This window comes from Echiichthys vipera (assembly GCF_963691815.1).
Source record: "Echiichthys vipera genome assembly, chromosome: 2".
Classification (NCBI taxonomy): Eukaryota; Metazoa; Chordata; class Actinopteri; order Perciformes; family Trachinidae; genus Echiichthys; species Echiichthys vipera.
In genome coordinates, this window is record NC_139827.1 from 6,362,758 (window position 1) to 6,501,058 (window position 138,301).

General features: G+C 41.7%; 7 protein-coding genes across 7 annotated transcripts; 2 read left to right on the forward strand and 5 right to left on the reverse strand.

Annotated features, from left to right (window-relative positions):
* Positions 1-11,425: 11,425 nt before the first annotated feature.
* ears2 (glutamyl-tRNA synthetase 2, mitochondrial) lies at positions 11,426-18,163 on the forward strand (the record flags this gene model as incomplete). Its single annotated transcript, XM_083930110.1, has 10 exons — positions 11,426-11,703; positions 13,569-13,724; positions 13,809-13,998; positions 14,112-14,262; positions 14,477-14,798; positions 14,956-15,064; positions 16,079-16,229; positions 16,970-17,100; positions 17,181-17,316; positions 18,068-18,163. The coding sequence occupies exons 1-10, from the start codon at positions 11,577-11,579 to the stop codon at positions 18,161-18,163; spliced, it is 1,569 nt and encodes a 522-aa protein (XP_083786236.1). The 5' UTR covers positions 11,426-11,576.
* Positions 18,164-20,318: 2,155 nt separating this feature from the next.
* Positions 20,319-33,378, forward strand: LOC310958925 (ADP-ribosylation factor-binding protein GGA1-like). Its single transcript, XM_083930089.1, has 16 exons — positions 20,319-20,452; positions 21,619-21,703; positions 22,158-22,233; positions 22,896-22,994; positions 23,361-23,484; positions 23,609-23,709; positions 25,186-25,266; positions 25,355-25,492; positions 25,618-25,819; positions 25,936-26,115; positions 26,906-26,973; positions 27,065-27,156; positions 29,012-29,172; positions 29,293-29,462; positions 30,283-30,393; positions 32,453-33,378. Exons 1-16 carry the CDS (start codon positions 20,410-20,412, stop codon positions 32,561-32,563), a joined length of 1,842 nt encoding a protein of 613 aa, XP_083786215.1. The 5' UTR covers positions 20,319-20,409; the 3' UTR covers positions 32,564-33,378.
* Positions 33,379-38,105: 4,727 nt separating this feature from the next.
* On the reverse strand, positions 38,106-49,303 carry LOC310963681 (3',5'-cyclic-AMP phosphodiesterase 4C-like; the record flags this gene model as incomplete). Its single annotated transcript, XM_083936576.1, has 16 exons — positions 49,210-49,303; positions 48,173-48,307; positions 47,289-47,416; positions 46,995-47,174; positions 46,816-46,855; positions 46,500-46,570; positions 45,327-45,489; positions 44,075-44,168; positions 43,813-43,970; positions 42,655-42,753; positions 42,368-42,532; positions 41,915-42,014; positions 41,645-41,799; positions 40,731-40,853; positions 40,437-40,619; positions 38,106-38,999 (listed from the first exon to the last, which is right to left on the reverse strand). Exons 1-16 carry the CDS (start codon positions 49,249-49,251, stop codon positions 38,106-38,108), a joined length of 2,730 nt encoding a protein of 909 aa, XP_083792702.1. The 5' UTR covers positions 49,252-49,303.
* Positions 49,304-54,387: 5,084 nt separating this feature from the next.
* On the reverse strand, positions 54,388-60,333 carry LOC310963689 (hsp90 co-chaperone Cdc37-like; the record flags this gene model as incomplete). Its single annotated transcript, XM_083936587.1, has 8 exons — positions 54,388-54,498; positions 54,654-54,725; positions 56,557-56,739; positions 56,829-56,951; positions 57,045-57,160; positions 58,345-58,450; positions 58,525-58,821; positions 60,214-60,333. The coding sequence occupies 8 exons, from the start codon at positions 60,331-60,333 to the stop codon at positions 54,388-54,390; spliced, it is 1,128 nt and encodes a 375-aa protein (XP_083792713.1).
* Positions 60,334-63,193: 2,860 nt separating this feature from the next.
* LOC310957242 (vascular cell adhesion protein 1-like) lies at positions 63,194-81,599 on the reverse strand. The gene is made up of 5 exons (XM_083927730.1): positions 81,528-81,599; positions 65,665-65,934; positions 65,215-65,547; positions 64,233-64,490; positions 63,194-64,065 (listed from the first exon to the last, which is right to left on the reverse strand). Exons 1-5 carry the CDS (start codon positions 81,562-81,564, stop codon positions 63,893-63,895), a joined length of 1,071 nt encoding a protein of 356 aa, XP_083783856.1. The 5' UTR covers positions 81,565-81,599; the 3' UTR covers positions 63,194-63,892.
* Positions 81,600-84,823: 3,224 nt separating this feature from the next.
* Positions 84,824-106,398, reverse strand: gtf3c1 (general transcription factor IIIC subunit 1). Its single transcript, XM_083922084.1, has 40 exons — positions 106,016-106,398; positions 104,311-104,520; positions 103,936-104,112; positions 103,684-103,833; positions 102,431-102,527; positions 102,232-102,355; positions 101,892-102,071; positions 101,493-101,608; positions 100,072-100,124; positions 99,626-99,978; positions 99,418-99,486; positions 98,409-98,524; positions 98,180-98,304; positions 97,939-98,092; positions 97,167-97,270; positions 96,764-96,849; positions 96,142-96,450; positions 95,602-95,747; positions 95,001-95,098; positions 94,817-94,913; positions 94,190-94,373; positions 93,990-94,086; positions 93,675-93,807; positions 93,502-93,589; positions 93,131-93,207; positions 92,843-92,951; positions 92,623-92,765; positions 91,856-91,998; positions 91,689-91,773; positions 91,473-91,588; positions 91,322-91,381; positions 91,139-91,232; positions 90,463-90,635; positions 89,594-90,226; positions 88,262-88,401; positions 87,835-87,939; positions 87,455-87,747; positions 85,795-86,342; positions 85,502-85,688; positions 84,824-85,229 (listed from the first exon to the last, which is right to left on the reverse strand). Exons 1-40 carry the CDS (start codon positions 106,234-106,236, stop codon positions 85,014-85,016), a joined length of 6,609 nt encoding a protein of 2,202 aa, XP_083778210.1. The 5' UTR covers positions 106,237-106,398; the 3' UTR covers positions 84,824-85,013.
* A 2,289-nt stretch (positions 106,399-108,687) lies between these two features.
* Positions 108,688-121,803, reverse strand: LOC310957633 (axin-1-like). Its single transcript, XM_083928285.1, is given in 14 exon segments — positions 108,688-111,796; positions 111,905-112,054; positions 112,186-112,485; positions 112,578-112,754; positions 112,850-113,027; positions 113,601-113,994; positions 115,085-115,222; positions 115,616-115,712; positions 115,833-115,967; positions 117,027-117,191; positions 117,316-117,509; positions 119,820-120,395; positions 120,397-120,522; positions 121,651-121,803. Coding segments are annotated over 14 exon segments (2,793 nt in total). The 5' UTR covers positions 121,687-121,803; the 3' UTR covers positions 108,688-111,669.
* Positions 121,804-138,301: the final 16,498 nt, after the last annotated feature.

Below are 138,301 nucleotides of genomic sequence, written 5' to 3' on the forward strand. Positions count from 1 at the left end.
CCGTATCATCAAAACTGATGTTTGTTGCACCTCAAATTGTTCCAGTTTAAATGTCATGCATCAATATACTTTGTCAGGTGATATATAGTATAGATACAGAAGGAGATACAGGAGGAGAGGCTGGAGGAGGTAGAGGAGATGAACCTGTTATGTTTAGGTAGCCTGCGCGCTCATGAAGAGAAGAAGAAGAAGAAGACATTTTGTTGGGTTATGGTTATAAGTAAAGCAAAGTGAGGTTTTGTAGAGGAAAGGGGGTGCTCAGAGAAGGCTATATAACGGCGAGGTAAAGCACTGAGTGAGTGACATTTGTTGCAATGCTGTATATAAACATTATAGTGCTTTTTCTTCAGAGAGACGCCAGCTCCTCTACTTTTTCCTCCCTTACTGGTATGTGTTTACAGGGTCTGAGCAGGACCTAAGCCGGGAGGCAGGAGGACAAGAGGCTGGAGGAAATGGAGGACAAGAGGCTGGAGGGCGTGGAGGAAAAGAGGCTGATGGAGCTGACTTCTTAATACCTGAACCATCACCTTCTCTCTGTTAAACAGTGTAACACTGTGGGACCTGAGCAGGACCAAAACCGGGCTACATACATTCCCAGGTAATTACCTACCTACCTATTACATGTTATGATCCAGCTAATATCACAGTAGTATATATGTAGTAAACTTTTTAGCTATCTTCTGAATCAACAACATTTTAAAATATGAGGTAATAATAATGTAAGTAAGTAATGTAATTAATTAATTTGTACTTCTGACATCTGGTAATGTCTGTGGTTGCAGGAGCAAGTACAAAATGAACTATGCAACGGGTGGATGGAGCTGAAGTTTCGGCCAGGATGATACAGGTTGGATTTGTCACTGGTAGAACCTACTGTGTTCCTGCACCACTGTCTTTGGTTCATATAGACACTAACCATAAATTAAATTGGTTAATCAATGAAAGATTTAGGGGAAACTACAATAACACCTCAGATTACAAATTAGATTTTATGCATCCAAACTCATGATAATTGTGAAACTAAGTTTTTTCTCTATAACCGTATCATCAAAATTGATGTTTGTTGCACCCCAAATTGTTCCAGTGTTCATGTCATGCATCAATATACTTCAGCAGGTGACGGATAGTAGCGATGCAGGGGGAGAGACTGGAGGAGGGAGAGTAGGGAAGGCAGGAGGAGAAGAGGCTGGAGGAGGGAGAGTAGGTGAAGCTGGAGGAGAAGAGGCTAGAGGAGGGAGAGTAGGTGAGGCTGGAGGAGATGGAGGACAAGAGGCAGGAGGAGGGAAAATAGGAGAGGCAGGTTGGGAAGAGGCTAGAGGAGGGGGAGTAGGAGAGGCTGGAGGAGGAGGGAGGAGAAGAAGAGGCTGGAGGAGGGAGAGTAGGAGAGGCAGGAAGAGTAGAGGCTAAAGGAGGGAGAGTAGGTGAGGGAGGAGGAGGGATGGTAGGAGAGGCTGGATGAGGGAGAGTAGGAGAGACAGGAGGAGTAGAGGCTGAAGGAGCTGCTTTGTTAATACCTAAACTGTCACCTTCTCTCTGTTGAATAGTGTAACATTGTGGGACCTAAACGGGGCTATATACATTCCGAGGTAATTACCTACCTACCTATTACATGTTATGATCCAGCCAGCAGGAGGAGATGGAGGAGTAGAGGCAGGTTGAGAAGAGGCTAGAGGAGGGAGAGTAGGAGAGGCAGGAGCAGAAGAGGCTGGAGGAGAGAGAGTAGGAGAGGCAGGAGGAGAAGAAGCTGGAGGAGGGAGAGGAGTAGAGGCTAGAGGAGGGAGAGTAGGAGAGGCTAGAGGAGAGAGAGTAGGAGAGGCAGGAGCAGAAGAGGCTGGAGGAGGGAGAGGAGTAGAGGCTAGTGGAGTGAGAGTAGGAGAGGCTGGAGGAGGGTGAGTAGAAGAGGCAGGAGGAGTAGAGGCTGGAGGAGGGAGAGTAGGAGAGACAGGAGGAGGGAGAGGAGGAGAAGCTGAAGGAGCTGCCTTGTTAATACCTGAACTGTCAACTTCTCTCTGTTGAATAGTGTAACATTGTGGAACCTGAGCAGGACATAAACCGAGCTACATACATTCCGAGGTTATTACCTACCTACCTATTACATGTTATGATCCAGCTAGCAGGAGAAGTAGAGGCAGCAGGAGAAGAGGCTTGAGGAGGGAGAGTAGGAGAGGCAGGTTGAGAAGAGGCTGGAGGAGGGAGAGTAAGAAGAGGCTTGAGGAGGGAGAGGAATAGAGGCTGGAGGAGTGAGAGTAGGAGAGACAGGAAGAGTAGAGGCTGGAGGAGGGAGAGGAGGAGAAGCGGAAGGAGCTGCCTTGTCAATACCTGAATTGTCACCTTCTCTCTATTAAATAGTGGGACCTGGGCAGGACCTAAACCAGGGCTACATACATTCTGAGGTAATTACCTACCGACTTATTACATGTTAAGATCCAGCGAGCAGAACAAGATGGAGTAGAGGCAGGAGGAGAAGAGGCTGGAGGAGGTAGAGTAGGTGAAGCTGGCTGAGGATAGAGTAGGAGAGACTAGAGGAGGGAGAGTAGGTGAGACAGGAGGAGAAGAGGCTGGAGGAAGGTGAGTAGGAGAGGAGGGAGAGTAGGAGACGCCGGAGGAGGGAGAGTAGGAGACGCCGGAGGAGTAGAGGCTGGAGAAGGGGAGAGTAGTAGAGGCTGGAGGAGGGAGAGTAGGACAGACAGGAGGAGAAGGGGCTGGAAGAGGGAGAGGAGGAGAAGCTGAAGGAGCTGCCTCGTTAATACCTGAACTGTCACCTTCTCTCTGTTAAACAGTGTAACACTGTGGGACCTGAGCAGGACCTAAACCGGGCTACATACATTCCCAGGTAATTACCTACCCCATCTATTGCATGTTATGATCCAGCTAGCAGGAGGAGATGGAGGACTAGAGGCAGAAGGAGAAGAGGCTGGAGGAGGGAGAGTAGGGGAGGCAGGAGGAGAAGAGGCTGGAGGAGGGAGAGTAGGAGAGGCAGGAGGAGATGGAGGAGTAGAGGCAGGAGGACAAGAGGCTGAAAGAGCTGCCCTGGTAATACCTGAACGGTCACCTTCTTTCTGTTAAACAGTGGAATACTGTGGGACCTGAGCAGGACCTAAACCGGGCTACATACATCCCGAGGTATTTACCTACCTACCTATTACATGTAATGATCAAGCTAGCAGGAGGAGATGAAGGAGTAGAGGCAGGAGGAGATGGAGGACTAGAGGCGGGAGGAGATGGGGGAGTAGAGGCAGGAGGAGAAGAGGCTAGAGGAAGGAGAGTAGGTGAGGCAGGAGAAGAGGATGGAGGAGGGAGAGTAGGAGAGGCAGGAGGAGTAGAGGATGAACTGTCACCTTCTCTCTGTTAAACAGTGTAACATTGTGGGACCTGAGCAGGACCTAAACCGGGCAACATGCATTCCCAGGTAATTACCTACCCCATCTATTGCATGTTATGATCCAGGTAATATCACAGTATTCTGTGTGTATTATAATTTTCAACGTTTTTGGTTCATATGGACATTAACCATATATTAAATTGGTTAATCAATGAAAGATCTGGGGGAAAATGCAATAAAACCTCAGATTACAAATTTGCTTTAATACATCCCAACTCATGATAATTGTGAAACTAAGTTTTGTCCTCTGTAACCGCATAATCAAAATTGATGTTTTTTGCACCCCAAAGTGTTCCAGTGTTCATGTCATGCATCAATATACTTCGTCAGGTGACAGATAGTAGAGATGCAGGAGAAGAGGCTAGAGGAGTAGAGGCTGGAGGAGTGAGAGTGGGAGAGGCAGGAGGAGATGGAGGAGTAGAGGCAGGAGGAGAAGAGGTTGGAAGAGGGAGAGTAGGAGAGGCTGGAGGAGGGAGAGTAGGAGAGGCAGAAGGAGAAGAGGCTAGAGGAGGTAGAGGAGGTGAAGCTGGAGGACAAGAGGCTGGAGGAGGGAGATTAGGAGAGGCAGAAGGAGAAGAGGCTAGAGGAGGTAGAGGAGGTGAAGCTGGAGGACAAGAGGCTGGAGGAGGGACAGTAGGAGAGGCAGGAGGATATGGAGCAGTAGAGGCAGGAGGAGTAGAGGCTGGAGGAGACACAATAGTAGAGGCAGGCAGAATAAGAAGTAGATGCGGGAGGACAACTGATGTTTTTATTTTTTACTTAAATCCTAATACATGGACCATTATTTTATTAATCGGCAATGATGCATGTAATGTAATTATGCAAGTATGTAATGTTATGTAATTAAATAATATGTACTTCTGACATCTGGTAATGTCTGTGTTTGCAGGAGCAAGTACAAAATGTGCTACTGCCGCTGTGGGAAAGGTGGGACGGCCACGCCTGGAAATTCATGCCGATTACCTTCAAAGTCTCCTTTCCACTTCACTTCCTTTAAAACAGTTAGCCATGTTGTATGGTGTTTCAAGAAGAACACTTAATAGGCGGATGAAGGAACATGGCCTTACTGTTCGTGGATGCTATTCCACAATGTCTGATGATGAACTTGTTCATGCTTTGAGGTCCATAAAATAAAGAATGATTAAAGATTACAAATGTTATGTTATAAATCCAAACATAATTGTGAAACTATGTTGTTTTCCTCTGTAACCGTATCATCAAAATTGATGTTTGTTGTCCCACAAATTATTCATGTCATGCACCAATAAACCTCTTCAGGGGATGGATTGTAGAGATACAGAAGAAGATACAGAGGCTGGAGGAGGGAGAGTAGGAGAGGCAGGAGGAGTAGGGGCTGGAGGAGGTAGAGAAGGGGGAGATGGAGGACAAGAGGCTGGAGAAGGGAGAGTAGGAGAGGCAGTAGAAGATGGAGTACAGGTAGGAGGAGAAGAGGCTGGAGGAGGGAGTGTAGGAGAGGCAGGAGGAAATGAAGGAGTAGAGGCAGGAGGAGAAGAGGTGGAGGGGGAGAGTAGGAGAGGCAGGAGGATATGGAAGAGTAGAGGTGGAGGGGGAGAGGCAGGAGGATATGGAAGAGTAGAGGCAGGAGGAGATGGAAGAATAGAGGCAGGAGGAAATAGTGTAGGAGATGCAGGAGGATATGGAAGAGTAGAGGCAGGAGGAGAAGAGATGGAGGGGGAGAATAGGAGAGGCAGGAAGAGGGAAAAGAGTAGAGGCTGGAGGGGGCGGTCTTGTTAATACCTGGATTGTCCCCTCTCTGTTGAGCAGCATAACACTTTGGGAACTGAGCAGGGCCTAAACCGGGGCTACATGCATTCCTGGAGAGGAATGGAGGATCGAGTCGGTAGAGGAGGAGGAGGGAGAGGCAGGAGGAGATGGAGGAGTAGAGGCAGGAGGAAATGGTGTAGGAGAGGCAGTATGAGAAGAGATGGAGGGGGAGAGTAGGGTAGGCAGGAGGAGTAGAGGCTGGAGGGCAGCGGCCTTGTTAATATAATACAGAGGCAGGAGGAGATGTAGGAGAAGAGGCTGGAGGAGGGAGAGTAGGATAGGCAGTAAGAGAAGAGGCAGTAGGAGGGAGTGTAGGAGATGGAGTAGTAGAGGCAGGAGAAGATGGAGGAGTAGAGGCAGGAGGAGTAGAGGCTGGAGGGGAGTATACTTCACATCCACAAATATAAATATATGACAAGCTTCTCCCCATCACCAAAGGCTTTAACATAAGGAAAAGTAAATATGCAACGAAACTTTTCAGTTTATTTGAAAAATGTGCTCTGTGAGAAAAAGCCCTTGTTTTCTTTATTTCACGAGTATTTTATGTTCTTATGTAGAATCTATTGTCTACACTCCTCTGTACCTGCTCCCTTTGATTGTTAAAGTTATGTAATATGAAGTAAAGTTTGGGGAAAATAACTATGTAAACTCTATTGTTTGTACATGACTTTGTTAAAGTAAAAAAAATCTCATGTGCCCTGTGCGTCAGTATTACGGCCCGGCGGGAACTCATGCAACAAGCAACGTTCCGCACTGAGTCCAAAAATAAATTGCGATTCATTGCGTTATTTTTTCTGTAATAATTAATCGTAACCAACGCGTCAAAGCCCCAGCCCTCATAAATACATAAATAGATAATATTTTAGAGTATTTAGGACGTGTCTCTAGTTACACCACCGGGTGGCAGTATGCGCTTCGAGGCCGCTCACACCTCTTCCTGTCCGGGTTCGACAAAGAAGAAACCGAGGCTTAGGTCTCCGTTCCCAAAAACAAAAAACATTTCCTTTCTATGCTAACCCACTTCACAAGTTCCTGTCTTTACTGTCAGTAACGAAATGCCAAGTTGCGTTGCTTACAACTGCGTGAATCGATCTGGATCAGATGTCACGCTACACAGGTACGTGGAAGATTTTTCCAAAAATAAGAATAATGTTAAAATATTTTTGTTTACTTCTGTAGACCATTTTATTCAACCACCCAGCAAGCGGACACCTGCGAAAGTTAGAGCTAAGTTGTTGGTTTGATTTGTAATGCAGTTTTAAACTTTAAAATGATCAAAATCATAATACATTTTAATTTTATTGCACTTTACATTCAACAATATGCTACAGAGCTGCTACAGTGCTACAGGGCGGAATAGAAACAATATAAAAACAGGTGAAATGAAGTAATAAGTTGAAAGGAGGACATTTAAAAGACATTTAGCAAAATGTTTTGGTGAACATGGAGGTTTTAAGGTGTTTTTTAAAAAGCATCTGTCGTCTGCGGGTGGTCAGGTAGGGCCGTCCGCAGCCTCGGAGTAGCCTCGGAGTGGCCTCGGAGCAGCCTCGAAAGAGGCCTGGTCACCCGCGGTGCACTGATGTATGTGTGTCGTATACGAGTAAATCTTCAGCCATCTCGTTTATATATCTAGAAAATACACACTGGCAGTCGAAGCTTGAATATTTTAGATTAAAAACCATTATTGCTACGTGACGTGGGGCAAGATAGTCGTGTTGCGTCGCAACCACGGACAGAAAAAAAACAACGAAGATGTCCAAAAATGGCGCCCCATTCATTCCTATGGAAAGCTGCTCCGTGGCGCAGGCTTCCCTACGGTCGCCGCCATTTTTCCTTCTCGTGAACGCGGGAGGACTTACCAGATGTAGAAACCATGGACAGAAAAAAAAAAGAACAGACCGAGGCCTAAAAATGGCGCCCCATTCATTTCTATGGGAAGCTCAGTGGCGCAGGCTCCATTAAGTGCGCCGCCATTTTTGCTTCTCTTGACTCGTTGACGCGGGAGGACCTACCGGATCCGGAAATGCCCGAGCACAAAGCACGAGCGGATCTGTCTGAAATGGACGAAGCCTCTTTATTCTTTATTATTATTATTTTCGGGTTTTTCTTTTCTGTCCATGGTATCTATGGCTCTTTAGTTAGTAGATTGAGTAAATGTTTTCCATATGTTATATATGTGTTTAAATGAGTCGAAATATCAACAGGATATGCTGCATTAACTGTTTGAATCAAGCAAAGTAATGTTTGTATTCTTTAGTTTGCATTTTTAAATTTCAATCCCCTGACTAAAAAATGCAAAAATGCCACATTAAGAAAATAGAAATATTAGTTTTACTTCCCTGTCCTAAACACTATCTTTAATATAACTGGAATTATTATATCTATATATTTTTATTCATTTATTAGAAATAGTACTGACTAAATACAATACTATAAACTAGTATAAGGTTTCACTACCCATATTTATTTATTTGTTTGTTTATTTCGGGCATGTCAGTTAGATTAATAATCATCACACATGATCTTAGTTTAAATCATACAATTCACATGGCCAAAAGCGGGAGAAGCAAAAGCTTATCTAGTTACCCACAGAATATATTATATATATATTTTTTATGACATTTGACATATGTTTCAACAGCAGTTAGTAATCAGACCTGCAGTCTAGCTTTCAACAGTCAAACAGACTACGTGTCGCTGCACAAGTGTCAATATAAGTCGGTCTTGTGTGAGTTTATGTACAATGATAAAATAAAGCAGCGTAGGCCGACGCGATTCAGCTACGGACAGGCAGGGTTATTCCTTATCAGAATATTATTTATTGTTGACTTCCGTTTAAGAAGGACCGATCTAATCATTCTCCTCCTGATCCGCACTTCTCTCCCTAATAGTTCCCATTTGAAACCACGATAACATTGTTTTTAAACCAATCTTTTACCTCTGCTCACTCTTGCCATCACAGTTTAGCTGATTTTGAATCAAAAATATTACACGGACGCTAAACTAATTTTAACAAACCCTTTTTGATAGTATTATATTTATTCATTATTTGTTTCCTTTTCTTATTTTGGAGATTTGTTCGCATACCACAGGTGGTAAAAGCACCACAGTTTGGGAACCACTGCTCTAGATTTAGTGATCATATACTTATATTTAACCACACATTAAGCTTAGCCAACTCATTAGTGACTGCTGAATGATTTTATGTTGTTATATTTAGTGAATTATTATGACTGAAAAAACTACTAATACTACTACCGTACGTGTATTATAAGGAATGTTAGCGTTAATTTGTACTAATAGCATCTTACTTATTTTATTCCATCCATTTTTTTTTAGATTACTTTTAAAACATGACCGGCAATTTCACTAAAACTATTTTCTCATCTTTCCCCCAGCTTTCCTCACAATGACAGGAAAAGGCTCCGCCAGTGGGTCAAAAACATCAATCGTGAGGCTTGGAAGCCAAGTCCCCATTCTCGTTTGTGTGAACAGCATTTTACACCGGACTGCTATACCATCAACGGCAAGAAACTCAAGCCCAATGCAGTCCCCACCATCTTTGACTTCTCTGATCCCGTCACTCTATCTGGGCCAAGTACAGCCAAATGTGCGGATATAAATGACATTTCTTTTGACCACGATTACTGCATTGGCCTTTCAGAAGTTGCAGTTCATGAGGTCAGGAAAAATCCTCCTGAAGCCACAGCATCAAACTTTGCCGACCACCATTACGCAGTGATGTCAACTCCTTCGTTGTTGGAGCAGCAGGTGGTAAAGAAATTGCAAACCTGTAGAAAGAAACTCAAAATGGAGAAGCAGAGGAGTCGGAAACTGGAACAAAAGATTTCCCGTTTAACTCAGGTCATCACCTCTCTCATAGAGAAAGAAGGCTCGGTGAAAGTTGTACTCCGTCAGAATTGACACACCTTGTTTCTAGTGGCCTCGTTGGCAGCGCATGTGTTGACTTTTGTTTTTTCAACTGAACTCGCTGCTTCAGATTTTCTTTCCTTAACACTAGTCATTCAGGGCCTCAGAAATGTGGTCTAGCTAACCAGGATGACTCCAGACCTGACACTGGCCTCACAGGGAGGGGCCTGATAAGTCATTGACACTGACTGTTGCATTTCATTTCCGCCACAAGTGACAATATGACACTCGTGGTGTCTCATCTGCACAAACTCTTTCACAGGGTAAAAAGCGAGGACTCTGACGCCCCTAAGGACGGGGATGAGAACGACCACTTTAAGTTTCTGCCTCATGTGTTGATTATTGTTTACAGTTACGGGTAACTTGCTCTGTGCTTCCTTGCTGTCGAGCCTCGACTTCTTCCATCATCAGTTCAGTCACAGCACAGTACCTGAGAGTCACTGTCTGTTCAACGGGTGACCTGTGGATCTCACCTTTCTGACTCAGCATTTTAAAGTACCAAGCAAGTTCATATATTAAGTACAGAAAATAATTATGTTGCTAAAAATAAATATAATCCAATTTTTGTATGTGACCCTTGAAAAATGTACACATGTACGTGTGCTTTCACACAAGTATCATGTGTGTTATATTTCCCCGATGTGAAGGTTTGAGGTCCGGACGAGGCGACCTGTACGCTTGAGTGCGATGGTCTGTGTCCGAGAGAAAATGGGGTTGATTTGTGTTTTTATTTCATCTAGTCATTGATTATTTTGTTTTGCACCCCATTTGGATAAAAGAAAACACAGAATTGAGGATTTTGTTTTGAAGATGTATTAAAAACCTGAAATAGCACTGTCGCCTCACAGCAAAAGGGTTCCTGGTTCGAATCCGGGCTGGGGCCCTTTTGTGTGGAGTTTGCATGCTCTCCCCGTGTCTGCGTGGGTTCTCTCCGGGTCCTCCGACATCCTCCCACAGTCCAAAGACATGTTAGGTTCATTGATTACTGTAAAAACAAATTGCTTGTAGGTGTGAATGGTTGTCTGTCTCTGTTTGTCTCTATGCTCTGCGATAGACTGGCGTCCTGTCCATTGGCACGCCCAATGTCAGCTGGGATCGGCTTGATTTTCATTTTGAATTTGTTGTTTCACTTTATATTAAAATAAAACTTGAATTGGGCAAATGTGGGTTGTTTTAAATGTGTTATATAAATAATTTGTTACTTGACTGCATATGTTTTGTTTTAATGGTCTTAACTATTTAATAGTCTGCTGAATCATTAAATATTGAGTTTTTACAATTATAACTTGTAGTAGGCCTATACAAAAAAGGTAATATAGACCAATAAATATGAAAATAATAGTTTCAGTCATATCCAAGATAGTGCTTGAGACAAGAAAGTAAAACTAATTTTACTTAGATGGTATCTTGGCAATTGCCTTTATGTTTTATGCAAAACTAGTTTCTTCAGAGCGAAATAATATTTTGGTCGCGGGTGGTGGCACGGTTTGAATATGTACTGTACAGTAAAATACTGTCTTTAAAAAATAATTAAAATTAAACTGATGATGTAATATTTTAGTGTACAGTACATATCCAAATGCGTTTTATAAAATAAATCCACAGTGAAAAGATTCCTGAGGTCATCTAGAATGTACCTGAAGTAAAATTAGTCATTGGAAACAGACGATTTAATTAATTTTTAACATCATGTAATATTTTACTGCACAGGAAATACTGATTCTGATATTCAACAGTGAAAAGTAATGGTGAATGTTATGCAATTAGTCTAATTTCCGTGTTTATCCTGTATATGAGCCTGGTTGCGTCACACTTTATTCTGAAAACTGAAAACCGGAAGTCACTGAGCAGTTTCAATGAATTGACCATAAATATAACAATACGGGCGCACTACAAATATACGGGTGGCTGGCTTGACTTGGGAGAAACGAATGACGGCTCACTTGACCGCAGTCTTGCTTTCACCCCTGCTAATCACAAAATCACCAAATGAAAAGGCTGTTAAAACCATTAACTTCTGTAATATGTATAACCTTGTATAATGAACACAACCTCTGGCACATGTTCTCTGTATTCTCCTTGGTATTGTATTCTCCAAGGCTAAGAAAAGAGGCTAAGTCACCAATCAAATATGGCGGTGCGCGTAAAATCTGATCTGCACTCGCATAATGCTGACTCGTCGCAAACAGTGCAGCTCTAGTTCCACTGCGCATGTGTAATACCCCCACAGCGCCGCCTTTCTTGGGTTTGTGTCCTCGCCTCTTTCCGTAGCCTTGCAAACAACCAGGAAGTAGCGACGTTAGAAAGCAACCACTGAGCAGAATACTTTTTCATAGTCACGCTCAAATCATGTTGACGAACCTCTATATATATATTACAACTTCTCGATGTTATAATGCAGTTTCGGTAACTGTCGTTAACATTTAATGTACTAAGCCGGCTAACGGTAATGAATGTGAATAGTGAATGTGAGCGTTAAATGATGTTGACCCGGAGGTGCGTTCAGGGTCTGACAGCGGTCAGAATCCGGCCGTTAAAAGCCGTTACAAGACGCTGCTCCACGGTTCAGGGTGAAGTGAGGGTCCGGTTTGCACCCAGTCCGACAGGTAAGGACCTTAAATTAAGTACATTTAGTTAAAAATGTCCCGTCAGTTCATCCAGAGGGACAGTGATTAACCGTGTCCTCTAATATAAAGTCACTGTCAAGTTTATCTGTGTTTAAACACAAATCAACAATGAAAACACACCTCATTTTCATTTAAAATGGGTTTGGGTGCTGACATGTGTAACGTAACTTTAGTCTTATTTTAAGCAAATCAGACAGTTTTGATTGTTTACCAACTAACTTAATCAATTATGTTTTATTGTGATTTCTTACAGGCTCATTTTAGATTAATTTAGTTTAGATACAATAAGCTTATAATGATACACAGAGAGGTTGCGCCAGTACAGTGGTAGAAAATAAGTACAGATAGCAAAGTTAAAGCTAAACAACTAAATAGACGTATATAAATTAAGATACAAATAACTATTCAGAGACTGGGGCTCCACAATAAAGCCATAATCTTCTATCCCAATATGGGTTATTTCCTTGATAATGATACATATTACTATATAGCATGTTCTCTTGTAACAAACTAAATACATAAATAGTATATATTCTCTGTTATTGTAAAGCCCTGTGTAAATTTCATACGCAACAAAACAAAAATACTGATTATTTTCTCATTTTATTCAAAACTTCAACATATTTCACATCAGATTTCCAAAAAAATTTGACTCAGTGTGTGCTTTTTATTATCAATTTAGACGAAGTAATTGTGTATCATGATTTCCCATATGATTTCATCACGATGGACTCCATTGAAAGACGATAAAAGATCATATTGAATTATGTCCCAGCTCTACAAGAGCCTCATCTCTCATCTCCATCCGCTTATACGCGGTCGGGTCGCCGGGGCAGCAGCTTTAGCAGGGGACCCCAAACTTCCCTTTCCCGGGCCACATTAACCAGCTCTAACTGGGGGATCCTGAGGTGTTCCCAGGCCAGTGTGGAGATCTAATCTCTCCACCTGGTCCTGGGTCTTCCCCGAGGCCTCCTCCCAGCTGGACGTGCCTGGAACACCTCCCTAGGGAGGCGCCCAGGGTTCATCCTTACTAGATGATCCTGAACCACCTCAACTGGCTCCTTTCAACGCAAAGGAGCAGCGGCTCTACTCCGAGTTCCTCACGGATGCTGAACTTCTCCCGCTCTCTCTAAGGGAGACTCCAGCCCCCCTCCTGAGAAAACCCAATTCGGCTGCTTGTACCCGCGACCTCGTTCTTTCGGTCCTGACCCAGCTTTCATGACCACAGGTGAGGGTAGGAACGAAGATTGACCGGTAGATCGAGAGCTTTGCCTTCCGGCTCAGCTCTCTTTTCGTCACAACGGTGCGGTAGAGCGACTGCAACACCGCCCCCGCTGCTCCGATTCTCCGGCCAAACTCACGCTCCATCGTCCCCTCACTCGTGAACATGATCCTGAGGTACTTGGCTCTACAAGAGCCATTAAGCTCAAAACTGCATGCAAGAAGTACAAACAGTACCCACTGCAGTAGTCTGCAGTAGACAGTGGTAAGAGTGGTTGTGTTTTGATGAATCCTCTTTGCTGATGAATTAGGCAGTCTTGGTTTTCCCCAAGTAACAGATCAGGATTTGTTGGTCCGCCATGTTCCATTTCACTACGACAACAAACGCACTTGAACACAACGCACTGGTAATTTCCAGTTCACAAGTGGAAAGGACCGTCTTTTCCACGGCACGTGAAGGCAGCATTATTCTCAGGGGGCTGGTGTTGTGCATGTTGGTAGTGAGTAACACCTGTTGCTTTACTTAATATTAAGAGTCAAAATGTCTGCTGTCAAAATATTTCTCTTTATCAATATTCTCCATTTAGATGAATATTATATTAAAATATTATTCTGTGCTGCAGGTTTCTTACACCTGGGAGGCCTCCGAACTGCTCTCTACAATTACATTTTTGCCAAGAAGTATGGAGGCTCGTTCATCCTGCGGCTGGAGGACACCGATCGGAGCAGACTGGTACCAGGAGCTGCAGAGTCCATAGAGGACATGCTGGAGTGGACTGGTAGGAATTACTGGGCTATTTAACGATAATTGAGTTCATGGATCAATTAAATAATATCTTATATCCCCACACTTTCACTTCCAGGTGTACCTCCAGATGAGAGTCCTCGTCGAGGCGGGTCTGTGGGTCCATACCTGCAGTCTCAGAGGCTGGACCTCTACAGTCAGACGGCCCAGCAGCTCGTCGAGAGTCATCACGCCTACTACTGTTTCTGCACCCCTCAGAGACTCGACCTGCTCAAAAAAGAAGCTTTAAGGACCGGACAGACACCGAGGTGGCTAGATAACATGAATGCATACACACGATATACAGTTTCATCATATTCTCATCAGACTTCAGGATGTTTTCGTCAGATTTAAGACATCCGCTGGGTTTCTCTCCCCACAGGTATGATAACAGGTGTCGTCACCTTCGGGCTGAGCAGGTCCAGGAGAAACTGGCCGCGGGAGTGTCACATGTGATCAGGTTTCGTCTGGAAACAGGCGTCGAGCCTTTTGAGGATCTGATCTTTAGACGGACTCATCATGAGGTGGCCCAGGTCAGATTTGCAGTGTTTCAGTGGGGTTCACACTCAGGGATGTAGGACAGTCACACAGTGTGTTTTCTTTTGCCTTTTAAATTTACTCAATTCATTCCAGTCCAAGATCTCTGGCATTGCAAATTGCACGATTTAACAATAGGTTTTGTTTCTAGAAAATACAAAAACTCAAAAGTCTGAGTAACTTTTCACTCCCTCTGTCATCTTCTTTTAGGTGGAGGGAGACCCTGTCGTGATGAAAGCAGATGGTTTCCCCACCTATCACCTCGCTAACATAGTAGACGATCATCACATGAGGATCAGCCATGTGCTGCGGGGCTCCGAGTGGCTCATCTCCACCTCCAAACATCTCCTCATGTACCGTGCTCTTGGATGGCAGCCGCCCACCTTCGGACATCTGCCTCTCCTGTTGAACAAAGACGGCAGTAAACTGTCCAAGAGGCAGGGCGATATATTCATTCAGAGCTTCCAGAGAGACGGAGTCTTGCCGGAGGCTCTGCTGGACATCACAACCAACTGCGGGTCTGGATTCAACAGTGAGTGATGGAGGTGTTATCAGAGCCGGAAGAAACATTTCTTGTGATGTAAAGAAACTGCTTATAAGTGCATTTAAAATTACACCTGCTGTTTATCCACTCTAAAGGATAATATACAATAGTTTCATGCTTCTAAACCACTTGTGTTGCTTTACAGCCAATCGAATTGGGCGGAGGATAGATGAACTGATCTCTGAGTTTAATCCTTCAAAGATCACAACACATTCGGCTCTGATCGACCTGGAAAAGCTACCAGAGTTCAACAGGTGAGTCAGAGCCCTCTGTGTCTTTGTCCTTTTTTCGGTCTGTCACATTTCTCATAATGACAGCAAACATGCTCCCCTTTTCCAGTTGGTTATGATGGATTTGATGGTGATCCTGGGGTTTATCAAAGATTTGGATATTTTCTTATAACCTAACCCTGACATGTACTTCTCAACAACATTGTCCCTTACTTGTTTCGAGAGTTCCTTGGTCTTCATGGCAGTGTTTTGCTAGTGGTGCCTCTTGCTTAGGTGTTGCAGCCTCTGGGGCCTTTCAAAAAAGGTGTGTGTATGCACTGACACATCATGTGACACTAAGATTGCACACAGGTGGGCATCATTTCACTAATTATGTGACTTCTGAAGGTAATTGGTTGAACCAGAGCTTTTTATGGGCTTCATAACAAAGGGGACGAATAAATATGCACATGCCAATTTTCAGTTTTTTACTTCTAAAAAATAGTTTTATGTATATATTTTTCTCATTTCACTTCACCAAGTTAGACCTTTGTGTTCTGATCCATCACATACAATTCAGATTTAAAAAAACATCAAACTAAAGGCTGCGATGTAACAAAATAGTTAAAAAGCCAAGGGGGGTGAATACTTTTGCAAGGCACTGTACTCCCCTAAAACCACACACTGATGTTTTTACACTTTAGTTTGTGAGAAATCTCAAAATCTGTCTTCTTCCTGTCACATGCAGAATCTGTTTATAAAGATCAGTATGTGAGAGACCCAGGCTGTTCCCCCATGCAGTATGAGAGTTGTACTTTATCCGTTTTCTCATCTAACTCTGCAAAGAATCGATTTCCCAAGATGTTGAACGTTCCCTTTAGACGTCCACTGTAAAGTCGATAAACCCTTTTGTATCAGTATGACTTTCCCCTGCTGCAACCTTTAGGCCGAACTTAACATTTCTTACTCGATTATGGTACAAAACTAAAACAGCTGAGTTAATGTGCGGCCTCACGGAGCTGCTGCCACAGTTCATATATATCAGTAATCTCTCTGCAGAATTCACCTGCAACACCGTATTGAAGACGAGGAACAGTGTCATCTGCTGATAAAAGATCTGCAGGGACAGATCCAGCGGGCCTGTGCAGCAGAGATCCAGGATGAAGTACTGCATGAGGATTATATCAGACGGGTGCTACACCTTCGTAAGGTAACAGCATACTTATGAATATGTTTTCATTCCAAGACTCATAAAAAAGTTGAGATTAAGAACCCAAAAGTCACCTTAAAATGGAAAGTCTCGCCCCTAGTTGGCATATTTTACGTGTTTTACAGCTGACGCCAACAGAGTTGTGCAAAGTCTGTTTTAGAGCCTCAATGTAGCGAAGCCACTGCACATAGGATTTACCATCTTCCAGTGGTACGGTAGAAATCTCTACAATAACTGCACTTACTGAATGTTTAATAGCAAACAGAGGACGTATGAAATGTCTGTGTTTGTCCCCTTGGTGGTGCTGTGTGTTTGTTTTCAGTTCAGAGCAAAGAGGTTGTTTTTTTTTAAGCCAGGCTGATAAATTAATTAAAATGTTCTTGTCTATGGAAGCGATACAACTGATTAATATCGGGTGATTACCGGTGAGTTTTTGCCCTGGACATTTACAAGGTCTTGGAAACATGCATCTTAAAAAAAGTCTTTATTATCTGGGGTTTTGAGGGGATTTAGATAAAGTTTTCATGATAATCGGACCGTGTGTAAATAAGGAAACACTAATTTCTGCCAGAAAGTGATAAATGTTTAGTTTTCAGTATTCCTACCCCAGAAACCTATTTAGACTTTTACTTATTGTCTCTTCCTGCAGGCAATCAGATGTGGCTTTTACTCTTATTTCTCAATGCTGCATCTGTGTCTCTCCCGTAATACTGAAACTATTCTCTTCCCTTCCCCTACAGGGTCACATTTCCTCCCTTGAAGAGCTTTTAAGTCCTGCTTACTCTTACCTGTGGGTTCGTCCTTCCGTCTCCAGCCAGCAGGTGGCAGCAATCACAGCAGAGGCCCAGCACATCGCTTCATTAGTGCTCAAGTGTGTAGTATCAATAACTCTCCAACTGCAGGTTTGTCTACAACAACAGGAATATGAACATTTCTGTGTATGCATTGCAGGTTAGTAGCTGAACAAGGTGAGGATCTGGCACTGGATCGACTCAGTAAAGATCTGAAGACTCTGGCGAAGCAGACTAAAGCCACCAAATACAGGGAAGTGATGAAGCTGTTACGTCTGACCCTCAGTGGTCTGCAGGTACCTGAAGACATCATGTTCATTTTTAAGACTGATACAAGCATCCCAGGGTTTCCTGCCTGAAATGGGTTTAGCAGAGGTGAACTTCCAACTTACTTTAACCCAGTGTGTTGAGTCATTTTTCACACATCAGCAGCTGTGTGTGACTGCAGGGCACATTTCCTGATCACAAAAAACACTCACAAAACCACCAGACGCTGTAGATTATGACCCTGAATCCTCTTCGTCTGCAGATGCACTGACTTAACAAATCAAGCTTTGAGCCTTACGTTGGCAAACTGTTTTGTCTACCTCAAGAACACCATCTGCACGGTTATATTTGGAGTTTCTTTTTGCTATTAGAGGAAGTGATAACATCCTTCAATTATTTTATTTACAGCACAACTGCAATTCTCATTTCTGCAATTGCATTTTACGAACGCACCTCAGAAAATCTAATACTTTTTTTGTCTATAATCATCAAAAAAAACTCAGATTCTTGCTGTGGACTGTTGCAGAGCATTTCTGTCCATGGCGTGACTAAGCGTACCTCTAAAATAGCAAGTTTTAAAATGATAGTAGTGACTAAAGCGTCAGAAATCCCACAGTGACTCATTCACCACAGTGACCCTGCAGAGATTCAAAGAGGGGACATGGGAAGCGGAAGTAGATCCTGATTGCTGTCTGTTTGTTTTCTTTTGCTGTGTAGTTTGATTATTAGTTTGCATTATTCCACTGACCCCTGATCTCCTCCTGTCCTCTGAACCTGCAGCAGGGCCCCAGTGTCGCAGAGATGATGGTGTCTTTGGGGCCCAGGGAGATCACGCATCGATTCCAGAAACTTTTGCAGCTTTCGGAGTCGAGCTGAAGACGGGACGATGACACCTGATGAAGACGAGCTGCTGTTAAAAACACGAACTGCATTATGGGAGTTACAACCACCTTGGCATACTGCACCCCACGGATATGACAATTAATTGAATTATCATGAATATTTATAAAACTTTTTTTCCACACGTGGTCTGATTGTTTTATTCAGCACTGTGAGACTTGATGGGACCAGGTGACAGCCAAGCACGGGAAGTACCGCGGCATTTTTATGCAAATGCTCTTGTGCTTTCTCCTGCAAATCACTTTTTAACAAACTAAAACAGACAGATGTGTTTTACTTTTTATTTTATTTTAGTCAGTCATGCTAACAGAGGTACTCTAAATATTCCACTTAACATATCAGTATTTGTTTTTTTTATGTATAATAACTTTTCAGTTGACTTGTGTTACATTGAATTGATGTTGTAGTCAGAGCTGGAAGCTTTATTTGTTTTGTAGACTGAATCAAGAGCCAGTAGTTAATATCAAAGATTGAGAAAAGAGATTAATTCACTGTGTTTGGATTAATATCTCTAAGATCATAATTGATGTGAACCTCCAAAGTAAACATTTGTATCCAATGATGGAAAGTAACTCACTGTGCTGAAGTGCAGGTTTTGATAAATCACTCCTTTTTGTTACTTTATACCTCCATTTTATTATCTGCCTCTATGAAGCAGTGGTGGGAGAAGTATTCAGATCTTATACTCAAGTAAAAGTAGCGACACCAAAGTGTAGAAATACTGAGTTACAAGTTGTCATGTGTTACATTTTTTATCATGTAAAGAACAAAGTATTCTCACCAAAATTTACCAAAAGTAAAAGTGCCTGTTATCCATTTCAGTGTGTTTTATTATAGATGCATCTTTGGAGGACTAAACAGACTCAATGAATAAATGTATAAATAAATGAATGCATGAATAAATAAATACGGGCATAAATAAATTATTTATTTAAAATAAATACAGAAATTAATAAATGCATGAATGACTTTATAAATAAAGGAATAAATAAATTCAAAAATGAATACATGTATGTATAAATGTATAAATAAATAAATGCATAAATACAGGAATTAATAAGTGTATAAATGATTAAATAAATGAATATAGGAATAAATAATAACAGGAATTAAATGTTTGAATGAATGTATAAATAAATAAATACAGGAAAAAATAAATACAGAAATTAATAAATGCATTAATGTATAAATGATTAAATAAATGATAAATATAGGAATAAATAAAAACAGAAATTAAATGTATGAATGAATGTGTAAATAAATAAATGTATGAATAAATACAGGAAAAATAAATACAGAAATGAATAAATGCATGAATAAATAAATGTAATTCTACATTTAGGTTCACTTACATTAACATTAATTTATGTATGTCTATGTACATATGTTAATGAGTTAGGAAGTCTCATTTATTCTTGCATTTATTTATTTACAGTATTTCATAATTTATTTTTTCATTCCTGTATTTATTAATGCATTTATTTATTTATTCCATTATTTATTAATGCATTTATTTATTTATTCCAGTATTTATTTATGTATTTATTAATGCATTCATTTATTTATTCCAGTATTTATTTATGTATTATTCCATTATTTATTAATGCATTTATTTATTTATTTATTCCAGTATTTATTTATGTATTTATTCCAGTATTTATTAATGCATTTATTTATTTATTCCAGTATTTATTTATGTATTTATTCCAGTATTTATCAATGCATTTATGTATTTATTCCAGTATTTATTCATGTATTTATTCCAGTATTTATGAATGCATTTATTTATGTATTCCAGTATTTATTTATGTATTTATGTATTTATTTATTCCAGTATTTATTTATGTATTTATTTATTCCAGTATTTATTTATGTATTTAATGAGACGTCATGTTGAGTCCTCCACGTGAATCGCTTTTTTATTTATTTTTTAAATCAAAATTTAGTGAAATAGTGAATTAAATGTATTCAGTGAGGGTTAATGTGAGGGAGGTGGGTGTGTAGCATAATGTGTCAGGAGTGTGACTGGGCGTGAGTGTCACATGCCCGCTGCCACACACACACACACACACACACACACACACACACACACACACACAGACACACACATAGACACAGACACAGACACAGACACACAGGCGGCAGTTTCTCACCTCCGCTTCCCCAGAAAAGACGCACACAGCTCGGCTACTGCTCCTCTGTGGACCCGCACACCGACGGCAATGGCGACCGGTGACAGCCAGGCAACTTTCGACTCCTGCCTCAGTGAGTAACCCCAGAAACACACACGTTTGTGGGCTGTTTTAGATCCGACACGACGCTAAATTACCTGTAAATAAACAAATATCGGAACCAACTGACGCTGCTTTGTTTACTAACGGTTAACGTTACATCAACGGTCGGCTCGTGCCGTGTCAGTTGGGACTTAATTACAGTAAAAACGCTTCATAAATGCGACTAAAATGCTGAATGTTGACTTATTTTTAACTTTAATTAAAATAATAATAAGTTTGGTTTTGTGCAGAAAGTATCAGTTGAACAGGAAGTTGGTTAGCTCGAGCGGTGTGTGCGCTCCTGCTGCGGTGCACGCGCACTGTGGCAAAACATCTTTATTATATTTTTATTATTCAGTTTTTTATTTGATTTAAAGTAGCTACGATGGAGAATTACACACTTTCAAGTTAAAATACGCATTTAAAAATATACTGAAAAGTCAATAAGTAAGCAGCAGAATGTGTCTCAAGTGTTTTAAAAGCGTGTATTTCCGTTAAAACTACCTGTTTTTGACTCTTATGAAAATATAATTTCCTATTCTTTTGGTTAGTTTCCTTCAGATAAGTTCAAGTTTCATACAATAGCAAAATCCTTGTTGGAGATACAAGATTTCACCCCAAAAAACAGCAGTATTTAATGAGTTTTACCACTTTCAATGCGACATTTGAATCTTTAAAGTGAATAAAAACTCCATCAAACAGATAAATGAGTTGTAGAAAATGATTTAAATAGCAGGAAAAGTTTAATGCTGAAGTGGTTGGTTGGTTGATTAATCAATTAGTATATTGGCAGAAGATTATTCAACATCAATTTCCATAAACAACTCTCATTTAAGTCATTGTTTGAGCAAAATTGCTACTTTTAAAAAATGTTTTTTTAACATGCAACTTGAAAATGTCTTGGAAATTCTAATGGGTTTTATAAACTAAACCTAAAAAACAACCAAACACATCCAGTATACAGTACTTGAATAATGTAAAGTTGCACTTATCAGTATACTTGGTACAACATAGGTGTGTTTTTTTGTCTGTGTGGGTCTTCCCTTTTCACTTCCTCATTAAATGTTATATTTATTTGCATGTATTTGATCTAAATCTGTGACATTATGAACAGATGTTTTGCATTTTTGACTCTTTTCCCTGGTGTTCTTGTTCCAGATCAGGCCACAGACCCAAACAATGAGGAGGACAGATGGGACTGCATCCAGACCTTCTACCAGCTCGTCGACCAAGAGACTGATGGGTAAACCGAGCACTGCACAGAACCGCATCAAAGCCTTATTTTTACCTACTTTATGTGCTCGCACGCGCGCACACACACACACACACAACCCTGCGTTAGTTTCCAGAGCATCTTTGAACCCGAGCTGAAGTTTTCGGGGGGGGGGGGGGGGGGGGGGTGCTTGCGTCTTGAAGTTTTAACGCAAGAGAGAGTTGCTTCACATCCATGTTGCAGCTTCTCGTTTACACCATCTTGCAAGAGGGATGGGGAACTTTGAAGCACCTTTTCTTATTTTCAGTAAGTTTCTTAGGTTTTCATTCATTTTTATTAGCTTTATTTATATATTTATACACATATATATCAATGTGTGTAAACTATGTGAATAATACTTGTATAAATGTCGGCACATGTTCTTTTCTCACCGTTTATGCAGATGTTTTATTGCGATTTAAATCTTAATATTCTGCTTTTTCAGCCCACAGGTAGCGATTCGCCTTCTCGCCCATAAAATCCAGTCACCACAGGAGAAAGAGGCCCTGCAGGCTCTCACTGTAAGTTATCAAATTCTTCATCTCTACATATAAACACACAGATGCACAGTTTATTTTCATCTGTTATTAAATCATATTCATCTGTGACGTTCCCAGCAGCGACAAGCATCTAATTTCGCCCTATTAATGTGATGTTTTAGTGAGGAGGAGGAGGAGGAGGAGGAGTGTCTCACCCTGGTTTGGTCATGCTTTTATTTCTTTATTTAAAACTATTTCTCATGGGTTATATTCTGAATTTGTCACAGCGACTTTAAAAAAGGTACAGGCCGTTCACTGATAAACAAAAGTCTTTGTTTTAGCGTCTCTGAAGAATATCTGTGACTAACTGTCATCACATGGCCCGAGTGACACGAGGGGTTTAATCTGCATTTTAAATCTGCTGTGACAGCACACTGTTTGTCATCCATGCGTTAAAAGAGCCGCAGTGTTTCACTATAAAATGTAATTTAGGGGAAGCTTCTCGAAGGTTCATGTGCCTCGTGTCATGTGACATTTAAAAGGTGGTTAACCACGAAGCATTCAGTGACAAATCTGCCCCCTCTCTCTCTCTCTCTCTCGTGCGCGCTCCTTTGTGTTGCGCAAGAATACAATGCTTTTTTTCCCGTCCTTTCATTTTCACTTGTTGAAAAAGCTGCTGTTGATAATAATTTGGTGCTTCCCAGGTTCTCGAGGCGTGTATGAACAACTGCGGGAAGAGGTTCCACAGCGAGGCCGCCAAGTTTCGCTTTCTCAATGAGCTCATCAAACTCTTAACACCGAAGGTAATCACAGAGAGACGGGTGTCTTTAGTTACCTTTGTGCATGTAGCAGTCCCATTTCTTTGCAGCCATTATAAAATCTTTAATTTAAGTTAATGAACTGTGTCTTCTCTTAGTTATTTGGGGGAAAAGTCAATGATTCATATCACACAAGATAGACATTTTATTGGCAACTGGGTATATTTTTATCCTATTTTAATACTTGAGACTTGTTTGTGTCTGTTTTGGTTTTATGAAATCAGACTGTTTCATTTTAGGTGTCCATATATATACACACAGGGCTAAGTTAAAAGAGGTTATAAAACCTGTGAATGAATATCAAAGATGCTCTCTGAAGACTGACTGAGCTGCTCGATGTTTCCTGAGCAGTACTTTGGCGCGTGGACTCCACAGAAGGTGAAAGACCGAGTGACGGAGGTCCTCTACGGCTGGACTCTGTGGCTCAAAGACGAACCCAAGATTCAGGAAGCTTACAGCATGCTCAAGAAACAAGGTCTGGATACGCTCTTACACTCTTGACACAACACTTTAGTTATTCACATGATATCACAAGAGTTTACAGATATGTAAAAGATACAATGTAATTTATCCCCTCCCATTTCTTTTTGTTATTTTAGGTATTGTGAAGAAAGATCCCAAACTACCAGACACAGTCATAATGGCACCTCCGACGCAAAGAACCACAGAATCTGTTTTTGACCAGGAGGACAAAGCCAAGGTAGGTGTGCGTGTGTACGTATTAGTGTGTGTGTGTCAGCAGCTTAAATACAAAGTTATGGACACGAACAAACAAACAACAAAACAAGCTGAGAGAACTTACGTGAGAAAACAAAAGATTCAGTTACGATACCAGGTCAATTTATAAACATCGGCATATCAATGAAACTGCCTCCATGTCTTTCATTTTGGATTTAAAAGCATTTAGTGGGATTAATTCCCTCAGTTTCAGGTCCTTCTGCGACACATCTCATGCAGAGGGTGCAGAGTACACCCTTTTTCCCTGTCTCTGTACGGGCATTTCAGACAGAAAGCAAAGTAAACAAGTCCTGAGAACACATCGAGTGCTGTCTGGTTCTTTTCTGCGTTTAAGGACACATAGGTAGTATGGGAGTATACCTAGATTTGTGTTATAGGTAAAAGTATGTTAGCGTTGGATAAAAGCGTCAGCTAAATGAATGTAGTCTAAAATTAAAGCAATTCTTACCTTTCTTGCACGTCTCACAGCACTTCTCTCCAAAGTCCCACTCTCTTCCCCCTGCCTGACCTCTGACGCTCCCTCCTCCCCGACACCTGAAGTGAGAGAGAGATGCTGCGTTCCAGTGCCATGCGAAGTTGGAAGTTTGGACCTCCAACAATGCAATGCAAACCTCCTCCTAGCGAATTTGGGGTAGATCAACCTACCCCAAATAAGCTAGTAGGAGGTTCCACTTTGACAGGCATTCCAGTGCACTTTGCTAGATGGAGGTCCGAAACTTTGGACTTCTAAAAGCGGCATGAGCAGGCCAAGTGAAACGGAGCGACGGATGACAGGCAGGAAGCTCAGCAAATAAATTTATGCGGACCAAATAAAATGATTCGCCAGACTTTTATCAGAAATATGAGAGTTTCAACACCTGGTGGATTTCTTTTACATTTTAGTCCACCATGCGCTTATGAGGGTCATGACCGAAAGAACGAGGTCGCGGGTACAAGCGGCCGAAATGGGTTTTCTCAGGAGGGGGGCTGGAGTCTCCCTTAGAGATAGGGTCAGAAGTTCAGCCATCCGTGAGGAACTCAGAGTAGAGCCGCTGCTCCTTTGCGTTGAAAGGAGTCAGTTGAGGTGGTTCAGGATCATCTAGTAAGGATGAACCCTGGGCGCCTCCCTAGGGAGGTGTCCCAGGCACGTCCAGCTGGGAGGAGGCCTCGGGGAAGACCCAGGACTAGGTGGAGGGATTATATCTCCACACTGGCCTGGGAACGCCTCGGGATCCCCCAGTTAGAGCTGGTTAATGTGGCCCGGGAAAGGGAAGTTTGGGGTCCCCTGCTAAAGCTGCTGCCCCCGCGACCCGACCCCGGATAAGAGGTTGAAGATGAGATGAGAAGATGCGCTTATGAGGAGCATTTTAAAATTACAAAAGAAAAATGTAACAATGCCAGAAAGGTAAGAATTGCTTTATGTTGCATCCTGCTAAAAATGTCTTTGTATTGTCAACAGCTGTTAGCCAGATTATTGAAAAGCGGTCGTCCTGAAGACCTGGAAACTGCCAACAGACTCATTAAAAGCACCATGAAAGAGGTGAGCCGTGCTGTGGTGGTGATGCTCACGTTTGCATGGAGACATTTGTAATTGTACAAGGTTTGATATTCATTCGTTTATGTTTTAGGAACAAGAGAGGGCAGAGAAAGTGTCAAAGCGGGAGTGTACTCTGAAGGAGGTGGAGAGCAACACCAAACAGCTCAGACAGCTGCTGGACCAGCACGCCATCACCGGAGCCTCGTTACAACCGAGTGATGACGCAAAGGTACGTTTGCACAAACTATCAAGCAGCTGGATGTGGAAGTCCTGTGATTGTTGTCCCTCTCCTGGCTGATTTGTTTCAGTATAAGTATAACTCAACATCTGATCCTGGCCTCCTCCCCGCCGCAGGCCCTGTACGAGCGCTGTGATCGGCTGAGGCCTAGCTTATTCCGCCTGGCCAGCGACACGACGGACGACGACGCAGCTCTCGCACAGATCCTGGTGGCCAACGACGAGCTAACACTTGTAGTGAACGCCTACAAAGACCGAGCGGGGAAGAAGGAATGTAACGGAGGAAGAGAGAGAAGTAGAAGCAAAGAAGAAATGGAGGGTAAAAAAACGACAGGCCTCATTTTCTACACATTTGTTCTTTTCGTAGCCCCTTTGGGAAACACCTTGACCCCGTGTTTGGCTCTCTGCTGATCCTGTTTCTTCTTGTTCCTCCAGCTCCAAAGAGTCCCAGAGAGATTAAAAGCTACCACCTCATCGACCTGTCAGCACTGGACTCTCCACAGACCCACAGAAAAGCTGATTCACCACAGACCTTTGAATCCTCTTCGCCCGTGTTTTCCTCTCTCCTGGAAAGTACCTTCCACTCAGCAGCTGAACTGGACTTCAATGAATTAGGTAGACCTGCGTTTGTACCTATTTACGGTTTGTTCTCTCAGCGAGTGACATCAGGGTTCGTACGGGTGCTGGAAATCCTTGGAAACACTTTGAAAAGTGCTTGGATTTTGAATAAAGTGCTTAAAAATTTAGGTTATATGGTATGACTTATGATATAAACCAGAGAAAAGAAGATCTGAGAGACTGAAAACAGCATTTTATGACATTTTTGCATGTAAAATGACTTTTGATAATTAACATATTAGCAAAATAGTTAGTGATTATATTTATGTCGATCTATTAGTTGACTAATCGTTGCAGCTGAGTCTATATAGAGACATGAAAGCTGTCTTAAAACATAATTTTGGCTATTTCTAGCACAATAACATCTAATTTAATGTGATCAAGTTCAATAATAAGCCCTCTGAATATACTGTATGTACTGTATACAAATATGTAATTCACCACAGCTGTAATTTGCTTAAAACGCATTTAAATCAGGGTTCGTACAGGTGCTTGAAATCCTTGAATTTAAATTTGGTGTTTGCAGGGTTTGAAAAACTGCTTGAATTTTTTTGATAAAGTGCTTGAAAATGCTTGAAATTACATCCACATATCTTTCAGAACAAATAGCTATAGAATAGAAATATGATTTAATTTATTGTCTATATAGAAATATGTAACTGTAAGGTGCTGGAAAAGCTTGAAAATGCACCTTGAAATGCTTGAAAAGTGCTTGAATTTGACTTTGGAAAATGTGCAGGAACCCTGGAACATGCTTCGTAATGACAATGATGTTCTGTCATTACAGAGTTTGATAATCTGGGCCCAAAACAGACTGCGGAGACGCCCAGGTCGTATTATGAAGAACTGCTGCAGGTGAGGCTCGGGCGTGAAGTGGAAGGTCAAGATTTAAAAAAGGTGTTTTTATTCAGACGAGTGTTTTAACACAGTTTATCGTTTCTGTCAGCTGAACGGCGAGGTGCAGATGATGAATGCGGAGCAGAACGGAGGGAGAGGTGTTATGTTGAGAGCCCGTGGATGTGGGGGGACAAACATTTGGTAAGGACGGAGAAAAGAAAGGAACCATTGCAGACTTTGGATGTGGCACCTGTCCAGTTGGGAATTGATACGATTTTGGTATCGCTTCTGCCGTCAGCGGTCTGAACACAGTGTGGATGAAACGAGAGACTATTTTAAGCTTTCTTTATTTAGGTTTTCCGGCTTTTCAAAGAAAAAAAAATCTAATTATAACACCAAGCTTTAGACCGTTTCTTCTTTCATATCGTATTGTGTTCCTTCTGTGTTTGGCTTTGTAAAGCACTTTGTGACTTATGTCTGTGAAAAGTCATCTCATCTCATCTTCATCCGCTTATCCGGGGTCGGGTCGCAGGGCAGCAGCTTTAGCAGGGAACCCCAAACTTCCCTTTCCCGGGCCACATTAACCAGCTCTAACTGGGGGATCCTGAGGCGTTCCCAGGACAGTGTGGAGATATAATCTCTCCACCTGGTCCTGGGTCTTCCCCGAGGCCTCCTCCCAGCTGGACGTGCCTGGAACACCTCCCTAGGGAGGTGTCCAGGGGGCATCCTTACTAGAGTAGATGTCCGAACTACACAAATACATGTTACTTACCGGTACTTTCTTATCCACCTTCTTGTTACAAGTTTAACCAGTGTTTTACTACTGTCAGAAAAGCAGACAGCTTTGATGAAAGGGATGAAGGAGTTCGGACTCATTCGATACCAATTTGTTCTCAATTCCCATCCAGAGGCACATGTTTATATTTAGAAATAACAATAAAAACAACAGTTTACATAAACCAATAATCAATACAATGTGCTGGTAATTGATCACTGTTTCTAATGATTTTGCACGATATTGATCGTCCTGAGTGCGACATTAATCCTTCACGTTAAAACATTTAAAAGAACGACTATGACGGAGTCCAACCGATAATATCGACCTGCTGTTACTGCAGCAAACTTGTTTTTATGTGTAATACATTTGTCTCAATTCATATTTCATTAGTTTGTATCTTTATTTAAAATTAATTACATTTTCAATGACGTTTACTGTTCTTGTATTTACACTGACTGTCATCTTGGATAGTAGGGTTTGTCGTCCTTCTACTCAGATATATCCACGTTATTTTGTTTGTGTTGTGCATTAATGTAACGTCTTTATCGTTGTTCTTTTGTTATTCTCAAGTTTTGCTTTCTGCCTTAAAAGTCCATCATTAATGTTGTTGCATTCTGGGAACATGTAAAAGACATTTTTGCAAGATATATAATATATTTTGTTTAAAACTACGCCATTGAACTACGGCCTTGAAAGGAGCCTTGAAAGGAGAAATTAACTGTAATTTCAATGTATATTTCTATTTATATATCCTGTATCCTGTATATCGCACATATTGTACAGTATTTCTTTACATTGCACATTATCATCTCCTGTTTTTGTATTTCTTTGCACTGATTTATTTATTGTACAGTATATATATTTTGCACTTATTGCACCCTGGGTATGACAGAAACGTATTCCCAATTGTTCTTAGACTAGGAGCCAGTTGAGGTGGTTCAGGATCATCTAGTAAGGATGAACCCTGGGCGCCTCCCTAGGGAGGTTTTCCAGGCACGTCCAGCTGGGAGGAGGCCTCGGGGAAGACCCAGGACCAGGTGGAGAGATCATATCTCCACACTGGCCTGGAAACGCCTCAGGATCCCCCAGTTAGAGCTGGTTAATGTGGCCCGGGAAAGGGAAGTTTGGGGTCCCCTGCTAAAGCTGCTGCCCCGCGACCCGACCCCGGATAAGCGGATGAAGATGAGATGAGAGATGAGATGAGATAAAACTACGACTCTACGGAGACGTTCTCGACTTCATTTACCGTATTTCTAAAATGATCTTTTCCTCGATCAGGTCGCTCCCTGACAATCAACATTTTGCCGAGGCAGAATCACCGTCCAAGTCGCACAAACAACTCGGCGAGGTGTCGGCATCTCCGGTGAAATCTAAGGAGCGCTCGTGTCCCCCACACCTCCTGAAGAACATCTTCGTTCCAGTGGAGACCATCAGATCCAGTATGTTCACGCGGAGAAACAGCACGGCACACGTGTTTCAACGCTACTGTTTTGTTATTCTTCTTTATCGTCCTGCTGGATATCCTGTCTAAACGTCTGTTGTCTTCTTGTTTGTTGTAGGTAATTGTGAGCCGATCACTTTATACGATCAGGGCGGCGTCCATGTCTCCCTCCATTTTGCCAAAGACTCTCCGCCGGGTCATCCAGGCATCGCTGTGGTCGTCGTCTCCACCGTGAACACATCTGCCATCGATGTGAAAGACTTCCTGCTACAAGCTGCTGTTCCAAAGGTATTCAGAGTCTGTTATAAAAATAACTTTTATTCAGCCGAATATCAGTATCGGCCTCGTGGACTATTGGCAAATAAGACCAAATTCACAAGTGATCGATGTTTATCTGCTGTGTTGCGTCAAGTTTGCTCTAAATGTTGTGTTCAAAGGTTCAAATGGCTTTTGAAGCTGTTATTTTTTCAAAGAAACAATATTTTTCATGTGAAAGGAGGTTATATTAAAAGGTTGTATCTTCAAAGAGAGTGTAATGAAGGGCTGAATGACTTTAAACAGTTCAGTTAGTTTTTTATAATGAATATTTTTTGTTTACCTAATTAAAAAAAAGCGAGAATAAAGAACGACAAACATAAAAACAACAAAAAAAACATCAGCATCAGCCCAGAATTTCACAATCGTGCATCCCTAGTTTTAAAAATATATTTATATTTTGCAGTTATAACCAGAACTAGTATGCACAATTGTCACTTTATATCATATGTTAGGTTTAATTACTTATTATTTATTTTATTTTAATAATTATAGATCTGCCAGTGGGGCTGTAAATTAGCTGTGTGGCTAAAATCCCACACATATTTACATGTTAATTAAAATGTTGTGTCCCATTTTTAAAGATAAACAAATCAAATTGTATAAAGTTCATCATATACCACAGTGGTAGAGATAATGACTGCAGATTTAGTTCATTGTTCCAGTGCAAAACCTTTTCAAAATAAGAGGCATGGATGGAAACTTGCACACTTTTCATCTTTCAGCAGTTTGACTCGTTTTTCTGTTAATGAATCTGCAGTTAATTGTCGTTTTTTTGGCTCTCCTGCTGCAGACCATGTTAGTGAAACTCCAGCCCGCCTCAGGGACACACCTACCTCCTTACAACCCTCTCCTGCCTCCACCTGCCATCTCGCAGATCCTCCTACTGGCTAATCCTCAGAAGGTGAGTTTGTCAAGAGCTGCTGATTTACATCGATCACTCACTTTTACGTACGGTACATGTAGTGACTTGTTCTTAACAAAAAACAACAAAAACGAAAACCTCAGCCGCTGTACTGGAACCTGTCACTCGCCTTCCATGTCCAGTGAATCCAACACGTCTTTTGCAATTATCAACATTTATTTATTGACCTGCACTTTTGACAGTACGCGCCCAAACCGAACTGTGAATACAAACAGCACAAAAGGCTCACATTACAGCCACAACGCATAAATAAAAAGGCAAAAACGACAACAACGATGACCACAACAGTGTTTGCTCTTCCCGTCAGCACCTGCTGAGTAATTCACCTTTTGCTGTATTAAATACTTCCTATAGCCCACAGTGCAGAACGCTACCTACTGTGGCCTCCAGGAAATAAACAAAAAAATACAAATATAACCAAAAACATGGCTCTAATAGTACTGTATTTTCCGCACTATATAATAATAAGCGCCTTACAATCCGGTGCGGCTTATATATGGACCAATATTGAGCCACAACAGGTCTCGCAACTACGGTAAGCAGCAATCGACTCTATTTCCCCCGTAGAAGAAGTAATGCGCGGTGCATGTTGAGATGTATGACTTTAATGAGTTTAAACTCAAGGCCATTAGTCACGCAGTAGAACACGGGAATAGAGCAGCAGCCAGAGAGTTGAACATGAACCAATCAATGGTGCGGAAGTGGAGGAAGCAACAAGACGACCTGCGCCAAGTAAAGAAAACTAAACAGAGTTTTCGAGTGAACAGAGCGAGACAGCTGCAGCTGGAGGACAAACTCCAACAGTGGGTTGTTCAACAGAGAGCAGCAAGTAGAAGTGTCCGTACAATCACTATTCGACTGAAGGCAACAGCGCTAGCACGCAAACTTAACAACAATGAATTTAGAGGCGGTCCTTCTAAAACAGCTGTTTATTCATTTTGGGAGTGAACGGAGTCATCAGAACGCTGGTTTGTAATCTATTAATAAAGTTTGACTGGCCCATCTGACTGTTTTGTTGACATTCCCTTTAGCGCAGCTCCATCTAATGGATGCAGAACGTAACCCCACCCTCCACTGTAGCGTCTGTTCTATGCTCCTTATAATGTGGTGCGCCTTATATATGAAACAAGTTTCAAAATAAGACATTCATTGAAGGTGCGCCTTATAATGTGGTGCACCTTATAGTGCGGAAAATACGGTACATAAAAGTGTGAAACGTGTATATACAAATATTACATTTTAGTGCGTTTATAATAATTAGAATGAATTTGACTTATTGTGGTACAGAACAAGTAAAATCTTGGTACTTCTTATACGACAAACACTGAATCAACATCATGGTTTTGCTACTTTAAGTACTTTTCTTAAATAAAAGTATCAGCAAATATACTTCAAAGTAAAAGTTCTCATTATGCAGAATGGCCCATTTTAAATTAATGTATATTACTGGATTATAAATACTCCACTTATATTACTATATGCATTAATGGTTGGTAAAGAGGCGCTCATTTTAATTACTTTATATGCTGCTGGGTATTTTTGAAGTCTCAGCTTAACCTAAAATAATACATAATGTATTTTTTTTATTGTATTAAGTAACATATACATAAAGCTGCACGCTATGTTAAGTTATTAAATAAATGTAGTAGAGTAAAAAGTACGTTTCCCTCACAACAGAAAATGGAAATACTAAAGTAAAGAACCTCAAACTTTACCGTACTTGAGTAAATGTCCTTAGTTACTCTTCACCACTGTGAACAATAATATACAGCAGCCTGTCCTGGTGTAAAACCTGAATATGAAGCTGTAACTTTTGGCATTTTTACATGATTTATTTCCTGGTTTTGACACCATCATTTCTTCTTTCTAACAAATGTTATAAAGTCAAGAATATTCATATGTGCAGTTGAAAGATGCAGATAAACAGCTTATTGTGAATTGGCAATAACGAGTCATTGATAAATTGGAGTATTCATTTGAATGTAATTATTTATTCATTCATGTTGGATCGCCTGACGTGTTTCCCTTCTACCTTTAGCGGAAGGTGCGTCTACGCTACAAGTTGACACTGACACATGGAGACAAACGGCTCAACGAGACGGGAGAGGTGGACAACTTTCCTGACTGGACCTCTTTGATCGGCCATTAGAAAAAAACAAAACATGGACACTTGGATATAAAAAAATAACAAAAACAGAAATCTAGAGGACGTAAAGTGAATCCAGAGAAGGAAACAAAAAGGTGGAAACTTGTGATCACGTTTCACGAGGTAAACAAAGAAGAAACATAACAAACAAACATCTGTATTCTCAGAAGTGTAACAGTGTGGCTACGGTGACGCAATAATGCTGAAATAATCTCAGAAAGATTTATATTTACTTTAAAACAGTGGGTAAACTTGTTCACAGTTCAGGCTTTATTCCCTGTTCTGCTGTTTGCGTGACCTCTGCCTCCTCCTGTCGTTAAAGAGCAGTTTGTTATTGTACCCATGTGTGTGCTCACATGTAGCCGGTTACATGTCTGCACATTAAAATTGGTATTTATTTGCTTTTGTGCTAAATTCCCAAAGTGCCTCAAAATGTATTATGTTGCATTTTTAATATGTATTTATATACTTTTAATATGTAAGAACGAGGTTGTCTTAAGAAATGAATGTGTGAGAAACCTTCAAAGGTTTTGTATTTGCGGGTAATTTGCGGTGTTTGACCGCACGATTTATGAAAAACGTACAGTAATGGCACCGTGGCTCTGACATCACGTTTTAAGCGCTGCGACTTAAAACACGAGCAAATGAGGAAAAGATCTTCACCACTGGGACAAAACGTAGGCAACATTTAGATACAAGTATATATCTAAATATACTTAACACGAGCAAATCAGGAAACTTTTCCCAACCTGGCAACACACGTGACATAAAGAGATGTGCTGTACAGTGTTTTATGATGCAGAATTAGTTTAATTAGATTCAACATGATCGGGTTTTCTCCGGGTTCTCCGGTTTCCTCCCACAGTCCAAAGACGTGCATGCGTTAAGTGATGACTCTAAGAATTGCCCGTAGGTGTGAGTGGTTGTCTGTCTCTGTTCGTCTCTATGTGTCCTGTGATAGACTGGCGTCCTGTCCAGGGTGTACCCCACCTCACGCCTGATGCCAGCTGGGATCGGCTCCAGCCCCCCCGCGACCCCGACAGGGACAAGCAGTTGACGATGAATGAATGAATTGTTAGGATATTTACTGCCTTTTGCTAATTACAGTAGTCGCATGTTCCTGAGTGTTAAATCACAATGGTTGCATTATATCCCGTTTGATAAATAACTTCCTGCACGAGTTTGCATGTTATCATGAATCGGGAGTAAGTCAGCGCTCTTATTTTTTTTTTAAAAACACTGTTGTTGAACATGAAGCGTGTTGTGAACATACTGTCGCTGATGAAGCGGGTGTCAAATAACTTCAAAAAGGTTTATCCTCCCGTCAAAGAACAAGAGCCTCCACCTTGTCTCAGATAGGCAGTTATTTAACCAACTGAATCTAATGCAGACACTATGAACATACTATATTAAGTGTTTTTCATTCATTCATTCATCTTCAACCTCTTGTCCCTGTCGGGTCGCAGGGGGGCTGGAGCCGATCTCTGCTAACATCGGGCGTGAGGCGGGGTACACCCTGGACAGGACGCCAGTCTATCACAGGGCACATAGAGACAAACAGAGACAGACAACCAGTCACACCTACGGGTGATTTAGAGTCATCAATGAACCGAACACCTGCACGTCTTTGGACTGTGGGAGGAAACCGGAGAACCCGGAGAAAACCCACGCAGACACGGGGAGAACATGCAAACTCCACACAGAAGGGCCCAGGCCGGGTTGCGAACCTGGAACCTTCTCGCTGTGTCTAAGTGTTAGTTCTGCTTTCTGTCAAAGTGGTGAAGATCATTCATTAATCTGCTTGTTTTCTCTAGTTTTCGGTGTGTTGAGCTTCCGAAGCCTCCGTAGATTTGAGACCGTCGTTTCACTGCCCTTTCAAAGTCTCTGTTAATTTAACATGATCACTGTTACCCGGTCAGCTGTTTTTATACTGTGAACGTTACAGTTTGAGTCCACTGTAACTCAACCTGCTTCATCTATCTATCATCTTATGTTGGACTTACACAATGTGAATGTTTCGTTGAATGCTTGTCAGTCCAACACGTCACCAAATAATCCATAAAAGGTTTTTATGTTGAAGGAATCACGCTGACGTCTCATTTAATCATTTTAGTTCAATCTGAAGTGGCTCGGTTTCAATCTTTGACAAATTTCTGGTGTTGAATAAAAGAGAGAAACCCTTCAAACGCCACCAAAGCTCTTGAGATCTTTACTTTTACTTTTATACACACATTTGATGATAACCTTCAGAGCAACTGGCTGACAGTGTTAACACTTAATGTTAATCCCCAGTCTGCTCTGATTGTGCAGCACACCCGGGTCTCCTCTATGCTTCTCCGTATTAATGCAGAAAACTAGCTGCAACGGGGTAGATAGTGGGATTTTCTACCATCTAAAATCACCAATAACGTACTAAACCAAACACCACACAAGCGGATATGTTGCAGCAGGAGTTTGATCCCAAATTTGGGAGAAATTAACAACAAAAGCAACAGATATTACAGTTTTGTCTGGGGCTAGCATGTTCCAGCAGCAGTGTGACCCAGTGGTTAAAATGAAGCCACATATATCTGACTCCTCGGTGCACAGATGTATTGTAAGCTTCACCGTTAGTGTCCTATGGACTCACAAGTCAGGTCAGACTATCAAAACAAGACGGACGTTTCAGTGATATGTTACTTACAGCTTCTGAGACATGGACGCGGCCCTTCAGAGGTGGAAAAGTCCCGTCCTTTAGCGTCAGCCTTGCCCAAAACCCTGCCTCATGCTGGTGAAGCAGCTCACAGGTGTTTTCAGTTAAACTGGTTGATTGGACCTCTTCTTCTTCTCTTCTCTTCTTCTTCTCTTCTTCTCAGGACGTGTGGGTGTGTTTACTGTGAATGACTGACTTCTACTTGAGTCTGCCGTTAGCTTTGTTTCACCTGAAGGCGGGACGAAGTACACCTTTATCATTCTTAGAGATTTGTGACCTCATTAATTCCCATCAAAGCTGCGCACACCTTCTACCCAAGCAGAGGTCTAATCCTTCATTCATCTTCAACTGCTTGTCCCTGTCGGGGTCGCAGGGGGGCTGGAGCCGATCCCAGCTGACATCGGGCGTGAGGCGGGGTCCACCCTGGACAGGACGCCAGTCTATCACAGGGCACATAGAGACAAACAGAGACAGACAACCATTCACACCTACGGGCGATTTTAGAGTCATCAATGAACCGAACACATGCACGTCTCTGGACTGTGGGAGGAAACCGGAGAACCCGGAGAAAACCCACGCAGACACGGGGAGAACATGCAAACTCCACACAGAAAGGATGTGAACCCCAGCTGGGATTCGAACCAGGAACCCCTCTCGCCAGAATAACTGAAAACACCTGGGTGTTCAGAGGCTTTAAAAATCCAGGAAGGCTTGAAACTTTCGTCAAGTTTACTATGAACACCTGACAATATAACTATTTAAGACAGAAAATAAGGGAAAGCATGAGTGACGCAGTGCAGCAGCAAAAACGTTCAGTAAAACTTTACTTCAAGGCTGCGACTAACAATTATCTCAGTTATAAATCCATCCATAAAAGAGTCTATAAAACGTCAGAAAATATTTTAAAAAAGCACCCGTCCCTTTCCCTGACTGTCTTCAAACTCCTCTTTTGTTGTTATATATTTAATTCAAAGATGTTTATAAGACAAAAACAAACTGATATGAGAGACAAGAACTGAAATTCCAGTTTGAGAAGGTCTCATCTCATCTCATCTTCAGCCTCTTATCCGGGGTCGGGTCGCGGGGGCAGCAGCTTTAGCAGGGGACCCCAAACTTCCCTTTCCCGGGCCACATTAACCAGCACTAACTGGGGGATCCCGAGGCGTTCCCAGGCCAGTGTGGAGATCTAATCTCTCCACCTGGTCCTGGGTCTTCCCCGAGGCCTCCTCCCAGCTGGACGTGCCTGGAACACCTCCCTAGGGAGGCGCCCAGGGTTCATCCTTACCAGATGATCCTGAACCACCTCAACTGGCTCCTTTCAACACAAAGGAGCAGCGGCTCTATTCCGAGTTCCTCACGGATGCTGAACTTCTCCCCCTCTCTCTAAGGGAGACTCCAGCCACCCTCCTGAGAAAACCCATTTCGGCCGCTTGTACCCACGACCTCGTTCTTTGGGTCATGACCCAGCTTTCATGACCACAGGTGAGGGTAGGAACGAAGATCGACCGGTAGATCGAGAGCTTTGCCTTCCGGCTGAGCTCTCTTTTCGTCAGGTGACAGGTAACAGATCATCAAAATTATTTCAGCTCCACTTAGTAAATAAAGCACATAGGAAACTACAGAGCTGTAGAGTAAAGGTGGATAATTCAGTATTATTCAAATGCCAGACACCAACCTTCATTGATCATATTTATTATATGACATCAGCAGATTAAAATACATGTTTATTATGTACATATATGTAACAGGGGTGTTAGATAAAGTGCCAAATACCATTTTTACAAAAACAAAACAAAGAAAAAAGGGTTTTGTGGAAGACCATCACACCCGTTACCCTGGCCCCACAGTTCATTGCTTCACGGACGAGTAGCCACCTTGTTTGGAAGAAGGCTGATTTGCTCAGTGCTGGTCGCGGGGTCAGTTTGGCACGATTCACCCGGGAATCAAACTCGCGGTCTAGGGGGAGGTGAAACTGTCCTGATGGGATGAATACTGGGTGTTTTTTGTTGTTTCTTTTTAAAAACATGAACCGACATCGACAAGTACAACAGCTGGACTGCAAATGTGACAAAACGGTCCAGATGTTATTCAGAAATCCAGCATTGTCGCTTTAAGGTTAGTACGTGAGGAGGTTAAACTGATCCTAGACCAGAGCCCAAAGGTGTCCTCTGCGTCCTGTTCACAAGTGGAAAGTTTTTGTAGTAAATATAAGACGACGGACACTTTCCAGACTTTTTTTTTTCTCTTTTTCTGACAAACGGAGGAAGTTGACATTCTTTTAACAGTTGTTGGTGTGTGTGTGTGTGTGTGTGTGTGTGTGTGCGTGTGTGTGTGCGTGTGTGTGTGGTATCTTCCTCATAAACGAGACAGTGACAGAGATAATGGGTCGTAGTCCATGACATTGGGAGAACAGGCACGCACTTATTTGCATGTACACATTTTCAGGTTGTTTTGTTATTTTTTAGATTTTCAGGAGCTACAAAAACGTCGCTAAAACATTTTACCCCCCCGTCCCCGACCCCGTTTTAGTCCCTACGGCAGTGATGGATGTAAAGATACTCGGTGATGAAGACGTAGAGTCTTCCTATCACGACGGGTCGATCGAGACGCTGCAACAATCTGGCTGTTTTGGGAAGGCGTGGAGGTACGGCCCTGTCTGAGAGCTGTGGAGTTAGTTTGAGACGTCTGTAGTTGAGCCTTCAGCGGAGAGCGTCGCATGAAAAAGTGGTCGGTGGACGTTATCTGGACAGAAGTGCGTCCATGACAGTACTGCTAACTGTCGAAGACTTTCCGGCTCCTTCCGTGTACCTCTTTGTCTCTCGTTAACCGTTTCCTCACTGACCTTGTTACCAACTAACTTTCCTCTTCTTCTTCTTCCTCTCCAGCTTCATCCTCGACTGCCCCGTCCTCCTCTTCTGCTTCTTCCAACTCTCCTTTCTCCTCTTCGACGTCTTCTGTTTCTCCAGCCTCCTCCTCAACTTTCTCCTCCTCCTCCTCCACTTTCTCCTCTGTCTCATCCTCTTGTTCTACTTTTTCATCCATCTCTGCTCCCTCCTCCTCTTCTTCCTCCTCCTGTTCCTCCACTTCTGCCTCGTCATTTTCCATTTCCTCTTCTCCCTCACCTTCTTTTTCTCCCCCTTCTATCTCTTCCTTTTCTGAAGTTTCCTCGCCTTCTCCTTCCTCCGTCTCCTCGTTTTCTGCACCATCCTCCCCTTCCTGATGTTCATTCTCTTCCTCCTCTTCTTTAGTCTCCTCATCCTCCGCTGCATCGTTCACTTCATCTGTCTGCCCTCCATCGTCTTCTACACGGTCCTCCTCCTCTTCTGCAATCTCCTTCACCTCCTCCTCTTCTCCCCCCTCTCTTTCTCCAGTCTCCTCCTCCTCCTCCTCCTCTTCATCCTGGACTCCGTTGTGTTTGCTGTTGTGATTCTCCTCGTCCTCTTTCTCAGTTTCTCCATCCTCCTGCGTCCGGTCCTCAGCGCCTTCGTCACAGGTGTCTTTGCTGCCGTTGTTCCTCAGGTGTATGTGGTTGTGGTTGTTGTGCTCCAGGTCCTCCAGGGTGAGTTCGAACTGGAAGCGGTCGTGCTGTAGGTGCCTGTCCGGGGGAGGTGAGGGAGACTGGGGCATGGTGTTCAGATACCACTCCCTGTTCTCCTCCAGCGTGTCCAGGAGCTCCTGGGCGTCCGGGTGTACCAGGTCAGCCCACGTCTCCCACAGCGGGTGGACGATGTAGTCGATGAAACCCACCTGGAAAAGAAAAAGAACCACACCTGAAGCTATGGGAATAAGTAACCTGACTCCACCAGATGGATTGATTTGCATAATTCGCATTTGCTCAGCATATCTTGGAACTTGCGTTTGGAGATCTTTTGGGAAGGGGCGAAAATACTGGTGGCTGATTGGATAAACCACCTGTCTATCACCAACATAAGGGCCAAATCAACCAATCAGATCAACCAAGCGCATGGCGTACCAACAGCGTGTTGAGGCAAAGCTCAGGAAGTGAACAACATGTCGGTAAAGGACTTTTTGTGTAACGCGAATTTAGGGATAAAAGGCACAATTTCAGGCGCTCGGTCCATATCCAACAGAAGGATCCAAGAGAAAAAAGCGGCTTGCTCGATAGCTGCGCTCATCTCATCTGTGGAAGACGCCATGTTGTTTACCCTGAAAGACACTTCTCGTTGCATCACACTCAAATCCGCCTCCAACGCTGATTTGTTCAGTCGTTTGGCAAACTTCTCCAAATCTTCTCTGCCGCAAGTTACCAGACTGATCTGGGAGCAAAATGCAAGGGAACTCGCGAGACCATCCTGATCTTGCGAGTCTAGAAAGTAATTGTTTCTTAAGACAGAACTTAAAGTTTTTGGAAATGGGTTGATTTTTTTTCTTGCAGAGAGTTAGACGAGAAGACTGACACCACTCACACACGTTTGTGTGGCAAACATGATGTTACTGCTTGCAACCAATTGGCTCAGCATAAAGACTGAAAAAAGGGAAACAGCTAGCCCGGCTCTGTCCAAAGGGGCCAAAAACTGAGCATCAGTCCCCGCGTTTACACTTGCTAGCTGTTTCCCCTCATTTCCCATCTTTATGCTAAGCTATGCTAAGCTAACGGGCTGTCTGCTTTATATCTACTGTAGAGACACGAGAGTCATTTCAATATTCCCATTTAACTCTCGACAAGAAAGTCTCCTAAATAAATGATAACTTTAAAGTATAGAAAAATCCAACTGGCAGAATCTCAAAAGAACATTTGAACTAGAATCAAAACAGAATCCGTGACCAGAGACGTGACACAGAAAAATGTCACTGTTAAACATCATGGATATCAAAAAAGAGGACTGAAGCTGCTGCCAGCTGGACATTGACACAGAAATGCATTTGTCATACATGCATCCAAAAAGACAAAAGATTTAAGTGTTGCCAGTTTATCTGAAGGCTCGATCATTCTGCCAACAAAGAATGAATCGTATAACGAATCAAGGTGTCCTCTCCCTGCCATGATGCGAAACAAAAGAAATACTAGTTGACATGGTGGCAGTAAGGCTTTATGGATGGCAAGGTCAGTTTGTTGGTTGGCTCACCTGAGACTGAAATATCTCAACAATTACTGCACCAAGATTTGTGACCTATTAACAATGACAGATTCAAAGTGGACGGGAGAGGGAGACTGAGCGTTACCTGACTCTTCTCCACTGAGGCGGTGTGTTTGTCACACATGGCGCTGATCTCCATCCCTCTCTCTCGCTCCTTGTCGCCCTGTCGGAAGAACTCTTCCATGATCCTCTCTGTCCACTGTCTGTATAACGGCAACGCCTTGGTGGGGTTGCTCAGGTCTGCGCAGTGCACCATGTTCCTCAGCACCTAAACACAGCATATGCAGTATATATAACATTATATGCACACAGTACAGCAGACATGCATTTCACACGTTATGGCGCTGGTGATCGTGGTCCGTGTGAGCAGACACGTTACCTGTATCCGTTCTGTGTAGTGGTCGAGGAGCAGAACGCCAGAGCTGGTCACCTTCTTGGTCTCCACCATGGTCTTCAGGTCAGCCAGCAGGGTCATGTGTTTGGACATGTCTGTGGCCAACACCTGCAGACAGAGGCCGTAAGACAAAACTAAATAGGAGCACAAAGCTTCAACCTAAAAATAATGATAACAACAATATGTTCATTTAGAAGAGCACAGAGTTCCCGCTCTCTTCTAGAGACTTTTCCAGAACATCTTCAGTGATGATCTTGCGCCGACAGACGTGAATCAAATCATGCACTAAAATATTCTTCTGTGTGGAGCACTCTATGGCTATAACGTATCTATGAGATCCTCTCTTACATGTTTCGAGATTATGACATTTTTCACTGTACTTGAATAACTTAAAAATGAATAAATAAAAAGTTAGGTTAAAGGTGGTGGTGGTGGAATTATTTTCTGTTGTTGCGACTACGATCTTGAGACACTAGATGGCGATGGTGTTCTGCTCATTCTCCATATTCAACCAAGAGATTTGATTTTAACTTATATTTAACGAAGAAAACCTCACTGGGAGCAAACCTTTCTTTTTATCTGTCCTGCTTAAGTTAAACAGCGACAAGTTATAGATAAACAACATGAAAAATATCCAAACGAAAGAAAATAAAATCGCCAATAAGAATAAAAAACAAGAATCCTACAAAACATCACATCCTGGAAACAACAAAGAGGCATTTCAATGACAAAATGAGAAATAAAAGATAAATCTAAACTATCAAATGAGAAATAAAAGAATCATCAGCTCTAGAAGAGAAAGAGAAGAGGAACCAAAACAAACCGAGCAAAGCTGAAGGAGAAGTGATTCTTTCTAATTTAACAGGTTCAGTGTGAAGTGTGGTAGAAAATGTCCTGACCATATCGATGACGAGCTTGCGAAGGCTCTGGCGCTGTCGTTTGGTTAGGTTCTGGAAGATGTCACAGTGTTCCTGGTGCAGGAGCTTGAAGCCCACGGCGAGGTGGTGGTTCTCCAAAACGGACTCATCGTTATACATGAGGGCCAGCTCCGAGTCTGAGCACAGGGAAGAGGGATGGAGCTAACACAGGCTGCAAATACCGAGACGTACTTTACCTTTTGTCTTTATATGTGTGTGTGTGTGTGTGTGTGTGTGTGTGTGTGCACGCACTGGTGTTGATAAGGAACTGATTGGAAACTCCAGGGTGGTCGACATCATGGATAGCTGCAGCAAACAGAGCGGCGAGGATCTCCAGGTCAGTGAAGACGGCCTGAAAGTGAAGAGGGCAGAAGAAAAAAGTGTGAATGTGGAATTTCTCTGGATCTGGTCTCACCCCGCTCAACGCTACTCGTGCTCCTCTTTGGAGACTACATTCTAGCTTCTACCCTCGGATGACCGATGAAGTAACAGCGCGTATCAGGATGGCTAAACATCGGAGAGTTTCAGCCAAATGAAAGAAATGTATTTTTGTCAAACCAAACACAATAACGAGAAATATTCTGTGACTTACCCGAGCAGGTAGGGAAGCCAGATCTGTGTGTGTGTGTGTGTGTGTGTGTGTGTGTGTGTGTGTGTGTGTGTGTGTGTGTGAGTAAAAGAGAGAGAGAGAGAGTGTCAACATACGTCAAGAGCAGGTGTGGACAGCAGGACATGTGTGGACTGGGTGACATCTGCAGCATGGAGGCTATTGTGGTACGCTACGTTTCCATGGTAATGGTCCTCCAGGGTCATTACATAAGTGACAAAGGTGTCAACCGGGATACGAAACGTCTTCAACAGCTCTCGCTCCTGAGGAGGGAGGACAGGGGCCACAGCTTCACACACATACATTCATGTACAGCAGACCCAGCGGACACTTCAGGGGAGAACGATTCTGCAGGAAAACACACGTTCACACTGATTTTGTTCACCTGGAAGATGGTGTACATGACGCAGCTGAGAGGTCTGTTGTTGGAGAATTCCGCTAGTCTGAATATGTTGAAACTCCACTTGTCCAGATCCTCCAACTCCTGCTCAAACACACACACACAAACAAAGGGATGAGAAAGACACAATTAAGTTGTACGTTCGAGGAAGCGCTTAGGGAAAAAAGCTGTCAAAATACCAAACGACCCCTCTCCTCCACTCAATAGGGAGTTTGAACTTCTTCCCTCTGGTAGACGATGCAAAGTACCAAGGGCAAATATTTCTTTAAATTCCTTTATCCCTAATGCCATTGGAGCCCTGAACACCATGTCCTGTTGATGCGTTTTTAATGTAACGGCCACTGCTGTCCTGCTTTTCGCCCTGAAGATGTTTGTGTGTAAGCGTTGCTGTTGTTGCCGTCCTGCTTGTTGTTTTTTATGAGACCAAAGACAAATTTCTATCTAAACAGACAAACATCGCTGCCCGGCCATGTCTCTGTAGTGACAGCTAGTGTTTGTGTAGGTGTGAGTGTGTGTGTCTGTGTGTCTGTGTGTCAGCGTGGCTGTGTGTGTATATGTGAATGTGTGTATGAACGTATGCATATGTGTGTATGTCTCTGTGCATGACTGTGGGGGTGGGAGGGTTCTTTTAACTCTCTTCTCCTGATTTCATTTGATGTTTCTCTTTTTCTGTACATCTCTCTGAGGCACTTTGTGGGGTTTTCTGTATGAAAAGCGCCGTATAAATAAAGGTTGATTTGATTTGATAAATATATGGATTTAACACAGGGGCAATACACCAAATGTGTCAGGTTAGAAACATTAGGTTTTACTAATAATTTAGTCTAGAATTTTATAATCTTTAGTTTCTTTCTTTCCCTCAGAAAAACCAAGCCTAAGCTGTTAAATCACTAAAAGAAGATGCATGCAGAGCACACACACACTTCTTTCACACTACTGGAAGAGACAAAAGATCCAAGATTGAAACTATGTACAAAAGACTCAAATCTGAGTCCTTGAAGTCCAGAAAGATGATATTTACTGATCTTGTGTGCACAGAATAAAAACATATCTTCACCGTTCACGATCCAAGTCCAACAGGAGTTGATTTGTGAAACTTGTTTTGAAGTGAGTCAGAGAAAAAAAAAAGACAAACAACGAGACCTTGGCAAGCTCGTCCTCGTGGTCTGTGTTGACACCGAAGCGAGGCATTGAAGAGCTGGAGAGGCTGGAGCTGTGAGACAGTTTCCTCACTCCGCTGATGTGACTCATAGATTTGTCTTTCAGAGTAGGGGACGGGATTTCCACATCGTTCTGCTTGTCTACGGGTTGATGGACAAACACAAACACAGGTAGATTTATTGTTTTTATTTGGCAAAGGTCGTAAACGTGACGTGGACATAAATCAGACTGTGGTCTCACTCACCCATGAAGGTGCTGGAGATGTATTCAGACACCTGGTTACCGGAGCGACTCATCTCTGAGAGGTGGGACAGTTCTCTGTTCAGCATCCTCTTAAACTGTGGCAGAATGAGAGCAAAGCAGAGATATGACTCAATGATGATCTGGTCCTCTCAGCTTTAAGAGGTGATATTCAGTACACTTCTCCTTTTGGATTTGAGGGTTGTGATGATGTCCCAAGTTTTAAGGTTGCAGCAAAATAACGGCAACATCGACCCACATCTCTCTGTTCTACACGCATTCGTTTTTAGTTACAGTACAGTTCAACATGGACACACCTATACCTATACCTATAATAAACAGTATATATTAGATAAGCTGATTAATGCAAAACAGACATCTTTGTTATTGATACCTCTGATTTTGTAATTCAGCCATTGTGACAGAGATGTGTACAGTTCCAGGATATTTTACAGTTGAACTAAGAATATCACTATTGTAAATGACGGTAACATTAAACAAGATGTCAGTGAATCAGTATTAATAATAACTATGACTAAATTCAGCAAAATAATTAAGAAGTCCTTTATTTGTCCTGCAATGGGGAAATTCAATTTTCACTCTATTATTATTTTTTCATCACACACACACACACACACACACACACACACACACACACACGACTTATATACATGCAATTAATGGAGAGATGTCAGAGCGAGGGGGCTGCCAGTGACCAGTGCCCCAAGCAGGGGGTTCGGCCTTGCTCAACAGCACCTCAGCAGTGCCCAGGAGATGAACTGGCACCTCTCCAGCCACCAGTCCACACTCCATTCATGGTCCAGAACAGGGACTCGAACCGGCGCCCCTCCAGTTCCCAGCCAAGTCACCTATGGACTGAGCTACTGCCGCCCCCACGCTAGACTTTTATTAAATAAAAAAGGTGTAAAGTACCTTAATCATTTACTTATGTTATATGTCAGTTAATCACCTAGTTATTTACTGTGACATGGGTTGTTGGGAGGGATAGTGGGATTCATGTTGGGGGTTTTTGTTTTTAAAGCCGACGCACGACTCACTTTGCAACTGTTGTACTTTTATTTGCCGTCTGCAAAAACTCAATAAAGAAATTCAATTCACTCGATAAAAATAAGTTGTAAAATCCATAAAATGTACCGTAATCCCTGATTCAACACATACCGTACGCTGAAAGGGATTTATTCATACTACACTGCTGATATGTTGGTTGGACTGGTTGGTTCAGTGATGTTTCATACCTTAGTTGAGGCCATTTCACTGACAGAGCGGTGTGTCTGAATGGTCTCCAGCTGGTCCAAGCACCAGTCCAGCTCCTCCAGCGTGTCCAGGGCGAGCTGCTGGTACTGCTGCTCTGACAGTGACGCCCTTGGACTGACGCACACTCCACCCAGAGGAGACCTCCTGAGGACACAACAGCCAGTTAGACCTACCAGAAACCGCAGTTAGCAACACATTAGCAATGGGCTCCTCAACTTTATTACCAGTTACACAAATATTACTAAGTTTATGGCCTTTGATTGTTTGTAGTGTTGTGATCAACAGCATTTTTCTTTCTAGTGTGTGCATATCTGTTGATCTGGGTGGTGAACTGCTGCAAACATTTGTCCTTAGAGTTGTAAACAAAGCTGTATTGAATTGAATTGAACATTGGAAACATATAGTCATAATAGTGGTTGTTGCTCCATCCAAGATGACAGTGAGGGTTCACACCTTCATTATCTTGTGGACAAGTGTTTTGGAGGAAATGTCCCCAGGTAAAGAGTAAAGATTTCCTCACACCGTCCCATTTACTTGCAGGTAAATGCTGTCTGGATGCTGGTACAGTGCGCGGGAATAATCTCTCCTCTTACCTATGTAACAAATTTTGAAATGCGGAAAAAATTATCTGCATTTTATTTCCAATGTCCAAAAAGAAGTTGAGAGCCATTGCTGAACTGTGACTACTGTACCACACTTTCCGGCTGTTAAGTCTGACATAACACCCTTTCAAAATAAGATTTCCGGGTCCAAACACGCCATTGAAACAAAACAGACACAACGGACGAACATGTGAACAATTACGATCACCTCTTTCGTCAGTTAGACGTCTTTTTCATCCATAAGAAAGAGTTAAAAATGACAATTAAGTTGTTTTTTAAAAACTCAGATCTGTTCAAACAACGGGGAAAATGGCACTGCACTCGGAAATCATATTTTGAAAGGGCGTTACGTCACGACTTAACAGATACGGGTTACCTAGTGTCAGTGTGACATGAGTTAGTGGCTGTATATTAAGGTCTCATTCTCAAACACTTTAGTAAAGCAGATTGTTTGATTTTTAAACTCTGAACTATCTCTTTGGTTACACAAACAACTACGTATTAGCATAATGTTTTAAGTGTTTTTTTTCAGGAGAATGAATTGGTACTGACTTGATTGGAGGTGTGGAGACGTTGGCAAGAATGGTGAAGTTGCTCCGTACTGATCGCAGACTGGCCAATACCTAGATAATCACACAGTATCACAGGATACATACAGGATACTATCAGAGAAGTATGCATCTCTTAATGGGAGGTTTTTAGAAAGGGGATAAAGTAGAGTAACTTCCAGTGAAGAATGCACACACTGATTTCCATTCTTCAACATGCTTTTAACCATTTTCCAACCGGGGAACTGGGAGCATTATGGCACATTTTACACAGTAATGATCAATAATGGACAAGATCTTTTAGATTAAGTTAGACTCACTTGAGCGAACGGTGTGACAATGAAGTCCTCCCCGGTGTGCCTGAGGGAGAGAGAGTTGAAAATGAGAGAGGGAGAAGAAATGATAGCATACTGCTCCTGACAACATATTAGTTCACACATACTGTACATGCTCTCTCCCCCTCTCACTCATTCTTTTTGTCTTTCTTCAGGAGTCTCACCCTTCGCTAGCGAGGGAGGAGTTGCGTGAGACGGTCTTGGGCGACATGTCGTAGTCCGAGTCTGAACGGTAGAGGAAGGACTCTCTTCTCTGGCCCTGGGGCAAGGTGTGCAGCGTGAGGCCTGGACTCTGCAGACCCAGAGGGGTGTGACCTGGTGACACGCCATTTTCTGCTTCGTAACTGCAGCCCGAGGAGAGGAGGTAAAAGTTGAATGATTAGAGAGGACAGAAATGAAACATCATGCAAGGTGAAAATCAAAGGTTTGTGTGTTTGTGTGTGTGCGTGTGTGTGTACCTGTCAGTGTCTGCTTGTGTGATGGAGATGCGTGGCGGGATGCGGAGGGGAAGAGTTGTTGGACGCGGCACGTTGCTCAGTACCTCTGGTGAACGTGTGCGGTCACGAGGGCGGAGCCAGCAGGGTACCTGTAGAGTTATTAGGACGGGTTTCACCAGCCAATGCTTTGCATGCGTACAGCACAGTTACAACCTCTGCACAATCGCTCCTCCATTTAAAGCTGGAAAACAGATAAGTGCCTCAGGGTCCCAGAAACACAGGAGCTCCAAAAGCCCCAGATTCACAGTCAGCTGATCTGAGGTTAGTTTTCTAATGAGTTAATAAAGTTCATTACAAATCATTCCATACTTTTGTATTTTTCTGACCATTTTTGAATGAATACAATGGACTATTTGGTTTCGATTTGTATGTATGTTTCTTGTCATAATGTGGAGTTTACATTCATTTAAGTGCTAAGTGTGAAATTCAACGACCTCACCTACTCAGCCGAAACAAGTTGTAAACACCTCACTGATAAAAAGGCAAACTTCACATCCAACAGACAGGGAGGAACATTTATTTGGAGCTGTCTTGTGTCCACTTAGCAAGTCCAATAATTACTCTTTTAAGTCTGTTTTGTTTTGCAAGTCTTCATATTGTAACAAAATTAACGAAAGCCAGAAAAACTACAATTGCAATTTTGATTCAAACTAGAAAAAACACAGTATTGTGGTTCATCTGTATATATATATAATTTGTTGTAAAGCAGGAAAAATATGCCAAATCAAACGATATGGTTCTTCAATATAATGTTCACATGAGGGAGGTGGGTTAATGGGGCCTGACAGCTCATTTGTACCCCAGCGCCACATGCAGGTTATTGCACCCATGCTTCCTTTCAATACCTGGAGACTGGACGAGAGTCTTCTGCTCCTCCCTCTGCGTAGCTCGGCCCCCAATGTGGCCCCGGACGTATAGGATCGGCTGTAGCGAGATGACTCCGCCTTCTCCTCAGCACCTGTTATTGCTGTGTCATTACCCTGTGAGACAAAGGGAGAGCAGGTGAGGGAAGCAGAGACGAGGGGCAAGAGAGATACATCTTCAAAAGATAAAAAACATTGTTTTTATTTGTAAATAGAAAACTCTACTGTGTATCTCATAATAAAAAATCAGAGTCATTGATAAAAATGAAAGAACTGGCACGAGATATTACAAGTAAAATAACGATAAAAACAATTTATGTGTGTGTGTGTGTGTGTGTGTGTGTGTGACCGTGCGTGTGTTCAGCTTCATGCGTGCATATGTGTGTGTGTGTGTGTGTGTGTCTGGGATAAGGCCTCTACAGACTGAGCTCTTAGAGGCTGATCTGCACTGCAGTACCGTAGCAACAAAACACTGGGGGAATGGTAGCAGTTGCTAGGCAACAGTGCCGTGTTGCTTCCATGCTGCGTTTGATGTCGTCCAGACCTGATGTGGAAAGATGTTCCCGTCCAAAACACGCACACATACAGTACACACAAACATACACAGATGTACGGGCACCTGCTCCTCAGCATAATCAATAAAAGAGCGCCTGAATAATGCATGCTATTGTGTCCTTCAGGCAAGATGTTACCCTTAAAATAAAGCAGCTCATTAACATAGAGCACTCATTTAGCCGGGGCTGATTTACATTGAGGACTATGACTGACTGAGTAGTTCAGTCTGTGCGAACACAGAGAGGACAATCTGTCCACTCTGACTCTGGAGTGCGTCCGCAGACCTTGACAACAAGAACAAAGGGAGCGTCGGATGTGTGAAAGTCACGAGGTTTGTGTGTCACGATAAACATTCGAGAAAGAACACACACGCAGTCTGCTCTGCCTCCTATCTGCTCTCATGGAAACAGCTGACGAAGTTGGTTGATTTTCTCGACTACATCCCTGCTTGTTTATATTCTCACCTCTTCTCCAGTCACAGACAGCACGCTTCGGCTCTTCTTCATCCTGATTGGCTCGTTCTGGGCCCCAGGGCGGAGCGTTCCGGAACCCAGGCAGCAGAGCAGGTGGAGAGCCAGGACCGGAGAGGTCAAAGGTCACGGCAAGGTCAAACCGGGGTCAGACCGGGTCACAACCGGCCCCCATTGGAGCTGACTCAGCCAGCCAACCGCCTCGCTCACGCTCTGTCCACACCTCAGTCTTCAGATGTCTGAAACAAGGCGTCCAACCTGCTGACAAATGCTAAAGGTGCATTTAAGTGCCCCCCAGAGGCTCCAGGTTCAGCGTGAAGTGGATGACCTTTGTTTTGATCTGTTGTTTTTCTTCCAACGAGCCAAAAGTGAAAGAAAAAAACCCTGATGAAGAATATTCTCACTCCATTTTAATGTAAGCTACAAGTTCCTGGGAAAAAATAAGTCCGCCTACATGTCGTCTTGCTTTGGCCGGGCGAGCCAATGGGATATCCCGGTCAGAGTTCATGATGTCACTGCTGAAGAAAGCCTTTTCCCAAGTTTCCTAAAATATTTCTCCAACCTAGAGTATTGATTGCATGACATGTCCCAGTCGTAAACCTGATCCCACATGAATGCAACGATCAATAATCCAAATCCAGCTTGAGGGAGGATTTGCACCAAGTCTCTCAGGTCTCTGATCAGTTTTCCATTGTCAGATTCAAATTCTGCATTGGGAGAAGTGTTAAACGTGATTGACTCATCTGAGAAGCCCAGATGTCAAAATTCCAGGTTTGATAGGCCAGGATGCGTTCTTGAATCTGTCACTGTGTGTCCTCTTCGGCGTAGATTCCCCTGTGAGAAAAGAGAAATGAAGAGTGAGTATATGAGCAAGCTAATTCCCTCTGTTTGAGTCATCGTCTCGCTTTTAAATCGCTCCGTCCTGCTTTCATTAGTTCATTTGATGCATCAGCAAATATGAGAACATTATTTTCCCACATTTACCGTAATCGTTGAGTGAACTTAAAAATATATCTAGGAACAAATGCCTATTGTTTTCCACAACACAAGGCTCAGGCATGAAAACATTAATGAAATTCTGTTAAAAATCACAATCTGTTGACTAATATACAAACAAATGACTAATAAAAAAGGGCTGCCCTCACATAATAGTTTGGCTATTGTGGCATTGCAGGAGCTTTACCTCCAGCGTGGCTAATTCTGAGCAGATACTGCAACACCAAAGCTCCCTGATGTTATATAATTACTCTGAGCAGTCAGAGATGACCTAATTCCATTGGATAGGACAGATTCAGCGTATCGTATATAGTGTTTTTGATTGAGCTTGTACACAGACAGATAGTGGTGGAGACGACTTTTACCAGGGGTCATCAAGAACACACCCACTCAATGAAAGCACTCTCACAACAGAGTCTGCACAGATTCAGTTTAATAAAAAAAATAAAAGGTTGTGTGGAGAAATCAACCAATGCATAGTGACACAGTGACATATATATGCACAGACAATGACACGTTTGAGCACATACACTTATGCTCCATGGCTGCCACCAGTACCACCTCCACTACAGATAAAGCAGCTTACAAAACCAAGCAGCAATGCATCAATATGCAGCTCAACTACCAGCCCGCTCTTCTGTTACAAAACACCCAAATTTATATATTTATATATATATCACATACACAATGAAACCATGCATACATGAGGACAGTCCTGCAATCAAGCCCGTCTCCACAAGCACTGCAGGAGATATGTGTCAGACAGACACACATGTACACACACATTCTCTCTCTCTCTCTCCCCCTCTCTCTCACACATACAGAGTCAGACCGCAGCATGTAAGAATAAAAAACACACTCACCTTGATCGCCTCAAGATCAATGGCAAGATGGGCTGGGCCTCGTCTTGCTTTCACGCGTCTCCTTCCCCTTCTCTCTTCCCCGCTCCCTCCATCTCTCTGCAGACTAGCAGTGTGTCACCACGGCGAGAGAGAGAGAGAGAGAGAGAGAGAGAAAACATTTGGCGTCTTCATGAATATCCGCGGCTTCACCAGCCTCCCTCCCTCCCTGCCTCTCCTCTCCCTATCCCCTGCCACAGTGGTCTCCCCCAGCCACCCCCCACCACCACCACCACAGCCTCCGCGGAGAAGCCCATCTCCCCTCCCCTCCCCTCCCTCCTCCGGCACAGTGTGTCCATTAATCCCATACAACAGCCTCCGCTCCTCCTCTCTCCATCAGTACCCCTGCCTTTTTTTGGTACCCTACCAATACCAGGGTTTTTTTTCTATGAATTGCAGCCACACGCCGATTCTCTGCTTGAATAGTCAGGCGTCATTTCTCTCCATTATACCCGCCCACACACACACACACACACACACACATACAGCAGGTTTTTATTGGAACACACCACTCGTATTAGAAAGAATCACAATAAAGAATTCATGCTTCCTGTTACTCACTCTCCCTTTATTCCTCCCATGTCCTTTTACAGTCATTCAAGGACAGGCAGTACCTTTATCCATATTTAAACCGTAAAAACAAGATTCATGCATCTCTTTTTTATATATTATCTTGAGCTGTTTGTAATAAATATGTACATGGACACTTAGATTCCCAGAGCTAGAACGCAAAGATCAACAAGCTTTTTGTGTTTAAGCAACACAGGAAGTGAATTTACTCCATTTATGACAAACAAGACGGTAACACTGCATCATTTTCTTAATTAAGTGGTTCCTCATTTGGTCTATAACATGTCAGAAAATAGTGAAAAATGCCCACCATAAGTTATTTGAGCCTCCCTGCTTGTTTCGTCTGACCAACAGCCCCGAAGTGAAAGATATTCAGTTTAATTTAAGACAAGTAAACGCAGCACATCCTCACACTTGAGAAGCTGGAACCAAAGCTAAGTTGTCAATTTTGCTTGAAAGTGAATGAGTGAAACAGTTAATTACTTTTCATTTCATCGACTGAACTCATAATTGTTTCTCTACGGACGCCGTGGCACACAAAATGTCAGTAATGTCAGTAATGTTCACATTCTGCAATATACGGCAATTTCCCAGCTCGGGATCAATAAAGTATTTCTATTCTATTCAGACGTTTACCTGTTCAATGCTTGATTAGCATAATAGTCACACATTAAGAGACTGTAACGATAACAACTACACGTTGATCTAAACATGCAAATTAACACGTCCAAGCAGCTCTGCATGAAGCTGTGATGCCAGTCCCCTTTTTCTCCCATCAGCTTTTATAGGCATTATCTAGGTTTGATTTACGCCCCGGGCCCGCGCTGATTGTTTTCTATTTACAATAGTGACTGCACAAAGAAGCTTTGCCTCGAAAATTCCTGCACAGGCCACTAAATCAAGCCCACCGATTAATTATGAAGAAAAGAGAGAGAGCAGGAGAGAGAGCAGGAGAGAGAGAGAGCAGGAGAGAGAGAGAGCAGGAGAGAGAGCGGGGGGAGAGAGAGAGAGAGAGAGAGAGAGAGAGAGAGAGAGAGAGAGAGAGAGAGAGAGAGAGAGAGAGAGAGAGAGAGAGAGAGAGAGAGAGAGAGAGAAAGAGAGAGAGAGAGAGAGAGAAGTATGGCAGAAAATGAGTGAGGTTTCACAGCAACTAATGGACAAAAATAATAAAGTAAACACAAGTTGTGTGTCAACAACAAATAGCATCCTTGGTTTATTTTACATGTACTTTAGCACAACTTAACAGAAAGCTTCAGGACTTCAAATGTAAATGCAAAATAAAACGCACTGCTTGTAAAACACCTTGACAAAAACTATTGTGACAAATCCTACAATACAAAGCTGCAACAGTGAGACGGACAAAACTATTTAACTTGGACTTGCCCTCAGTTGGACTCTTCAAACTCCTCTCTGCATCAGAAGATTAATTCACTAATTGATTAGTCCATTGACAGAAAATCAATCTGCAGCTATGATATTAATCGTTTCAGTCATTTTCATCCAGAAACGTCAAACATTCTCTTGGGCTTTGTGATGAATAAGTGAATTAGATCCAGTTCCTTCTATATTTTCTGCTATTCCTCAATCAATAAAAGGATTTTTGATGTTGGTACCAATATTGATATTTAAGTTACAAACACTTGCTAATGCTATATATCAACCAGTATTTTCTCAGTTTCTAAATGATGTCAAACATTTCTACACTGCGGTTTCTTGCTATTTATCAGCTTATTTATCTGATCTGACCGACCCTGCCAGTTCATCAGCCAAGCATTGATTCCTACCACTGATAGGACACACCCTCAAAACAAAAACAGAACATACTGAAGTCAGTTTCTGACTTTGACAGTCTCAACATAAAAACAAACTGTGTCGAAGTTCCCAAAGAGAAGACACAACTGTAGCTCACAGAATCCAGTGCACTGGAGCGGACACAAACCAGAGTCTAACCGTTTGAATAATGAGCACACTGGAATATTCCATTCAATTCAATTCGGTGGTCTCAAACGTACCCATTACAAAAACGACAAGGAAGGTAACTGGATGGATCGGTGTTCACCGTACAGGCTTCTGATGTGGTTTACAGGCTGTCTGTCCAACAATAGCCATGAGATGGCGCTGTTGACCGCAGTAAGACAACCGATGCAGGCAGATTGTTTGATCTGTAAATATTAAGTGTGTGGGATGACATGCTGAACGTTTTCTTTTTTCTAAACAAAATGTGATAATTTAAAGATGTTTTACATGTGTCTGAGGTTCATATGCCTGAAAGCCAATGTCTCAGAATCAGGCAGCTTCTCATCCAGTCTGTAACTGTGTTACGCTCATACAACCAGATGGGTTGGTGATGTCAGTGGCACCTGGGATGTTTGGTACTTTACCAGGAGTTAACTGGGGATTTGCATCAAATCAGCTGACTTCATTCAGAGTCAAGTGTCTGCAATATAAAATCAGACTGAGGCCAGCCTAAAAGATACCTCTGTTCTGTTGTTATTTGGTTTACTTGGTTGCACCAAAGCTGTTTGAAATTGGAAAGACAAGTGCTTTTGTCTAAACAATGCTAATCCAGTACTCAAGTTATTTAAAGTGTAATGATGATTTAATTACATATGCTTATTAAATATGCATATACGAACATTATGTTGGATGTACGAACATTACTTGCACACTGTTGCACAACATTCATTGTCAACTAACAAGGAATGTTCTAATCTCCGTCCTCATCCTCTTCATCCTCTTCATTTTCGTCGTCACCCTCACCTGATTCAGGAACCCACAGTCCAGAGTCAATGCATCTCCGGAGGTGGTATTTTCCTTCCTGTACAGATAAACACAGTGATGCCAGTTTAAGACACAGAATCAATAACATTAACAGATTGTGCCAATCAAAGAGACATTCTGGCCTTCTTTAGGTCACTTGTATTGACTGGAGGTTTCTATATTAGGGCGAGGCTCAGTTACAAACACACTCACCTCCAGGTCCAGTTTGCCGATCGCTTCCTGCAGCATCTCAATGTTCTTCTCGTCAAAGCTTTTCTGAATTTCCTAGAATACAAAACAAAAAAATTAACATGGTCCTCTAAACGTACAGCACTGAAATGGCTGGGATATGCTTTTATAGCTTAAGTATAATGCTTGAAAATGAACACACAAACCTTCAACCATCATTTTGTTGTGTCATTACTCATTTTCTATTAATTTAGGACCTATACACTTTTTTTAAATCTTAATGTTACTAAGGAGGAGCTGGAAAATGGCATGTGCAATCTCCAGGTAAGTAGATAATGTTATTTACCTGCACACAGAGAGTGAGTCCATTCTGCTGAGCTGTGTATTGACTTCTCTGATTATCCAAATGGCAACACGGTTCATATCGACAGACAGCGCAAACACTGACTTCAAAGTCTACCAACAATGGATTTGAAACCTGTGAAAAAATGTAATCTCTCGCACCAACTACACGACCAAAGATGTGTTGAAATAGCTCGTTTCGGGAGCTGTTTACAGGAAGTGAGCTCTGGCGAAGAAACCCACATTATTTCAAAACAGAAAAAAAAAAAGAGTGGCACGAATCTCAAAAGAATCTTGAGCTTCAGCTGTTTAGTATGAACATACCGTTAAACTATGCACACTTATTAAACAGCACTGTAAACCAAGTCAAGTGTATATGTTTCACTATAATACTCCAGAATTTCAGAAACAAGCGTAATGACGTATGGGTATGTGTTGACCTGTGGTAATGACTTTCCTGGTTTGTAGCTTGGGACTGGAGGTGGGCATTGATGTGGTGTGTAAACTGGGTGAAATGGGAGATGCTCCAACAGGCCGGATGTTTTCCCTCACCGCCTCCTTGAAGGACGTGGAGCAGTCCAAACAAACACCTTCTTTAGTTGCGGTGTACGCTCATATCTTACACTCGCTGACGTAAATCCATAGAGCACATCCTAGTTTACAGTGAGCGTGGAAAACACGTTTCCTAAACAGACTTTGTCGGATGTAACCACCAGGATTTATTGTTTGGGTTATTTGGGGATCATTTATTGAATGAGCTTATATAATCATGCAATTATTTAAAAACAAAGACACATAAATATCAACACTATATATTGTAACTGCTTTAAATGAAACACAACACAAGTGACAATAGTAGGTAGAAAAGTTGACTCTGAACCAGCTGAAGAGAAAGCTGAGTTATATCTGATATGGTTGTAAACAGGGTCTAATGTCTGATTAAAGTTAAAATTGGTTATGTTTGACTAATTTATCTTCTAATGTTGACTGAATTCATTAAATTAACCAAAAATGGTATTTGTTTGTAATGTTACAACTATAACAACTAGGCTAAACCTGATGACGGAGTCACCAAACTCCTTTTAAAATTTGGGGCGGCCTGTGGAACAGTGGTTGGAGCAGTCGCCCCATGTAAAGAGGCTGAAGGTCCTCAAGGCAGTGGCCACGGGTTCGACTCAGACCTGTGGCCCTTTGCTGCGTGCCCCCCCTTCCCCCTTCTCTCTCTCACCCCATTTCCTGTCTCTCTTATATAATAAAGGCTTGAAAACTGCCAAAAAAAGAATCTTTAAAAAACAATAATAATACATTTAACATTGCCCTACATAGGATAAGCACAAAACACTTTATAAAACACTGTCTGCAATCCAACCTTCAATTTTTGTGTCATATTGTTAATTCAAATTTAAAATGAATGAACCTTGTTTCAGTTATTTCAAGAGGAGTCCAACTTAAAAGCTAGTGTTTGACAACTGGTTCACCACCAGTGTAGCCCTCAGTTATTCCACAACTGCTAAACTCTATGACGAACTTCTCTGCGAAAGACCCAGAATTTGTGTATTCTTGCATGTGCGTGTAAGTGGTTTACCTTTGGCAGTGATTTGTAGACCTCTACAGGGTCTAAACCACCAGGGCCCAGTCTCTTTTGCCTCTCTTCTTCCTCTATCTCCTTCATCGTGCTCTCCATGCGCATCTGGGCACAGTTGCGGATCCGCTCTTTCAGCAGCTCAAGCTCATGGTCGAATGCGTCTTGGTACGCCTTGTCTGCAGTCTGACAGGGACCCGAAAGCACTTAAATGACCCGTGGAAATCAACCACACAGACAGAGATGCAACAGAACATGTACGGTTAAATAAATACCTTGATCTTTGAGAAGAACTGCCTGAAGCAGCCTCTTGCGTCGACCTTAAGTGTCCGAGCCAAGTCCAAGATGAACTGCATGACGATGGCCTGGTGGGCCACCTGCTCCATCAGTGCATGTTTCTACAAGTGCACAGAGAATTTACAAGGCTTCACCTGACTGACTTTGTTGTTTTTACCCAGAATATGCACACACCTTTTCCTCACAGCACTCACCTCATCTATCTCAAAGTCAATACAGATGACGACAAGGCAGTTAGCCGTCTCTTCGCACACCAGATGTGGGTTGTCTGACAGATACTTCTGACTGTCGTCCCAGCGCCGCATCATACCTGGGGCACACACAAGCGTATCCAGTATGATGCACCATTCAGAATGAGCTCCAGAGGCCGAGGGAAGTCATTTATGCTCTGCTTTCAAGTAGACACTGTTTGGTTACTAACAATAAGAACTGACCCTGCCATATACGTAACTTTTTCAAAAATGGGTGATTTTTCGTTTTGGCAATCCAACGTTTTTTGGAGCTTCATGAATCAATCTCTTTTGAGTCCCCCAAGTAAATGGAAGCACACTACTAAATTGCTGGAGTATCTCTTTAAAAACATCAGCATACATCTGTAGCTATCAGACTTATAAATGATAAATAAACCCGAATCTTAAAGTTGTAATCCGTAAGATTTTCATCTATTTAATTGTCTGTAAAGTTCCTGTCTATCAAAGAGATGATGAAAGCACTTGTTGCCTTTTTGTTGAGTATAACAATCTGTGTGTCTGTGGAGACATTCCCTCCCTAAATTTGAACCTGCCGCCATGTTAGTGACGCTGCTGACAGCGGTTGGTCCTCCAGTGGAGCTCATCAGTGTTGGTTACGCTGCGTCCACTTGTAATTGGAAATCAGGGACTTCGAAATCTGAGTCAGGCTTGTAGTAAGTGCAGAAGTGTAATAGGAACGTGTGTGTGTGTGGATATAAGAGGGGAACATATAGGGGACAGACCAGAAGTAGAGATGTGAATGTGTGTCAATAAAGTTTACAAAAGAGCAAGATGGAGGGCTCTGAGTGAACAGGCTCACCTGCAGTTACATCTTACTGCCAAAGAGGCCGCCAGAAACAACATATCTCAAATCTTATGGATTATGACTTTAAAGTTCCCACCAATTTATACATTTTTCCTTGTGTCCAAAATGAAAAACTAATGTTTCCCCCATAACCTCTACAGCAGGTGTCAGCAATATTAGGCCACCACTGGCACACGGCTGTCAGTCAGTTTTTGAATGACTGTCGGTCAGTTTTTACTTCACAATTTGACCCAATCAACTGGAGTTAGCTGTAAAGTAATGTGTGAATAGTGCATGAGGTAAATATTCTGCAGACAGCCCATGAGATGTTTGGTGTCTTAGGACTTGAGATCAAAATAAAGAGGTTTAAACAACAACATGAATTGATGAATTTAAAAGAAACTGGGCAGGAAGGCAAAGACAACAAACACACCCAGTGACATCAAGAATAAAGCGTACCAAAGTGTTTGATTTCCTTGGCATATTTCTCCACAAAGGTCTTGTGCTTCTCCACCTTTTCCTCCTCCGTTTCCTCCTTTGTCACAGGTTTGATGTTGAGGACACTCTAGAAAACAAGACAGAAAACACATGAATCACACGAAATCTCGCAAATCCTGTGTCCCTGATGCCACGCCTTACCTTGCTGAAACCTTCTTTGCTGATATTGTCAACATCCCAGGGCAGTTTCTTTTCCTCTCGTCGGTATTCTTCCATCATTTTCTTAAACGACTTCTCATCCTTCTTCAGTTTTCTCACCTCGGCCAGGACTTTCTTCAGCTCAGCCTCCCTCTCCTCATCCTCCTCTCCCTCGTTCCTCCCTTCCTCCAGCTCTTTAAGTCGTCCCTGGGCTTCCTCTAATAGCTTCCTGCATTCAAATACGTTATTCTCTAGATCTTCCCCTCTTTGCTGAAACTCTGCCATCCTCTCCAGTCGGGCCTGTGCGGATGAGAGCAAAGAGAGAGAAAAATAAACAAAACGTAAGACACAGATGATGGGAGTTTAGAGGATGAGATGGATCAGGTAGGGAGAAGAAATAAGAAGAGCTAAAACACAAACATTCAAAACATGCACGACAAAGAAAGAACAAAAGTCTGCTTATTCTGAGCAGCATTAGTGGTTAAAAAAGAGGTTTGAATGCCTTCACTGTACTGCGCTGAGCTAATCAGTGTTATCCATGTCTGGCTGTTAGCATTCACCGGATTTCTCCGTCAATAGTTGATAAACAAAAAAACTGATGTATGTAAGTGCCAAAAAAGACCATGGGATGATTTTGCGCCGAAATTAAACTCTAAAGGCATGAATCAGACTTGTTCAGCCTCATTTGGTTTGTTCTAACTAAAATATAAACATACATTGCCAAATCTGAGCTCCAGGGTAGATAGAAAGCATTAAGCAGTATCAGTTATTATTGTAATGTTTCCACATTTCAGTGAGCTCCAATTATCTACAGATATCAGATTAAAGGAAAACTGGGATGAAAACAGACATGGGAACCAGGGGGATGCTGGATACTACAAGTCGCTCTAGACCTTTCCAGTGCTAAGCTCATTATTTACAGAAAACCAGAGCCTCTCTCCGTCTGTATTTTCATTTGGGATATCTGAAATTAAAATTATGACCAGTAACAATTGGATTGTAGAGATCTTAAATAGAAGTTTTTACTAGTACGAATGACAGATAATTACAGATATCCAGGAGGTGATATCTAACTTAAAATATAATTGTGGATATCTACAATTGAAAGCCCAACACACATGAATATCAAAAGTAACGTTATTTGTACGTACATTCATTTGTAAGTATAAATGTCTTTGTGGATATCTGAAATGACGGATATCTACACTTCTTCCCAGGTCGAAATCAAGCACTTTCAAGGTCACTTTTAAAGGTTTTCCAGCAACTTGAAGCTGTGGAAAATTACATATTTCGACAAATACATACATGTTGAAAGTTATTATTTCATTTTCTTTTAAACCACGTTCAAAAAAAAGATGGTATTTTGCTGTAAACAACTAAAAATTGTGTTACTTAACACCAGAAGAATGATAAATTAAATGTATATTCTTTAGCTAGTTGTTGTGAAAGGAATGTGGATATTATTTCATCATTTTCGAGAGCAACAACATTAAAATTCAAGCTTTTTCAAGCAATTTCAAGCATTATTGGGCACTTTATCCAAAACTCAAGAGCAACAACATTACAATTCAAGCTTTTTCAAGGATTTGAAGCACCTGTACGAAGCCTGTGTGGATACTTAAATGATCTTTATGACTAGGAATAACTAAGTTTCCTATTAAAATGATTTCTATGATCTCTACAGTGTCTGACCCGGTGTCTCATCCTGAACAGGCTCGGTGTGTCGACGTGCGGACTGGCCACGTCTTCGTCGTCGGACACGTAGATGTGGTCCCAGACGCTGTAGTCGAGTCCTGCTCCTCCGGTGCTCATCTCACCGGCTCTTTCCCGCCGCTTCTCTTCGGGGTTAAGTGTCGGGGACAGGAGAAGGAGACTGCGTCGGTGTACAGCAGGGGCAACACACCGACAACACGGCGGAAAACAAGACAGACATTGATAGTTTCTTAATCCTCTTAACGAGGCAGCAGCAGCAGCAGCCAGGAGCCGTTTGACCGTTTGACCGTTTAACGGATCTAACGGCTCTAACGGCTGCACAAATCCAATCAATACACGTCATCAGGGAGCGCGGGTCGAGTTGTTTATTTATTCGTTTGTAGCCTGATGGACATGAACTGGAGAAAAGTTTGGCGCTCTACTCTCACTGACATGCACAGGGAGGGAGCCAAAACGTGGCTCCTAGAGGGCACTTTAGCACATGTAATGGCTCCTAGAGGGCACTTTAGCACATGTTTTGGCTCCTAGAGGGCAATTAAGCATGAGTTTTGGCTCCTAGGGGGAACTTTAGCACATGTTATGGCTCCTAGAGGGCAATTTAGCACGAGTTTTGGCTCCTGTGGGGTACTTTAGCACTTAAGAACACGTTTTTGCTCCTGGAGAGCACTTAAGCATGAGTTTGGGCTCCTAGAGGGCACTTAAGCACACATTTTGGCTTCTAAAGGGCACTTAAAGACACGCTTTGGCTCTTGGAGGGCACTTTAGCACACGTTTAGGCTCCCAAAGGGCACTTAAGCACACGTTTTTGCTCCTGAAGAGCACTAAAGCACGAGTTTTGGCTCCTAAAGGGCACTTCAGCACACATTTTTTGCTCCCAAAACAGACACTTTAGCGCGAGTTTTGGCTCCTGGAGAGCACTTTAGCAAATGTTATGGCTTCTAGAGGGCACTTGAGCACATGTTATGGCTCCTAGAGGGCACTTAAGCACACATTTTGGCTCCTAGAGGGCACTTTAGCACATGTTATGGCTCCTAGAGGGCACTTAAGCACACGTTTTGGCTCCTAGAGGGCACTTAAGTGAGCGTTTTTGCTCCTAGAGGGCACTTTAGCGCACGTTATGGCTCCTAGAGGGTACTGTAAAATGCACCTTTTGGCTCCCAGGGGGCACTTAAGCTCACGTTTATGAACTACCCCTCTCCCCCAACACTATGAATAGCCTACACAAATATAAAAAATTATACAAATATAGTGATTATATATCGTGTAAAAGTTTCTTAAAATGTATAAATGGGAGAACTGTATTTCTATACTTTATATAACATTTTTAACATTATTTATTTATGTATCTTGAATTATTTGTGCTTTTTAGTGGATAGGACTTGATCACATTATTATGCCACTGCTTTAGTTTATTTGTTCCCGTTTCACTTTCCACACCCAGTCACCTGTGTGTTGAGAAGGAGATGTTTAATCGAGTGTAAAGGCTAATATGGACTCTACACTTGGACTTTGGACATCATAAACAGGGAAGCACTGGGCAAGAGTTTCCAGTCCAGGATGCCCAGGTGTTTCCTCTGGAAGTGTTTTCAGTTTTTACGCACTATAAACAAGCCCACAACATTCAATGATAGCTTGCCCCCAAAAAGAAAAGTTGTAGCGTGGTTATTCACATGACTGTAAGAGACTGGGACATGAAAGACTGACCTGTTTTATGTCCAGTCTCACAATAATCCAATTAATCGAGGGGAAATGTAGTTTCTATAATGAGAAAACCATGCATAATCCCTGCATGCATGCTTAGATAGACATACTGTGTGCATGAACACTACTATTCTTTATACAGTGTATTATTTCTACTTTTTACTTTCTCTATGTATCTGTACTGTTGCTGTATTTGTACTGCTGCAACACTTCAGGATGGAAATCAGTAGTTTTATCTTGTAGGAATGCAAAAGACATTATTTTGGGGTGGATTTCATCTGTTATGACAGGGCTACTTTATCAGTGGTTGACCTATTATTCATGATCGAAGATAAAGTGTCTCTCATCCTCCTCTCTCCTCTTCTCAACTCCTCCAAGTTTCTTCCCCGTAGGGGGGGAGAGGTAGTGAGGGAGGGGAGAAAAAGGGTAGGAGTGAAACATTCCTGGGATGCTTTCGCTTCCTCCAGCGTGAACATGAGTTCTGCAGAGTTCAAGCTGGTTTATCATTGAATAATCTTATAAACAGGAAAACTATAATTACATCAGTACTTTGGGGGTTCACTTCTGTACTTGCCATTTTGTCTCACTGTAAGACTTAGTGAGCATGTCCAACAGTCTGTGACATGTACTATGAGTCGAGGTCAGATTCTTACACTGAATAACTGGAATCTGTGACGGCAATACTTTAAGTTAACATCATTTTGCAACAAATAGCGGATTAAGTCACATTTTTAGCAAACTAGTGCAACACGGTGGTGTGTTGGTCAGCACTGTCGCCTCACAACAAGAGGGTTCCTGGTTTGGATCCCGGCTGGGGCCCTTCTGTGTGGAGTTTGCATGTTCTCCCCGTGTCTGCGTGGGTTTTCTCCGGGTTCTCATGGTTTCCTCCCACAGTCCAAAGACGTGCATGTGTTAGGTTTATTGATGACTCTAAAATTGTCCGTAGGTGTGAATGGTTGTCTGTCTCTGTTTGTCTCTATGTGCCCTGTAATAGACTGGCGTCCTGTCCAGGGTGTACCCCGCCTCATGCCGGATGTCAGCTGGGATCGGCTCCAGCTAGTGCATCAGTAATGTGTTGTTTTAACACGGTCTCCATTGAATTACTGTTACTTGAAAGTACCCTGCTGCATGTATTTGCTACCACAAAAAGCAATAAAACATCAATTAAATATAAAGTGGATATTTATAAAGTGTATACATTTTTAAAATAAACATGTTCAAACCATATCATTCCTTATCATAGGTCCAGTGCTATCATACAGTTTTTGCTTGTATTTCTGGTTTTCAGTGTCACTAAGCTGGCACGTCAATACAGCACACACACATACACACAAATATACACAACACAGAAACGAGACAAGAAAGAAAGAAAGAAGTAGTTAGTATCTTAATATTAAGCAATACACATAATACTTGCCAGCACTCTACATCCAAAATCACACTACAATATATAATTAATATAATTCTGCATAAAACTGCATGTTTATATTATATATTCAGATATTTGTGTGTGTTTTGGGACGACACACGTGAATTCACATTCATGTAAATGTGCCCACTGCTTTTCGACTGCAGTCAGGACGTTTTAAAGTCACAGTTTAAGAGACACAGACATGGCATCAAAATCAGCACTTTTAACTTTACTGATATAATAGACTGGACATTTTTTGTAGTGATGAAAAAATCGGAAGTGTACGCATCGCTCCTCAATAAGATAAACACTGCACTTTACAGTAAATGAAGATATTGCAAACACAGCAGTTGGGATAAGAGAGCTTGTGACTCGTTCCGTTCAGCGGGTTACACAAGTTTAAGCCTGACTTTAACTCCTTTTTTTTATCATTTGGGGAACTTTCTGTCACAAGATAGTGTCAGTAGAGAGATTACAGGAAATGAGGGGGCTAGAGAGAGATCCGATCTCCAATGGACCACACACGTTTCATGTCCTCCCGCAGACTTACTCCACAGTGGGCACGGCAGAGTGTCGTGTGTGCAAACGGAAAACGTCCTTCAGGTTGTACTTTCCCACTCTGTTCTGCTTGTAGCAACTGAAGTATCCAATCAGGCCCAAGACGACAACCAGAACAGCAACTGCTGCTAACACAGCTATAATGATTACCATGTAGCTGACTGCAAAGAGTTAGGTGAGGGGTTTGGGTAAAGAAAAAAAGGAACAGAGAATATTATACGTCAGACAATTACCAAAACAGTCACAATGAACTTCCTTCCTAAAGAGAGAAAGCAACACTGGAGGCAATATTGTGGTTATAACCCTGAGGACAACACTTGAAACTCACCTTGGACATCCACGTTAAACTTCCCAGTGGTGGTCCCCGCATCGTTGCTCACAGTGCAGATGTACAGCCCTTTATCCGCAGTTGTTACCGAGTTGATAGTGAGAACGCTGCTGTTGGAGGGGGAAGCGTTGGCTGATGGGAGCGTCCAGGTGTACGAGGGGCTGGGGTTTCCCACAGCAGAGCAGTTGAGATTTAGGGGTTTTCCTTCTTGGACGGTGATCTGATCTGGATGTGATGACTCCTCTAAACGAGGCTTATCTGTGCGGTGATTGAGTGAGGAAGAAATGCAACATGTCATCGCAGTAACATGGGAACAATCTAATGAAATTTAAACTAATTACCCAATAAACTACACCATCTCCTGAGGGAAATATCTGTCTCTTTATGTGACTTCATACTCTATGATGTTCCCCAGCTGCCATTTAGGGCTGCATAGGTAGAGTACAGTGGATTTTAAAGATTTTTCGCTGAAAACAGGCCGATGTGAGCGACAAGAGTGAACCAACACAGTTATTTTGTGGGCTGTAAAACCAAAACATTGGATAAAAGATACTACAAAGGTCCAAGTGGGTTCATAGGAGGGGAGCGTACCTATGTTCCCCGGGTCCTATGTTCCTCGCTCTGTATGTGACAGAGGAACATCCGATGTTACCCGCTTTTCACAGAAATGGTTTGTTCCTGGTTTGTTGTTTTTTCCACAATCAGTACAGAGTTCCCCGTCAAACAGGCTTACGTAGACCCTAACACTACCGCCTAACCCTGACCCTAACCGTGACCGCTAGCCGTAACAAAATGCTGAATTAAATCAGCAAAGGCAGAGGCTAATGTGACCGGGGAACATACGGATGACCCCTATAGGAGCTTCCCCTTTCACATACCAGTGCTTGATCTGAGCAGCTCTAAGTAACAAATCAAAATGCTTCTTCCATCAACATGGTAACAAAGGGTGTCAAGGGTGTGTCGACTTAGTTTTCAGACTCACAGAACACAGTGACAGCGATGCTTTCTGACGTCATCACTGGAGGACGCTGTGGTCCTTCAGGTCCCAGTTCCAGCTTTGCTTCACACCAGTACTGGACTCCATTGTCTTCTTTCCTGGGGGTGATGTCTAAAGTGAAGACCTCCGTCACTGGTTCCTTCTCTGTATTGTTGTTGGACTGCCGTTGACCCAGTGCTGTCTGTCCTCTGTAGAAGGTCACAGTGAGGTTTTCAACAGGAGCAACACCCTGGACTGTACACTGCAGAGCGTACTGACGACCCTCAAACATCGGCCCGGTGTGATTAATAAAGCTGATGGACACGTTATCTGGAGGCTCTGTGGAGACAACAGAGACACAAACAGTTACAACATGAGGGAATCTACACTTACATTCACCAGAGATGCTTTAAAACTCACTAAATCATCACTAACACGTGTTTTTCATTTACTTACGGTAGACAGTTACAGGCAGGGTGCTACAACACTGGTAACCAGAGGCATTGTTATAATAGCACAAGGGAGACGTGCGCCATTGCCTCAGTCTGCCCACCGTCCATGAAATCAGGGTATCGTTTTTCGTCAAGGACCCCTCAGAGATTTCCAAATTAAATAAGTTGCCGAGGCAAGCGTGCTGACATGCAGAGCAGCTGGCAGAGGCTGGATCACCGTGCTTCACTACCAGTCTGGATGGAGTGAACTCAGGTTTATCCACGCAGTTTTCATCTGGAACACAAAACGTTTAAGGTCGGGACTTTAAACAGCTTCATGTTAAATTAACAATCAGACACACCATTAAAGACAACACGTAAAGTCATTCAAGACACCAAAAGTTAAAGGTTTATTACGGAGAATGAGCAGAACAGCGACATCTAGTGTCTCAAGATCGTAGCGGCAACAACTAAAAATAATTCCAGCAGTCGGGTTGCCAGATTTGTTGCTGAGTGTGTCAAGCGATCAGCCTGTATCATGTCAAGTGATGAATCAAACAGTGTAACGACTAATTTGGACTAATGAATTCATACTACAACAGTATTTAACGTTAGCCAGAATTTAACTGAAGGTCTTTCTTTGGTGTGTAATCGATTAGCTATCTCTAACTCAGAATGATTCCTTGTTTCTGTAGCTGAACAACAGACAAACCTGGCAACCCGCAACGCCCAACGCTATTGGCTGGTACAATGTGAACAGAACGTGATAGAAAGTCATTGTCAAACCAATACTTTCATTCTGTACCCCTCAAAACGCCCCGTGGGTGTATTATTATTATTATTAGTTGAAATATAGCTTTTAATAAAGATTCTACATATTCAACCTTTAGTTAGTGTTATGTACTGTATCTGTTGTTAATTATATTTTCCGTATTTAGACCTTTCATTCTAAATGTGCCCAAGTTTGATTCCTGTTGCTGTGAATGTGAATGACATCAACTAACAGGAAGTTAACAAGGACCCAGGCTGTTGCCTAGCAATGGAATTTCGTTATTGAATAGATTTTAGTTAAAGGTTAACGGGGGCGGGACAAGATAAGCTTTAGCTTCTCCCGCTTTCCCTTTCAGTCATGTGAAATGTAAACAAAGATAATGTGTGAAGATGATTTATCTAACTGACGTGTCTGAAATAAACAAACAAAAAGGTCAATAAACAAAGGTGGACTTAGGTGCATGTTGCCAGGCAACCTAATATCTGCAAAAATAACATTAGCAATTGTCCTGCTTTCATGTTATTTTGCACATACACACTAACCCCCCAAAATACTTTCATTTTAATTTTATTGATTTTATAATCATATCTATTTGCATTTCTATATTTCTAGTCACTAGTCACTCAATAAATAAATAAATAAATAAATAAATGAGGTTATAAGTTAACCTATTTAATACTTTGGTACAGTTCAAACCGTTCTTATGGTACTAAATGCCACATTTGTCTGCCAAAATAGGAGGCAGAAGCATCTGGCTGTAGATGTTTTTGTCCTGAGGCTTTTATTATTGCAGCGGAAATTAAACTGTTTGCTGTTTTGGCCGCTAAGTGTTTTTAATGTTTGTGTTTGTGTGAACAGTATGTGACTGTGCTGCTGCCTGTCTTGGCCAGGACTATCTTGTAAAAGAGATTTCTAATCTTAATGAGTCTTTTAAAAAAGGTTAAATAAAATAAATACCTGCTGTATTAACTGCCATAACATATGAGTCATATTCACATTACTATAGATGTTGTTATAGTTACTGTTTCAACTCTTTGGTTGCTTGCATCTGTTGAAGTGTTTCTGTCTCTCTCTGTCTTTTTTCTATCTTTGTCTTTCTCTCTCTCTCTCTCCTTTTCTTTCTCCCCAACCGGTGCAGACAGATGTCCGTCGTCCACAGAGCTGGGTCTGTCTGACGTTCCTGTCTGTTATAGTGAAGGTTTTCGTCTCCACCGTACTCTACGGGGGAATTGTTGGGTCTATGTAAATTATAAATAAGTCATAGAGTGTGGTCTTTACCTACTCTGTAAAGTGTCCTGAGATAACTTTTGTTATGATTTGGCACTATAAATAAAATTGAATTGAATTGAAATTGAAATGAAGACAGTGAAAGGGAGTTATTTGTTAATGAAAGCTATTCCAAATCCCAATTTGCTTTAACCGTAATTATGTGCAGTGATCTACTGCCACAGCATGCTGGGCAAAGTTTAAAGTGTTAAGTGTAATAAAATAAGAATGTGAGATAACTAATGGTAGCCTACATTACTATAAGACAGAGGCAGCAACACTGTATCACAACTGCATTACCACAGTGTGAGTATTGAAAGAATGTTTCACATTTTTAAAACAAATTAAACAAAAATAAAATGTGATAAAACGAGATATATTTGTCTAATGGAGCCTGACACATAAATTAAAGCAATAGTCAGTACAAATACAAGCGTTGAGAACATGAAACACACGGGTAATAACATTAAATAACATTAAATAAGTAAAATTATCTGTGTTTGATGGCATGTCTTTGTAAATAAAGCTCCACTAATACGCTTAACATCAGTTACCCTATCATTAGAGAGATAAAGCGCTTTCTATAACATGACAGGCCGCAACAAAGACGGGAAACTCACCACAGCTGGACACACGGAAGTCCCGCAGAAAAGACACCAAAGACAGAACCGCAAATAAGTGACAGAAAAACATGATTTCGAGTTGATCTCCAAAGCAAAAGAGCTGTTAATGACAAACAGATGAGCCCGATGATGCGCGAGTGTGCGAGGGAAAATGAAAGTAAAGCGTCCCCTCCCTTATTTCCCTGAGAAAGACCCTCTGTCCGGTGCACTGGAGCTTTCAGAGTCGCGCCATTATTAGAAAATGACAAGTGAAATTGAAACTAGTCAGCAGTCGGGGAGGATTTCCGAAGCATTTTGGGGAAATTCCGGTGTCATCGAGAGGATGAGTGACGCTCCTTATGACCCTGATGCTGGTGTTGTGCCGTATTCAGCACCCCGGCCGTGACATGCACCCCATGGCGTTATAGGTGACCTTTCGACCTATAGGAGTAGTTTATACACAGGCAACCAAATTAAAAGCACACACTTTTGAACCTATGAATTGCAAGAAAAACTGGGATCATATTTAGGAAACGCTGAGTCAAATACATTAAACTTGCTCAAAAGATCCATTTATTTAATTTTATAATTATGGCTGCAGTAGATTTCCACAGAACATACAACAAGGTGTTGTTTTGTGTTCGCTATTATCCAAGTTTGTGATTTTGAACTCTTTAAAATAGTTTAAAGACTGGAAGTAACCAATGTTGTGACAGTTGTGGGTTACCTCTATGTATGTATACCTGTATATATATATATATATATATATATATATATGTATATACACCTGTATGTATGTATATAAGCTACTCCTATAGGTGGAAACAACAGCCTTCTGATCCAGAATATCACCTATAATGCGAGGGGGTGCATTTCATGGCAGGGGTGCTGAATACGGCACAACACCGGACCAACCCTCTGAGCCAAAGATACACATTAAGACAGCACACACACACTGTAAATACACATAAAACAGCACACACACACTTTAAATGCACACAAACCGCAGAGTTTAAGGTTTAGATAGGACATGCTAAGTTTGAAATAGTTTGTTCACATGAGCAAATGGGGCATAATCTAATTACCCATGTGTTTATTTTCATAAATACCACAACGGATCTATACATTGGGTAAAGCAGGTGAAAATGTCTTGTTGACATATAACAATAAAAGACTTAATGTTGAGGTCTGAATAAACCAGTCTACCCATGAGCATTATTAAATAGACAAAGCAGGGTAAAGCAGATGAAATGTCTTGTTGAAATGTAAATGTTAAAGTCTGAATGAACCCATTTAGTCGACATGAGCGTTATTAAATGGAGGCAGGAAGAAGGACTTTAAAACAGCCTTTATGAATTATTATTGCAGAGATGGGGTTTGGTTCGTGGGACTGTTTCTGGGGGATTTTTATTAAATTTTCTAGATTTATTTATTAAAAAAGGGACAACGCATATTAATTAACAAGAGCACCAAGAGTGTTGTAAATGTGCCAGATTTAGCCATTGAGGCTAATTTTCATCTGCAGTCCCTGGCAGGTTGATGACATTTTTGTAAATATTAAAAAGCACATAGGAGAAAGCAGCACAAAAACACATGAGCATAACAAATTACAGCAACACAGGTTAGTTAAAACATAAAAAATACACATGTAAGCAGTTGATAAAACAGCACAAGGACATAAAGTCATAAGTCAGGAGTGAAATCCATGCAGCTGTGACCGACGTCCCTGCTTCAAAGTCCTTCTCTCTGCCTCCATTTGTCCTTTATGTCTCTTTTTTTAGTGGTCTGGAAGCAGATTTCTCTTATCTGCTTCCTGAAATTCCTCTGACTTCAGCAGAAAAGTCAAAAATCTCCTTTCAAGTGTCCTGATTGGTCACGTTCACCCTCCCCCCCTCAAATATCTGCTGCGCTCCTCCTCATACTTCAGATCTCCAACTGTTTTCTCATTTCTTTCTCCACATTGGTTACGTTTTTAACCCCCCCCCACCCCCCCCCCCCACACACACACACACACACACACACACACACTAGCCTGCATACCTTGTAGTCAGTCAGAGGAAGGCAGCGGTCCATGTAGGGCCAGATATTTTAATGGCACTTGTTATGATAAGAGCAGCGGAGCCACACCACTGGAATAGAGACCATCAGGGGAAATATGTGCAGGCTACGCTGTTTATTTTGTATTAATACTTAGGTCAGTTATAGGCCCTGCTGAATCTGTGACTTATTTTAAAACGCACCTTTATAGACTCTTTGTATTTATCTATATGTTGTTTTTTGCAGTCTTTTTCATTTTTCTTGTTGTTTATTTGTTGTTCGATTAATCGTTGACTGTTTATCTCACTGTGTTGATTGCTTGTATATATATTTCTATGTGCTGTTGTCTTTGCTCTTTCAAAGTGCTTTTGTCTTTTGACACTGTGGCTTTTGGTTTTATTCAACCGGAGACAAAAGCCAAAATATCACTGATACGGGCACCGCCATGTTGCAAAGTTGGAGCCGTAAATCACGATGTTTCGCTCCGTTTTTTTAGCATCAACTGAATAATGCTGGCTACACTCAAACATGCAGCACCTTTAGAGGTGCTATGGTGACCTTTGGTAAAATGGTAAATGGACTTGTACTTATATAGCGCCTTTCTAGTCTTCTGACTACTCAAGGCGCTTTAACAGTGTTTGTCACATTCACACAGACATTCACACTGATGGTAGTGGACATCTACATACCATCTAATCTAACCACTCACACCACATTCACACACCCATGTGCAGCACGGGGAGCAATTTGGGGTTCAGTGTCTTGCCCAAGGACACTTCAACATGTGGACCGGGGGGGATGGGGATCCAACTGCCAATCCCTCAAATGTAGGACCATCCACTTTTCCACTTAGCCACAGTCGCCCCTTTGGACAGAGCCAGGCTGGCTGTTCCCCCTGTATGCGCTAAGCTAACTGTCAAATTAGTCCAGCCATTTTAAGTCAAAATGGGGGTTAATGTTGGACAAATTGCAACTGATTTTGTATCCTCAACATGTCCTGAGTGAGAAGAAAAAAGCCCCGAACAATCCCAGTAGGGGAAAGTTTTGAAAATGCCCATCCATTATATATTTTTTACACATGAATAGGGGTAAAAAAACAACCTTCAGACAGACGTTTCAGAAAGATTTTATCAAATAACATGTAACCTTACTTCATACTAAAAACATTAATAAGCTCTGTATTTATAAGGTAGGCTGCTGTAGCCTACCTCAGCTGTTAGACAGGTTCAACAGGCACTTGTTGTACACTACTGTCTCTGCCGTTCTTTAACAACATGTTCTTCGGATGAAACCTGTTTCACTTAAAAGTAATGATGACGTTTGAGCCATAACAGTTTGACACAAAGCATAAACAGAGACAGTCCGACCCAGGACCTGAAGCTTATACCTTTATTTATCTCCCTGGATTCACGTGAATTACACCTCCCTCTCCAACAGCAGTGTTTATGGATGTCATCTTTAGATATACTTTAAAAATGAGGTCACGCACATGATCTTTACGTCCACACCGTGTCGTTCCCCTACTTGTGAAACGTACTCTTCACTTAAAGTCTTCCGCGTATATTTAGACCAAGTTTCCCAGTTCTGCAAAGTAAAGAGAAGTGAAATATTGAAGTACATAATCAGCTGAGGGTTACTGAGAGGAAGTGGGCCGAGGGTGAGTTGCGGAGGGGGAATCTCATAAGAAGTGTGACTAAACTTCAGCGTCTGGACAGGAAAACAACATGATTTCCAGATGAACTAACGTCAGTCATGTTATTCACTGAAGTCATGTTCTTTAGTCACACTGTTGCCTCAAACACAAAGTCACAATGATGCAATTTAAAAGAAATGAAGGAGCAAATGTTTTTTTTACTGTCTGAGAGCTCAGTTGTCACCAGCTGCTGATATTTCTTGTTTCCTTGGCACCAACTGAAAAGCATTTGTACCTGTCAAACTAATTAGGTTCATTTTGAGGCCTTTATCTCTGGAAGTGTGTCTGTCTCTCTGTCTTTTGTCTGTCTTTATCTTTCTCTCTCCTTTTCTTCCTCCCCAACCGGTGCAGACAGATGTGCGTCCTCCACAGAGCTGGGTCTGTCTGACGTTCCTGTCTGTTATAGGGAAGGTTTTCGTCTCCACCGTACTCTACAGAGGAATTGTTGGGTCTATGTAAATCATAAATAAGTCATAGAGTGTGGTCTTTACCTACTCTGTAAAGTGTCCTGAGATAACTTTTGTTATGATTTGGCACTATAAATAAAATGTGCTAATGCTTTTGTACTGCCTCAAGACTTTGTCCATCCTTTTAGACAGTTGTTAAGATATTTATTCATGTATTTATAACCAGTTCTACACGTTGTGTTTAGCCTTTCTTGATTAACAGTATCTTTCCTTCTACCGTGTGTTCATCTGTTGATCTGGTTGGCGAGCTGCTGCATGTCTCGACCTGTGAACGCTGACAACAACAAAGGGAGGATGGTTGAAATACGAATAAACAAAACACCAGACATGCACGTGGGGTAAAGAGCAACAGGCTCACAGGTTGGCAAAACAATGGCAAAATGAACAAACATTACGCTGACAGTTAAACGCGGGTGAACATCCACGATGTAAAGGGCACTGCGTAGGATTGTAAAGGAGTTTGACACGTCACAATTCAACACAATTTTATATCAACATAGAAAGGCTAAAGAATCAAATTGTGTTGAATTGTGACGTGTCAAACTCCTTTACAATCCTATGTAGTGCCCTTTACATCGTGGATTTTCACCCGCGTTTAAATGTTAGCGTAATGTGTACATCTTTACATATATTTATATTCATATTTTCATTTAACTTTGTTCTTTCTAATTCAGATTTTTCATAGTTCACACTATAGCAAAGCCATTTGTTTGCTGGTATATGTAAGAAATAAAACCTTTAAATAAGTAAATGGACTTGTACTTATAAAGCGCCTTTCTAGTCCTCTGACTACTCAAGGCGCTTTCACAGTGTTTGTCACATTCATCCATTCACAGACATTCACACTGATGGCAGTGGACATCTACAGACCATCTAATCTAACCATTCACACCACATTTACACACCCATGCGCAGCACAGGGAGCAATTCGGGGTTCAGTGTCTTGCCCAAGGACACTTCGATATGTGGACCGGAGGAGATGGGGATCCAACTGCCAATCCCTCAAATGTAGGACCATCCACTTTTCCACTTAGCCACAGTCGCCCCTTTGGACAAAGCCAGACTGGCTGTTTCCCCTGTATGCGCTAAGCTAACTGTCAAATTAGTCCAGTCATTTTAGGTCAAAATGGGGGTCAATGTTGGACAAATTGAAACAGACATGTGGACCGGGGGAGGTGGGGAATGGAACCGCCGATCTCTGCCACTGCTCCACAGTATCCCAATCGTAATCAACTATAATAATAATCCTTGAATTCTTACATATCGTATTAATCGCTGTTGCTTTATGGTGACGTTTGTGCTGCTTACAACCTGCATGTTATTACTGACGTCAATATAATACTCCAACATAATAATGCTTGGGGGGTGGAAGTGAGTGTGTGAATGATGTGCTTATTCATAATAATGTCAGTTGGGATCGGCTCCAGCCCCCCTGCGACCCCGACCCCGGGATAAGCGGTTGAAGATGAATGATGAATGATAATAATAATAATAATAATAATAATAATAATAGAGGAAGCTATCAATGCTGTTACTAATACAGTGTGTGAATTAAACTGTGGCACAAAGAAGCACCGTCCTGTGTATTTCTTCTCTTGGGGGTTGGGAGTAGAAAAATGTTTCAATGAGAGGAAATGGGCTCGGAGAATGACGTGGTTGCACCATTCTTTGATTGTAATCTTGACACAGCACGGATTAAGTTACTTAAATTAAGCTTTAAACTTTTATTCCCATTAACCGTTAAATGTACATGGATAGTGAAAATACTGAATAAGACATAACATAAAATGTATTTATATATAATTAAGTTATGAGTCATCAGATCCCTACAATACCATGTTTGCTTGTTCTTTCAATCTCCTGATTTGAGCCGTCAAACATCGAACTGTATTTTAATTTATGTTTAGTTCCTTATTCCTTACACATTTAGCATTTATTAGTTTGGAAAGACTTGTCAAGACATGTTCATACAACCCAAACTTTCAAAGTCAAATTTAAGTGTGGTGGTTAGCACTGTCGCCTCAAAGCAAGAAGGTTCCTGGTTTGAATCCTGGCTGGGGCCCTTCTGTGTGGAGTTTGCATGTTCTCCCGTGTCTGCGTGGGTTTTCTCCGGGTTCTCCGGTTTCCTCCCACAGTCCGAAGACGTGCACGTGTTCGGTTCATTGATGACTCTAAATCACCCGTAGGTGTGAATGGTTGTCTCTGTTTGTCTCTATGTGCCCTGTGATAGACTGGCGTCCTGTCCAGGGTGTACCCCGCCTCACGCTCGATGTCAGCTGGGATCGGCTCCAGCCCCCCGCAACCCCGACAGGGACAAGCGGTTGAAGATGAATGAATGAACTCTAACCTAGAATATAATACATAATGACCTCAGTGTCCTCAGCGGTAGTTACAGCCCGGTTCTGATTGGACACAGAGGCAGACGGCTCACTTTGTAGATTACAGTCTACCCTCATCTAGTGGTAAAACATCAGTATTGCATTGTGAAAAGCAAGCTTTGCACCACAGCAGGCTGCCTTCCTAAAGTCAATTTCTAAAGCTGACGTCCATTGGGACATTTTGAACAGATCAGTCAAGGCAGTAGAAGACAGAGATGAGGGGTAAGTCAAAAATATGGAGGAAATTGTCTTATTTGAGAGTTTGTTTTAATGCTGTTGCAAGTCTGCGCCCTCTGACACACTGTATGTTTCCACCAAACTGTCAATGGCGTCAGGAGAAGTGGTTACGACTGGGCAATTGTTCCTTATCTTTGCGTGCAGAAGTGCCGTCTTGTATGAAACCTATTTATAAATGATTGTTTAACACAAGATCTGCGTCAGACCTCGGAACCAGCTTTGGTGGAAGAACTCTGTCCCTTCTCGGCTGAATAGTTTTTTTTTGAGTTGTTTGACATGAATAAATGCATAAAACTCAGACGAGCTTAGACTCTTAGACAAAAGCAGCAAGAAAGTCCTGTAATATGAGAACAATATGGGTGCTGCTTTTCAGGGATTCACTCTACAGTCGCCTAATGATCATAACCCTGAGGGGGAGGCATGTGACGTCCATGTTTAACTACACATTGATATTCCCTTACTGTTAAGAGAGTGAGACGAGAGGTCAGCACCACTCTCAGGTCTTTCCATTAAACTTGAAGGTGGAGCCCAGGGACAGCTAGCATAGCTTAGCATAAAGACATATTTGTTATGGCAAATGTTGAATTGTTTTTTGGTTTGTAGATTTATTTTGTTATGTGTTTTTTTGTTTTTACACTAACCGGCCACTTTATTAGGTGCACCTGTCCAACTCGTTAACGCACATTTCTAATCAGCCAATCACATGGCAGCAACTCAGTGCATTTAGGCATGTAGACATGGTGAAGACGATCTGCTGCAGTTCAAAGCGTGCATCAGAACGGGGAAGAACAGTGATTTAAGTGAATTTAAACGTGGCATGGTTGTTGGTGCCAGACGGGCTGGTCTGAGTATTTCAGAAACTGCTGATCTACTGGGATTTTCACGCACAACCATTTTTAGGGTTTGCAGAGAATGGTCCCAAAAAAAGAAAATATCCAATATCCAGTGATTGGCAGTTCTGTGGGCGCAAATGCCTTGTTGATGCAAGAGGTCAGAGCAGAATGGCCAGACTGGTTGGAGCTGATAGAAAGGCAACAGTAACTCAAATATCCACTGGTTCCAACAGAGGAATGCAGGAGAGCATCTGTGAACACACACCACCACCTACTTTCACCACCAGACTGACACTTTATTAAGCAGCAGGTGTGCCTAATAAAGTGGCCGGTGAGTGTATATTGCTCATTTGATTTGGCAAAGTTAAATATTGTTTTCCATGCCAATAAACCCCCTTTGGGAAAGGCTATCATGGTTATTTCCAAAGACTTAAAACTTTAAAACTAAATATGCTGCTAAAAACTCCAAAGCTAACTCATGTGATTGTCATATCTCATTAGTTTAAATAAATAAAGAGTAAAAAACAAAAACTTGTTTTCTTCACAAGTAGTTGGTTTCAGTTGCTATCTGGCTGTTCAGTCTGACGTAACACCCTTTCAAAATACGATTTCCGGGTCCAAACTCTCCGTTGAAACCAACCCCCCACCACAACGACTTCCTGGTTGATCCAATAATGAAGTGCCAAAAACTGCAGTTCTTCGAGTGTCCACTAGGAGTAGTTTCATAATAGAGCAGTTTCTCATTGACCCCCATGTTAAACAGGCCGTTTTCACAGCATCATTAAACCTGTTTAAAGCCTGGTACAAAAAAACATTCTCATCTGTGTGTTTAGGTCATATCTCCATGACAACACTGAGGGGGGTGAATTATTTTTGGACCAGGCTAGTTTTTATTTTATTGGAGGTTAAAGTTTATGAATACTTAGGGGCGCGGCCTCTTGAGTGACAGCTAGCCACTGGCCCTCACTTCTCTTCAGAGGTAAACGTCAGCCAGATGGACGTATCTCCCTTCCCCTGACGTCACATACATGCCCTATTTTGATGGCGAGTCCCGTAGACGAGGACGATTGGATCAAGTTCAAAGAACGACCGAGACTGAGAGTCTACGTCCATTTTTTATACAGTCTATGGTTGCAACAATACAGGCAACAGCTGACCATTTGAACAATTACGACAATCTCCTTCATCAGTTAGACTTCTTTTTCATCGATTAGAAAGAGATTAAATGAAAATTGTGCTCCCGTATATCTCAACATCAAAAAAGATAATGACAGTCCCAGCCTCAGCTTGTGTTTAGTGCTAAACAGCAAATTAAACTAAGCTTAAAGGTTAAACATGGCAAACACTGCTACTACTAAACATTGAAGCATGTTCACTGTGTGCTTGTGATGTTAGCATGCTGATGTTAGCATTTAGCATTTGCAAGTGCAGCCTCTCAGAGGTGATAGCATGCCTGCGCTGTGACCGTAAAATATATATATACTCTAATTTATCAATTATTAATACAGCCATGCATCTTTTATAGTGTGTTGCTTGTATGCATTTGCAGAAAGGGAAACATCACTGCTCACTTACAAGCTGGTGCACTCTAGTGGTTAAATATCATGTTTACATTGTACAAAGTAATCTCACAGCAGCAGACTGTTTCCCCTGTATTTAGAGAAAAGATTGCATTGACATCAAATGTGATTGATAAGACATGGATAAAATACCATGTATTGCCAAACCGTAGTATTTAGTGACTAAGTTATAACATGTTTTTGTTCTAGAAACACATATTTTTACGTTTACTGGGAATAAACTCAAACTGAAGCAGAGAATAAAATCATAAAGCACATTATGAACCTGTGGAGCAGTTTGCTGCTGGTACAACCGTTTGCTACAGTTGTTGTCTTTGTGGCTGTTGTTGTTGTTGTTGTTGGTGTTGTTGTTGTCGTTGTTGTTGTTGTTGTTGTTGTTGTTGTTGTTGTTGTCGTTGTTGTTGTTGTGGGGGGTGTGGTTGTTGGCGACAATCTAGTTGAGGTTAACTCCAAACCTACAGACAAATAGACAGTTGACTTCAATCTGCATCTTTAAATGAAGCACCGACATCCGCCACATTTCCTCTTCTGTAAATTATAATTACATTATTATATTAACGTTCACGGTTTTGTTATTGGTAAAATAAAACAGCGCCTGAAACTGACAAAGGCAGTAAAAGTTTGTGAAATATTACTAAGTTGGATCATTAAAAAGGACCGTAAAGACGAATCATAAATGTGGTTGAACTGAGAAAAGGTTTTGCGTTTAATTCCTTGACCTCAGAGCAGCATTGTGTGCCACCTGCAGTCTCTGAAGGCTGGCTTTTTTATATTCCAACCACAGGTGTGCAGTGTACACAGGTGAGAAGCACGCTTTGAACAGAGTCAGCTTCACACCAACAGTGCACCGACCCAATTTACGTGCCAATACGTTTGCTCGCACATACGACACTGACGAAAAATGTCCCCATCATCCGTCGTCAGTTGGTCTGTGAGTGTTATTTACTGGTTTTATATTCTTTTGTCACCCTTTTGTCAGGTTTAAAGATGATAAACTATGCACATACTTTAACATAAGTCAGTTCTTTGCTTAGGGATGAATATTAATATCCTCATTTGCAAACGGCAGCTCCAGCTGTCATGGCATTCTTGTATTTCAGGTTTATGAATGAGTTGAACCGGAGGTGAAGGTAAAAGTTTAAGTTTGAACTCACCTTGGACGAACACCTTAAACGTCACAGCGGTGGTCCCCAGAGTGTTGGTGACAGAGCAGATGTACAGCCCTTCATCTGCAGAAGTTACAGAGGTGATAGTGAGAACGCTGCTGTTGGAGGGGAAGGCGTTGGCTGACGGGAGCGTCCAGGTGTACGAGGGGCTGGGGTTTCCCACGGCAGAGCAGTTCAGATTTAGAGGTTTTCCTTCTTGGACGGTGATGGGATCTGGATGTGATGACTCCTCTAACCGAGGCTTATCTGTGCGGTGATTATACAGAGAATTACATTACAAACCTGTCATTCACTCATCAAGTTCAAACCTTTACACCCATGTGACTAAAAACAGCAAACTAAGACAATTAACTAGCAAAAGAAAAGAACAGTTACAATGCAGGTAAACTATATTGTCGCTGTCTGATGGAAACCTCGTACCTCCATATTCTGTAATTTCTATTTGTCTTCATAAATCAGTGCTATTGGTGACTCTTTACATCTGTGTGTGTTGTTTTTTTTAATAAAGCTTCAATCAATGAAAAGTATTAAAAAGAGATTGTGAATAAATCTTGTAACAAAACCTCACAATCCTAAAAAAATGACCTGGACATAAAAGGTTTACGCCCTGTACCAAGCCCTGGGTTTGCCTTTAAAGTGTAACTCCGGCGCAAAATCATCCCATGGTCTTTTTCGGCACTTACATGCATCAAATAAGCCATCAAGATTTTTTTTTTGTAACAACTTTTAACGGAGAAATTCTGGAGAGTCGTTAACAGCCGGACGTGGCTAACACTGATTAGCTCGGGGCAGCACGGTGAAGGCAATAAAACGTCTTTTTTAACCACAAATTCTGCTCAAAATGATATAAAACCTCTGCAGCAGCATGAGAAGAGTCCCTACACAGAAAACAAAGCACCAATGGGCTCGTTCCTTTTGGATTGACTTTGGTAATCGACTTGAATGGACTTTACTATGAGAGGAGCTGGTACCGGGGCCAGTAGGTAAGTCTTCAAAACACTCTTTTAATAAACTCCGGCTTCACTAACTACGTTGTTGGTGCTTCAGTTAATTTGTCAGGACTCTTCTCATGCTACTGCAGAGGTTTGGTGTTATTTTGAGCAGAATTAGTGGTTAAAAAAGACGTTTTAATGACTTCACCGTACTGCCCCGAGCTAATCAGTGATAGCCACATCTGGCTGTTAGCGATCCTACCGGTCTTCATGGCTTATTTGATGACCGAATTTGCCGAAAAATACCCTGGGATGATTTTACACTGGAATTACGCTTTAAGGGCATTGATTCATTCATTTTGTTCAGAAATCTTTCCCATTTTAAATAATACCGTTACATTGAACAACAGGATGACCAGAGACAACAGTTTGACACGAATGTGTTATGTAAACTTGATAATGGGACCAAGCTCAACACAAAGTTGAGGTGTATTGACTTAGTTTTGAGACTCACAGAACACAGTGACAGTGATGCTTTCTGACGTCATCACTGGAGGACGCTGTGGTCCTTCAGGTCCCAGTTCCAGCTTTGCTTCACACCAGTGCTTGACTCCATGGTCTTCTTTCCTGGGGGTGATGTCTAAAGTGAAGACCTCAGTCACTGGTTCCTTCTCTGTATTGTTGTTGGACTGCAGTTGACCCAGTGCTGTCTGTCCTCTGTAGAAGGTCACAGTGAGGTTCTCAACAGGAGCAACACCCTGGACTGTACACTGCAGAGCGTACTGACGACCCTCAAACACCGGCCCGGTGTGATTAATAAAGCTGATGGACACGTTATCTGGAGGCTCTGTGGAGACAACAGAGACACAAACAGTTACAACATGAGGGAATCTACACTTAAATCTACCAAAGATGCTTTAAAACTCACTAAATCATCACTAACAAGTGTTTGTTGTTTACTTACGGTAGACAGTTACAGGCAGGGTGCTACAACACTGGTAACCAGAGGCATTGTTATAATAGCACAAGGGAGATGTGTGCCATTGACTCAGTCTGTCCACCGTCCAAGAAATCAGGGTTTGGTTTTTCGTCAAGGACCCCTCAGAGATTTCCATATTAAAAAAGCTGCCGAGGCAAGCGTGCTGACATGCAGAGCAGCTGGCAGAAGCTGGATCACCGTGCTTCACTACCAGTCTGGATGGAGTGAAGACAGGTTTATCTGCACAGTTTTCATCTGGAACACAAAACGTTTAAGGTCGGGACTTTAAACGGCTTCATGTCAAATTAACAGATACACTTTTAAAGTACTTATAAATCTGTCACTCCACATAAAAGCCTTTCATCCATGTAGATATACTGTATATGTTATCTATTCAAGATACCTGCTCGTTTCTGATCAATAATAATGATACTAATAATATGACTTGATTTGTCAAGAGCAAAAATACTATATTTATAGTGCCAAATCATAACAAAAGTTATCTCGAGACACTGTAGGTATAGACTATCCTCTAGAGACAGAGAGAGACAGACGGACCCAATATCACTTATACTCTTTTTCCCCAGTGTGTTGTTAAATGTGGAGACGGTGTCTGCCCCCTGAACTGGGCCTTGGTTTCACAGGAGAGGAGCTTGGTAGCTGATACCAAGTGCGTAAATCAAATACAGAATGAAAGTCCAAAGGAATCTCAAAAAGAAGAGTCAAAGTGTGCAGGAAAGTGGACGGGAAATAAATAAATAATACAACATTAGGAAATATTTCAAATTTAAAAAACATCAACATGATTTTGAGTTTGCAAAACTGAGATTCAGCAGAAAAAAAGTGTATTTTTTGGGCACAACCAGCACAGACCACCATAGGGAATCATAATTTTACACAAACAGTCTTATGAGGAGAACTGGAGATGAAAAAACTCTTCACTTACCACAACTGGACACACGGAAGCTGCGCAGGAAACTCATCAGAGAAACAACCAGGAGAATGAAACGGAAAAACATTATTCACAGTTATTTTCTTGTATGACAAATGATAAAACTCATCAAACATAAAAACCCCAAAGTGGTCAGAAAGTGAGCGTCCACTGTGTGTTGTAGATGAACAATGTTGGCGGTGCAGCCTGTTTTCACATCACACATCCTCTCTATGTTTTTTTCACAGTCGTCAGTCTTGAAAGTGAAAGTGTGGCATTGTGTACAGCAGTCCAGGATGATACACCCCTACCTGGCTTCATTTCAAAGGGAATTAACATGTGCTACTTCTCTTGTCTTTACGGACTGCTCTGAGTTTTAGGAATAAGATTAGAAAAAAAAAACCAGACCAGTTAGTTAAATTATCATCTAGTTAAATTAGCAACATATCAACACCTTTAAGCCGATCCTTTAAAACATCCTTGAAAATAATGTGGTGTTTTCAAGTTTTGAAAAGTCCTTGGATTGTGAATAAAGTGCTTACAATGTAGGTCATATAGAGTTTAGTCTACTTAGAAACATGTGACACATTTTGAAACAACTCTTGGGGGCCAAAATGCATTCTAAAGGGCACCATGTGAGCCAAAACACGTGCTAAAGTGCACTCTTGGGGGCCAAATAACGTGCTAAAGTGCACTCTTGGGGGCCAAAACACGTGCTAAAGGGCCCCCTGTGAGCCAAAACACGTGCTAAAGTGCCCTCTTGGGTGCCAAAACGCGTGCTAAAGGGCCCCCTGTGAGCCAAAACACGTGCTAAAGTGCACTCTTGGGGGCCAAATAACGTGCTAAAGTGCACTCTTGGGGGCCAAAACACGTGCTAAAGGGCCCCCTGTGAGCCAAAACACGTGCTAAAGTGCCCTCTTGGGGGCCACATAACGTGCTAAAGTGCCCTCTTGGGGGCCAAAACACGTGCTAGAGTGCCCCCTGTGAGCCAAAACACGTGCTAAAGAGCCCCCTGTGAGCCAAAACATGTCTAAAGTGCCCTCTTCAGTGGCGAGGATGCGCTTTATATGTCCTTTTTTTCCTTTTAGCCCCTGCCCTTCAGAAAGCCTGTGCACGCCACTGAATATTTCAATTAAATATTTTGTCCATTAAAATAAATAAAGCAAAATTGTTTCATTTGCGTTGAAGGTTTTCAGTACAACAAACAAAACTCCATTACGCTCCATTATAGCCCCTTGGTGTGACGACAGGTATCTAAAAATTTGGGTAACAGAGCTTTGAAGCCAAATGTTTGAATATATAATGTGGTAACCGTCTGCACTATGAATCTGAGGAAATGCTTTCATGTCCACAGGTGAACAGTTTACAGCCTCACACACACACACACCACCCTGGGGCATTAAGCTCAGGACCACCACTGTCCCCACACAGACATTTTGATCAGTGCACATAATATCTGTAGGCCTCTAACTGGCCGTCTACACTCCAGCAACAACTGAAAGTTTGGTTCTTCAGGTCGACGGAGTAGAGAAAGATTCGTGCTCATAGTTCATGTGGAAACACTTCTGAGTGCAGAGCTGTGAGCAAACATTCCTCAGCTTCCCGGTGATCTTTATCGCTCCGTTTCCTGAGAGCCCTCCCATCAACTCTGAGCATGTTCACGTACAAGCCTCCTGTTTATTCTTCACCAGTGCTCACCTACCAACAGCCTTATTTTACAAACTCTGTTTCAAACCTGATCTTAACTCATTTATAGTCAGAGAAAGGCAGAACTCTCTCACATCACGGGAGCAATCGTGGACATATTTTAATTTGGGTTTGGAAAAGAGCAGCAGAGCGACAAGAAAGAGGTGTTTGACTTCAGTGAACTTTAAAACCTTTAAAAGGAAACCGTAGGATACTGTCAGTAATTACAAAACTACCTGAGCAGCTAAATTAGGCTACCTTTCTGCAAAAAAGAGCTTTTACACGTAAGGGAGATTGCTGTATACATTTGGACTCAAGCTACACAATTTGAGCCCCTCTTTTTACAAAGTTACCAAGTGTTTAGTGAAACAAACATTATTCCAATTTCAATATGTTTGACACCCTTTCTCTGTGCATACAGTGTGCTAGTTTTAAGATATTTCTCTGTCTACACCCCTTTAAACCACTAGTAGGGCTATGGAGGAATGATTTGATGAACAGCTCCCTGTTTAGTTTCATTCTTGTGCATGAGGACCCGAGCATTGAGGGTGATTTGACACATTCCTGCTGCCCAATTAATGCTATTCCACCGGTTGACCCTTTGATGGTGGCCCACGGACAGATGACAGGAAAGGCAGGGGAAAAGAGATCTGCTAGCTAGCAAACATAGATGTGAACAACACAAGTAGGGGTTAAAAAAAAAAAATCACACTTCAAGGCTTCAAAGATACACTCAAAACTTTTGGGTGAGAAAAATTGATTGAAAATATAATTTAGCTACAGATGAATGCATGCTGATGTTTTTAAAGAGATACTTCAGCAATTTAGTAGTGTGCTTCCCTTTTGTTCAGGGACTCAAAAGAGACAGATTCATGAAGCTCCAAAAAACGTTAGATTGCCAAAACACAAACCCCCCCCTTTTTGGAAAAGGTACGTATATGGCAAAGTCAGTTCTTATTGTTAGTAACCAAACAGTGTATTAACCAAACTTGTAAACAAGGCCCCTCCAAAGTCTGGAGGTGTTGAACACACACACAGGGAAGTGTGCACGGAGCAAACAGCCCCACACTTGCTCAGAGAAACCGTCCGCTGGATCCAACAGCACTGCATTTTTGGTAAAAGGCAGAGACGTTGCACTTTAGAGGGTCTGTGTATGAAAAACAGGATGGGAATCAGTGACAAAGCACATCTTTGTGGACTGACTTCTTCCACTGACCTGACTCGTCAGATTTTTGGTTTGTTGCGACGTGAACCTCATGTGTGATCTTGTGTCATCGTGAGAAAGTAACTCTTCTACATCCTCGCAGTAAAGACCCGTGGCCAGTCTCATCAATATGACATCATCCTCTTCTCGCATACTCAAAAAAGCGCCACACTCCAACTCATGGGAGTGACAGCCATTTGTAAAATGTGATCTGCATGCTTCTATGAAACTGGCCCCGTTCCCTCCACCAGGAATTCAAATTGCCCCGCCTGAGTCTGTAGTTTAACAGGCTCCTTTCTGGCACACACTGCTTAACATGCCCAATAATCTACATAAGACATAGTCAAGAATGCAATGTTATCGATTTTTATTATTATTTAACTATCATACAAAAACAAACCCAAAAAAAGAACTTATGTAGAAAAAAATTGTATAAAGAAATCCCTGTTCTGTAAAACCAGAAGTGAAATATGTCAAAAAAGCTCAAGACATGAAACAATATTTGGGTTTATCGACAAGGTTTGAATGTTGCTAGAACTTTTTAGGCTTGAACTTCAAAAGCCGTATGTACCGGAGGTGAACCCCGGTCAGGCCGGGTGAGATCCATGCTTTCATGGGAGGCAGTGGTTCCAGTGACGTTCGTTGGGTAACATCTGACCGAGCCGCAGGCAGCAGCTGATGGTGGGCTCATAAAACACCGTGTCTGGTTCCTCGATCTTCGCTTTCGTCTCACCGCTCGTCGTCTGGCGCGCGCAGCGGGCGAACAGCGAGGGTTTGGGAGTTTTGACCAGAGTTCTCTTCGTCAAACAGCCTATGTCGATGAGAGCCTGTGGAGGAGACCGGCACGCTAAATCATTTTTTCAATCCAAGGCAACTTACAATAAGTGTATTCAACTTGTGGGTTCAACCCCAAAAAGTGCAAGAAACAAATACATCTACTACACTTTAGTGCTTAAAGTGCAACATTTAGAGACAACAGGACATAAAGAAAGATGTTTTGGTTATTTATGGATGTAATAGACCACGGTTCAGTCTGAAGACAGGAGTTTTCAGTTTCATGAAGTTGCCCAAATGTTGCATAAAAGCCTTTTCTGTTTACCTGCACCAGCTCCAGCACCGCCATTGGCTGCAGCAAATCTTTGTAATGCTCCGCCAGTGTCTGCTGCGTGAGGCCAGGTCGGGCCATGATGTGGTAGAGAAGGCCCTCCAGCATGCCTTTACACACCTGCCGGTTCAGGTGGCCGTCGACCATGCGCCACGGCCGGCTGACGAAACTCACATTTTCACTGTGAGGATTGAAAGTTGTTGTAAGCAGGAAGGAGAAAGAGACACACGTGAGAGGGAAACACAGAAACAACTGCAATAAGATTACTAGTCACAGTCTGCACTTACTCATTATCAACTTTGACTGGTCTCGTCGGTGAAGAACACGCTTCTTTCTCTCTTTCCTCCTTTCTACTGTCCGCTCTGGTTCTAGATTTATTTCTTTTCTCAGGTTCCACCTTCTCCTGTCCCGTCTCCTGCTCTCCTTCCTCTTCAGGCTGCATCTGCTTTTCTCCCTCCTTTTCCAGGTTCAACAATTTATCTCCACTTCCGTCATCTTCCCTCTTTTCCAGCTGTTTCTCCTCATTCACTTTGTCTCTCGTTACGTCACTTGACAGCTCCTCCACGTCCCTTCCGTCTTCGCCTTCTTGTCCTTCCACAGCCAATTTTTTAGCCGGCGGTTCCTCCGGGTGCTGCCGGTCTTCTCGTCTGCATCTCATGCGCATGAAGGGGATACCGTGCTGATTCTCCAAAAAGGGCAATCTGTCAGACGAGAAGCGGGACTGGGACCACTGCTTGGAGTTTACAGTCAGCAGCCACGGATCAGCGTGCCGCAGGAGCACCCAACGGAGGCCCAAACTCCCGACTTTTAACACCTGGCCTTCTTCCTGCAACTCCTGGAGCATAAAAGGGGAAAATTAAAGATCAGGCAGAAACCCAAACAGGAATCGTACAACCAAAGATAGTCTGTGACCACGCAAAGCAGGTCTGTCAGGGTAAAGTGAAATGGACTGTGTTTGGAATTTGAAACTTTTTCAAAATAAAAAACATGAGCAAAGTGAAGTAAAGATGTTATCTGCTCTACCTTTGGCTTCATACGTTGGCATGTCCTGCTAATTAGCTTAATAATGAGTGGTTAGCTATTACAACCTCCAAGACCAAAGCCGACTCTGTCCATGGATGTTTGGTGGGGACAGACAGCTCGACATGCTTAGCAACGGTAACTCATTTGTGGAACAACAAGCTGAAATACCAAGAGGTCCCGCATCACATTTGACCATTTTCAATGACAAAGTTAGCTCCGCTGTTCTCACATATTTCATGGACACAATTGCAAAATGTTTCCAAGGACCCATCAAGTTAAATCACAAACAGAACTGTATAAAATATTTAATGCACATTTTAATTACTGTACAAAAAAATAAACAGAGTTAGAGGTCTTTTTAAGAAATCACTTTCCAGGACCATGAGTTACTAATATCAGTTCTAACTTAACACTTAGATAGGCCGGGCATTGACAAATTTAACCAGCTTGTGTTTCCAGAAACTATCGACTTGATGCCACACAATATTTCTGACTGAAAGAGTTTGCCGTTAAAATCAAAGTGAAAAATCGTACTGGGGAAAATTGTGTTTTTTTTAATCGTCATCATGACTAGATTTAGCTTCTGCTTCATTTGTGGGATAAGAAAACTGAATTACCAAGATTTCGTCTCATCAAACTTTATATTTTTCAATTACAAAGATCGTTTGGGGAAAAAAAAAGCAAATGTAGCTTAAGCTCAACTAGCTCACACCTGATAAAGCTCTCTGGTTTTAGCTGTACTGAGTGAAGTAATTGGTTAAATTGTAGTAACTATACATTTTAAATGCTTTATTTAGCGAAATTATACATTTCCATCGTATTTATATGGTAAAACAGATACAGATAAAATAAATGCCTTAGCATGATTTTAGACACATATTGTGTTGTGTCTCTGTAGGGCAGAACAGCTGTACAGGTGTTTACCTTCATGTACTGCTGCAGGCTCCTGGTGCGTCCAGACTGCGGCTCCTCCAGCTGTGAATGAGTCTGGTAGAGGTCGTGTATATCCAGGCCTTTCTCACCAGCTGCATCCAGGCTCCTCCTGAGCTGAGCACACGCTTCAATGTCCTGCGGCGTGTATCCTCTTTGCTGAGCCAAACGCTCGTCACACTCCTCCACACTGTTCGGAGAAGCTGAAGCGGGGGAGCGGGTGGAGTAGGTGAGGACTGGGGGCAGCAGGGATGGACCGCATTTAGTCAAGTCCAGTGGTGGAGCGTCTAAAGATGAAGACAAAATGAAATAAAGGAGTTATTTTCTGCAGATGAGATGGTGTTTGTAAATGTCTTTTATGTGTTGATACTCACCCTCCACACTGAACACGTGGTGAGCAGGTGTGTCGCGCAGCTGCAACCTCATGATGCACGACTCCACCACAAGGTTATCGATGGTGTTGAGCTTACGTATTTTGACTAGAACCAAAGCAAAGTCACACATTTTACAAATCTGAATAAGGCTTCAACTAAAAAAGTATTTTCAGTAGCGATGTATCTATCTTTTAAAGAAATAAATATCTATTAAGTCACTTTTTAATCGCAGAATGAAGCACCACGATAGTGAATAAGTCACGTCTATTGTCCTTTGATGTAAAAGTAAAGTGCATTGAGTCACAAGAAATAGGGATGATCTTGCTTAATTGATGTTTAACTGATAGAAAACCGAACCACTTGTACGGTTACACACAAAATATGCAGAAAACATCCACCTAAGAAAAGTAAAAGATTCAAACTCTACCTATGCCTGGGATGCAGTGTCCGCGCATCATCAGGTAGTTGGTGTGAGACGCTTGATGCGACTTCACTTCCAGTCTTTTCTTCCCCTCACACTCCTCACCGTCGTCGTCATCATCGTCCTCTTCTTCCAGAGCGGCCATACTGAAAAGACAAAAGGCATTACTATTTCTTTAACAGTATGAAACTCTATTAGCTGGTGAATCTATCACAGCGAGCAGACCGGGAGATATTTATTCAGCCTGTCGCAAATATCTGTCAAAGGTGTGGATGGTCATTTTTATGTGATTGTTGTAGCGAACCAACTCATTCTACATTCTTCTACTCATTATTTTATAGGGACAAATGCAATTTGAGCCTAAAGACGCAAATGCTTCATACATATTTGCTTTGGTCTGCTTTTACTTAACTGTTACCTCACTTGTCTAAAGTAAAGTGTCTTGACACCAGCGTTGTCATTATGTTATTCTCTGATGATTGTAAATCCTCTGAGAGCCACTTCAAGTTTAAATTACATGTGACATAAATATATAAATAAACTCCAGTAAATTAACTTTAAAGTGTAATTCCGGCGCAAAATCCCCCCATGGTCTGTTTCGGCACTTAAATACATCAAATAAACCATTGAGACAGTTTTTTTCATGTAACAGCTATTAACGGAGAAATCATGGAGAGTAGCTAAACCAGATGTGGCTAACACTGATTAGCTCGGGGCAGTACGGTGAAGGCTTTAAAACGGCTTTTTTAACCACTAATTCTGCTCAAAATAACACCAAACCTCTGCAGTAGCATGAGAAGAGTCCCTACACATTAACCGAATCACCAACAACGTAGTTAGTGAAGCCAGAGTTTATTAAAAGAGTGTTTTATAGACTTACCAACTGGCCCCTGTACCAGCTCCTCTTGTGGTAAAGTCCATTCAAGTTGATTAACAAAGTCAATCCAAAAGGAAGGAGCCCATTGGTGCTTTGTTTACTGTGTAGGGACTCTTCTGTAGGTTTGAGCAGCATTAGTGTTTAAAAAAAAGCTGTTTTATTGCCTTCACCGTACTGCCCCGATGGGAATTCTGTTTTGTAAAAGGGTCAGCTCACTCAAATTACAAGGAATCCTACTACGTAACTAGTCATGGAGATATTTGTCCAGATTATGAAATATCTGTGTTATACACATGGGTTATAAATATAATCTGAGACGTGTGCTTCCTCTCCAGGAACATGCAGGTACATTTAATTTCTTAGCAACATCTCTTCTCTTTAGAGTCCCCGTTACTCCAGACGATCTCTTCTACACTTTGAATACAATGACCGCAGTGATGTGCACACAGATTATAACTCACCTCTTGACCACATCATTGTCCACCATGGTGCTGTCCACCACCACCATCTGTTTAGGTATGGACATGTACACGCTCAGCAGTCCCAGAGACATTAGGCTGAGGGAGACCACGCAGGCCCCACCCGGAGAGCTCATAGAGAATGGCAGCATGTCGGACACATCTGGAGGCTCCTCTGATTCCGTGTTGGAGGAAGCTGGAGGCTCTTCTCTGGGTAGATGAGCGTCCGTCTGCTCGCTGCCGGATGGATCTTCGGCAGAACCGGCTGTGAGGCAGTCGGCTGGGATTTTCTGTTCATCTGTTCCGTTTGTCGCCTCAGTTTTCTCGTCGCTCACCTCCGTCAACTTCTCTTCTCCTTCCATTTTACTGTGGTCCTTCTCTCCTTCATGTGTGACGTCATCGTTTGCCTTCCCCGGTTGTTCCTCCGGCTCGGTCGGTGGTCTTCCTCCATCTTGTTTCTTTTTCTTCTGTGACCCCGTATTTTTCACTACTTCCTCGCCGTTCACGGACCTGTTCTCGGTTTCGTGGTAGAAGGTAGTGACGGGTCTGTTGTCTCCCGTCCCGTTGTCTATTAGGGTCCTCAAGAAGCGAAAGGAATCCGTGCACAGGGAGTGAGGGAAACGCCACGAAAAAAGCCTGTCAGGACGGAGAGGGAGATGGGTGGTCAGAAGGTTCTGCAATCAAACCGTATGCAGCATCCAAGAATTCAAATATTGTGTTAACAACAGACCAAATAATCCCAGGAACTAAACTCAGAGAAGCAAAAAAGTTCCTTTAGGGAATACATGTTTGTATTTCCATCACACCTGTTAGGTTTGAAAAGAGACGTGCTGAGATGCAAGTATTCTGAGTATTCACAGTAATCTGAGTACCTGTAGTAGGACTGGGATAGCTGGTAGGACATCGGCAGGATGGGCAGCGCTCGGTTCTTCTTTGGTCCAAACGGCTGACTGACACGACGGCGGTTGACCAGACCCCTCTTCCTGCACTGTATGAACACTTGGCACAGGAGCTCCTGGCTGTACTTACTGTACATGTGGAAGGTCTGAGGAAGAAGATAATCAGAAGTTTGGGTTTGTTTTTGAATCAGCGAGTGTTGAACGGGAAAAGGAGAGTGGAAACAACTAATGGACAACTTTAAAAAGCAGCTCAAGACCCACCTGTAAACACTTTGTGTACTTTCTTATTTATTTCTATTTTATGGTGTTTTACACTAGAGTTATTATGTCTGCCTTATTTTATTTATACTTAGTAAAGTCAAGACAAGTCAAGTCACCTACCTGCAGTATCCGGTCTTTATAAAGAGTAAAGATATTAGCACCTGTCTAATAGTAGTAGTAGTAATAGTAGTATTGATATTCAGTGAAATAAATGTAATCAAAACAAACAAACAAACAACAACAATTCTAAATTTAAAAAGATACCTCCTCCCCATCATTATCTATTTTCAGTCAAGTTGCAAGTCATCAGAACAATGACCAAGTCTCAAGTCCCCGTTCTGCTGATGCAAAACTAAACTTCATAAAGAAGTAAATCAGAGGGCCGTACCTGAAAGGATCTGGACGACTTCATCTGACTGTTGGCCATGGCCAGAGTGCTCTGGATCAAGTTATGTAACACGATGGCGTGAATGTCCTCTGTGCTGCAATGGGCACAAACAAACAGACAATTAACTGGTACCATAACAATTCAAACGTAGTGAATAGAAGAAAAATCTAACTGAATCCTCACCTGTTGAGATTGTCTTTCTGTGACACTCGATTCACATGCTCTATTGCCGAGACCTTATACCTGCAACGCAAGCGCACACACGCACACACATTACAAACTGCACTAAGCCGTCACTGCTAGTCTTCAGTCAGCACGTCAAACGTCTTCTTACCGTGAGAAGAGCTGTTGTTTCGTGTCAGGCATGACGGTTTCGTGGGCGCTCAGGAGAACGGCGCTGAACTTCTGCCTGAGCAGCCGGATATACTCTGAGACCGTTTTACTACAATCCTGAAACAACACATGCAGAAATATCACACAAGAAATAATGATAAGTCATCTTCAGAACCACAAAAAGAGCAACAATTATATGAACAAAACAAAAACACACATCTGGACTGTCTGGATCGGCCGGTTTCTTCTCGTCCAACAGCCTCATCAGAGGTTTGTCCTGGTACACCTCAGCCAGACAGATCCTGCAACACACAGCTGCTGATGAATAAAACGGCACATTTGTGTTAATACATACATGGGTGTGTGTTTATTATATGTACCTACCTGTAGTTCAGAAGTGTCTGGGGATTTTTGAGGATGTAACGTGTGCGTCGCCCGACAGCGACGGACGTTTTATCCTTCGCTATCTCAAACTCCGCGTGGAGCAGGTCTCTCACCACACAGTAAGGTACGAATGCCCTTTTTAACTGCAACACATTCACAATACGCTGTCACGCTTTCATCCAAACAAGTGCTCATAAAGCATCATTAGAAGACAAGGACGTCTTTTTTCTTTCTTAAAACAGTTTATGTTCATCAAAATGATTTTTGTACGTTCAAAACATCGATAATAATGTTACTGTTCGTATCATCATTTTAAAACATTTGATGAATATTATCTGTGGCTTCATCACCACCTTTTCATATTGTTTATCATTTTATATATTATAAAAATATCTGTTATAGTTGAATTCAAGGACAAAGAAACCATTAAACAACCCATAGTATTTGCTGCATTGTCATGAGGCTCATGAAAAGCTGGGGTTTTTACAGGATCAGTGCAGCAGGTGATGATAAATAAACAACAAAAAGTGGAAACTAATTAAAAGCAATATCATAAAATTATGTTCTGAGCTGTTTCTTAAAACCATCCACAAGCTGCTCGTCTTTCTTGTGGTGGGAGTTTGTTGCAAACACTAAACTTTTTGTTTTTCTATTTAATTTTACCTTTTAAAAAAGATAAAACTAAAACAAGAAAAAGAACAAAGCACGGTTTAACTGGTTTAAGTGGCCATACCCGACTGCTTTAGACAACACTTGTGTGTGCGTACCTTGCTGTTGAGCAGGTATGAGGCCACGCTGCAGAGCATCATCAGTGAGTCTTCCTGCACAGACCAGTAGACTCTCTGTCTGGTCATCCTCTTCAAAGCTCGGTGGTCTGCCTCGTCGTGGGCAGGGCCGCGTTTCTTGGGCTCTTCAAGGCAAAAACACAAATCAGTCTTCAGTCTTTAATCCATCAGTCACATGCGTGCATTTTGAAGCTCACACTACCTTTCTTCTTCTTGCGTGGGGCCTTGACAACCTCCTTTTTGCTTCTCTTCCTCTTCTGTCGCTTTCCTCCGACAACCTGCTGGTTTCTGGAAGCAGGCTCGATATCCAACTGATCACAAACACACGAAAGCAAGAAACATTGTTTTTAGCCTGACAGGTGTTTTCTATCATTTTGTCCGGCCCATTTACATCAATGAGGGGCGGCTAAATAACAGAAACACCTCTCTGTATGCTGCAATAGTGGGTAGGTGTAGTGGCATAAAAGAATACAACTGACAGGTCTCATACCTCGACAGTTTCTATCAATGGTCGCTTGGCAGCCGGTGGTCGCTTGGTAGTCACATAACGAGGTGTAGTAGTTCCACCTGTGACACACAGACGTATAAAAAGCATGTTATTGATGAGTAAGACTGTGACACTTTAAGGTTCATTTTGAAGTAAATGGTGTAACAACACATCAGATGCTAAAACCTCAAATCTGACAGCAACAACATCACAGAGACTCATTTTTAGACTCAGCCTTTCCCCTGATGTATTTTTAATGCTGAATTAAAGCAACAAGTCACCTTGTAACACGGGGCTTTGAGAGTCTCATCATGATCACACAGAGAATGTGATTCAAAAGAAAGAAATTCATCAAGCATTAAGCAGCAACTCACAAGCTTTAAGTGCAATCCTGAGAGTGTTTTTACTCAGCAGGCTCTTCAGTCGGATCTTATTCTCCTTCGACTCTGTACCACTTGGAGTCTAAAAACAACAGATACATGTGCACAAGTATTAGCTCACATTTAATACTGTCTCCGTCTGCGTGCACGTACATACTGTTACATACCGTTTTTAAAGCAAGCAGGTGGTTGGTCCACAACCAGTTGCGTTTCAGATGACCAAAGAATTCAGAGTCTAGACCTCCGGCTCCTTTACCGTCTCCTGGTATCGACCCGTCGTCACTCACTTCTCGACTGCCCCTGTGCGCGTGTGTGTGTGTGTGTACAGATACACATATACATCAGTGCTATTTAAACACACTGGTGATGAACTGCATTTATATTTCACTAACCTCTTTTCTTTCTGTCTTATACAGTATAAAGCACTTCGAATGACTTTGGTATTGTAAGGTGCTATATAAATAAACTCATACTCCACTTACTTTAGCAGGTACGCCAGTCCGACGAACACGTTACGTTCATGCACAAAGGAAGGATCATGTTCTTCCTCTGAAGCATGTCTCTTACTGCGGATTACCCCTAAAAAAATGCAAACAAAGAGAGAATGGCACATTTTTAAAAAGTGAAAAATGTACTTCTCCATAGGATTGCCAGTGCTGTGGGTGACTCTGTGTGCACATACCAAGTGGTGTGTTGAGGCAGACGCACATAAGGTCAAACCAGTAGTTTTCCACGTCTTCAGCAGTGTTTAACGTGTATTTGCGCCTCTCAAACGGTTTCTCAGGTGACTCTGTGACAAGCCAGTAGTGAGCCTCAGCGTTGGTGGTGTCAACAATGGTGGCATTACGCCTCAGGTACACAAACACCTGGATCAATGCAGTTATGGAGAAAAAATATGATAGGTGACACATGAAAAGAGAACTTAGCCTCCATTTCTTGTGACAGTCACAAATGCTGACTGCTCCCGAACTTATGTATTTTGTAATTAAGTGACCTCTGTACTCTTTTAGCCTCAGAAAACAGCAGTAACAGATTTACAATAAAAGCCGCTTTGGGTTACCATTTTTAATTTCACGTTGCATTTAACTTCTATGTTTGTATAGCATCTCTACATTTGTTATGTAATAAAAAGGAGGAAAAGACTCCAACAACATGCTGAAAATTACCTAAAAATGTTCAATTTAGACCATTTTCCATTTATTAATTAAACACCAAACATCACAAGAAAAAACGATAACGTCGGTCTTAACTTCTGTCCCTCTTTCAAACAAAAAGTGTCCTTGTAGCTTTGACAGACTTCACCGTGTACCTGGTCTTTATCCTTGAACTTCTCCACAGGACCAAACTGCAACAGACCCATGTAGACCAACTTCTGCAGGTTCTCATGAAACAAGAAGATGTATTTCCTGACGTAAAGGAACACATAGATACGTTTAGATGGCACGTATGATGTGTTTACAGAGAGAGCATGAGAGAAAGAGAAAGAAAGTCACCGTTTATAAAGCAGCTGTCTTCTCATTGAGGCGGGCAGCACTCTAATAAGATAGTGTTGCTTCACGGGGTCGTTGAGATATTCCTCCAGTCCATCCACCTGTGGACAAGTCAGCAAATGGGTGTTTATGTGCAGCACGCATCTTTTTTCATGCATTGCAAGCTGAACTATAAGAAATATGCCATCAACAATATCTCATAAATGTCTAAGGAGGCATAATGGAATTTTTATTCAGTATATTACGGCCACTTTAATATTAGGGAGATGACCTATTAGGTGTATGCCCGATACTTCGCCCACCCCTTTTCAATTATGACAAAAAATGTATGTATGTAATACGCTAACAACGGTACTACAGACTGCTGCATCAGCTGCAGTTATAACCTATCAGGCAGACTGAGACTGCACTGTTGTTAGGGTTATTAGATTTATTGTCATTTTCAGGTGAAGAAAAGTTTTATCCTTCAAAAAACCTTAATTGGCCTGAATGTTGTCTTTGACTGTGACTTTCTTTGGTTGAAGACCAGAGCTGAAAATCTCAGTAAGTGGGATGAACTGCAGAACATCATTTTAAAAAACACAAACACACTTTGTTTTCTCACCTTATAATTGATCTGAATGACCTGAATGAAGATAGAGAGCGGCAGGCAGAGGAGCAGGTCACCGACCCTCGCCCAGCCGCTGCCGAACTCCTTGTGCACACGGACAGGAGGCATGAATTTCTTCCATGAATCTTCATCGGCGAACACTATGAGAGGCAGGATATTGCAGAAAAATCAAGGCGGTTAGTTGGGAAACTGTATATATACACATAACCCAACGTGAGAGCGAAAACTCATCCTAATATTTAAAACTAGGGCCCGACCTATATGGGATTTTTGAGGCTGATACCGATTTTAGAAGGGAAAAATTCAAAGATTAGTGGATTTTAGAGCTGTAATGACAAAAGATCTTTTCTATCTTGATTGTGTACCGATAGAACTCTGCAAAGGTACTCAGGACGCTGTTTTGCAAAACAAATAACTTTATTTAAGAGGTACTGCACACTGATTCTGACAACAAAAGAAGTAAAGTCATTAGGAAACAAAATGACGACCCATTCGAAGGCACAGGTGTGCTACTACAGGAGATGATGCTCTCACCTTTCAAGTCAGAGTGAGAGTCACCAGGTGTCGATTTATCCTTCAGCTCCTCCTCTTTACTTGATGAAGTCACATCCATGTCAGTCGGTGGGTCCACAGAGTCTTTCGGATCCTGTTCCTTAGGGTCGTCTGGGTTTTGGGCACTAGGATTACAACTGTTAAGGTCTGCTGGTGTTTGAGCGGTCGACTGGGAGTCAGTGGAGGTGTTTCTCAGCGGGTGCCCGTATATCAGGTACCAGAGGTAGTTATGAACGAGACGCAGACGATGCATCTTTGGCTGGAAGCCAAAGCTCTTTCCCAATCCCCGAACTATAAAAGCAGAGGCAGAGAGAAGACGATGAACAACAACAAAGATTTAGAGGAGAAAGAAATCTGATCTTATATCAGAAGGAGATCAAAACAGTGCATATACAGTGTTAAAGAAACCAATATAGAGCAGCAAAGAGGGCAAAGAAGAAAAATCGGAAAGCATGTTTACAACTGTGAACTCAAATTCAAAAATTTAAACTTGACCCTGTATTTGTGGTAACATTTTATTTTGCTTCCTGACCGAGAGGAAAAGCCCTCCAGACAAAACATCTCCTCCCATAGTGTTGCTCTTCTAATATGCAGTGAAACAAACCTGTTGTGGGCTTGAACTCATCCACTTTCTGCGTTTCATCACACGCTTTTTGTTGTTCTCTGGCTTTCTCTTCAGCGAGCTGCAGACTGAAGGACAGAAGGAAAGACAAAAGTCAGCTGCAAAGACGGCAACGGAAATGTCTGGAAACTGGAGAGATGACAAGATTCGTAAACTTCTGGCGGCATGAGACTCTGTTGTTTATGACCAAATTACAAACCCGCTACATGATCGCGGTGTAATCCACATCATGTCCTCCCTTCCCTAAACCAAACTGAGCACTTACAGTAAGTGAGAACCTGCCTGACACAGAATCTCATGCTGTGTGATATTGTACATGTGTGACAGGGAGTTCATATGAGAAAACACCTCTATACTACTGAACTGGTATTTCTTTATTACTCACCGTACGGCCGTGTAAGAGCTGGAGATTCTGAAGCGGACCTGTTCAATAACTCGGCTCACTGCAGCATCGTTGGGCTGAATGGACGGATGAACGACCATCTCGATCTGAATGAAGAGGAACAGTGGTGGTTTGGTGTGAGGTGTATATGTGCAGCCTTTTTTGATGATTTGTCATGTTATTAAATGAGTGAATACGTGTGTTGCTAGGCATATTCTAAAGGCATTACAATATAATATTTACAATACTATCAAATATGCATAATTTCTAACAGATTATTCCTCATATAGATTGCCATAAGGATTAAGGATATATGCATGTGTGTTTACACTGTATGAATTCAGCAACTTTCAAAGGACTACAGGCTCGGGTGACCAGATGGGAGAGGGGTTGGGGGCATCAATCGGATGCATTTTGAGAGAAAAATGAATAAGTATGAATACATATTAGAGCAGGGATATTCAATTAATTTGGAATTGAGGCCGGTTGACGAAAATAATCTAAAATAAGGCGCCAGAAAATACAAGCGTCACATTAATGGATATTGTAAAACACTACAGAGACATATGAGTGCATATATTGTCTTTATTTTATCAATGTAAATAGTAGCCAAAGGCCTCAAAGTGCAACAGAATACCAGCTGATCAAAACAAGTAGTGATAGGCAAACTCAACAACAATCCTTGTTAAATGAACATACCTGTGAACCAGAGGTTTTTATTATTATTATTATTGGACTATTCCCATCACTAACAGGGTGTAATGTATGGACTTACGTTCTTGGTGATCCCATCCTGTACGACAGTGGTCCTGTAAACCTTAAGTAAGCCTTCTCTGGACAGACAGTCGACGAGCCGTGTTACAGTCTTCTTGCAGCACTTCGAGTTGACTCCGTCCTGCTTCTCGTCGTCATTGATGATCTTCTGTAGCCTGAAGAAAGACAGCATGTTGACATTTTGGTTCCCTCTCTAACTGTGGGATAAAATGCTTTTGAAATAACATTCAAGACAAACTGACAGGAAAAGACCCTCGATGATTTTCAAGCTGCCGACAGCCTCAACGATCAGGTTCTTCCTCCTCAACAGGCGGTACGTCTCATGAGACCTCTCATAATGCCTTTGGTATTTTTTACGAGGCTGGACCTGAAGGAGATGGATAGAACTGCTACCATCAGCACTCCTCTCAAAACAGCTGGAATAAAACAGTAAACAAACACGAACAATGCAAGCAACTCCATCAGACTTACCTGCGGGAGCGCGCAAACTTCTTTAACAACCACAACGTTGCCGTCTCCGTCTGAATTCAACGCCTCAGTCGGAGGCAAAGCGCTGGCGAGATTTGAGCTGGATTCTTCCTCCTCAACTTGTGATAGAAGAGACAGTTTGAATGAAATATGAGTAAACACACATAGTATACATATCCGCCATGGGGAATAAAAAACCGCCACTGCTACAAAGGTTTGTCATATTTATAATCAATATTTGTGTTAGATATAACATTTGATCTGTGAGACAATAGAGATCCAAGTCAGAGAGATGATATGGATTAATATTAATGACAAATAAAAATGTATCTTTTAATCAATATCTACCTGCAGATTAGATTAGATTCAACTTTGTTGTCGTCGTGCAGAGTACAGAGACAATAGAACGCAGTTAGCATCTAACCAGAAGTGCAAAATAAACATTTAGATTGACTGAAACGGTCTGTTGGTTTAATAGCAGAACTTCATTTTCTACAAGTTTTAAATCTCATACTGTGGCAGATTGGCACAATTTTGATTGGATGAAGAGATTATACATATATAAAAATACTGAATTATGGTTCAGTCGTAGCTCAACATCATGGCCAAATCATGTCTGCCCAAACTTCAGGTTCACTGACATGAAAAACCTGCAAATGTATTTATTTTATTAACAAAAAATCATAAACGATCATCAAAGAAGAGCCCGTCGGTGGCATGTGGATCTCTTGAGTACATTCTTTAGAGGAAATCACCATTTGTAAGCTCAAGACAAACATGTACATAGAGAGAGAGTTATTTTCTGTTAAAGTGGAAATTAGATTAGATGTGGTTTTAGGAACGTTATAAAGTAATGCTTATGACTAATGACTGGTCTGTGAGTTAATAAGAACCCGCAATAGATTCTTTATTATACTGTGACTGCGAGAGGAGTTGCTCATATTGACAAACACACAGATAATTACCTCCTGTTTGCTGCTGTAGCTTAGATAAAAGTGTGTTTGCAAATCACCTGCTGTGGGAGTGGACACTGAGTCAGGTGTGGCACTGGTCAAGGATTTGCTGCAGGTTGGTGTTTCACCTGAGGGAAGAAGAGGGACGAGACGAATAAGTGCCTATTAAACTAATACTCATTATTATTATACCATGATGACAGGTCACAGTTAGTCACAGTTATTCCTGTCTTGTGTGAAATGTGCGAAGGTTTAATGAGTACTTACTTTCATCTGGTGTGAGTTGCACGGGGAGGATCTCCGGCTGCTTCTGATTAGTTTCCGTCGTTCTTTTCCCTCCTGCTTCACCTCCCTCTCCATCCATGCCTCCATCTGCTGTATCCCCTTCTCCATCCCCACACGTCGGCCCCGCCTCCTCTGCATCCTTCTTTCCTCTTCCTGCTTTCTTTACCTTCTTTGCTGCAGGAGTTTTGGAGGTTTTTCTTGCGTTTGACGTTGACGGTGGTGTTTTAGGGGTGGGCGCTGCAGCATTTGATGTCTTTGATGCAGAAGAGTAAAGCTGCTTCTTGCGTTCCTGCTCCTTAGCAAACAGTTGGAGGTGATCACTCACACCAACGCACCTGTCGAGACAAGTAAGCAGAACAACAGTATTCGATATGATGTGGCTTTAAAATTAAGAATTTAGAAAGTTAAACTTGTTTATAGATACACACTTATGGCTGATATATTTTGTAGTCCTCTGCCGACCCTCGTCCTCCATGAATCCCTGCAGGGTGAAACACATCACACACATTAAAATGAGCAAAACGAGGAAAGGTCATCTCAGTCTCTCCACCTATAGTTTGAGATTTGCCAAAGGTGCACCACATTTTTCACACAAGCCAATCAGAGCACATTGATGTTTTAAAGGAGGATGTCTTAAAGAGACAGGTGCTATAACGTAGTGTTTCAGACAGAGGGTGAATCCATGGGAACCCTGTTGAGATATTGCAGGAGTCCAAATACCTGGGGACTATCTCTGATAACCTGCTGAGGTCGGAGACGAACACAGAGGAGATCATCAGGAGATGCCAGCAGCTGCAGTACTCGCTGAGAAAGCTCAATTGCTTCGGGGTCAGCAAAGAAATCCTCACCACTTTTCACTAATCCTAAATCAAGGGTGTCATTACATTCTCTTTCACCTGCAGAGCACGGTCAAAATCTGCTCAAAAATGATTGGGCTGCCCCTGAGAACCCTCTCCTCCCACTGTGAACAGCAGACGCTCAGATCTGCTGGCAGGATTCTGAATGACCCCTCACTCAAAAAGTGGCTTAAATCAAATCAAAAGTGCGTCCACTGGCTTGTCTGTATCATATTGCACATGACCTTTTATTTAATTTTTTTATCCTTTGTGGGTCTGGTGTCCTCCTGAGTGTGTAATGTATTGTGCGGTGTGTCTTGTCTCTTCTATTTGTATTTTTTCTATTTATTTTAGCAGGGACTACGGATGCAAATTAGCATCTTTGCTATAATCGGGCACTTTTACAGTGATACGTTGTTATCGTTGTTCATTAATGTGCACTGTCCCTAACAAATAAAGTATTGATTGATTGATTGATTGACATGCCCTGTTTCCTTCATTTGAGTGGCTGCCATCACGCCGTCGGCTTTGCTGTTCAGGTTTCAGAGGTGTCGAGCAACCTTCATCCCAAAGGCCGTTCAGCTGCCAACTCCCAACCCTCTCTAACCCGCTTCTCACCAGGTGAAGCACAAAATTAAAACAAGAACGACAAAAAAACCTCCCATGAACTGCTCCTTAACTCGGCCCACAGCCACCAGGACATTTTACTATTTAAATGTATTTATCTATCCAATTTAATAACACTAACTGCAGATCTACAATGTTCTCACTTTAAAAGTTAGTTATGTGCTGAAGAATGTGTCTGTGTTAAATGGTTGTATTGTGTTTGTCATGTCTTTTTTACTCTACATGCCTTCTTATTAACCGTCTGGGACAAATAAAGTTTTTTGAATTTAAATACAGACAGACAGCACGAGAAAAGTACGTTTTGTTTTTTAATTAAAGCATGTAAAAATGTTGAAGTGCAAACAATAGAGGTATGACCCTGAAAAATGAAAAAAATCAGCTCTCACCTTTATCACTCCATCCCTCTCGAGCCTTCGGCAGATCATACGGGACTCCAGCTTACCGACGTGCATCCTTAACCCGATACTGCGCTGGGAAATTCCCTTTTTACCGCTGGATAAAACTGCATTAAAGCAAAAAAGACACAGGCAAGAATAATTAATAAAGTAATTTGGATGAGGGGAATGTTTTTTTGGATAATTACAGTGCAATCATTAACTTCCTGGACTGTTCTTGTCGTCTCTGTCAATGAATAAGAACAATGGATTTCCGGACGGCAATGGAGAGCCCTAAATTCATTTTCTTAATACAACAGCATAAAGCTGTGCCAAATTAATCCATTTCTATTTACCTGACACAGTATCCCCGAGATCTGTTTTGTAAGCAATGATAGGAATTGAACCTACCGATGTGATAAGCCTGTGACAGGACATCTTTCTCCATGAGTCGCCCCTCCGAAGAGAGAGCTCGTCTTCTTGCTCCGGTGTCATCTTCTTCATCCTCGTCTTCATCGTCGTCATCATCAGCGACGCTCTTCCCGGTGTACTGCTTTAACAGCCTCAAACAGCGCACAAGCACTTTTTGCCCTGGAGAACAAAATGAGATGATTCGGCACATTTCAAGTCAAGTTAAACTTCATTTGTACAACACATTTAAAAGCAGCTGACGAGGTCGCGGGTACAAGCGGCCGAAAAGGGTTTTCTCTGAGGTCGGCTCATATGTATTGGTGCTTCAGTCACACGTTACCTCTTTTGTTTAAGCAGGGTCCGCCGCCGGGATTTAAGTCCTCCAGAGGGAACTGGCAATATTCAACCAACTTGGCAGATCGCATGTATTGAAATACACGTTTAAAAGTACGATCGTCCACATGCTGCAAGAAAACACACAGTTATTACCACAAAGAGAGAGGCGAGCACAACAACAACGGACACAGAGAGATACTCACAAGGTGATCTTTGAGTGTCTGCAAAGTGGCGAAGTGACCCGGTGATTGCTGGAGAAGTTTGGACACGTACTCCATCAGTATGTCATACTTAGTCCTCCTGAAAGAGTAGAGGAAAACGGAAAACTTTAAACTCAAATAGGACTGAATGATTCATCGTATTCAAACGGACAAAAAAACGTGTCAGAAACACTTGGCCCTGTGGGACGACGGTGGAAACTGAAGCAGAAACATAAACGTGTTTACACCAAAGTTCTCATCATGTTTCCGAGTGGTAGAGCAAATAGTCAGTGTGCACTTTAGATTGTGTGATTTGTTACAATACTGTTACTGACTGGAGATGAATAACATTGACATTCATTTTCCATTTACTAATGTTCTGCAGCTCTTTTTTCAGATTTGAAGTTAAAGGGAAACTTTGAGTCACTGCAGCTTGGTGTCGTTTATCTGCACGTACTGCAAAAAAAACGTTTTCCTTTAAGTCCTGATGATTATATTACTATGTTTATTGTGTTTGCAAGGCTTAAAGTTATACGCCATAATGTTCTACTGTGATTGAAGGTTTTTACAATTCAATAGCTGATCAAAGTTATTCATATCAATTCATGCATCAATTAGTGTATGCCCTACATGAAAGAGCAGTGTATATGTTGACTGTATCTAATGTTATGTTGGTTTTGCAAAAGAGCCTTTTATTGCTACTGTGAAGTGATTATTATAGAAGATAACAAACTTTAAAAAAACTTAATCGCAACTGCAATATTAGTCCAAAAAAATTAAAGTGCAATGATATTATTTCCTATATCATTCAGCCCTGAACTGCTCACAACAGTAGTGCTAACCACAGAGACAATTCTATGGTGCTAACATGCTAATGTTGAGGATGGACACGTCATTCATTTGGAAGTCACTAAAATATTGACACATTTTTTGACCAAGTTGTGGCGCTGGATGAAGAGTTAATGGATCATTAAAGTAATCCCAATTCATTCTCAAAACACAATATATCCGAACAAAATGTCATAGCAATCCATCCAATAGATTTTGAGATATTTCACACAAAAGCACAAATTAAAATGGTGTTTTGGCAAACCATCAGACTGACGTTGCCATCCCGAGAGCAACACCTAACACGGCTATAAGGTACTGAAGTTTCTACTTAACAAATTAGAGAGATTACAATAGGAGACATAGCAGGATATCCCCCACGCCCTTCTGTTTTTGTGCACAACTGCAGAAACACATAATAAACAAACCTGTTTACATGGAAGCGTTTGAGCAGCAGAAGAATGGAGTGTTGCTGTTGTACTGTTGATGACTTCAGTCGTGACACATAAGACTGCATGCTGATGAGTCCATATTTGACAAGAGACTTCCTCATGTAATGCAACTTCCGAGCGTCGATCCTGTTGGAACACAACACAGCGAACATATAAACCGCAGCTTGTAACACAGTGAACCCAGAGCAGAGACGACACTGTGCTAAATGAGCGGTACGCATCTCCTACTTGAAAGAGCATACGTGCAGATCCCTCTGCAGCTCTCCCTGCCATCGAGCTCGACCCACTCGTTCCAACACGCAGAAAGAGTCGTCGTTCAGTTTCAAATCAGGATCGCTCTCCGATCCAATCAGGGTCCTGAATCGCAGCTTCTGAGAAGCCACGACAACGAGCTTTCGGCCATATCTGAGGAGGTACGGGTTAGAGAGGAGGGAGGAAATGTAAAACATAAAGTACAGTTAAACTCTCAAATGAAATAAAATGTAGTTATCTGAATAACTTTTGTGGATTAAGACTTGATATTGTTATGCTGATATGGCTTAGTTTTGAAGTTAAACAGAAAGTGAATGTGTGTAGAATAGCTGTCAAACAAACTCTACAAACCTTTCCAAAGCCTCCTGTAAGCTGAGTAATGGGGTGAGGGACTTTGAGCGGATGTGCTTAGTGACATCTGTCCTCTCTTTGAAGACTGCACACGAGCCCTGAATCCCATCCTTGTTTTCTAGAATAATATGGATCGGGTAACAGTCTTTCCGGGTGTTATTAAACTTGGTAATTTTTTCAATGCCTGTTTCTGGGTCGATGTCTTTATATCTGAAAACACACACATGCATGCAAACATAAAATCAACATCAGGGCATCGAAACTCTCACATGAAGAGGCACATGGAACATAAACTATCCAACGAAGCACTTAATGTCTTTCCCTGAATTTGAAGTGGAACTCTCTAGAGAAGGAAAACACTCCACACACAGGATATATATCAAAGTTTCCCAGTTTCTAGAATGCAAGTGTGCAAATTGGACTTTATACAAAACCAAACTGTTGGGAACATTTCCCATAGGATATTTGGAAAAGAGCTGCAGGTATTTGTTCCCATTCAACCACTGATGGTAGGAGATAAAGCCTGGCTCACTCACCAAAGATTCCTTACTTCTTTTTAATCTGTTTCTATCAAGTCCCCACTTTATGGAAGCATCATACAAAATACCTGAAGCACCACTTTTAGATTGAACAAGATTGGGAATAGAAACCATGAACAGCCTAAGATGAAGGAAATAATGTGCATCCACATTGGTGATAGACCGATAAATTGGCAGGCTGATATTATCAGCAGATAATCGGCTGATGCGGGCTGCTGCGGTCGCAAAAGTTTTTTCCAGGCATTATTTACAGACAGGCGTCCAAAGGCAGCTCCGTGTTGCTGGAGACGCCTTTTTAAAGTTCAATAATTGTTCCTTTTCCCTTTAAAATTGAGACATGTAACATTTGTTGTCATCATTGTATAATTTGTATGATGTAAATTGAGGGAGCAAAAGTAGTTTTTGCTCCATATATCAGCTCAAGAAAATCATCAGTCCATATCGGTCATCGACCCTAAAAAAATCCATAGCGGTCGATCAATAATCCGCGTAATAGTATATCTTTCTAACAGTGTGGACTTGAGGTGACAAACCAGGAACTAGTTATTGTTGTTTAAAGGGTTAACTCAGCTAAATTACAAATACTCCTTGTAGGATCAAACTAGAGAGAAAATAAATCTCTAAATCTTAACAACAAAATACTTTTGGGGGCCTGAAAAGTGCTTGTGGTCATTAACATGAAGGTAGACAAGACATTAGAAACACTTCAAGGTAATATTGTAACCTTCATTATGGTGTGAGTTATTGCTGGGCTGTATTTGTATTAGACTGCATTCATACTAGCTGGCTGTACCTCATGCAGGGTTAGTGCAGCTTTTCCAAGATCAAATATAAGCATTTTCAAGCAGGTTCAAGGTCCATTTTCAAGATAAATCACATTAAGAGTGATGGTATTATGCTACAAACAACTTAAATTATGTTTGCAATAACAGAAGCATAAGAAATAAATCAAATTCCTATTCTATAGCTATTTGTTGTGAAGTACTTCATCCAAAATCCAAGCACTTTTCAAACCTTGCAAAGCATTTTCAAGGACTTCCAGCACCCGTGCGAACCCTGCTCATACCCCGCTGATCTGGAAGAAAATAGTCCCACTAAAAATGTTTACATCGTGGTTTGTGGATGATCTTGAAAAACCTGGTGGAGAGAAGGAGGACGTCCCTCACCTGTCAAACAGCTCAACATCTTCCCTCTCCTCCGGGAGTTGATAAAACTTCAGCTCGGTGTTGCTGATCACAGACTTCCAGAGGAGCTCCTTGGTGCCGTCGTCGAGCTTCAGGGGAAACTTGGGATTTCTGTCTTCGAGTCGTATCCACAGAGAGGGAATAGTTATCCCGTCCAGTCCCTCCAAACACACTTCATCCTCAACTGCGCTTAACGGATCCATAGCATGCTACAGACCGTGGGTGAGCTAACGAGCTAACATGCTATAAGAGCAACTAGCTAACGTAACCTAGCAACTTGTGCGCTCGTTCCGGGCTCAGAAATTCACCGGTTATTTAAATTAAATTAAAATAAAATAGAAAGATTATTCGCCTACTGAAGTTATTTCGTGTCAGAGAACTGTGTTAATTCATTAAAATAAATGAAAACAACACATTTGTTTACAAAAATACTTCCTCTAACTGACTTACGTTCTCCGACTACTGTGTCACGCTGTACGTGCTTGCGTCATAGTTCAACTTTAACCTCACGTTGGACGCGTGACGTTCTTTCACGAAAAATCATCCACAAGGTGGAGTTCCTGCACAAAACCATTCAATGCATGCATCAGATGTTCAACTTTTTATGGAAAAATAAAACTGTATTTTATCATAAACACACATGAGAATAGTGGACTTAAATTTTTGGACTTTGTTCCTTTGGACAACACTTTTTAGATCAATTGGATCAAACAATTTCTGAAAAAAACAAACTTAATAGGGAATTGTATCACCAATTAAAGGTTTTCTAAATTGGTGGTCTATAATTCCTCTTAGTATGTACCTATAACAGGAAAAAAATCCTTATTCGTCTCTTCAACTTTCATAACAAATTACTGAACGAGGTTGAGATCTTGTGTTTCACTAGAGAAAACTTTATTACTGAAAACCATGTTAATGAACAGTATTTGTGTGTGAGGCATATGACCGGGTCCCTCACCCTTTCTCTCCCTTAGAGATAGGGTGAGAAGTTCAGCATCCATGAGGAACTCGGAGTAGAGCCGCTGCTCCTTTGCGTTGAAAGGAGCCAGTTGAAGTGGTTCAGGCATAGTAAGGATGAACCCTGGGCGCCTCCCTAGGGAGGTGTTCCAGGTACGTCCAGCTGGGAGAAGGCCTCGGGGAAGACCCAGGACCAGGTGGAGAGATTATATCTCCACACTGGCCTGGGAACGCCTCAGGATCCCCCAGTTAGAGCTGGTTAATGTGGCCCGGGAAAGGGAAGTTTGGGGTCCCCTGCTAAAGCTGCTGCCCCCGCGACCAGACCCCGGATAAGCGGATGAAGATGAGATGAGATGAATGAGAGAGATGGTCAATGACATACCACACAATTTTTCACCACACCATTACTCTATATATTATATAACAAAAATATACTTTGAAAGAAAATATCCATATTCTTTGGGGAGTGGTTTAGCAATAATATTATTTGTGTAAGACAGCTATTCAACAACAATGGTGTTTTATTTTCTTACGAAGAGGTCCTCAATATTATGGAATACCTATAACTCCTAAACAGTATGCCATAGTTTTGATCCTAATCCATCTAGTGTTTGCGTGTTATTCAAAAGTCATATGTCTGTTTCTGTGCTTGATGTGACCTTTACTGATGTAACTCAATCAAATCAAATCAAATCAATAATAAAGTTGATGAAAAAAATGATTAAGAAGGTGTTTCTTTTGTTGTGAACAGGAAAAAATACTTGTTTTACTTGTTTTTGAAACCACAAAATATCATAAAAAATAAGTGGTGGAAAATACCATTTACTCAAGTACTTGAGTACAAATACTACTTTATAATTGTAGTCTTTTACTCTTACCTTATTTTATTGGGAAATAACCTACCCTTCACTCCACAAGTAATTTTTCAGATCAAGATTCTATATGAAAAAAAAAGATTAAAAGGTTATTTGAATTGCCACATCATGTATATTAAGTGATCATCGGGTTTGGATTGTTTTGCCAAAATCATCAGCACTTTTAAATTCAGCAGCTAGATTTTTAGAAAAACTAATAAATTATTTACCATTACAATTTGTATTCAGTTATATTTCTGAGTGTTTCAATCTACAATTAATAAGCTGATCATATTTTAGGAGCTTTTCATCTGCAAATGTTAACCATAGTTGTCAGTTTAATGCAGAAAAAAGATTCATAAACATTTAATTTGGAGTTGTAGTTAAGTAAAGCAGAATTGAGCCTAACATAGACATTTATTAGTATTTATAGATTGGTGGAAAATACGCAGTAAACACCGTAAAGAAAAAGGACAGTTTGACTCATCAGCTGGAAAAGCACAGGTGTAAATAATAAAATTAATGACGGCTGCATTCCACTTAGCTGCTTTAGTTTCAGGGCCCTGGTGTCGTCCTGGTGTCGTACGTGCTGGCTCACTGGCAAACTTAAATAGAGCCGTCGTTAATGTTATTAGTAACACCTGCGTATTTCCTATTGCGACAAGTATAAATATCTGTTGTAAAGAAGACCAGGAGGAAGTGTCTCACATGTGGCAAAAAGAGACATTTAAAGGTCGATATTAAGTGTTAGAGAGAGTCAAGCGTGTGATAACGACACTTAGATAAACACAGAACAATGGAAAGAAGGTTTTATTCAACATCTTTATTATGAAGTACCTTTTTAAAAGAAATGTACAAGTGGAACCAGCACAGTGACATCTTGGTGTTTACCTTTGAAAAACTGAAAACACCGTGGACATGTGGTGCGGGTCTGAAGACACATATGAAATGATAATGTACATATTTACAGCGGAGGATCTATCAGAGTAGAAGTGAGCGAGCATGACCGCAGCTTAAAAAGTACAACGGGACTGACCGAAAAAATAAAAACTTAAACATTAAAAAGCATGGATTGGTTCAATAAAGATATTTCGAAAGATAACATGATAAAGGCACTGTGTTTCACACAAACCGACAACACAACAGACGCGGTTGCTTGTTTTTGTCCATCGAATCATAATCACGAGAAACAACGCTTAACAAATGTTGTCATTCAACTGTCCCTGGGCGTTCTAACGAAACGGATAAAATATATCAGAGGGCCGTAGCGGTTTGCACATAAACATTAAAACAAAATAGATAATTCAACTCCTCAGGAAAACATTCCTTATAAAGAACATGCTTGGTGATTATTAAAATTACACTTTTTTTTATAAACAAATACATATCTAAATTTTTAATTTCATATTGAAGGCATAATGGGTTGAAGTGAGGACAAATATGTTTTTTTTTTCCGATCCTATGTTTCCCTTACTGGGCAGGAACCCAGGACAAATTGTATTTGACATTCCTTGAAGACGCACAGTAGGACCTCTTTGTTTGATACACACATTCAATTAACTACCAGCATAGATAACACAAAACAGCCAGGCCAACAGTTTGAGATCAATACTGAAGGCCGACACGATGACAGGACCAATGAGGGGAGTTCCTTTGAGGACACGACAGTTAAAAAGAAAAAAAGTCAGATTACATTCAGCTTACATAGCTGGTGTGTGATCGGCGCGCGCTGCTTTATGCATTCGGGCCTCAAAGCCTTTCTGCAGTACTGTGCTGATGGGGGGAGTTTGAAGGAATAGTTTGCCATTTGGGAAAATGATTTCTTAATTACATCTTGATGAGAGTTTGACTAATTCCACTTGTGTCTGTGCAATAAATATGAATCTGCAGTCGGCAGAGATTAGCTTAGCTTCTCGTAGCATAAAGAGTGGAAACTGCTAGCCCGGCTTTGTCCGAACGGATCAAAACCCACCAACCAGCACCTATAAAGCTCTACCAGTAAACACATTAAATAATCTACATATTCACCAGCTTCAAGTTCTAAAAAAAACTGTGAGAGTAAATCGCATATTCTTTTCTGACAAAAGAAGTTATTTTTTATATATACATCACTTTTTAGGCATTTTATAGGCCAATCGATTAAGTGAGAAAATAACTGGCAGATTAATCGATAGTCAAAATAATCAGTTGCTGCAGCTCTTGTTTGTTTAATCTGTACAAAAACCAAGCTAGCCGTTTCCTCGTTTCCTGTCTTTATGCTATCCCAACCAACTGCTGCCTGCAGATTTCCATTTGCTGTAGTCATGAGTGGCATCAATCTTCTCACCTTACTTGAATAATTCCCCAAATGTCCAACTATTCTGAAACAAGCTGCAGACTGTAAACTCAGTGTTAAGATACAATGTCTGACGTTTGGGAATCTGCAAGAAGACGAACATTCCCCTTCTGCTCATGATGAAAACAAATATACATTGGATGCTCAAAGGACTTGGGACTGCACAGACACACACACACGTAGGCATACGGGACGCACGATATGCTCTTTGGCTGAGTTCAGGCGTACATGACACAGGCTCACACTCACCAACGCGCTTCAGAATAAGCATTCTAGTAGTAGATAGTAATGGCACTGGCCAGGCAGGCAGGCACCTAGACAAAAATATGACGTGTACGAGGTGAAAGTGTGGTCGGAGACGTCACACCTTTAGTGTGCGCTGCTCTTTTTTTCACGATGGTTTCTGAGGGTGGAAAAAAAAAAGCCTATTAATTAAAATGCGTCGCGCAGGAGAAGAGAACTACACACTCACAGGTAAACGGTACACAAGTGAGGTGGGATGTATTATAGAGGGGGGGAAACAAACAAAATGGCTGCCCTGAAATGACTAATGATCTAGCTTCAAAACATACACAATAATACAACATTAAGTTGAGATATAAGGAAATTAGGCTGCATTAATAAGTAATAGTACCTGCCTTGTACATACACAATTCAAATAAAATGAAACAAGTAGCTTGGATACTTGTCTTATCAAAAATATGTAGCTTTGGTAAACAAGTTATGTAGAGAACTGTTGTCTGAACATGTTGATGTGTGAGATCACTACATGACATCTAGGAATCAAGGGTGAGAAAGTTTCCTTTTTTTGAGGTTATGAAGTCAACAAGGGGAGAAGCTGGCTAAAGTTCCACTCCCCAAAGTCCTCTGTCCTCTCCCCTTGTCGCCAGCCGATGAGGAACAGAGACAGCAAAAGGCAGCGAGGCTCCTGAATGGAACAAAGCCGCTTTCTTTACCGCCCTGAGCACCGATTGAAGAGTTTCCGTGGTAATGTAGCAGCATTGTAATGGTCTGCGGAGGTCAGACTCCTCCAGAGCAGAAGCGGAAGACTACTTTATCCCCTCTCCTTCCAGCAGTCGCCCTCACCCTTTTCCATCCATCGCAGTGGAAGACTGGTCAGACGTCAGATGTTTAACAGCGCTCCTCGGATATCCACAGTGGAGACAAGACAGGTGAAATAATTTATGTTCCTCTCCTCTGCTCCTGTGTTATCTGGCCAAGCTTCTTTCGCTTTACGTGGGTTTGATCCAGGCATGACGCCAACATCCAGATAGTCCATAAAAATGACCACCTTCTTAATACTCGAGCTCCTACCATGCAGCGCAATCTTCCTTCTGTCACACCTTGCTCCGTCCATCTTTCTACTTTCATTCATTCGTTTTCTCACAGATGAATTACTATCCAACCCCAATGTTCTCTTCCCATCTCCTTTTTTCTCTCCAAATGATCTTTTTTCCCCCAATTCTGTGTCATCTTCCTGTTCCCGAATTTCAGTCGACCTTCTCCACCTTCCCGATGATCTTCTCCTCGAAGATGGGCAAGATGGCGTCATCGTCTCGCACCTCCTCGAACACTACACCACAGTCAAACTCGTCGCTCACTTTCTTAAAGTAGAACCTGAACACAAGAAACAGACATGCTCAAAAGTCCAACAATGACAAAAATGGGTCTTTTAAAAATCTGACACCCTAGCTATAAACATTAAAACATAATGCACGTTCTCACCTGTAATGGCCCTTTTTGGTAAGCAGCTCCTTGAACTGGCCCAAAGTCACCACCCGGCCTTTGACTGATGTTCGGTACGGGATCGGCTCTCCACAGAAGTAGTAAGCGACCGTCATGTTCTCACACAGTTGGCGCTTACCGGACTTATGCCTTAGAGGGGGCAAGCAAGATCCACGTCAAAACACTCAAACAAGAACACATTTTAACACAGACACAAGTTAAAGCTCTAATTAATTATGTGATATTTTGGGCAATACAAATATAAAGGACTCGACACCTACCTCTGCTTGGCCTGCTGTAGTGCGTTCCTCCTCCTCTCCTCTTCCAGCCTTCTCCTAGCCTCCTCCAGCTGGGTGAGGGGGTTGGGAGCCGGGTTGGGGGGCATAGCTGGGTCCTGGATGAAAGGGTGCGAAGGCTGGACCTGGGTGGACGATGAGCCGGGGATGACGGGGGACACCGAAGAGGGGTTGTTACGCAGCTGGGCAGAGACCCAGGGGTGAACGGCTCCGGGTCGCTCCACTGACGTTGGACGTGGTGACTCGCTGCTCGTTCCCATCCTCCTCGAGCTACTGGTACTGCCGCTGCAGGAACAGCAAGGAGGGAGACGGGATGAATGTCAAAGGTCTAAAATCTTAAAGTATAAATCACGAGTAATGCACGTAATATTACTCACCCATGTGAGGTCTTCCTTTGTCTGTCTCCCTCCATCATCCACTGCAGGATCTTCTGGTTTCTCTCCAGATCCTCCAGCTGTACCGGGCCCTCAATGCCACGCCCGCTCTCATCACCTTTGCCCGACGTCTCTGTCGTCTTCTTACAACCTCGCCGTGATAACGTGCTGCCTTTACTACTGCAGAACGAACAGGTAAACATAAAGTTGAGGTCATCTGAATAAAAAAACAGCACAAACAGTATGCTGTACACCCAGCTAAAATGTCGGTATACCTGTAACCCATGCCCTCAATCGTGCTGGCTCCAGCCCCGTCAGCGTAGTTGCGGCTTCTCCCTGCGTACTGGTTGGCCGGGTCTCCGTTCCACATGAGGTTGGCCTGAGACCTAGAACCCGCTTCCTCCTGCCCTTCTCTTCCTCTGTGATGATACAGCGGCTTGTGGTGATGCATACCTGAGAAAGACATTACAGCAAGACTTATTGGTGACATACTAGCGTCTTTTTTAATACATGCTACTGCTGCGGCTTCATTTGACGCCTGCATTGGCATGTGAAAAATGCATTCATGTGTTACGTCAGGGCTGTGACTTGTCAATGTCCCTTTCTCTACTTTTGAGTAATTTTCTCACAGTCAACAAATCCCATGAAAATATCAAAACCAGCAATGAACTGATCCCACCGACAAGTGCGTTATTCCTCCACCGCTGGAAATAGTTCCCAACATAAAAGAGGATACATAAGAAAATAAAAATTTAATAATGCATTGTTAGTTTGGGTCTTTTCATGGAATTTGTTCACATAAGAAAAATAAAGATAAATATAGATAACTTAAGGAACGGTACAATCGTCAGGATGAGCCAATCAAGTCTGTAAAAATATATATTTTCAATGCTAAGAATGGCAACAATACTGCCATCCCAGGCTGGTTTCCACAGAAAATAACTGGTGGATGATTGTTTGCTGCCACTGTGTTTGGTAGTTCAGTCTCTCTTCCACCTTGTCTTTCCTTTCCCTCCAGCTTCTTACCTTTGACCCCAGCAGGAGGCAGACTGTGACCTCCCCCTCGGTGCGGAGGGCAGTGAGGCGGGCCGATCCCCCCGTCAGGTGAACGCGATGATTTGGGAGGAGTATGTCGTCCCCCGCCTCCTCCTAAGGTGCTGTTTGTTGCCCCAGGCGACTGGCAGCCCGGCGTTTTCATCACGCGCTGTACATGCTCATCCAAAATAGATTCCGGGTCGTCGTCGTGGGAATCTTCCATGGCAACCAGGCCGCCGTAAGTGGCGACTGTTGCCGTGTTAGCAGTGGTCTCTGAATAACGGGCGCCGTAGAGAGGTGGGAACGATGAGGGGAGGGGGAGTGGTATGCTATGAGAAGACATGGAGGTTGTCACGGAGATGTCAGCATCGTCACCCTCTTCTTCCTGTTGGGAGAAGGAGAAAAATATTTTACCCCCAACTGGACCTCGTATAAACCAAGACACGGAACCACATTGATAAAATAAATAAAATAAATGCCCTTACCAAACTTATGTGTGTACGCACATTTCAGGCAAAAACACACAACTAAAATGACAACTAAAATAAAGACAGTTTAATAAAATGAATCTGACCCTGGGAGAAACAACATTAAACACAGCAACATGACAGAATTGATTATTATGCTATATGCACAAATAAATACAATTCATTCATCAATTCATCATTTAAAGCTGATGACTGGTGGATCCATAATCCCATTTAACTTTTGTTCTCACTGTATACAGCTTGTTGTAAGTTGGTAAACTGGTGATGATGAAACTGTCGTCCAAGTGTTGAGACGGAAAATATCAACAAATCTAGTAGCAAAGCAGCCAAAGCACAGAAAGTACAGGCTTTGTTTACCTTCGTGGTTGATTAAATTCACATTACCAGCCCAACATCAATACAAGTAAAACATTATTTATAATTATAGCAGTGCCCAAATCAGCAAGGTCCCTACACTTCTTCCAAAGTCAAACTCAAGCTCTTTCCAAGCATTTCTAGCAACAAGTAACAGCTGAGGTAAGTGAAGAATACATTTATGTTCAGTACATACAGTATGTACAGTATAATGATTGTTGCACTTCTTCATCCCATTAAATCAGATGTTATTTTGCTTTAAACAACCAAAATTATGTTGGTGGATGATAAACCCTCATTCAAATTCAAGGGTCTCCCACACCCTCAGAACCCACAATCAAAATTCCACACCATTGAAAAAATTAAAAGTGTGCAATCGACCAAAGTTCAGCTCCCCTATTGTAGCCACAGAGTCATTTGTGAGCCAACTTGACGCCTGCACCACGCTGTTTCTCATCGATAAAAAAGATCGACTGTAAAAGCTCTGAATTTACTGTGATCTTCACTCGTAATTCAAATATTCCTGAGGGAACAACACCAACGCTGTGTGAATAACTGGGATTAATAACAGCTCAACAGGCAGTATCTGAAACACATCACGAGGAGCACACACATCCACTGTAATCCACTCACCAGTCGTACTCTCTTCAGCCTCTCTTCGAGTCTTTCCTGAGCCTCTCTCTCTCGGAGAACCGTCTCCAGCCTGCTGATGAGCTCTGCTGCAAACCTCTCAGGCTCTACGTGGATGTCCTTTGGCATGCGGTACGTGCGCTGTATGTAAACACCAACGTTACATGCCACATTCTTCTCAAACACATCTGCAGCTAAAATTAAGATGACGTTTTGGTAAATTAACGGGCAAATTATTAACAAATTTAAGCACCAAAACCTGCACTGCGAAGAGAAAGACATGAATTCAATACATTTTGAATATTTGAAAGCTCATAATTGTTTCTTTTTTCTTCAGTATCTTTGATGTAACACAAAATTGTGTGGTAAGGTAACCCCACCTCAGCTATTTGTTGTCTGCTATAGTAATTAACGCTGCATAAACAAATTCTCGCGTATATTGAAATTCACCGGAGTTCATATTATCAATATACTACATGAATAGAGCTATGAATGCTAACATGAGGCCAAGCGAGTAGTGTCTGTTTGACTCACAGGTATATGAGGTAGGGGCACACGTCCATTGGCTTTGGCACTTTCATGCATCTCTTTGCGATGCTGCTTCCTATATCTGTATGGAGGAATACCATCTCTGTAGACAAAGACACAGATAAACAACAGTTAAGCACAGACACGAAGAGCTAATTCATGGTGGAAACCATTGTTTTTATACACACGCGCAGGAATTGCGGGTTTAACTGTGTGTACTTACACACTGCTGTCGGTCAGTGACAGTGTGTCTGCGTCGCTCGACATGCTCTGTTGCTCACTGTCATTGGCACTGGTTGCTGGAGCGCGAGCGTAGCCCATGTTTGCGTAGTACGGGTTCACCGGCTCCCTCCATGGCCTGGGGATGACATGATGATGATACATGAGCACACTAATGCACATACAGGAAAGGGTCAGGATGAAGTCAGGAGTAGCTCATGAATCTTTTCCCCATTACATTAAACACAATCACGTCTCACAGCGTGTCCTGTTGGTTTCTTCTAACTCAGCGGGAGTGCTTTATTATTTGTGTTCAACATTCAGATAATATTAATAATAGAACACACTGACAGAGACCAATTAAATTCAAGACGGAAAACAATACGTTTTTGTTTCAAAATAGGTGAAACGAGCCAACTACTGTTCCCGTTGCTAAAAAAGGGTTTAAGTAAAGAATGAACAGACTTTTCCTATGAAGAAATGTACTTGAATATTTGTATTCTTTTTACATTTTGTATTTGTATTAACCTTTATCTAACCAGGAATATTCCCACTGAGATTTAAGATCTCTTTTCCAAGGGAGTCCTGGCCAAGACAGCAGCATAAACATACAAGTTTCACATTTAAAACAAAAACGACACACAACTAAACCTGATAAATCAACAAAATAAAACAAAAGCAAAAAGCAGATCAGTGCTCAGAGACAGTACATGTGCAAATTGTATTAAAAAAGTCCTTAATCCTGATTTTTGAAATGGCCCATGCTGATGAGGGAGTCCAGTTTGAAATGATCCTGTTTACTCCAAGTTAGTGGTGCTAAATATTTAAAAGCACTTTCACCAAACACAGTGTACATAGTATGTATAGAAGTGTTTAAGTGAGGGGACTTTAAGCAGCTCCTTTAGCAACAGACTGCGACATCCACAGTGCAAGAAGGAGCAATATCACAGATCCTTTATTCCAACAGCCATTTAGATTTATTAATTCCTTGCAGATACCTTAATTTTATACCGCATACATAAGGCTATGCACCATGTGGTATTAAACATGAAAAGAAAAATATTGGTATCATTATAAACTTTGGCTAAATGGCCGTGGAAATATCAAAAATATTTCACACATCGTGATGGGAAATAACCCAAACTGTCTCCTTTATCAAGCCATGAACCTTGAGACACACAGACACACACACACACACCTGTACTCCCTGCTGTCCGGCCTCCTCCTGTTGGTTGAGGCCCTCTGCGGTGCCGTCTGCATCAGCAGGCTTTGAGTTAGCCTACCAGCTGGTGTGTCTCCACACTCCTCCTCATCCCGCTCTTCTTCCTCCTCCCTTACTCCTCCTCCTCCCCCTCCTCCACACCTAAGATCCGATTGAGTTAGATAGTTAACTGGACATCAAGAACATTCATTATTTCATAGGTTTTTAAAGTTTTGTTGGTGTTTCACTGAGCTTCTCGGGAAACATCAGTGGTGCATCATCTCACCTCCACTCCTCATCCTCAGCAAGCGTGGGTAGGTACCCAGGCATAGGCTTGGCTGGCCCCGATGAAGGGCTCTGATCGCTGGGGTTAGGCTTAGGGCTCTCTCCTCCTGTCCGCGTGTACTCCAGGTACAGATCAGACTTAAGAAACAAGGGGTAGGTGTTCTCCTCCATCATGCCCTGGATCTCTGTCTGAGCCTGGAACAAACACACCGGGGTCACATCTGCACAGCTTGTACAAAACTAAATGATGCCTGAAGAGGTTATCTTTGCTTATCATGTCCACCTACTCATCGATGAAAACAATCTTTAGACTGAGGCATCGGTTAATGGTCTGAAAGGTTTTGACCTGGCTCTTATCCCGCAATTTAGAGTCAATTTAGGTTAAACACTTCTTAGCTTTTGAAAATAAATGTGAACACAGGTTACTAAGATCACTATAGGGGTATTTATTCCAAAGTGGTCAGCATTCCTGACCAACACAAAGGCACAGGGTAAACCCACATTAATGTAACAAGCTACCTGGCCAGTCTAAGGGAGGACTCGCACTGTCCATTCGTACTGTGCTCCGTGCTTTAGGGCGATTGTCCCCCCCTCCCTCTTCCCTCTCGAATGCTTCTTGCCTATACGTCACCACCCCTCTGAGATTTAGTTTTGTCTGTTTTTGAACATTTCATCTGACCAAATCTGCAGAAAACACTCCACCTCCGCATCAGACCACTGCAAACCGTTCGGTGGCATCTTTTTAAATGTCTGTCGCTGGGAACAGTCGCATATAAATAGACACCAGGACCGCCATCAATGCTCACGCTTGTGGCTCTTCACGTGCATCGGCGCTTTACAAAAGCCCACCTCTCTCAACTGGGCAGCGGCCGGCAAGCGTGCCGTGTCTGGGTGCGGTCGAGTTGTGCTCACACTGGCAGAACAAACAACACTTTAGTCGTGAAGCATGCTTGGGCACAGTACAGTTGGACAATGTGTGTGCGCCCAAAGAGGTGCGTTACACCCACATGAAGGTAAATCTCAATGGATCGATGTGCATCACTCGATGTTTTTTTTCATGGCCATCCTATTAACCAGGTTTGAATGCAAGTCAGACAGTACTTGATTTTAGTAAACTGATGTTTCAAACAACATTTAACAGACTCTGCCAAAGAAACAGCAACAGGAAAATAACACGAGAGAGTGCGGGAAACGGCTTCAGAGAAAACCAAAACTGAAACTATCCTCAATTGGTTAATCAAAGTAATTATGTAATGTCTTTCTGGGTAGCAATGACGTGTAAGGAACAACAATACAAGTCTCTGTAAACCTGTTATAGCAGTCTCTAGTGTGTATGGTCTAAAAACACATTCAGTAGACCCATATCGCATTAATATGAGCAATGAAGACAGAAAGAACTAGATCAAGGGGTGAAGGAGGGCACAGGTGGGCGAGTGAGTGACAATCTAACTTGAAACTAAACCTCAACTTGTCATTTGTTGTGGTTTAGTACTTATGTGCCTACACATCTGTGCTTTGGCTGTGTGGAACTATAGTTGCATCCTTTCATGGCCAGATATTTTAAAATAAATTAAAGTATGTACATCTAAATTTAGTTACAGCCCACAACACAGAACATACTCAGGAACCCAGGAACCTTTTGAGGTACTATAACGGCATTTTGACTGCAGGAACCCAGGTGCGGGTTTAGTTCCTGGGCCCCCTAAAAATGCATTCAGTGGAGCAGTACTGAATGTTGATGACGGCGTCTCGCCACAGTCTAACTTGTGCCAACAGTATAATAATGAATTTTTACACTTTTGATAATAACATTAATGATCTCCAATGGTGTGTTTTGCAAAGCCCGCCCTGCACACACATGCACTGAAACATTCCTGGCTGCATCCGAGCAGTCTTGCCAACTTGGCACCAACTTTTAATCGCTAGATTTAGCGGCTTTCCAGAACATCTAAGTGACTTTATTTCTAAATATGAATACACACACAGACATACCCTCTCTTTTACAGATTAAATGCAATTCGACATGTTCTTACACAAATAAACTACACTACACAAACTAAACCAGTTGTGAGGGAGGCAGACGTGGCTGTCAAGTTCTTGAAATCCAGAAGTAAACATCCACATACAACTTAATTAGGATGGCTTCATACACATAGGCCAAAAACACTTAGCCCCCAACTGTGCACTAGGGAGAAGCGAGAGAAGTTGAACGAAAATACGGTTTGTAGCACCAGTGTGTGAAAAGCGCTGCTATAAAAGCCAGATGTGGTGCATTTTGGGCATCATATTATTATCTTGCCGTATCCTGTCAGCCTGCACAGCAATGCTGTTTTGCATTAGCCATTACACCAACAGCCTACAACTTCAATACTTAGTCTGCCTGAATGGAGATGGACAAAATACAACCTGTGAGAAATCTGTAACAATATCTCCTCGCCTGGGTAATCCAACATGCACCGCTGTCAAGAGGAACATTTGGAAACATTAAATCACTGTTTTAATTACCTGTTCAAACATAGCAGGGTCTGGATGTGGCCTTCCCACACAGTCTCTGATGAAGCTCTTGGTGGCTGCTTTGATCTGCCTGGAGACAATCCCACTTCCGTCTACAATGTACTTCCTGTAGATGGCCTTGGCCAGCTTTGCCCTCTTCTCCTGGCTGGTTTTCCTGAAGCCCGAGCAAGCAAACCAGAAATCGAGGAGGTCTGCGCACCCTTCCTGGCACAGGAAGTTTCGGAACAGCTGGATGCCTTCCTGATCGTCTAGGAGAGAGTGTAGGGACTCTGCCCACTTCAGGTAAGGTGGAGTTGGTGAAGCAGAGCCCTCGGGTTCATACCCCAAGTCCAGGTCCGGGCGACGCGGGGTCGCAGATGATGAGGAGGGTGTGAAACTTGATGGATCCCCCATTTTTGATGATGAGGATGACGGGGGATAACCGAGGGTTTGGGAAAGGGCGTTCGAACGGGTGATGGCTGACTGGACTGGGGCGTCCACATCAGATCCCTCCTCACCAGGAACCGGGGGTCGCGGAGCATCCTCGGTAAAGTGGGTAGGGCCGCTCAAAGAGGCCACAACACCACCACCACTGCCGCCGCCGCCCCTGTACCCAATCCCATGTAATTCTCTGACAACGCTCATGTCTCTGATTGCACAAGCGAGAGGTCAGATCTTCCCCTCTAGCGAGGACTTTGCTGGCAAACAATTCACCCTACGAGGGAAAAGAAGAAAAGCGGTTAGTTGTAGCAATGGGAGTTTACACAAAAGGAAATACACGTTTCCACTAAGATAAGATGATAACGATGACCGACTCATCTACTCTCACCCCCTTCATTGTGACCCCATAAACATGCATGTATACATAGCACTATTAACAAGCAACAAAATGAGCAGCATGTTATTACAGTTCATGTCAATTCTATGTTTGTTTGCATCCCTGGGTCCGTCTGTCTGTTTGTGTGTGTGTCCATCGTCCTCCATAGAGCTTTGTCTGTTTTACATTCACGCCTAAGGGAAGGTTTTCGCCGCCACTGTGTATTCACAAGGTTGCTGGATAAATACTGTATATAGATATTATTATTATAGATATTGCAACTTGCTGCTGCTCATGGAGGAATTGTTGGGTCTCTGTAAATCATAAATAAGTCATAGAGTGGTCTAGACTTACTCTATATGTTATATGTCTTGAGATAACTTGTTGTGTTGTGATTTGACACTATAAATAAAATGAAATTGAACTCAAATAGAGCAGATACATAAAACAGCAGCCTATAAACAACCGTGGATGAGAATGGGGAAGCAATAAAAGGCAAAAACTACAAATACTGCTAGAATGCTAACTTGGCATGTAGCCTTGCTAACCATGAAATTACTATAAATGTGATTAGTTACAGACATCTAGCGACCAAGACTCCGGTCTGACCCAAAACAATTGACTGTCGTGTGCGTAAAATTTCAAAGCTGAAGCAATGCCACCACCAATGCCAGTGCTTTGAAGTGGGGAATCTCATTCATCTTGGCCTGCAGAGACGGTGGTGGGGGGATGGTAAGTACAGAAACAAACTCTACAACCACACAAGACGGGCCTGCGTGCAAAAACACACCAACACCAGCGGCACTTTGTAAATGTACAACTCGCAACAGAAGCAACGCAAACTTCCCAACACACCAACACCAACAAATCGTCCCGAACAAGATCAAACAAAACAAGAAAGCGAGGCACGTTTTCTCCACTCTACTGCCTGCTAGCTCGCTGTGTTAGCTAGTTTTTGGTTAGCTTGCTAGCTTAGCTCAGGGGACATTAACGTCCCGTGTTTTCCCACAAAAGTGTCCGTCCTACCGTCTCTGAAAGCCCGGTCCCCTTGATCCGCTGCATTGGGGATACTGGCGCGAACTGTGTGCTCCGAAACGCAGCATATGGAAAGCGTTTGTGGTATTAACTATGAACGAAAACGACCCGTCGACTGCTAACCCCCTTAACTCCCCATGGTGGCTGGTTTCTGGAGCAATAATACAGAGCGAGAGGATCCGTGCGTGCTCGCCGACGCCGTGCGGTGTGTTGCGCGTTCACAGAAGCACAACCAATAGAAGAGACACACACACGGCGCGTCACCGAGGGCCCCGTGCAGCAGCAGCAGCAGCGGTGCAACAATCCAATTCAATTCAATTCATTTTATTTTTACGGTGCCAAATCATAACAAAAGTTCAATTCAATTCAAGTCATAAAACTTTATTTGTCCCCGGGGGGCAATTCAGGGCACACAGAGCAGCAAATAACGACAGTGCAACTATACAAAAACATTTTAACCTATCAACAGAATTAAGTGTAAAAGAAGAATAAGTGTCAGGATGTTAGTGTGAAAGTTCAGGTTAAAATCCAGTCACAGAGTTGGATATGAAGAACAGCAGAGAGGAAAGTGTCTAGATGTGAGTACAAGTTAAAAACACACAAGTCACATTTAGATACATAGACCATCGTCGGCGTGAGATGTAGAAAGACATGCGTGTATCAGATGTAAGCAGACTTGTGAACGGGTGTATATGAAACAGGTATAAACAGAACTGTAGTGCAGAAAAGATATAAGTGGACAGTGATTGGATTCAGATGAGGTCAGACATGATACATATGAGTAATGAGCAGACGTAACAGAACTATAGTGCAGTAATAAAGAGTGTAAACATAATATATAACTATAAGCTATGTGCATATACTAAATAACAAAGTGATAGTGGTGCATGGCAGGAAAACAGCAGTCTAAGTAAATGCTAGTTATCTCAGGACACTTTACAGAGAAGGTAAAGACCACACTCTATGACATTAATATAACCCACTATAATATATTATGTGAGTACATTTGACTGCTAATACCTGTATTTGCTCAAAAAATACTTTTTATACAGAGCTTGTAAGTTCAAGGCGCTTTCACAGTGTTTGTCACATTCACACAGATATTCACACTGATGGCGGTGGACATCTGCAGACCATCTAATCTAATGTAACCATTCACACCACATTTACACACACATGCGCAGCACAGGGAGCAATTTGGGGTTCAGTGTCTTGCCCAAGGACACTTCGACATGTGATCGAACTACCAATCTCTTGAATGGAGGACGACCCACTCTGACACTGAGCCACAGTCGCCCCACTTGTATTTGTAATACGTTTATATGTATGAGTACAATTTGTAAAGAGACTATTGTTTATGAATTTACTCATGATCTGTGGAGTGAGATTAAAAGATTTATAGTTGCCTGTATTTTCCCAGACCTTGTCTTATACTATAAAAATGTTTTTATTTGGTTGTTATGAACACAGCTGTAAAAATGAGGATTTTTCTTATTCAGCCAGCTAAATTTCACATTCACAAGCAAAAAAACAAAACTTCACTATGGGAGGCCGTTTAGGGTGAAAACACTGAAATACATGCACGTACACACTGAAAACGTACACACACACGCACTGACACACTGACACACACACACACACACACAGGTAGCCTATATCCCGCTGTGTGAGAAGTTGGTAGGGTGTGGACATTTTCAGTGTGTATGTGCACATCATGTCAATGAATGTGCATGTATTTCAATGTGTGCGTGTGTGTGTACGTTTTCAGTGTGTACGTGCATGTATTTCAGTGTGTGTGCGCACATATTTCAATGTTTTCACCCTAAACAGCCTCCCATACTTCACTGTGTTTATGACAGAAATAAAAAACAGCATATTTCAACAATTTCCCCCTCACAGAACAAAAAAGCATTGAAACTCAGAGTGTACGCTGTACTTTAAGGTATTTACGTAATCTGATCTTCTTCTTCTTCTCGCACTCCTTAATTTTATTACTATTTATTTACTTTTAACTGCTGCTAATATTATTTTTCTCCTTTTTTTCTCTTCACCTCTCATCTCTTTGTTAATGTTTTGTTCTCTTTCAGTGTTGTGTTGGTGTTTACACCAGCAACAACGTGTTGTATGGTATTTGAATTTGTATCTGCTGATCACTTTCAATAAAGTTTTTTATTAAAGTGTTTACCTCATTTACTTAAGACAAAGTAGTGATACCACACTGTATAAATACTCTGTTACAAGTAAAAACTCATGCATTCTAAATGTTAGTGAAGTAAAAGTACAAAAGTAGCATCAAAATGTACACAAAGTACATAAAGTAAAAGTCCTCATTATATATAAGGGCCTATTTCAGAATATTAGATTATTATTATTATTGATAGATTAATGTAAATATCTAATGTTGCAGCTGGTAAAGGTGGGGCTAATCATATTTACTTTATATCCTGCTGTGTAGCTTAATCTATAAAACAATATTTCATTTTGTATTAATAATCTAAAAGTCAAGTAACTAAAGTTAACAAATAAATGTAGTGCAGTAAAAAGTACATTTCTTTTGCAATGTAGTGAAGTAGAAGTATAAAGTAGCATAAAATGGAAATGCTCAAGTAAAGTACAAGTACCTCAAAATTGTACTTAAGTACTTGAGTAAATGTACTTAGTTACTTTCATCACTGACTATGTTTGCAGATGTGCACGCTTATATATTGCTCTTTCTTTAAGACAATTACGGTTCTATGTACATAGCTCTGTAAATGATGAATTTGACTAAATATGTAATTATGGGTTTGATAAGTGACTATATCGAGTTATTGTAAATAATGATTTAATATTTAGGGGGTATGATTAAGCATAATTACTTCTTCCGACTCCTTTTTGGTGCATTCACCACTAATGAAATTAATTATATATTATTCATTTTCCTTCCTTTTTTATTCTATTTTGTTGAATTTGTTTTTAACATCTGCTATTGTTGTTTTTTTGTTTTTGTTGCATTTTACATGTTTGAAATAAAATAAACACAAATATTCACTCAAGTAAAAGTAAAAGTACATTAGTAAAATAAGCAAAATGTACGTAAAGTGAAAGTACTCTGCAGCTAAATGATCCTTTGTCAGCGTTGCATTATTATGTTTTATATCTTCACTGATGCATTAACATGTAAGGTACATTTTAATGCTTTAGCTGGTTGCAGTGGAGCTCATTTTAACACATTTATTTACTGTCCGGTGGTTTAATTTGCTGCACAACAAAGCTTTTTTATTTTAAATGCTTAGTTTAGGTTTTTTAAAAATGTTAATCTGCAAATTAACTTTAGCTGTTAAATACATTTAGTGAACTACAAAGTAAATGTTTCCTCTCAGATGTAATGGTAGGAATTGCATAGGCTTTTATTTAAATACTAGTAAAGTAGAAGAACTTCAGTACTGCTCTTTTGTTGAGTTACTTTTCATCACCGCAGCTTATTGAGCTTAAGTAATATTATATTCACTGTGTAAAAGGGAAAATATAGTAAAAAATAGTTAATCCAAAGGTCGTAGAATTCAAAATCTCTAACTCTGCCATCAGTCTACATCGAGTTTTATGAATCTATATCAGACACGTCAAAAAAAAATACAAAATAAATGGACTTGTACTAATAAAGCTTTCTAGTCTTCTGACGACTCAAGGCGCTTTCACAGTGTTTGTCACATTCACCCATTCACGCAGACATTCACACTGATGGCAGTGGACGTCTACAGACCATCTAATGTAACCATTCACACCACACTTACACACCCACGCACAGCAGGGGGAGCAATTCAGGGTTCAGTGTCTTGCCCAAGGACACTTTGAGCTGGGGATCGAACCGCAGATCTCTCAAATGGAGGACTACATACTCTGCCACTAAGCCACTAAACCTCAAATACAAATTTAAATCAGTTCACAAAAAACTGTAACAGCATATATACAATTTACGCTGTGTGAAAAGGAGTAGGAAGAAGTTTTCACCCCTTTTTCACAATGCAGTAATTGCTTTAATCTATATCATGTATCTACTAATGTACAATTTGTAAATCTAATTTTACAATAATAAATCTTATAACATTTCATAAGTAACATTTATATATAATTCAATTCAATTCAATTTTATTTATAGTGCCAAATCATAACAAAAGCATAAAGTAATATAATATCATTTATATGCCGACATATGACCAATCACATCACAGCCAGTGATCTTTTGTCTTATTCAGGTTTCCTAAAATGTGTTGCTAATTCTAACTACTTCATACAGTGAACATTTGTTTATTTAAATCTATGAAACAATCTATGTGAACAATGCAATCATATTTATTAAACTAATCATATGTTTTGCAGGGAAAATTTCAACCAATCTTAAATCTGTTAATCTGTCTGTACTTTTTACACCACTACATTTATCAATCTGCCTCTGAAATGTAGTGGAGTAGAAGCATAAAATACAGCACAAGTAGTATAATACAGCAGTCAAGTAAATGCATGTAGTTACTTCCCACTGGTCCATTACATAAGCTGCCATCAAGCCGTTTTAGAGATCATAACGGTTCTATCTGACGCAGTTCTATGCCATGTGGAGCGAAAACGCGCCCAACAGCGCCCCCTGCGACACCAACAGCTCACTACACCATTTCACAACATTAAAGTAAATTGCAATACAAACGCTTACCCACTAATAGACTCTAATTAGTAGTTATTACGTGCTTTACGATAAGCTGGTTGCAACACACATTCCCATTTAGGATAGATGAAAAATCCAGAGTGCACTGAAACTGAAGAATGACAGCGACAGACACAGGGAGAGGTCCACAGACGACATGAGCAGGTGAGCAGGCACAGCTGGATTTACCCCGAGCCTACATGTCAGTGAGAAACAGAAGAAAACTCACCAAGGGTTCAATTTCCTCTGGACAGGTGTTCAGTTAACGGAGCCTACATCCTCTGGAAGAGTGACTGAGAGAGAGAGGGAGAGAGAGAGAGAGATGGGAAGAGAGAGAGAGATGGGGAGAGAGAGAGATGGGGGAGAGAAAGAGGGAGAGATGGGGGAGAGAGAGAGAGAGAGCACGCCGACCGCTGCCACCTGAGCATCCTGCCCCTCACTCGCCTCTGCCGGGCTGTCAGTCAGGAGCACCGGGCTGCAACCGGTCGGTGTGTGTGTGTGTGTGTGGGTGTGAGAGAGAGAGAGAGAGAGCGTGTGTGTGTGTGTGTGTGTGTGTGTGTGTGTGTGTGTGTGTGTGTGTGTGTGTGTGTGTGTGTGTGTGTGTGTGTGAGATAGAGAGAGAGATAGAGAGAGAGTGAGAGTGAGAGAGAGAGATTACAGTTAACAATCATTGTGAAATGATGTGAAATCTTTATTTCAGACCTGAAGTCCAGTCAGCTTATATACAAACATTTCATCCAGTGCAACAACAACTCAGATTGGGATTAACAAGTACCACCATGATGCTATTCCCAGAGTCCTAAATTTAAACATAAGGTATCCTAAAAGTGCATGAAATGTGCTGGCACTGCCCCCTCTGGGTAATTCTTTAAAAGGATGAGCAAAGCATCATTGTGCACAACCTGCAGCCTCTGCACGTTAGACTTTGTTGTAGCTTCCTCTATAGTAATAATCTAATTTTAATACTTTAGTGACATCAGAATGCTATTCTACATGTGTTTTTCCACATGTGATGCTTTACATTTTACCAATGTTCACATGTGATTTCATCAGAAGTGGAATGTAACTGAATGTAATTTTACTCGAGTATAATTTTGACTTTTCCTGCTACTTTTTACTTCCACTCTCTCTAATTTTAGTGACTTGTACTTTTTACTCTGCTACATCTATCAGACTCTAACTGTTACCAGTCGGCCGGCTTGTTGCATTAAAACATAAAACATATATATTCATGGTGCAGTACACGAATGTCTGCTGGAGTGTGCCATATAATGTGTGTGAAATATTTCTATTTGCTGTCTGTTTTATTCACTGCTGATCTTGTTGGTTATATGAGAGTTAATGGTTGATTGTGTTTTTGTTGTTTTGATTTTTTGAATACTGTGCTTTTATTGTATATAACTGAGATGCACCGAAATTTCCTTGTACAGTTGCTGTGCACTGACAATACGACGTACTCAACTTTATTCTGTGTATGTTTGTTTACTGTCCGGTGATAGACTGGCGTCCTGTCCAGGGTGTACCCCGCTCACGCCCGATGCCAGCTTGGATCGGCTCCAGCCCCCCCACGACCCCGACAGGGACAAGCGGTTGAAGATGAATGAATGAATGTTTGTTTACAATATGCTGCAGAACTATTCTACCCAGTAATACACAAAATATCTAAATCTGACTCCACATTGACGAACAAATACAGCATCAAAATGCTGTTACGTGTATTTCTTAGTGACAAAAACTTAATATAACGATCTACAATAATATAACACTTTGAAAGAAACCAACCTGCATAGTGAATACTTTTACTTTTGACACTTTAACTACATTTTTCTGATGATACATTTTGAATTCAGGACTTGTACTTGTAGTGGTGTATCTCTACTTATACTCAAGTATCTGTGTTCTTCCTCCATCACTGGATTTTATCATGTGAAAGTTGATGAACATGTAAAATGTGGTAACCATTTAAAACATTATTATGTTTTTTTTCTTTTACAATAAAAGCAGGCCACCAGGAAGTGTAGAAATATGAAAAATACTATTTATAATTGAGACAATAATCTCACTAAAAGGCCTGTTCAGTAGGTGTTTGCTGCTTCATGTTTACGATCGATATATTTGCCTGGTTGTTACGACAGTTTACTTTCCAAGGTCAAGAATGAACTTTGAACCTCAGCTCATTGATGCTTTAATGACATTTTTGTAGGTCTTTGTCTTTAATAATAGACTAATAAAACACTGATTTCCATAGCAACAATCAATAATAGCAGCAGCAAAAGTTACTACAGCACAAGGTCAAATCCAATCAAGGCTTCTTCTTTTACACAAATTCAAAATGAGCTGTAGATATTATAGATAATAAAAGCAGGAATACGATTTAAGAGTTAATTTTCTCTTTTGAATATGAATTAAGAAGACATCTCGATCAAAGTATGAAGTTCAGTTTACCGTGCCTCCAGGGCAGGGTCAGGTGGCTCAGGTGAGGTCCAGACACCCGTCCTCATCTCTGTCTGCTCCAGTTCTTCCATAGTGATCTGAACCTGGGGAAAAGAAAAAAAACAGCATTAAAGTCCGGCGCAAAATCATCCTATGGTCTTTTTCAGCACTTACATACATCAAATAAGCCATTGCGACATTTTTTCCGTGCAGCAACTATTGATGGAGAAATCTGGGAGAGTCGCTAACAGCCAGACGTGTCTAACACTGGTTAACTCAGGGCAACATGGTGAAGGCATTAAAAAGTATTTTTTAACCACTAATTCTGCTCAAAATAACACCGATCCTCTGCAGTAGCATGAGAAGAGTCCCTACACATAAAACGAAGCACCAACAATGTAGTTAGAGAACCCAGAGTTATGAAATACTTTTCTACTGGCCCCTGTACCAGCTCCTCTCATAGTAAAGTCCATTCAAGTCGATTACCAAAGTCAATCCAAAAGGAAGGAGCCCATTGGTGCTTCGTTTTATGTGTAGGGACTCTTCTCATGCTGCTGCAGAGGTTTGGTGTTATTTTGAGCAGAATTAGTGGTTAAAAAAGACGTTTGAATACCTTCACTGTTCTGCCCCGAGCTAATCACTGTTAGTCACGTCCGGCTGTTAGCGACTCTCCAGGATTTCTCCGTTAATAGTTGTTACATGAAAAAAAACTGCCTCGATGGCTTATTTGATGTATGTAAGTGCTGAAAAAGACATTGGGATGATGGAATTATAGAAATCAAACTGAGCACTAACCACTTTTTCACATCCGTGCTGTAGCTCTCATGCTTATTGCATTTCTTTGTAACATTATGAATCCGCCTTGGAGAACAACAATATAAATGTGGTATTCACAAGGTGAAATAAGAACAGATATGTTCTTTGCTTATGGTCTTTTTTTGTGACACGATAGTTTAAAGTTTGTGTTCTCAGGGTTTCAATCCACAGTTAGCTCCACTTGTTTGGTCATATTCACGTTATATCATTATAATATTTCATTATTGTTAATTGCTTCTGACAGCACCAGAAGTCGTCCCAAAATATTGTCACATATTGATGATTTTGCGTAAAGATCTCTAGGATTTCAGTCGGACATGTTTGATTTTCCACACGTTATTTTAGCCTATTTTTCTATAACTGTCTAACTGTCTTTGAACAGACATTTGGTCGACATTGTTAATAAAGAGATCTAGAAAAGCATTTCAACAGGCACCAGTGAAGAGAGACAGGGTTGTTTGCGGTGGTGGCTTGAGAAAAATGATGACGTAATGTTTCTCAGTGTTGATTGGCAGACTTTACGTGCCAAGGTAAACACACTACATTATGGAAATGTATTCACATCACTTTGGCTTATATACTGAACACACACACACACACATACACACACACACACACACATATACACACACGCACACACACACAGAGACACAGACACGCACACACACACAAACACACACAGAGACACAGACACAGACACAGACACAGACACACACACACACACACACACACACACACGCATACACAGATTCCTGCTGCAACAGGCTGGTGTTGTTAAGGTTGCTGCAGTGCCCCCAGAGACAATGAGGAGAGAGGGAAGGGAGACAAAGAGAGAATACTGAGGAAGATGAACTTGACCTTTATGATGTCTTGGTGAGGAGGGGTTGGGGGCATGTTGGTACTTATGAATCTATAATGAATGTCGTGTGTGTGTGTGTGTGTGTGTGTGTGTGTGTGTGTGTGTGTGTGGTTGTGTGTGTGTGTGTGTGTGTAAGTGAGAGAGTACTGTAGAGGTCTGAGCTGAAGAAAGGTCATCACACAGGGGGGCACTATTACACCTGGCGACATGTTCCTATCTGTCTGCCTGTCTGTCTATCTATCTATCTATCCATCTATCCATCTATCCATCTATCCATCTATCCATCTATCTATATATCTATATATCTATCTATCTGTCTATCTGTCTATCTGTCTGTCTGTCTAATTTTCTATCCATCCATGACTGACTATGGATGCCCGCTCTCTACATAGAATAGAATAAAATATAAATACTTTATTGATCCCACACTGCAATTTCCCAGCTTGGGATCAATAAATTATTTATATTCTGTCCTATTTAGAGAGCAGGGCGGCTGATGGCCGATATACGTATAATGATGATTAGTAAAAATAATAACAAATCAGACACAATCTTGCTGAATCTAAATGACCATTTATTATTTAACGCCGTTATTGTCTGCTTTGTCTCTGTTCAGGTGCAGACTTTAACTCGCAGCATAGTTTTGAAAACGCAACAAAAGTCCTTCTGTTCTTGTGTGGACGGCCCCTAAAAGGCTTCACAGTTACCCTTCCTTGCCGTCTCACAACCACAACAAATGACAAACCTGACAAATGTTTTACTCTGCGAGTGTGTGTCGAAGTTTGAGCCCTGTAAGCAAGTTTAGGTGGTTGAAGGCTTGTTACCACGTGGCGCTGACGTTGGCCCGTAGAATGGTGAATCTGACACAAGTGGGAGCGCTAACTTTGTTCTACGGAAAGCCACACTGACATGGCTGCTGTGATGCATATTATCTCAAAATGGCAATGACCAGTTATTCAGTCGATCACTATCTATCTGGGCGATGTATTAGAATATGCTTATCTCTTTTTTTTGCCAAGAGTTAAAAGAGAACGTTGATGCTTCTCATACAATCATCAGCATAGCTCAGTGTTAAGACTTGAAACTGAGACTCAGCTAGCCCGGCTCTGTCTGAACACAAGCAACAGAGTCCAGCACCTCTAAAGCTCAATAATTAAAACGTTAGATTTCGTTTAATCTGTACAAAAACGGCAAAGACGTCTCGTAATGTCAGGAGTTATGTGCGGGACTATTTTGTGTCCACTGGTTGCCTGGCAACCTCATAGGGACGAAAAGACTCCGATATATTTTATGGTTTTGGGGATAAAGTCATCGTGACATTAGGTAACACTTATTTCCCCCAAGTCAAATCAACTGTATCGCCTATTTCTGTAATATACAGTATGCCAGACATCCAGAGTAACTAAGAGTACGTTTCTCTCTGACCTGCGGTGCAAGTACAAAGGATAAGTAATAGATACAATAAATAAATTCTAAATTAGATGTACAATATGTGCAATATACAGGAAACTCAATAGATTGAAAATATACAATATAAAAGGACAAAGTGCAGAATAATACAACAGATGTAAATGTAGAAGGCACTTGAATTCCTGGTTTTATTTTAATGAGTAAACGCTCAAAGTATGATTACCCTCCTTCTGACTTAAGGCTGAACAGCGGTCACATTCAAAACTTTTATTTATATTCAGTAAGTTGTTCTCTATGCAGCATTACTGAAAATTTAAAGTCATGTGATACTATGTTTGTATATTTTAGGGTTAGGAAATTTGATATATTCACCATGAGACAATAGACAGTATATCTGTCAACCTCCAGAGACTGTGCCACACCGCTTATCTCTGGTTGTTTTGGCCACTGGCTTTTCTCACAGCAGACATTTTGACTTTGTCATAGTAGGAAAAAGCTCAGGTGTTACTGATAACGTTAACGATGAGGGTGTGAGCGACAAGGCAACAGGCACCAGAAGGCTGAAACGTCATCATTAATGTAATTATTTCCACCTGTGCTTTTCGTCAAAATATCTGTTTTGAAAATGTGACAATGTTGAAGATGAATGTACATCTTGGATTTTTAAATGTTTTTTTAAACAATGTAAATAATGCATTACCTTGATTATTAACTGAATGTCCATTGAATGTATAATATCACAACAAATGAATGGATGTTGGCATATAAAATCCTAATCCCCCGCAGCTATAGTCGTCTTAAACAATAGGCCTAGATGAACACATCATTGTATGTTGTTACACATCATGAACACATCATTGTATGCTGTTGTCTGGTGCGTACAGCGCTGTTGAAAGGAATTTCCCCTTTTGGGATAATAAAGTCTAAAATGATGTACAGCCTAGTAATGGAATGGTAAATGGACTTGTACTTATATAGCGCCTTTCTAGTCTTCTGACTACTCAAGGCGCTTTCACAGTGTTTGTCACATTCACCCATTCACACTGACATTCACACTGATGGCAGTGGACATCTACACACCATCTAATCTAATGTAACCATTCACACCACATTTACACACCCATGCGCAGCACGGGGAGCAATTCGGGGATCAGTGTCTTGCCCTTGCCCTTCGACATGTGGACCGGGGGAGGTGGGGATTGAACCGCCAATCTCTCGAATGGAGGATGACCCACTCTTCCACTGAGCCACAGTCATCCATAGTGAGCCCCATTCGCCCATAGTAGTAGTAGAAGACCGTATCTATAGCAGCCATTCTTCACTAAGTTATAAGTTATACTTAGTGTTTCTTTTCACTTTGTGTAGCTTGTGACAGAGTCTAGGAGACTGACTGTCTTGGCTAATACGTATGTGTAGCAGAAAACGAAAATCAAGCAGTACAATGCAACTGCTACTGATTAATTACAGTATAATGTCAATGCTACATGAACCATCTATATCATCGACCGATGAGCCTCGCTGGCTGGTTTGAACTATTTGCGCAGTCTCAATAAAAAGACAAAGAGCCCCGTGAATCACTCTCTTAATATTGTCAAGTATGTGATGAACACAACCATTTCCAGTGAAGATAAAAGTGGATTATATTTTCTTAAATTGAGGCAGCCCCCTTAGACTACTGAGAGGGAGCTTTTAGTCCGTGTGTTGGTCGAGCTCAGGGGTCCCTTTGTTCCAGCTGCCACAGCAGATTTGGGCGTCTGTACGGAGGCCTGTCAGAAACAGGCTTATCTCTTGGGGGCCTCCCAGCACAAAGACCCATTTAGATGCTCACACAGAGTGAAATCTTCATTATATACCTCTTAAAAGAGAAACAGACCTCTGGTCTTTAAGAAAATTAATTGGAGACAAGTATTTTGCGTGGGTGCAATGAACGCTCCAAAACAAAGGATAAGGAGACTCTGGTAAAGTGAATCGTTTTATTGTATTACACATAAAGCGAGTTGGGAGAGACACTGACAGTTGACGCTTATCTCTATCACCTCAAATTTTATCTCAATACTACAACTTCCTCTGTTTTTTTCTTGTTCTAATACTCAATACAATAGAGGACTAGATAATATGTGTGATAAAGAAACCGCAACATCAATATCGATATCAGGGGTTTCCATCCATGCATGCAATTGTCCATTCATGTATCTCTATATCATCCATCCTTCCATCCACCTATCCATCCATCTGCTGGCCTTTCCCAGCCATGCCTGTAGTAAGAGTGTCAGTATATCTGCCATGGCGTCCTGCTGATGTGTATTGTGATGGGGTTGAATACTCGAGCTACCAATATGGCCTGCACCAATACTGGATTAGCCACAGTGGATTAGCTGCCTGCCCTCCTGCTGCTTATTCAAATATTGTTTCACGTATTGTCATCATTGGGGCAAAGCTCTGGCCCAGTAGCCTTCAAGCTACGGAACATTTCTCAAAGAAAACCAGAAAAAAAAATGTCTCTGCCTCCATTTACCCGCAAAAGCGTAATTTTTCAGCGAATGTGAAATATGGACCACTAAGGGTTTTTGGGGAGGACGCGTTGATGGGCGAGGAGAGCGTCTGCAGCCCTAGAACAAGGGGAAAAAAGGAAGGATGGAAAGATGATGGAAAGCAAAACCCAACCAGGGCCAAAATCAGGCATGAAAGCGTGCCTTGATCTTTGATGTTCTTCTTTTTTTCTCCTCTCTCCCTTTCTCTCTTTCACCCTCACACATACACTTGGGAGTCAAGGCAATTGATGTGCTGCCTTTGATGGCAAAGAGAGGCCTATATTAACAGGCAAAAGAACATGATGAAAGGGGCTGACAAAAAGAAAGAAAATGGGTAGAAAATGTGTTATTAGAAGAATGGCAACTCATGATAAACACTTGGGATGGGGTGATGCAAACCAGACATCGGGCTGTTGAGGGTTTGATGGTGTAACGGCAGCGGAGGATAGACTGGGGTCGACGGAAAAGCTTACCGTGCTAGCCCGGCGGTGGTGGTGGTGGCTGAGGTTGGCCTGGTGGTTCCAGTATGTTATGCTGGTGGTCATCCTGTTAGAATAAGGCAAGTGAATACACTTGCCGCACGGCCAGGGTTCCTCCTGGTGATGCGGAGATCTGGACGCCAGTGGACGTCCCATAGCAGAAGCAGTCGCCATCTTTGTCCCGTTGTTGTCTTGGATATCCTCTCCTGCGTCTTCATCCCTCCCTCTCTCCTTTGATCATGCCTCCCTCCCTTGCTCTCTGCCGTATGACATCATCACGCAGCGGTATCGACAAGCATCAAAGAACCTCTGGGCAGGACTGTGCATTTGAAAGGGGTGTAAATATGGAGCATAAAGAGTCTTGTAACCCCCCCCCCCGCTCCCCGCGTCCACTGTTCTCCTCTCCCTGCAGATGGGTGGTTTATTTGGCCAATACCAAACTATACACACACATGCACACACCCACACCAGCCATCTCTCAGACGGTTGTATCCCAAGGCCCCCTGCTGTGCCTGTAGTGTTTGATGATGTTTTTAACGGCTTCATTCATCCCAAAGCTCCTTCCTTTTCGCCACCATTTTTTGTTCGCCCTCCTTATCCATCTCTTCAAGCTATTGCGACAAACACAAATGTGTCCCCCCAACTTTGGGGCTAAATGACAGTTAATTCATTCATTAAAACTGATGTCGTAACGCTCCTCCTTGAGTCGCCACCCCTCCTTCCTCCCACTTTGACTCTCATCCCCTGCTCTTTCTCTCTTACCTCTTACAGCTGGTCAGTACCATTTCCAATCCTGTTAAAGTTGTATGTCCTCTTAAGGAGCCCTTCTGTCTGTCTGTCATCTGCCTGAAAATCACACATACATGTTTCACTGTCACACTCTCAATTGTCTGCGGCAGCTGTTATCCAATCCAATGAGGACACCCCCGCCCCCCTTCCAAAAAAAAAGACGCACACATATTAGCAACAGAATGAGTAGCATTGGACCAAGCACTTAACAAACTGTATCTGACCCACAAAGACAGGCCAGTAACTAGCTACTGTACTGAAATAGTGACATTAAGAGAAACTGGGTTTAAAGTAATCAGACGTGCCTGCAAAATGTGCAACAGATGAAAAAAAGTTACTTTGCATTATTTTAAAGCTGAATATTTTAATAATATTTTAACCCTAGTACTGGAGTCAAAAGTTAAGATGGCAGTTACTGCTACCTGCTAACCTAGGCTAGTTATCTAGCAGCCAAACTAATGCAGCTGTTTCTTTTTCTTTAACATAACTTGATTTAGCTACATTTAGTTATTTATTATCAATGTGAAAAACTGAATTACCAAGGTGTGAGTTCATCAAATTTGATATTTTTCAGTTACAAATAGAGCTCTGGATGAAGGTTGATTTAGATTCAGCTAAGGTTAGCCGTGGCTTTCTCCACTTGATATACAGTAGGGTTAAATAGATAGATTGATAGATAGACAACTTTATTTATCCGTGAGGGGAAATTAGGTCATCGTAGCAGTGGTACAGAGCAATCAGAAGTACTAAAAATAAGATAAAATATAAAATACAAAATATGAACAACAATAAAATAGAATAAAATAAAAGTACAGCTATCTTGTTTTAGGTGTCGTTAGCAAATTCTTAATGTGGCTTGGTTTTTAGCTTTATTTTATATTTATTGTAAATATCAAATTGTGTTTTCAAAGACATTTTTATATTCTTGAGCATAATAATTTTTTTTAAATAGTAAAACCGATGTCAAAAAGTGGTCTTAACTCAGTTTTGACCAAATAAACTGCCTACACCTTAATGTGCAGTCCAAACTTAACATTTAGTTCAAGACAAATGTCTTTGTTGTGTAATAAAGAGTGTATCCAACACGTGTCCTTGCTCAATATCACAACACATTCTCCCTGACTGCATTTTCATAGCTTGAATCCACTAATATATTATCATATTGTTTTTTGCTAATAAGCTAAAATACGCTGGCAAAGTAGTTAAACTGAGCCAAACACAAACCAATAATATTCAAGCTGAATGAATAATAATAGTAATAGTAATAATAATAATAATAAACTTTTCCTGCTCATGCTTGAGTGGAAACAATGTTAAACATAGTTTATAATGCATTTCTTATGAAACGCCACTGATGCAATTGAAGACGTACTGGCAAAGTAGCCCAGTGTTTACCTGACGATAGGGTTTTGTAAGATGATAGGGGTGTAAATCACACGTTTCATCATGATGCATACTGTATTATATTCTTTAGACAACAATGTGATATTTGCTAATATCACAAAGTTCGCCACGATAAGATTAAGATTAGATTCAGTTCAGGGGCCTGTTTTATATGATATCTGCCCATTCAACATTTACATGCATTTATGTCAACTCACAAAAAGGAACAAAACATGATTTGACAACTTTATCACTGAGCTCTTCCAGAAAATTCAATGATGAACGATTCTTTTTAATAAAGAGAATAAATATAAAGTGGGAATTCCAAAATAAAAGTGCACCAACGTATAAATATATATATATCAATATCAATATCTTTGCATTAATGATATTGAATCGTTGAATATATATCTATATCTATATATATCTATCATAACACTAAGAAAGATTCCACTCAGTGGCCACTTTATTAGGTACACCTGAGCAATGTAACACAATTTAAAACAACAGCTCTGCTATACATTCTACTTTTATAATGTTTGGTTTTTGGAGACATTATTATAACATCTTAACAGTGTTGGTGTCGTTCATATAATATAGTTATATATATATGATATATTTAGACATCTAAAGGAAAATTGATGGTCATACATACATATATAGTTCCTCTTTGCACTTGCAGCAAAAAAGAAGAGTAATTAAAGCTTTTAGAGTCAGACAGCTGATGTACTATTCCACATTCTCTCCATAGTCTCCTGCTCTTCTATTTTCTCCAGGCTTTTATTCACATCTTTACTCTGCACGCTGCCCTGCTGCCTCTCTGCCTCTCTGCCCCCACATCCCCTCTCCTGTCTAACTAATTGTCAAGGTTCTTGTTAGCATTATGCTAAAACGCGTCTCTCTGCAGCAAAAGCCACCCAGTGATATGGAAAGCACCCTCAGTGAGGATTAGACCGCTGATGAGAAAGAGGGAGTAGATGTGTGTGGAAAGAGAATAACTGCTCCTGAATTTATTGTTCACTTATGCTTTTTTTCCTCTTTCCACCTCCTTTTCTTCAGCTGCTTCTTGGCTTTCCCTTAAAAATATAAATAAAATGCAAGCCCTCTTCCTCCTTGTCCACGTTCCAGTCACATAAACAGTGATTTACATTCAAACAGCAACTTCATCTCCAGGTATTAAGAAAACTAATTTCCCCATATTAATAGACCCCTTAAAAATGTCCACTCATTTCCACCACAAATTACTTCCCATAATCCTAATCAA

What these genes read in the sequence shown, in the direction of transcription:
- LOC310957242 (XM_083927730.1), bottom strand. Translation starts at nt 81,564, where the DNA reads ATGAGTTTCCTGCGCAGCTTCCGTGTGTCCAGTTGTG. An exon ending in CATCGCTGTCACTGTGTTCT is followed by an intron (nt 64,491 to 65,214) that starts GTGAGTCTGAAA and finishes ATCACCGCACAG; the next exon opens with ATAAGCCTCGTTTAGAGGAG. An exon ending in GTTTAACGTGGATGTCCAAG is followed by an intron (nt 64,066 to 64,232) that starts GTGAGTTTCAAG and finishes AACTCTTTGCAG; the next exon opens with TCAGCTACATGGTAATCATT.
- LOC310958925 (XM_083930089.1), top strand. Translation starts at nt 20,410, where the DNA reads ATGGCGACCGGTGACAGCCAGGCAACTTTCGACTCCTGCCTCA. An exon ending in AACTTTCGACTCCTGCCTCA is followed by an intron (nt 20,453 to 21,618) that starts GTGAGTAACCCC and finishes TTCTTGTTCCAG; the next exon opens with ATCAGGCCACAGACCCAAAC. An exon ending in CAGCATGCTCAAGAAACAAG is followed by an intron (nt 23,485 to 23,608) that starts GTCTGGATACGC and finishes TTGTTATTTTAG; the next exon opens with GTATTGTGAAGAAAGATCCC.
- gtf3c1 (XM_083922084.1), bottom strand. Translation starts at nt 106,236, where the DNA reads ATGGATCCGTTAAGCGCAGTTGAGGATGAAGTGTGTTTGGAGGGACTG. An exon ending in AGGATGGGATCACCAAGAAC is followed by an intron (nt 97,271 to 97,938) that starts GTAAGTCCATAC and finishes CTCTTCATTCAG; the next exon opens with ATCGAGATGGTCGTTCATCC. An exon ending in CCAGTCAAAGTTGATAATGA is followed by an intron (nt 85,689 to 85,794) that starts GTAAGTGCAGAC and finishes CAATCCTCACAG; the next exon opens with TGAAAATGTGAGTTTCGTCA.